This window comes from Felis catus, chromosome E2 (genome assembly GCF_018350175.1).
Source record: "Felis catus isolate Fca126 chromosome E2, F.catus_Fca126_mat1.0, whole genome shotgun sequence".
NCBI classification, from domain to species: domain Eukaryota; kingdom Metazoa; phylum Chordata; class Mammalia; order Carnivora; family Felidae; genus Felis; species Felis catus.
In genome coordinates, this window is record NC_058382.1 from 12,431,176 (window position 1) to 12,552,268 (window position 121,093).

Here is a 121,093-nt window from a genome sequence, read left to right on the forward strand (position 1 = left end):
AAAGGCCATAGATGACAAACCCACAACTAACATTATACTCAGTGGTGAAGAGCTGAAAGTTTTTTCTCTAAGAAAAACAAGATAAGGATGACCCTCTCACCACTTTAATTCAACACAGTATTGGAAGTCCTAGCCACAATTAGGCAAGAAAAAGACATAAAAGGCATCCGGATTGGAAAGGAAGTAAAATTATCACTATTTGCAGATGACATGATACTATATATAGAAAACCCAAAAGACTCCACAAAATAAAACCCTATTACAAATAATAAATGAAGGGGTGTCTGAGTGGCTTAACCATCCAACTCTTGATTTCAGCTCAGGTCGTGATCTCATTGTTCATGAGATCAAACCCACTTCAGGCTCTGCACTGTCAGCTTGAGATTCTCTCTCTCTATCTCTCTCTCTCTCTCTGCCCCTCCTTCTCTCATGCTCTCTCTCCCTCTCTCTCTCAAAATAAATAACTAAACTTAAAAAAAAAGAAAAATCACAAATGAATTCAGTAAAGTTGCAGGATAAAAATTAATATACAGAAATATGCTTCATTTCTGTATACTAATAATGAACTATCAAAATGGCATATATACAATGCCATTTACAATTGTATCCAAAAAAATAAAATGCCTAGGAATAAATTTAACCAAGGAGGTGGAAGACCTGTACCTAGAAAATATAAGACATTGATGAAAGAAATTGAAAACAACACAAATAAATGAGAAGATATACCATGTTCATAGATGAGAAGAATTGATATTGTTAAAATGTCCATACTATTCAAAGCAACCTACAGATTTAATGCAATTTCTATCAAAATACCAATGGCATTTTTCACAGAACTAGAACAAATAATCCTAAAATCTGTATGGAACCACAAAAGACCCTGAACGGCCAAAGCGATCTTGAGAAAGAACAAAGATGGAGATATCCCATGCCCTGATTTCAAACTATACTACAAAGCTATAGTAATTCAAACAGTGTGGTGCTGGCACAAAAACAGACACATAGATCAATGGATCAGAATAGAGAGCCCAGAAATAAATCCACACTTATCTGGCCAATTAATCTATGACAAATTGAGCAAGAACATACAATGTGGGGGGTACAGGGGAATGGTCTCTTCCATAAATGGTGTTGGGGAAACCTGGACCACTACATCCAAAAAGAATGAAACCAGACCGCTGTGTAATACTATACACCAAAATAAATTGAAAATGGATTAAACACTTAAATTTAAGACTTAAACCATAAAACTCGTAGAAGAAAACATACCCAGTAAGCTCTTTAACATCAGTCTAAGCAATATTTTTTTGGATATGTTTCCTCATGGAAGCACAACAAAAGCAAAAAATAAACAAATGGGACAGCATCAGACTAAAACGCTTTTGCATATGAAGGAAACCATCGACAAAATGAAAAAGCAACCTACGAAACGGGAGAAGATACCGGCAAATGACATACCCAATAAGGAGCTGATACTCAAAATATATAAATAATTTATATAACTCAATAACAAAAACCAAACAACCTGGTTAAAAATGGGTGAAGGACCTGAATAGGCATTGTTCCAGAGAAGACATACAGATGGCCAACAGATACATCCAAAGATGCTCAACATCACTCACCCTCAAAATGCAAATCAAAACCACAATAAGATACGACCTCACCCCTGTCAGGATGGCTATTATCAAAAAGACAAGAAGTAGCAAGTGGTGGCAAGGATGTGGAAAAAAGGGAACCCTCGTGCACTATTGGTAGGGATAGTAAATTAATGTAAATTGGTGCAGCCACTATGGAAAACAGTATGAAGCTTCCTCAAAAAATTAAAAATAGAATTACCATACATACAATCAAAAAAAAAAAAAAAAGAATTGCCACATAATCCAGCGATTCCATTTCTGGGTATTTATCTGAAGAAAACAAAGACACTAAATTGCAACCCTAAGTTAACTGCAGCACTATTTACAGTAGTGAAGATATGGAAGCATTTAAGTGGCCATTTATAGATGAACAGATAAAGAAGATGTGGTGTGTATATACAATAGAATATTACTCAACTGTAAAAAAAAAATGAATGAAATCTTGCCATTTGCGACAACATGGATGGAACTAAAGGGTAGTAGGGTAAGTGAAATGAGTAAGACAGAGAAAGACAAATACCGTATGATTTCACTTACATGTGGAACCTAAAAACAAAACAAACAAAACAGAAACAGATTCATAGATACAGAGAACAAATTGGGGGTTGCCAGAGGGCGGGGGAACAAGGGAAATACATAAAAGAGGTGAAGAGGTAAAAACTCCCAGTTATAGGGGCGCCTGGGTGGCTCAGTCTGTTAAGCATCTGACTTCATCTCAGGTCATGATCTCTGGTTGGTGAGTTCAAGCCCCACGTTGGGCTCTGTGCTGGCAGCTCAGAGCCTGGAGCCTGCTTCAGATTCTGTGTCTCCTTCCCTCTCTCTCTCTCTCTGCCCCTCCCCTGCTCATGCTCTGTCTCTCTCTCTCTCTCTCTCAAAAACAAACATTAAAAAAAATTTTTTTTAAACTTCCAGTTACAAAGTAAATAAGGGGAATGTAATATATGGCACAGAAAATACAGTTGGTAATAATAAATTTGGTGACAGAGGGTAAGTAGAAATAGTGTGGTAATCATTTCAGAATATATAAAACTATGGAATCACTGACTTGCACACCTGAAACTAATATAATATTGTATGTCAATTATAATTCAATTGAAAAACATTAAAACTAAATTATCTAGAAATAAATATAAAGGGAGATAGGCAAGGCCTACAGTAAATGCTATAAAATGCTGGCTTTGAAAAATTGAAGACAAATAAATAGAGAGATATATCATACTCATGGACTGGAGACTGTGCACTGTTAGCCCGTCAACTCTCTCCAAAGGAATCTATAGATTCAACACAATTCCAATAAAAATCCCAGCTGGCTTTTAAAAATATAAGTTGATAATTCTAAAATATATATGGAAAGTCTCAGAATAACTCTGACAGTCTTTTTTTTTTTTTTTAGTGTTTATTTATTTTTGAGAGAGAGAGAGAGAGGCACAGAGTGTGAGCAGGGGAGGGGGAGAGAGAGAGGGAGACACAGACTCCAAAGCAGGCTCCAGGCTCTGAGTTGTCAGCACAGAGACTGACGAGGGGCTCGGACACATGAACCGTGAGATCGTGACCTGGGCTGAAGTGGCACGCTCAACCAACTGTTGAGGCACCCCAGCCCTGACAGTCTTGAAGAAACTTATACCGCTTTATTTCAAGACTTATTCTAAAGCTACGCTAATTAAGTCAGTATGGTAAAGACCTAACGATAAACAAATGTATCAGTGGAATAAACCACATAACAATGAATATGCCCTAGTACAACCAAACAGAACCAATACCGGCCACAGAGCTGTGCAATGTCCCCTGCATTGTCTGGTGATAACCCTTTCGTTGCTGGGTTGTGAGGATGCCCAGAGTGGCTGGTGAGGAGCTAATAAGCTGGATGGAGTTGGGGGGTTTGGGGAGGCACTGGACTGCCTGCCTGAGAGCTGCAGGGTCTTCAAGGAGACCAGTCTGGGTGGCGTGAACATGGCCACGGAAGTTGGGGAGAGAGAGACAAGAGTAGATTTGTGAGATAGAGCAAATAAAAATACAGGACACCTAATAAAATTTGAGTTTCAGATAAATAGTTTAAGTATGCACCGTAAAATATTTGGGACATACTTATACGATAAATTATCTGCTGTTTACCAGAAACTCAGATTTAAATTAGCATCCTGTATTTCATCTGGCAACCTCAGGTGGGGGCAGTGGAATGGACCCAGGAAAGAAGGGCCAGGAAATGACAGGCAGGGGAAGAGGGGGGCTGGAAGGTCAGCTTGGAGAGAGTGGGAAGTTTGGGAAAAGCCAAAAGAAAGAGGTGGAAAAAAAGGGGTGGGAGTGGAAGCAAGGCTGGGGAAATAGTTCTAGAACTGAGACAGACGTAGGGGGAAGAAAGCTGTGGTAGGGGGAAGGGGCACAAGGGGAGTAAGGGAATCTATGATGGGGGAGAGGTGGAAGGGCCGAGAAAGGGTAAGCAATGGAGATCCTTGGAAAAGGCAGAGAAGTTTGGAATATAGAGGGAGCTTGGCATATCCAGAAGGTTGTGGACACAAACGGAGGAATCCAGGGGTAAAGGAGACTCTTCTGAGGGTTCCTCCTAGCATTCACCTGAGATCCTCTGGTCCCTCCACACACCAGTGCAGACTGGGCGTGGGTGTATACACTGGTGTGGCCAGACCATGGCCAAGTCCCCCCTAAAGTTCAGCCATCTCTGCTCCTACAAGGAGAACCTGTGACTCCACCCCTCATCCTGACCCATTCCTGGAGATCCTGGAAGGTCAAAGAGGGCAGGGCTCCTAGAATGCAGCAACTCCTGCCCTCTCCCACATCCAAAGGGAGAAAAAGAACTCAGGGAAGAGGAAGGATTCTCTTAAGGACACAGTAAATGCAGAGTAGAGCCTGCATCTCTTGTCACACACCTGATCACCTTCCAATGATTCCTTCCACTTTGATTGCCTACCCCTAACCCCAAACACACCTTTAGATGGTCCTAAAATTCACTCTTATCTAATTTCCAAGTCCTGCTACTCCTAGCTATGGATCTCTTCCTAGAAGCCTTCTGACTGTCTTCCACTTTGTTATCAGTCGATTCTCCCCCAACACCTGTCCCACTTGTGTGTGGCTTTCCACAGTCACCATGTACAGTTGTTCATGTTGGACACTGTACAAGAAAGAGCCTTATACTTCAAGAGGTGCCATCCACATCACAGACATCTTAATTATTTTGAAACCATTTTTTTGTAAATATTTGTGTATTTTGTTATTCTTTTGCTGACTGCAAAGTAAATTATAATTTATTGCAATCATACTCCAGCAGATGGCAGCAAAGTGTCTTGGTCCAACATGGTTGGTAGCTACCACTTAGGAGAAATCAGCTTGAAAATGGAAGGACCTTGGAGCACCTGGGTGGCTCAGGTCATGATCTCAGGGTCATGAAATCAAGCCCTGTGTCAGGCTCCACAATGGGCATGGAGCCTGCTTAAGATTCTCTCTTCCTCTCTCTCCGCCCCTTTCCCCAATTCCTTCTCTCTCTCTGTCTCTCTCTCAAAAAAAAAAAAAAAAAAAAAAAAAAAAAAGGAAATACCTTGTATGGTGACACATGTAAACTGGATTTCTGGTGATCATTTTGCAATACATACAAATATTTTTTAAGTTTATTCATTTATTTTGAGAGAGACAGCAGGGGAGGGGCAAAGAAAGAGGGAGAGAGAGAATCCCAAGCAGGCTCCAAGTTGTCAGTGCAGAGCCTGATGTGGGGCTTGAACTCAAGAACCATGAGATCATGACCTGAGCCAAAATCAAGAGTCAGATGCTTAACCATACAACCCACCCAGGTGCCCTGCAATATATAAAAATATTGAATCATTATGTTTTACACCTGCAACTAATATAATGTATGTCAATTACACCTCAATAAAAAGGAATAAAAATAAATTAATAAAAAAAAATTTTTTTAATACTCACAAAAAAAGAAAGAAAATGGAAAGACATTGTTGATCTCATATCATCTAAAATAGCCTGTGCTTCTGAACAAGTATTTGCTTTTCACCTGACGTGCAGAGCATTTTTTTTTAATCCCCTTTTTTCCCTAGTGGTTTTGCCACCAGAACCCAGGTATGAAAACCACCACTAAACCTAAACCGAAACAGGAAAGGAAAAGGCTCATATCATGTCATCGGACACGTAGATTTGGGCAAGCCTACCACTACTGGGCATCTGATCTACAGATGTGATGGGACTGACAAAAGAACTACTGAAAATTTTGAGAAGGAGGCTGCTGAGATGGGAAAGGTTCCTTGACGTATGCCTGGGTCTTGGATAAACTGAAAGCTGAACACGAACGTGGTTATCACCATTGACAATTCCCTGTGGAAATTTGAGACCAGCAAGTATTATGTGATCATCACTGATGCCCCAGGACACAGAGACCTTATCAAAAACATAATTACAGGCACTTCTAGGGCTGGCTGTGCTGTCCTGATTGCTGCTGCTGGTGGCGAATTTGAAGCAGGCATCTCCGAGAATGGGCAGACCCGTCCATGAGCATGCCCTTCTTCTGGCTTACACACTGGGCGTGAAACAACTAATTGTTGGTGTTGACAACATGGGTTCCGCTGAGCCAGCCTACAGCCAGAAGAGATACGAGGAAATTGTTGAGGAAGTCAGCACCTATATCAAGAAAATTGGCTACAACCCCAGCGCAGTTGCATGTTTGCCAATTTGGGGTTGGAATGGTGACAACAAGCTGGAGCCCAGTCGCTCACAGGCCTTGGTTCAAGAGATGGAAAGTCACCCGCAAAGATGGCAATGCCAGGGGAACCACACTGCTTGAGGCTCTGGATTGCATTCTGCCACCTACTCGTCCAACTGACAAGCCCTGGCGTCTGCCCCTCCAGGATGTCCACATAACTGATGGTATTGGTACTGTCCCTGTGGGCCGAGCGGAGACCGGTGCTCTTAAACCCAGCATGGTGGTCACCTTTGCTCCAGTCAAGGTTACAACTGAAGTAAAGTCTGTTGAAATGCACCATGAAGCTTTGAGCGAGGCTCTTCCCGAGGACAGCGTGGGCTTCAGGGTCAAGAACAAATCTGTTAAAGATGTTCGTCACGGCAGTGTGGCTGGTGACAGCAGACGTGACCCACCGACGGCAGCAGCTGGCTTCACAGCTCAGGTGATTATCCTGAACCATCCGGGCCACATTAGTGCCGGATATGCACCTGTGCTGAACGGTCACACGGCCCACGTTGCTCACAAGTTTGCTGAGCTGAAAGAGAAGATTGATCGTCATTCTGGAAAAAAGTTGGAAGATGGCCCCGAGTTCTTGAAATCTGGTGATGCTGCCTTCGTTGATACGGCTCCTGGCAAGACTGTGTGTGTTGAGAGCGTCTCTGACTATCCTCCCGGGGGGCCGTTTTCGCTGTTAGTGACGTGAGACAGATGGTTGCTGTGGAGGTCATCAAAGCAGTGGACAAGAAGGCAGCTGGGGCTGGCAAGGTCACCGAGCCTGGCCAGAAGGCTCAGAAGGCTAAATGAATGGAATCCCCAATAACTGCCGCCCCAGTCTTAATCAGTGGTGGAAAAATGGTCTCAAAACTGTTTGTGTCAGTTGGTCTTTTAAGCTTGATAGTAAGACGTTGGTTAATGAGGGGCACCTGGGTGGCTCAGGTGGGTAAGCGTCCAACTCTTGGTTTCGGCTCAGGTCATGGTCTCAGTTTCTGAGTTCGAGCCCCGAATCAGGCCCTGTGCTGGCAGTGCAGAGCCTGTTTGGGACTCTCTCTCTCTCTCTCTCTCTCTCTCTCTCTCTCTCTCTCTCTCTCTCTCTCTCTCTCAAAATAAGTAAAGAAACTTAGGGAAAAAAGACTGGTTAATGATAACAATGCATCGTAAAACCTTCAGAAGGAAAGGAGAATGTTTTGTGGGTCATTTATGCGTGCGTGGGTTTGTGTGTGTGTGTGTGGCAGTTTTAAGTTATTAGGTTTTTTAAAATTTTTTTAACGTTTATTTATTTTTGAGAGACAGAGAGTGAACGGGGGAGGGGCAGAGAGACAGGGAGACACAGAATCCGAAGGAGGCTCCAGGCTCCAAGCTGTCAGCACAGAGCCCGATGCAGATCTCGAACCCATGAACTGTGAGATCATGACCTGAGCTGAAGTCAGATGCTTAACCCAACTGAGCCACCCAGTCTCCCCAAGTTATTTGTTTTTAAAATCAGTACTTTTTTTTTTCAACTTTTTTTTTTTTTTTAATTTATTTTTGGGACAGAGACAGAGCATGAACGGGGGAGGGGCAGAGAGAGAGGGAGACACAGAATCGGAAACAGGCTCCAGGCTCCGAGCCATCAGCCCAGAGCCTGACTCGGGGCTCAAACTCACGGACCGCGAGATCCTGACCTGGGTGAAGTCGGACGCTTAACCGACTGCGCCACCCAGGCGCCCCTAAAATCAGTACTTTTTAGTGGAAGCAATTGAACCAAAAATCTGTCACAGAATTTTGAGAGCCATTAAAACAAAAGTTTAATGAAAAAAAAAAAAATCCCGCTTGGTGGCTGAGCTTTGGCCGCGTTCAGCATTTCATACTGCAGTTCATGTTTTCTAATTATTTGCCATACCAGACTAGAATTATTGAGTTCCAAATTTAAGTCCACACATCCTTTCACTTGGCATGAATCACTATATAATAATTAATACCCAATTTACCCTTAGTAATCCACAAAGAATGTTTGTGGGTGGAAATTGAAGAGTATTGCTCAACAGTCTGTTAATTATATTATTATAGCAGTTGTTTATTATTGCTTTAACAATTTCATCAGTATAGAAATTAACTATTATTAAGTTTACTGACTTGTCATCTACATATTATTTTAAGATGTTAAGATTCTATGGTAAAATATCAACCCTATTTGACATCTATCAGGAAGGAAAAAATAATCACGACTGGAAAATGGAAAGCTATCGTAAAACTAATTGGATCACAGAATACATTTTTGCAAAAAAAAAAAAAATAAGGTGGCAGGGAGAAAAAAATTTTCCACAGCAGCTATTTCAGCAAAATGTAGCTAAATGCAAAGTTATTAATGATTGACATGAATTTATCTCCTACCCTTATACAAACCGTGAAGGAAAAATGTCAAGAAATGAGTGGAAGGGGGAAAATGAAAAATCCTTTCATTAGTACGCTTTTTGCCAATCCAACCATCTAATTCAGATATTAGACTCCTAAGTTTAAGTTCTTAAAATGTCAATTTTAGGGGCGCCTGGGTGGCGCAGTCTGTTAGGCGTCCGACTTCAGCCAGGTCACGATCTCGCGGTCTGTGAGTTCGAGCCCCGCGTCAGGCTCTGGGCTGATGGCTCGGAGCTTGGAGCCTGTTTCCGATTCTGTGTCTCCCTCTCTCTCTGCCCCTCCCCCGTTCATGCTCTGTCTCTGTCCCAAAAATAAATAAACGTTGAAAAAAAATTTTTTTTTAAAAATGTCAATTTTAATATTGGTCTTAAAATATTAAATAAAATTTAATAATTTTAATATGTTTGAATATTAAACACTTAAGCTCTTAAAAATTATTCACCTTAAGGGGTGCCTGGGTGGCTCAGTCGGTTCAGCATCTGATTCTTGATCTCGGCTCAAGCTATGATCTCACGGTTTGTGAGTTTGAGCCCTGCATGGGGCTCTGCACTGACAGGGCAGAGCCTGCTTGGGACTTTCTCTTTCCCTCTCTCCACCTCTCCCTCTCTCTCTCTCTCTCTAAGCATAAAAAATAAAAAAATTTAAATTATTCACTTTAAGTGAAAAATTTTAACTTTTGAAGGACATAGTGGTAGACAGAAACAGGATTTCTAAGACCTGTTCAGGAATGAAGGCCTTGCCTCTCTCAGTGGCTGTTCCCACGGGGATTACCTCAGCTACTGAGAGTTCCCCTGGGGTGGACCTCGACTTTGTTGAGAATGAATTACAGCTCAACTTCTCCTTCTGTCCAGTCCTGCTCCTTCACCTCCCTTCCACGATTGTTGGTCCCAAGGTCCTGAGCACTGACCTCTGTCTCGGTGTCTTGTCTCCCAAACAGCAATGCAAAGACTGGCAACATTGATCACATATTTGAAACTACGAAAGTGAGGGCACAATAGTGCGCATTACTCAAAGCCATGATCTGATTTATTATATACCCAACGGAGTTCAAAGCAGGGTCCCCAACAGACGTTTGTACGCCCATGTTTGCGGCAGCATTATGCACAATGACAGCCAAGAGGCTGAAACAATCTGGGTGTACACGGACAGATGCATGCATGAACAGAACGTGGTATATACATACGATGGAAGGTTATTCGGGGAGCCTGGGTGGCTGAGTCGGTGAAACATCCAACTTCAGCTGAGGTCATGATCTCTTGGTTTATGGGTTTGAGCCCCAGGTCGGGCTCTGTGCTGACAGCTCAGAGCCTGGAGCCTGTTTCGGATTCTGTGTCTCCCTCTCTCTCTCTGCCCCTCCCCCACTCACACCTGCATCTCTCTTTCAAAAATAAATCAACACTTAAATAAGTAAATAAACAAACAAATAAATAAATAAACATTAAAAAAGCAATAGAATGTTATTCAACCTTAAAAAGGAAGGAAATTCTGATACGTGCTACAACGTGGAGGAACCCTGAAAACAGGCTAAATGAAATAAGCCAGTCACAAAAAGACAAATATTAATGATTCCACTTAGATGAGGTATTGAATTTCCATTCAAATTAATTCATAGGAACAAAGTAGAATGGCGGTTGCCAGGGGCTGAGGGGAGGGGGCTGGGGGAGATGCTATTCAACAGGTATAGTTTCATCTCATCCCAATGGAAGACGAGTAAGTTCTAGAAATCTGCTGTAGGACATTGTGACAATACTATGTTGTACACTTAATGTGGCAATCCTCAGGCAACCCCTCCCCCCAATCTAGGGACATACTAATATGGCACATACTCATCAGGACCAAAGTGGCTCCAAAGACAAGGTCTAGAGTTTCAGTTTTACAAGATACAAAAGCCCAGGAGATCGGTTGCACAACCACATGAATAACTAACTTAACACTGCTGAGCTGTAAAAAACAAAAAAAATAAATAAGATCGGATATGAAGAAACTATACACTGATGCTGCAGGCAGCATCTCTGTGAAAATAGAAGAAAATATAGGCACACAATGTACATAAGTCCATTTTTGGCGAAGCAGCGATGTGGGCTCCAGGGCAAAGCTCCACAATTCTGACAACTTAGGGAAAAAACGTTTACGCAGAACATAAAGATTGGTCACATGTGGTATCGCACATTATCTAGGCGATGACATTTAAAAAAACATTATAATCATAGCATGTTTGACCAATGAAGTCATTTTGAATAAGATAAGGAATACCGTTGCTCAATTATTTTGCTGACAAAGCCTGCTTGTAGTTAACAGATCAGTTAGTAATGGTTGCTAGATGAGCAGATTTCCAGACTGCACCAATTCCTAGATGTAGGAAAATTGGGGAATTTTGTCCACTTTGGGGAGATAGTTGATGGCACATTTACTAACCTGCTTCAGGAAACCAACTTTGGTGGGGGTGTGTCAGGGGGATCATTTGAGAGGCCAGATATTTGCATACGTGCACAGAAATGGAAAGGTGCATGCAAGCTTACGGAACACAACAGAAGATCCTGGAAAGCATTCTAAGGCATTCAACAGGAACTGCGGACACGCAAACACCAGGTAGTTGAGGACAGCCAGACAGTGCTCTAGTAGGCATCTAGAGGTGGGGCTGAGACTCGGGAACACCTCCTGACTTGCCTCCTTTCTCTCTCCTTAGAGGAATAAATCCAGCTGGACAATAAATAATGCAGCAAAAATTTCTTTTTTAAAAACACTTTTTGAATGTTTATTTTTGAGAGAGAAAGAGAGAGCACAAACAGAGGAGGGGCAGAGAGGGAGGGAGGCACAGAATCCGAAGCAGGCTCCAGGCTCTGAGCTGTCAATACAGACCCCAACGCAGGGCTTGAACTCACCAACCGAGAGATCATGACCTGAGCCGAAGTCAGACGCTCAACCGACTGAGCCACCCAGGCACCCCAAAAATGTCTTCTATATTACGGAATTTTTAAAGATTTTATTTATTTTTTTAAGCTTATTTATTTATTTTTTGAGAGAGAGAGTGCGAGCAGAGGAGGAGTGGGGGGTGGGGGAGAGAGAATCCCAAGCAGGCTTGGCGCTGAGCCCCCAGAGCCCAACGCGGGGCTCGATCTCGTGAACCGTGAGATCATAACCTGAGTCGAAATCAAGAGTAGACACTCAACCAACTGAGGCACCTAGGTGCCCCTAAGGTTTCATCTTTTAAGTAATCTCTACACCCAACATGGGGCTCAGAGTTACAACCCCAAGATCAAAATTGCGTGCTCTACCAACGGAGCCAGGCAGATGCCCCACTACTACTGAATTTTTAAATATCATTCAAGCACTCTAGGACCACTTTTCAGCTTCTAATAAACGTGGGAATATACTGAAAATACGTGTATTGAAAATAAATTTGAAACTGTTCAGCATGCAAAGAGAAAGTTGATTTGGTGGCGTCATAGCATTAGGAATTCAATTCTCAGTAGCAAGCAACAGCCTTTTAGAAATTGTTCATAACATTCGTGAAGACTTGCAACCTGGAACATAAGCCAAAAGTACACTTTGAAAATCATCTACTCTTGGGGCACCTGGGTGGCTCAGTAGGCTGGGTGGCCGACTTCGGCTCAGGTCATGATCCTGCAGTTTGCGGGTTCAAGCCCCACGTCGGGCTCTGTGCTGACAGCTTGGAGCCTGGAGCCTGCTTTGGATTCTGTGTCTTCCTCTCTCTCTGTCCATCCCCTGCTTGTGCTCTCTCTCTCTCTCTCTCTCTCTCTCTCAAAATTAAACATTTAAAAAAAAGAAAATCATCTATTCTTAACTGGTGTTTTAAGTGAAATTAATATTTTGAGCAAAATAATGCAGGAATCCAACTCAATGCCTTAACCAGCACCAAAGGAAGAAAGGGTAACACAAGACCAGTGATATGTTAAAAATTATTGAGGCTTGGGGGTGAGCATGGTACTCTCTGGAGGGTTGTGTGTGTTTAAAAATTTCTAACAGTAAAAAGTTTTTTAAATAACACCTTCATGGCTACCACCAAACATCCTCAGTTTTCTCCCAATCTCTTACATAATTAATTATTTGGTTACTAAAATTTAATTACTTGGGGGAAAAAAGGATCTCTGCGTTCACAGGGAGCTCAGAGTTCATGATGGATAGCCCCCTGTGGACATAAGAGCCTTGACCAAATCCCTAGACGTAGGTCACCAGTCTCCACTTGATTACCTCCCACAATGGAGAGGTACTTCCCACCTAATATCTCACAGCCTCCAAAGGTACCTAAATGTTACCAGAATCAAAATCACATATGCACCATCGCACACTCACACAGTCACTTACACATCCTCTCTCTCTCAATCTCTCTCACTCACACACACACACACACACACACACACACACACACTCATACACACACACCACGTACATATACTCACACACACGACATGGCCTAGTCTGATGATTCTTTAAGCCTCAAATCTCTGAAACTGTGAACCATGGTGAACACTTCCAAAGCCTCTGCCTTCCAAGGGGCTTCAGAAAACCCAGACTCCGTCCTTGGCCAGTCTCTACACTCCAGGGGCCCTTAGCTCCACCTGTTCCTGTGTGGCCAGCACCCAACAGAGAGCCTGGGGCAGGAACTGGAGCAGCAGGAAGAACCATCTGGATGCAAAACGGGTTTGGGGAAGTGATGCCAATGGGAGAGGCAGTGGTTTGGCAAGAGGAGGGCAAGGATGACCAACCTGTGAGAGTCCAGGATCTGGAGAGTGTCCGAGTGCCTGGGTGTCAGCTGACTGTCACAGAAAAATTGCACCAAAGTTAAACAGGCACAGGAGACTTCACTCAAGACTATGGCCATAGAAGAGAGAGATTGAACTTGACTCCACCAAAACAAAATGTGGGAAGGTTTTTAAGCACTGGGTGGGCTGGTGGGACAGGGCTGGAGGATGATGGGAGAGGGGCCTGTCCATGGGACGTGCCCGGCACACCGAGTGTTTCCGAGTCTACAAGTGTTTTTCTCTGTGTAAGGCCATCTGTATTTGCTAACTGTCGCTTATTCAAGTTTAGCTCCTACCCTCCCTCCCACAGAGCCTGGGAGACGGAGTGGTGTGTGTGTGTGTGTGTGTGTGTGTGTGTGTGTGTGTGTATTTGCATGTGTGTGTGCACTATCTTCCTTGATGATGATGACTTTTTAAAAAAATTTTTTAACGTTTATTTATTTTTGAGACAGAGAGAGACAGAGCATGAACGGGGGAGGGTCAGAGAGAGGGAGACACGGAATCTGAAACAGGCTCCAGGCTCTGAGCTGTCAGCACAGAGCCTGACGCGGGGCTGGAACTCACGAGCTGTGAGATCATGACCTGAGTCAAAGTCGGACACTTAACCGACCGAGCCACCCAGGCGCCCCGAAGATGACTTTCAAAAGCGATGGCTCCCCAGTCCCTGAGAAAGACATTCTGGGATCATAAAACTGCTAAGAGGCTGGGGGAAGATTCACCTACATTTCAAGGAGACGGAGGAAGAATTTGCAATGCCAGCTTTTCTCACGTAAGTATCCTAAGAAAAGGGAAGTCAGGGGCCTGTAGTCAGGAAGAAAGCTGTGTAAAATTTAATCAAGCTCAGGAAACTACTAAGGCCATCCTGGTCACTGCCATTATGTCAACTCTGTCCCATACATCTGTGGGTCTATGACTCTTGGTCTCTCTCTGCACCTGCCTGGTGTCCACCCTACGTGCAACAGTGAGGGGTGTGATTTCAGCAGGCAGCTCCATCAAGGGGGAGAAGCGGGCGAGGCCAGGAGATGCTGACCTGGGGTCACTGCCTCAGCCCCACTGCCTGCAGGGGCATCTGTCTGGATGTCCCCATCTGCCCCATGTCTGACTGTCCACACGGGTCTCTCCGTGTTCTCAAGGGATAATGTGTCCCTCTGATTGTCTGCCTGTGTCTCTATCTCCTGCAATTTTTTTTATTTATTCATTTAATAATGTAACGCACGTTTATTAAAGTCATGTTCTGTTCATCAGGGTGCCCCTCTTCGTGTCTGGGTTTGTCTGGATGTCTACATTTATATCCGTCCGCCCTCGGTATGACTGTCTTCCTGCATCCCATGTGTAACTGCCTGTCTGTCTGTCTGCCTCTCTGTTTGTACATTCATTGATTGATTGATTCATTCATACAACAATGCAAACATCCCTGAGCCTTCTGAGGAGTTCTCAGCCTGATAGGGGAGGCGACAGCAGCCCAACCCAGGATGATGATGGCTGGGAGACAAGGTGCCTGAGACTGAGGGTGAGTGGATGAGTGGGGAAGCTCAGGGTCAGAAGAGGCTTCTAGGAGGAGGTGATGTTTGTGTCTCTGCATCTGGAGACATGGGCCCCAGCATTGGAGATTGTGTGTGTGTGTGTGTGTGTGTGTGTGTGTGTGTGTGTGTGTGAGTTTACAGGTAATGTGTGTTCTGGTAGAGAAAGAGAAGAGAAATCAAGAGACCATCTGTGCCAACCTCAGATTAGAACACAATGTGGGGAACAGGGTAGAAAAAGAGCCTGCAAAACACAAATCCCCCAAAATAAGGGTTATAGGCCCCTGGCTCCCTCTTCCCTCAGACCCAGGAATCCAGACCCCAATCCCTCTCCTTCCTCAGCACCAAGGACTTATGATGGCCTAGTCATGATTACCTAGGTGGAGACCAGCCCAAGCCAGGAAGGGCGGGGGTGGAGGAATCCCAAGCACGAGCAGGGGTTGAAGAGCCGGGATGCCTGGGGCTAAGCAGGGAGAACCAGCCAGACAGAAATCAGAGCAGGAGGAGCTGTCCTCGGTGTCTCAGCTCAGCTCAACTCTGCAAGCTGGCAATGGGTGTCCCCAGAACCATCGTGCTCTTCCTCTTTGGGGCTGTGTTCTGCCTGACAGGTACCCAGACTTCTGAGCCCAGTGTGAGGAAGGTGTGGGGGGCTGGGGGCAGGATACCTGGGTCTGAGGGAGGAGGGTCTAGGGGCCTGGACTTCTGGGTCTGAGGGAGGAGGGGCTGGTGGCCTGGACTCCTGGGTCTGAGGGAGGAGGGGACTGGGGGCCTGAACCCCTGGGTCTGAGGGGGGTTGGGCTGGGGGGACTGGGTCCCTGGGTCTGAAAGGGAAGGGGCTGGGGGTTTGGACACCTGGGTCTGAGGGACATAAGGCCTGGAGACTGCGTCCCCCTCCTGTGTCTTCCTCTCCTCTGTTCTCCCTCCCATCAGCCATTTTCTCTGGCGTCTCTCTCTCTCTCTCCACTGCTGCAGCCTCCCATCCTCTCTGCCCATGTCCCCATTCAAGGGTACTTCTGGGGACCCCTAGGGGCTCTTTCTAGACCTGGCAGAGAACTTTGGCCTCATCCTCAGGCAAACCCTTCCCCCAGTTTGAGTAAGGACAGGGACATACTCCCATCAGGAGTGAAGTGGCTCCTAAGACGGGAGCTGAGCCGGGGAAGGAGGCTAAGCCTGCACCCCGGCCACTGTGTGTGTCTGCTCATCCACGGAACAGAGTGCCGTGTCTGTGTGTGCCCATGTGGGCGTGGCCAGTGGGTCTCCGGGCATGTGTGTGTGTGTCTGTACCAGATCTCACCTGTGAGCAAGTGCTTGAGCAAATGCTCTATGGATCTGTTTCCTCTGAGTTTCACTCTCTTTGCAAAGGAGGGGCGTGCGTAATTTTGCACGTCTCTGCCACTCTGTGTTTGTGCGTCCCTAGGATTGGCAGACCCGCATTTGTGTCTGTGCGCATATGTGCTCGGGTATCTTCACTCCCGTCTCTCTGTGTATCTACGCCTATGTCTCTCCTGTGTCTTGTACCTGTTTGTGGCTTTAAACTGTATGTTTTCGTGGCCCTCTTTTTTGGATCTCTAACTTCGCGTAATTGTGGTCTCTCGTTTTATTTGTGTCTATGACGCTTGAGGCCGTTACTTGTCTCTCCCTCTGGGTATGACTTCCTCTGTCCCTGGGTCTCTCTGCGTGTTGTTCTTGGCTCCGCATCGTACATTTTCTGTCACGTGTCTTGGTTGGGGAAGTTTCCATTGGAGGGTCTGGGCAGTACTTGTCTTACGTGGGAACGTAGAACTCTGCACGGACGCTCAGGAGATTCTGGGTCTGTTTGTGAGCCGTGCATGAGCCTGTGCCAATTTCGTTATGTTGTGTTTATGTCAGTGTTTTAGTTTTGTGAGTGTATCCCCTGGGGCTGGCTGTGTGTGTATATTTGTAGTACAAGATGGCACGTCCCATTGCCTATGCTGAAGTCTATTTTCTATCCATGGCCTTTTAGTGCTAGGACATCCTGAGTTTAGCTGGGAGACGGACAGGCAGAGCAGGAGTGAATCATTTCCTCCTTTATTTAAATCTTAGAGGGCTTCCTGGAGGAGGGTGGAGATCTGGAACACCTGGGGGAGGGAACCAGGCCTGGCAGATGCACAGAGGCCAATACTGTGCCCGGGGGTAGACACAGTCATGACCAACCACAGTGGCAGACCCCGATTCTCTGACCGCAACGAGGCCTGGCTCCCCTCAGAGCAGAGCAGCCTGGCTGGTGAGACTGTCACTCGCAGGGGGGAGTTCCTGGAACAGCCCCAAACCCAGCCTGCTCCTCTCACCACCCCCCCACCCCCCACCCTGCTTCTCTCGGCAGAGTCCCAAGCCCAGCAATGCTACAGCTTTCAACACATCTACCTCGGGCCCTTTGACCTCAGTGCCGTGAAATTCCACAACATCTCCTGTCCCCACGGGTGCTCTGAGGCAGTCTTGTCCCTGGACACTGGTGAGGGATGGAGAAATGGCAGAAAAAGGAAAAGCGCGCGCAGAAGGGAAAGGGGAGGGGCAGAGACCGCGATCAGAGATTAGGGATGGAGGGGGGCAGAGGGCGAGAGCCAAGGGGTTGGAGGGACTGGGGAGAAGACGAGGGGAGGGCTATGGACAGAGAGCGGAGGTGGAGGCAGGGAGGAGGAGGGAGGGGTGGGAGAAAAACTGGGGATGAGGGGCGTGAGTGGGGTAGGAGGAGACAGGACGAGCGAGGAGGAGGGGGGAGAGGGGCAGAAAGGGTTGCGGAAGGGAGGAGGTGTGGGGAAATAGGAGTTTGAAGGGAGAGGAAGGAAAGGGAGAGGCGAGGTGAGTGCGAGAGAAGAGCGGAGGAGGAGGGAGAGATTGGAGGCTAGAGGGAGAGGTCGAGCCCGGAGAGGTGGGGGAGGAGGAAGAAGGCAGGGACGAGGCAGCGCTCCAGGCCCCGGTCCCCTCCCGCCCCCAGGGTACCGCGCCACGGTGACCGTGGTACAGAAGGGCTGCTGGACAGGCCCGCCTACGGGCCAGATGCTGTCCGACGACCGCGCGCTGCCGCCCGACTACTCGGTGGTGCGCGGCTGCACGACCGACTTGTGCAACGCCGACCTCATGACCCACGACACCATCCCCAATCTGAGCCCGGGTGAGCCGGAGGGCGGGGCTGGGGACGGCTGGGAGGGGCCCCGGCCCCGGGCAGGGAGGGGCGTGGTCCCCACGAGCCCCGCCCCCCCCCTCGTGCTAGGATTCAGGCCTTCACGTCGGACTAGGCTAAAGCCACGATGCAGTGCGCAACCCGCACGACCGTATCTCGAAACCATTCCCTGAGTGTGCGTCTATGCTCTCTTGCCAGCGCCCAACCCGCCGACTCTCAGCGGCATGGAGTGTTACGCCTGCCTGGGGATCCACCCGGAGGACTGCACCCCGGAGAAGTCCCGACGGGTCCAGTGTCACCAGGACCAAAGCGTCTGCTTCCAGGGCAATGGCCAAATGACCGTCGGTGAGGGGCTGGGAGTGGGGGCAGAGCCTGGGCAAAGGGTGTGGAGGCAGGGCAGGCCTGAGGGTAGAGGCACCAGACAGGCCTGACAGGGAGACATGGACCTGGTCTAAGGAAAGAGGCATGGGTCTGGTCTGAGGGAGGAGGCAGAGCCCTAGTCTGGAAGGAGAAGGCATGGCCCAGTCTGTAGGAAGAAGCTATGTCCCTCGTCTGAGGGAGGAGGCAGCGTCCTAGTCTGAGGAGAGATGGGAAGTCTGAGGACCCGTTTGTGGCCCTGGCCTCTGAGGTGAGTTCAGGTGCAGCTGCCTCCCTCAGTTCTCACCCCTCCTCACTACCCCCCTCCAGGCAATTTCTCAGTCCCAGTGTACATCAGGACCTGCCACCGGCCGTCCTGCACCATCAAGGGCACCTCCAGTCCCTGGACAAACATTGACCTTCAGGGCTCCTGCTGTGAGGGGCAACTCTGCAACAGGGACTCCGTGACCCAGTCCTTCACCACCGCCTCGGCTGCTGCCACCCCTTCCCAGGCGCCCCACGGCATGGCCCTGCTCCTCATGGTCCCCCTGCTGGCTGGCACTCTTGGAGGCCCCCTCCTGCCCTCCTCCTAGAAGCCCCTCCAGCCTCTTCATGAGCAGGATGCTGGGGGCAGGCATGGACCCACTACTCCCAGCTTCACACAACTTCAGCCTCTGTAATGTGGCTCACTGGGAAATGATGTCAAACAACAGTTGCCCTCTTGTCTGTCTGTCTCTCTCCCTCCCTTCCCTACCCCTACCCTACAGGCCTGATCTGATTATCAGGTCTGGAAGAAATTGGGAAAGGTCCCCATCATCCCATGGTGGGGAGAAACAGCCACATCCTGGTCCACATGAAGAGCAATCCTAATAATAGCTATTACTGAGCACCAGTCAGGCCCCAGCACCCCACCACCTGGTTTCCTGTCCTGTCCCTCCAGAGCCAGCTTGGAGCTACGACAATGTCTTTGTTAGTATCGCCGTGAGAGGTTCAAGAGGCAGCATATCCTAGAAGCTAGGAGCCCAAACTCTGGAGCCAGCCTGCGTGGGTTTGAGTCCCAGCTCTACCCTTTAGCCTGTGGGTGACCTTGGGCTTGTTACTTGACCTCTCTGCACCTTTCTCACCTATAAGGCAGAGGTGAAAATAAAACCTCCAATAATGACAAGATCTACTTTGCAGTGGTTGTGGTCAAAATCTAAGGGGATGCCCATGGAATAATTGGGACATGACAGCCGCCCAACGTGAATGGGCCGTTGTCACGATCCCCATGAGCAAATGAGGGGTGAGGGCACCTGCTCAAGCTTATGTGTCTCGTGAATGGAGAGCCCAGAGCGTGACTCCCAACCCCATCAACCATGAGGCCATTCTACCTCCCAAACACACAGGTGTTGATGAATTTAACAGAAAAAAACACTCAAGGCAAAGCTGAACCAGGAAGAATTCTCCAAGCTGTGGAGATTGGGGAAGACTTCCTGGAAGAAGTGAATCTTAAGCAAACCCCTAAAGGAATAAAGAGGTCTTGGCCAAGAGAAGCAGGAGGAAGGGCATTTTAGGCAGAGAAGACAGGTTGGACACAGATCTAGAGGTAGGAAGGACCACGGGGTGTGCAGGAAACTTATGTCAACACGTGAACTTCACTCATACGGAATCCTACAGCATGTCCTCTTGTGCACGTGCTTTACAATGTCTTTCCACAACCTTTCCACCCAATCCTCCCAATGACCCCGAGAGGCACACAAGAAAGGGAGTTGCATCCCCATTTGGCAGACAAGTGGCCCAAGGCATGGTGAGAGATAGTGATTTTCAGAGTAAGTGTCAGAGCAAGGATGGATCCCCACATCTTCTAACTTCCTTAACAGGCAGCCTTATGAAGAGGAAAGCACCTCAGAGATGCCTCTACCTTCTGAAGAGGTCCAGGGGAGAAGGGTTCTAGATGTCTACACATCCTGACATCAAAGGGGAAGCTGGATGTCAATATCCATTCATTCATCATATTTATTGAGCACCTGCCATGTGCCAGACGCTGTTCAAATTTCTGAGCATACGACAATGAATGAAACAGGCAAGAAAGTCCCTGCCTAAGGCGCCTGGGTGGCTCAGTCAGTTGAGCGTCTGATCTTGGCTCATCTGATCCCGGTTCGTGAGACTGAGCCCCGCGTTGAGCTCTGTGCAGACAACTCAGAGCCTGCTTCAGATCTTCTGTCCCCCTCTCTCTCTGCTCCTCCCCCGTTCATTCTCTCTCTCTCAAAAATGAAAAAAAAAAATTTTTTTAAAGTGTCCCTACCTTCAAGAAACTGACATTTCTAGTGCAGGAAGTAGACTTTGGGTTTTATTGCAAATGTGGTTCGAAGATGGGATGGTCAGGCTGACGTGTCCACTTGGCTAGGTTGCAGTCTCCATTATTCATTCAAACACTAGTCTCAGTGTCATTGCGAAGGTGTTTTGTAGATGTGATTATAGTCCATGGTCAGTGGACTGTGAGTAAGGGAGATTATGCAAGATCATCTGGGTGGGCTTGATTCAGCCAGCTGAAAACTCCTTGAAAGCAGAGCTGAGGCTTGCCCGAAAAAGAAATCTGCCTGTAGACAGCGTCTTCAGCCCATGCCCAAGAGTTCCAGCCTACCTCTCCTGACAGCCTACTTTATGGATTTTGAACTCGCCTGGCCAGCGTGCACAATCACATGAGCCAATTCCTTGCCATAAATCTCTTAATACATATCTCTGGCTGGTTCTGTTTTTCTGGTTGATTCCATACTGACACAGAATCCTTTGGAGAATTTACATCAGGGGGCTTCCATGTTTTACATAAATATATATTATATAATATTATATGTATAGTATATTATTATATCTTGCATAGTGTGTACATAATGTTATGTATTACAATATGCATATATAATTTTAAGCATGTATAATTCATTTTCATTGAAACATGAAATACATAAAGTATTTCATATACTTTATGCATAAAGCCATTTTTCCATATGTATACCCCTGAGTGACCTCCACTAGATCAAGATACAGAACACTTCCAGTCCCTGTCCACAAATCCTCCCACATAGCCCTTCACAGACACTTCCTACCCTGGAGGTAGCCATTACTCTGACTTCTAGCATACATCAATTTTGCCTAATATTGAACGTCATATAAATGGAGTCAAAGAGCATGTCCTCTTGTGTACATGCTTTCCATTTAAAAAAGATCCCTGTGGCAAGAATGGAAACCAGGGCCTGTGAGGTGGCTACTGCACCAGTCCAGGCGAGTAATGATTGGGATAGCCACAGAGGTAGTGTAAGGGATTAGATGAGAGATGGGTTTTGGTGGTAGAGCTGACAAGACTTGATACATTGGCTGATGAGTATGAAAGGGGAAAGAAAAGACTCAAGATGATTCCAAGGTTTTGACCTGAAGAATAGGGGGAATGGTGGTGCCATTTACCAAAGACAGGGACAGATGGATGGGAGTGAGAATCAACAGTTGGATGATTGGACATGTTGAGTTAGATTCTGCTTAAACTAAAAACATTTCTGTTTGCACAGAGCCCTTCCTCGGGACACAGAACATGTGAGTATACCTGGGTATATTTCCCCAACGGACATTAGTTTATATATTTCCTCCAAAAGACATGTCCTAGAATGTTCCTAGCTGAAGAGTTCATAATAACCACAAACTAGAAACAACCAAAATAACTATAAACAGCAGATAAATTGTGCCCTCATCACATAGTGGAGTGCCATACAGCAATGAGAATGAACAGTCTGCTCCTACATGCAACACCATGGATGAGTCTCGCAAATGATGTCAAGCAAAAGGATAAGACACACAAGAGACCATTCTGTACGATTCCATTTATAACAAGTTCCAAACTGGGGAACACTAAGGTATACAATTACAAGTCAAGATTCTCAGTGGCTGAAAGAGGGGACAATAGGATTTCTGGGGTCTGGCCCTTGTGTTTCTTGATCCAAGAATTCGCTCAGCTATTTGCTGATGATTTGTGTTCTTTCTATATGTATATTATTTTCCATAAAATGTTTTAAATTTTTATAATAGTTTTTAATTTTTTTTTTATTTTAGGGAGAGAGAGAGCGCGCACGAGTGGGGGAGAGGGGCAAAGGGAGAGAGAGAGAGAAAGAGAGAGAGACACTTCCAAGCAGGCTCCACACTCAGTGCAGGGCCTGATGCAGGGCTCAATCCCACAGCTCTGAGATCAAGACCTGAGCAGAAACAAAAGTCGACACTCAACAGACTGAGCCACCCAGGTGCCCCTAAAATTTTTTTAAAAGCACTTTCTTGGTGCAGAAATGACAAAATGGGTGGAGTGGAGAAAACTAACACATACCCTTGTCTTAAAGTTATTTATTTGGTTACAACCAAAGAGCAAAGGGATAAAGAAGACTTCAGTTAACCATCTCAAGACATGAACCCCTTGCATGTTAGGTAACGTGTTAAATGTAAAGGAGTGACTGAGTGAATAGATCCAGGAAACATGGTCTCTATTGTGTTGACTGGCTGTGAATTATCCAAATGATGCTTAGTATCATTACTATCTGCGTTCTGACCTAAACGGACTTAAACTTGCACGTCATTCGTTTTGCCTATCTCTTCACACGTGTCTCTTTCTCATCTTGATCTATGGTCATTAACCCTTTTTTATTACTCACCCAACAACTAACCATTGCTATTTCCTAACTGCAGTGCATGAGAAATATTTGGTCTTGATGACAAGGAAAAGGCAGTGGAGAGGTAGGGTGGGTGCTATCGACAACACGTTCATTTATGAACATCGGGACTACCACCACTATGGATATAAAATAATGAAGGGAAATAAGAGGCAAGATTAAAAGCAGGATTGATAGGTAGATGAAAAGATAAAAAGGAAGAAAAAAGAGGAGGGGGGAAACAAGAGAAGAAGAAAATATGCATACCTATTATAGTTCACATTTCTGTAATTGGTCACAAAGCCATAGTTGATATGAAATGTATGATTTCCTCTTTCCATTACTCATTCCAAGTTTCCTTTGCCCTCAGCTAGAGAGTGTCCTTTAACAAGTGGGGTGACCCAAACACTCATTCCTAAAAGGTCTAAATCCTTAGTGGTCTGTTTTTTTGTTTTGTTTGTTTGTTTGTTTGTTTGTTTTACCATTGGACATGGAGCCTCTGAGAAGTGCTCCAGGGAGTGTCTTCGGTTTCAGACATGCCTGTTGGCTCAGTGGCATGAGGAACCCCAAATGCCCAGGTGGCAGTCTCACCTTCAATTCACTGGAAACACTGCTGTGCCCTCTAGTGGAAGCATTCTTTCCTTGGGAACCAAGACCTCCAAACAAGCAAAGCTCAAGGTGGTGGGAACAGGGAGCAAAAATTCTGCAAGAGGGTTGTAGGGGAGAGGACTCCCTGCCACCCCCTGATACCCAGACCCATGTATTCAGGCTGTGGGGGAGACAGCACTGTATAATGGTCATCACCTCAAAGCTTACGCTGCACCCTGTAAAACAGAGCCCTATCCTTTCAGGGTGTTGACTCTCAGTGGGCAACAGTAACTCAGTCCTCCCATTGTTTTATCGGGTGAGCTTCTTTTGGGCGAAGGGGTATCAGGTAAGACCAGTGAAATCCATGAGCATGAGCCCTCTGCCCCCACTTCATTCACTGTACAGAGAGGCCCCTGGTCAGAAGGAACACTGTGTGGAACACTCAGTGGAGGAGAAGACATTCTGCAGCCCTGAGAGGGGATTTATGTAAGGTGGGAGAAGAAAGGAGAGCCCTTGATCCTCTGCGTGTCCACTCACACACAGACTACTGCTTCAGACACAGATCTTGGAAATGAAGCTGAAAGATGGTAGGGGAACAGCATTCACTTTGCCAAACTTAGATTTATACACACTGGTATCCATCGTTCATTGCGACCCTCTGTTCCTGGCCATGCTCTGGGCACTGGGGCTACAGAGGTGACTCCCTGGCCCAGAGGAGCTCTTAGTCTGATGCAAGGGAGGCAGATCCACACTCAGACAGCCACCAGTTATGATGGAGGGACACGCACCTACAAAAGAGGGCAGAGTTGGAGAGGGTGCCAGAGGAAGGAGAACCTGGTGACAGGTCTTAAAGCATGCCATATGGACAGAGAAAGGAACAGCATTCCAGGCAGAGGGATTAGCCAATGCAAAGATAGAGGACACAGAAGAAGTAATCTCAGGAAAGGGTCCACAAACATTTGTAATTCGCTCTTCTGTGCTGGGTGATCCTGGTAAATCCTACACTTGAGAAGTTCTTGGTCTGATGGGGGACACAGGCTAGAGCCCAGGTGACCATAATCCCAGACAGATCAGGGCAGTATATAGGGGAGTGGTTGGGCTGGAAGGGCTAGCAGATGAAGAAGAAACCTCTGATTGAGGGTTGAAGCTATGGAGCATCAGAGCGGCTTTATAAAGGACAGAAGGTGTGCTGGGTCCTGAAGGTGAGTAGAAGGTCATCGTATGGACAGAGTAGGGAACATTCCAGGCAGAGACCAGCCCATGCCAAGCCCTCAGGAAATATTTGTTAAGTTTCAAGAAGACAGCAGGACAAACGCAGGAGCAAGTAAGACACAGAGGCAGCTGCAGGGAGGGAGAGTCAGCAAACATTTATAATCTATGCCGTGCTGGGTGATGCCAGGGACCCAGCAATGAGTCAGACCCAACCCTGCCCTCCTGGTCTGGAAGGAGACAGTGAAAAACCTGGAGGCTCACGATTGGTAAAGCATGAGGTGTGAGGGTGTAAGGGAGCTCCAAAGGGGAAGACCAGGGAAGGCCGATAGGAATTAGTCTCCTAGAAGACATCTAAATAACTAGTAGGGATTGTCAAAGCAGCAGGAGGAAAGGCATTCCAAGTAAGGACAGTATTCATAAAGGGTTGGTCCGTGTATACAGTGTGAGGAAGGGAGGTGAGGATGAAGAGGGTGGCAGGGTCCCTGGAGGGCCTAAAATAGCAGGTGAGGATAAAGTTTCTGAACTTTTCCCTACAACCAGTGGGGATCCGTGGAAGGGCACAGATCAGGGGAATGGCATGGTGGAAGCCAGATGATGGGGAGCTCTCCCTGTGACCATGCAGGGGGCAGACCAGGAGGGATGGGAGATGAGGAGGGAGGCTGGTCTCTGGTTCTTGGTCTCTAGGGCCAGGGTCCACTTAGTGTTGAAGGGCTGGAGGGAGAAGGAGAGACTAAGAAAGCACAGTGTGTGAGGGCTGTGGGTTAGGAGGAGCAAAGTTCCTTATAAGTGGGGAGGGTGGTTTCCTCTGGAAGCTGGGAAGAGAATGTTGTCATAAAGGAATGCACAGAAAGATTCTGGGGAGTAGCAATATTCTCCCTGAGAGTCCATGGTGATTTCATGGGGGTTCACAATATAATTATTTGTCCAAAATATACCTCTGAATGTTATGTACTTTCTGCACATATGGTATTTTCATACAAAAAAAAATTAATGCCAACAGCAAAGTTAAGGCTAGAGCCCAGGTGTTTGGACTTCCACATTGTGGCTTTTTGATCTTTGGTGTTGGAGGTCAGAATAGGGGCTATCCCTGGTGTATCAGTTGGGATGGAGTACACAAGAACCCAGTGTGGCAATGGAGGGGCCCTATGGCTTGATCAAGGTGGTGGTCACACATGTCTATACACAGGTAGAGCTGCATCAATCTGTACACTTAAGATTTGCAAACCTTACCTGAATGAAAAGAAACAAAATTTAAAATACGACATATAATTAAATGATATCATGTCTGGGATTTGCATTAAAATAATAGAGGAAGTGAGGAAGTGGGCGGAGGCATAGGTGAAATGCAATTAGCCATGAGCTGGTAGTTAAGTGGGTGCACTGCAGTTTACTTCTTTTCACTTCTGTATGTTTGAAGTTTTCTAAAATAAAAAGTATATATATGAATGTATGTATACATGAATAGATAAGCAGATAAATAGTTAGGACAAATACCTAGTGAACTCGCAGTGACCCAGGCACTCCCTCCTTTGGGAACTCAGATGTCTCCCTTCCCTCAGTGATCCAGATGTCCCGGTGCCTAGATCCACAGAACACACACATCATTCCTTTCCCAAGATTCCCCCGACCTCTTCCGCTTCATGGAAGGGAGAGCCCTAATCAGCACCAAGGACAGATCCAGAAGATTGGGTCTCAGAACCACAGACAGCAACCCAACTAATGGGGCAGGGGGAGGGACAGGGAAATGAAGAAATGACGTCCTTCCCATCTCCAAGATGGTGTGGCACAGGGTAAGAGGGTAGAGTATAAGGAGAACCAATCAGAACATTCCTTCACAAATATCCATTAAGCATCTCCTATTGCCAGACACTGTTCTGAAACTGAGGATGGCAAGATCCCTGTCCTCAACAATTAGACAAATAAGAAAACAGGATTATTTAGATAGTCCTAAGTGCCATGAAGACATAGAAATTAAATAGGATACCGTGTTCTTTATGGAGCAGGAGGGGACCATTTCTGAAGAGATGGTCAAGAAAGATGCTATATTTGAGCAAAGAACGGAATGAAGTGAAAGAATGATTCATGAGGAGATTGGAGGGCAAAACATTCAGGCAGAGGGAGAAGCAAGTGTCAAGATCCTGAAGCAGGAAAGAGCTTGGCAGGTTTGAGGCTCAGCAGGAAGGCCAATGTAGTAGAGCAAAGTAAATGGAGAGAAGGTGACAGGAAGACTATTGGCAAGATAGTAATAGACATGCAGAGAGAAAGAGAGAGGGAAAAAGTAGTATAGATAGAGATTGAAAGAGTCAAGGAAGACCCAGAGGTGAAAAGAGAAGCAAAATGATACTATCTGCAATTTATAAAGTGCAATTTCCATTATCTACTCCATTACACACACACACACACACACACACACACACACACACACACACACACAGTTGATCCTTAAATAACATGGGTTTGAACTGTGCAGACTTGCTTATACACAGATATTTTTTCAACAAATACAGTACAGTACTATAAATGTATCTTCTCTTCCTCATGATTTTCTTAACATTTTCTTTTCTCTAGCTTACTTTATTGTAAGAATACAGTACATACAAAATATGCGTTAATCAGCTGCTTATGTTATCCGTAAGGCTTCCAGTCAACAATAGGCTATTAGTAGTTAAGTTTGGGGGGAGTCAAAAGTTATACGTGTTTTTTGGGGGGGCAGCTGGGTGGCTCAGTCCGTTAAGCGTCTGACTCTTGGTTTCAGCTCAGGTCATGATCTCGCAGTTTCTTGAATTCAAGCCCCGTGGTGGGTTCTGCGCTGAACGTGCAGAGACCGTTTGGGATTCTCTCTCTCTCCCTCTCTCCCTGCCCATCTCTCACTCGAGCTGTATAAATAAATAAACTTAAAAAAAGTTTACATGTGGATTTTTCAGCTGTGTGAGGGGTCCGCACCTCTAACCCCTCATTCTTCAGGGGTCGACTATACACATATTGATATGTATACATATTTTTTTTTATCATGGGAAACTTCAAACCTGAAACTGAACAAAAGAGTATGATATTTATTGTTATTATTGGGTAACAAATCACTACAAAATTTAGTGTTTTGAAACAAAAAGTATATTATTTCTCCCTGCCCTGAGGGTTGACTGCATTTCTGCTTGTCCCTCCAGAGGTCACTCATGCAGTTGCATTCACTTGGGGCTAGTCTGGGGCTTTTGGACAGGCTGCCTTGATTCTCTCCTGCATGGCCTCTCCAGGGGCTTCCTCACAGCCTGTTAGTCTTAGAGTTCGAAGAGAACAAAAGCAGAAGCTTCTTGTTCTCTAAACAACTGGACCTCAAGCTGGCCCACCATCATTTCTGCAACAAACAAGTTACAAGCCAGCCAGCTTGAGGCCACATGGCAGCACAGACGGGAGGAAACACCGACAGCCGGTTTAGAGACAATGTACCCCAGGTGCTTAACATATACCAGGTCCTGTGTTGAGGACTCTGGATATTCACCTAATTCTCAAGCAAGCCTGTGACATGGGTATCATCCCCCACTTTGCAGGACATAACAGCTAAGGATAGCAGAGCTAGACAGACGTGAACGCAGGTCTGTTGCTAACCCAGGCTATATGTGTGTTATATTCCACACAAAAATAGGGGCCACGGCAAGGTTTGAACCAAGGTCTGTGAACTCCCAGATGGTGAGACAGAATTATTTAATTATATAATATTTATAATTTGATATATATACATATAAATATATATATAATTTAACATAGTTTTTAATTGGTCTGGAACAGAGATATATAAGGGATAAAATAAACACAAAAAGAGAAAGAAGAAGGAGAAAAGAAGAAGGCATGCACTTGGAGACAAAGACCAGGAGATAGAAACTAAAAAGCAAGGCCAGTGAGATACAGAGAGAGAAGCAAAGAGTCAGAGACACAGTGAGGGTGATTAACGCAGCCACAAAACTTCCTTAATCTGGAAGCAACATGAGGGCAGGAATTGTGTCTGTTTTTCTTAACTGACTGAGCCACCCGGGGGGGGGGGGGGGGGGGGGGGGGAGGAGGGGCAGAGAGAGAAGAGAGAGAATCCCGAGCAGAGGGACTCGAACTCACAAACCGTGAGATCATGACTTGAACCAATATCAAGAGCAGGACGCTTAACCAACTGAGCCACCCAGGCACCCCTGGTCTGCTTTGTTTTTACTTCACCCTCAACACTTAGAGGCACTCAGTAGGTGTTCAATATATGTTGACTGGAAACTAGTCGGACAAGTAGATGCCTGCAGTTCCCAAAGACACCACTAGGTGGCGGTATCTCATGCCCTGAAGCCTGCAAACGCCTAGTTCAAAAAGAACAGCAGGGGAGGATTTGCCTCCACAAGCCTCTGACTTTCTTGAAGGATGTCTTCCTCCCGGCCCGGCCCCGCCTTTCCCTGCACAAGCCCGGGGCGACGAGTGACCTTTCCGCCTGAGACACCCTCTTCTTCACTCCCCTCCACCACCCTGCCCAGTTAAACAACCCTTTGTCCTTAGCCCCTTCCGGCTGGGCCCCAAGGCACCTGGGTCCTTTCCAGGCCCGGAGATGGGGCTGGGACGAAGGTGGGGCAGCTGGGACAAGGCCAAGGAAAAGTCCCAGGGACTTTGGAATCAGTTCTTCTAGCCTTCCTGGACCAGGAGTATATGATCCAACCCCTTCCTCCCTCACACCCCAGTCTAGGCCCCCAGCCCCCCCCCCCCAGACCCAGAAGTCCAGCCCCCAGCCCCTCCTCCCTCAGACCCAGAGGTCCAGTCCCCAGCCCCTCCTCCCTCAGACCCAGGAGTCCAGACCCCCAGTCCCCGCCTCCTTCAGACCCAGGAGTCCAGGCCTCTAGTCTCCGCCTCCCTCAGACCCAGGAGTCCAGGCCCCCAGCCCCTCCTCCCTCAGACCCAGGAGTCCAGGCCCCCAGACCTCTCCTCCCCTCAAAGTCCCAATCAGCAGCCCCACCCCCTCCTCTGAGGTGGGCAACCTAGGCAGGGAGGTCCTCTGGTATTCCTCTTCCCTCTCTTTTACAGAGACCCCTCTCCCTCTCCACTCCCCCCTTCAGGGTTGGGACCAAGGGCTGAGTCACAGGAAGCTCTGGGGCCCTGAGTCACCCCCACCCCCCGGCTCAGCCCCTCCCTGGGCTGGAGGGAGCTGGCTCTGGAGCCGTGTGTCCTACCGACTGACCCCCACATCCCAGAACTTCCGTTCGGAGGCAAGTGCCTTTCCCACTGTGACCTCACTGTTGCCCACCCTGGCCTCTCCCGAGGCCAGCCTTTGCTCCGTTTTTCTGTCTGAGTTGGTCTCTTTGGAGACAAAACTTCTGTCTGCTCTAACTTCCACGTCTTGATCCCAGCTTCTGCTTTCCCCTCACCGCCACATCTCCTCTCTCCATCTCTTTGGTTTTTTTTCAAATTCTGCCCTCTCCATCTGTCTCTCTCTCTTGGATTGTTCCCCCTACCCCATTAGTTTTCACTAAGGTCTGCACTGAGGCACGGCTGTGCAGGGGCCGGGGCTGGAGGTCTCGTTTCCATGGCCTCTGACCCGGGCAGCCGCGGCCTCTGCCTCTGGCCTCGTGGCCCTGAGCGGGCCTGGGTGGACCTAGAAAGGGCAAGGCTGTCCCCCAGCTGTGCTGGTGGATAGAGGAGACCAACCGAGGCAGAGACAAGCATGGAGAGGCCCAGAGAGAGAGGCAGGGCCAGAGACAGAGAGACAGAGAGAAAGCCAAAGGGAGGTCTGGAGGCAGGGAGACAGTGAGACAGAGAAACTGAGTCACAGACAGAGACAGAGAGACCTAGGGTCGGCAAGAGACAGGGACATGGAGAGAGAGCACAGACAGAGATGGAGACAGAGAGACAGTGACAGGAGACAGAATGAAAGAAACACCCGAGGGGCACGAAGAGGCCGAGAGACAGAGCCAGAGAGAGAGAAATGGAAACAGACAAATGAACAGAGAGTCAGAGACACTTAGACTTGAGACAGAGCCACAAGACATAGAGGTGAAGGCATAGAGGAGAGAACAACAGAGACAGGGAAAGGCAGAGACCAAGGCAAGGCAGGACCTGGAGGCTCCCAGAGCAGGAGAGGCTGAGGGAGGGGCCCGAGGTGAGGCCTAGGAACCAGAGAGGGAGGACAAGAGGCGCAGAGAGACCCGGGCCGGGCCACAAGGGTGGCAGCTAGCGGGGGAGTGGGGGGGCGCCCAGGCTGCAGCCTCAGGAGTGCCCAGGGGCAGTGTTTTTTCCCCGCGGGCATGCGCGTGGTGTGTGGGTGTGCCCGGGGGGTGTCCCCATCACTCTCCCGCTGCGTTGCACCCCGAGGGGGGAATCACAAGTGTGCCCTGGAGCAGGCATGGCACGAGCTGTGCTGTTGCCACCCGGTGTGTCCGTGTGTGCCGTTTGGCGTTGCTGGGTGTGTCGCTGGACGTGTTTGTGCATGAGTGTCTCGATTCCCTGTGGCTGGTGGGGCCGTGTCTCTTCGTGACATATGACATGGGAGGGAGAGGGGTTCCGTCTGCGCGATCCCTGCAGGTGCGGGCTGTGTCCCGGAGGTCAGCGTGTGCAAGGTGTGTGTCTCATGGTAGCGTGCCAGTGTCTCCTCGCGTGTGGCCGGAGGACGGTCCCGTCTGTGTCCAGATGCACACGTCCAGGTCCGTGTGTTATCTCCGTGCGCTGCGTGTGGTGGCGTTCTGCATTGTGGGTCACGCTAGGAGTCACCGTGCGTCACTCTGCACGCGTGGGCCGTTCTGTAACGTCGCTGTGGGTTGCGTCTCGTCATGGGGCTTGCGTGTGTCGTGGTGAGCTGTCATTCAGAGATGCGACCCTGTGTGTCATGTCTAGGCGTGTCCATCGCGGGGGCCTCTCCTTTCCCCACCATGAACACAGCCTGGGTGCTCGCACGCAGAGCGTACTGTTTGTGTGGCTGTGTATTCTGCTGCACTGGAGGGCGTCGCCCCGGTGTTGTGCGTGCTGTCGTTGCGGGCCCGGGTGTCGGCCGGGCCAGTGGATCACATCTGCTGTTTTTTTGCGACGCACGGTGTTTTGTGAAAGATGGTGCCGGGAAATACCGTGTCGGTGTGCTTTGTGTCATTCTGTGTCCGTGTAGGACTCTGTGTATGTTGTGTTTGTGTGTTGGTGTGGCCATGCGTGTTGGAGTGCATCATGCACCGGGCCGTGTGGGGTGTAGTTCGGATGTGGCTTGTCAGTCAGAGGAGATACTGCGTGCCCTACTCTGTGCGTGTTGCATTTAGGCGTCGTGGTCCGGGTAGACTGTGCCCCAGCTGCATGGGGCTCCCTCCCCCGTGGGGCACCGCTCTGGGTTCTGTCCTCCGTGATGCACCAAAATAGAGCAGGATGTCTTACTCTGGGCACGTGCTGTTTGGGGCTTTTTCTATGTGTCGCTGTGCAGTGTAGGTCTCTCCGTGGGTCCATTTATGTTGTTCTAACTACGCGTCTGGATGGCATTGTGCCCCGGGGTATACTGTGTGGCACAGTCAGTCTGTCTGTGCTGCAAGTCATTCTGAGCCTGTGCGCCCGGGTCGCCAGGTGCCATGATGTGGATCGGTGTGCATTTCTCGCTGTGCTGGCGCTGGGGGACGGCCACTGGTGTGTCCCTAAACGTGGTGTGTCTGCACACGTCGGGTGTCATTCCGCGGGTGTAGAATGTTTGGGACACTTACTAGCGCATTGTTTACATAGATGTTGAGTGCGACATCTGGCTGTCACTGAGTCAATACATATTGTGTGTCTGTGGGAAAACTGGTATGTGTTATGCTAATGTAGCTGTGGCCGTGCACCATGTGCGGGGGTCTGGGTGTGGCTATTTGTGTCGGAGAATGTTGTGTCCCTTTTGATTGTCATGTTTGTGCCTGTGTGTGGACAATATTTGGGTGGTCACGTGCGACCCGGGGCAGTGCCTGCCTCGCTGAGTGCCGGCGTGGGTCACACCGCATGTGTGGTGTCTGGGTGTGGCTGTGGGTTTCAGAGCTCATCGGGAGTTGTGAGTCACTCGGTGTAGGTTGTGTTGTGTGCCCATGTGTGTTAGGTTCCGTCTCCGGCCATGCCGTGTGTGAAGGTTCATCACCCCGCGTCTTGTGGTGTCTGGGTGTGGCTGAGTGAAGGTGTGTATTACAGGGCACAGACCGTTGTGTGTGACAAAACCTATTGTGTCCCAGAAGCATGTGTCTTTATCCACGTGGATGCACGCCTCTTCCTTGCTCTGCCCCGAGACACACCCCAGTCCCTCCTTAGACCGAGAAGGGAGGTTGGGGAGCCTCCCCTCTGCCCAAGGGCCACGCCAGCCCCTCCCCGCCCTGCCCAACCGTCACCACCCCCAGAGGGCACAGACTCCCTCCGTGCCTCAAAGCAAGAGCCCCAGAGCGAGGAGCAGAGCAGGCTGAGGACCTGCAAGCCACAGTGGCTGCCCTTTGTGTGCTGCGAGGTGGGGGACCCTGGGCAGGAAGCTGGCTGAGCCCCAAGACCGCAGGGGCCATGGGCGGGGAGCTGGTGCCAGGCCTGGGGGCCCTACAGCGGCGAAAGCGGCTGCTGGAGCAGGAGAAGTGGCTGGCTGGCTGGGCACTGGCACTGGCGGGAACTGGCATCGGACTCATGGTGCTGCACGCGGAGATGCTATGGTTTGGAGGGTGCCCGGTGAGTGGAACTCTTATCCTGGGTCCTGGGAGGCTGGGGGCTGAGGGAGGAGGGGCTGGGGGGAGAGACTCCTGGGCCTGAAGGAGGAGGGGCTAGGAGACCTGGACCCCTGGGTCTGAGAGAGGAGCCGCTGAGGGTCTGGAGCCTGAAGTCTGAGGGAGGAGGGGTGAGGGGGTCTGTGCTTCTGGGTCTGAGGAGGAGGCGGAAGTCCCAGACTCCTGGGTGTGAGGGAGGAGGGGGCTGGGGGGCCGGACTCCTAGGACCCAGGGGAGGTAAATGCTCAGGGCTCTCTCTGCAAAAGGAAGCGGGGTCACAGTGTCTCAGTATTTGAAGGTTTGCAATTGGACAGCTGGAGGTCCAGGACCCCTGGAGCCAGGGGGTGGCTGATCAGATCCTCCAGTCTCCCAAGAGCCCATTAGAGGAGAGACAGCCTCAGGGTCAGTGAAGGGAGGGTGGGGAGAAAAACGAACTTCTTCCAGTAGGCGGCGGCTCCTTGGTCCTTATCTAAAGTCTAACCTTTACCTAGTGCCTTGGCTGCAAAGGGCTGAGAGCCCAAGAAACTGGCTGGGGTGGGGGTGGGAAACGGAAAACCACCCCGGCCCCTCCGCATGTCCGTCATTCCCAACCTCCCCACAGTCTACCTGCTATTTAGTCTGAGACATAGTGGAGAGGTAGGTGTGCAGAAGCCTGGACTCGTAGGTCCCAGGGGAGGAGGCTGGGAGCCCAAGCTTCTGGGTCGGAAGAACGAGGCTTAGAGCGCCTTTGTGGGAAGGGGGCCCGACTGAGGATAGTGTGAGTAGGAAGGAAAAGGACAGGTGGGGCCAGGACAGGTCTGAGCAGGCTCTGGGCGCATTCCAGCCCGGGTCTGGGCAGTGATGGGGCAGATGGAGGACAGGGGTCAGGATCCGTGGATTGAGGACAGAACAGAATTGCTTAACCGGAAAGGAGGGGTTGGAGAACTGTCTGGGGTAAGGGATGTGGAACTGGGCTGGCTTGGGGGGGACTGACTTGAGGACCGGGTTGGGGGATTCCTGGAGGAGGGAGGCTCAGGCTTGGATTTGGGGGCAGGGGAGGAGGGCAGTTCCGAAGGGATCAGGAGCCACATGCAGGGTCAGAGCAGGCTGGCTTCCTCTGGCCGGGCAGCTGAGGCCAGGGCAGCGGGGACAGAGGGGGTGGGGCCACCGAAGCCCATGCCAACAGGAAGCATGGCCAGAGCCTACCCGCCGCTCCCACGCTTCAGCACCCCGCCCAGCAGGGGAGGTGAGGACGTGAGCTCCACAGATGGGAAAGGACAGGGGGGTCTTTCCTACCCCACTCCCTCCCTCCACCTTCTCGTCTCTCATTTCTTCCTTCCCTCTGCTGCCTGCCAGGCTGCTGCCTGTGGCAGTTGGACTCTGGAGAAGGTGCTGTGGCTTTCTGAGCCTCAGTCTCCCCATCTGTAAACTGGGGGTGAGGGTTCAGATACGTGGCCCTAAGGGTCCTCCTCAGCCCCCTTTCCACTTGTGCCTTGACAACATCCATCCCTGCTCCCCACCTCCATCTCAATCTTATGGGCTCATTTTGCAGGGCCCCGGACACCTGCTGGGGGGGGGGAGGGGCTGGAGGAGAACAGGTGCAGGGAACAAGATGGAGATATGAGCAGGGGGAGGGGCGGAGAGAGGCACAGAGAGGCTGCCACTGAGCGACAGAGACACAGAGAGACTGAGATACACAGAGAGACAAAGGCGGTAGGAGACAGAGACAGAGATGCAGTGAGAGACAGAAGTACAGTCACACAGAGAGACAGCGAGAGCTCCCCAAGTGAGCTACACACAGGGAGATGGAAAGCCTGGCAGAAACAGAGGCCCTCAAACACAAATAGAGATAGAAGCAGAAGCATCCCGAGAGACTGAGTCAGGGATTTGGGGGGAGAGAAACCGGCAAAGTAGAGAGGGCCACCAGAGAAGTGGGGTGCTGTGTGGGCAGGGGGTGTGTCTAGTGGAGTCTGAGACACACTGAAGAAAGAGACAAGGGAATTAGGGAGACTTAGCAGGATGAAGGGGTAGGGGAGGGCTAGGAACAACAGCACCATTGTTCTGGGAGGGGTGGGGGGGCAGGCCCCCTGGGGCGGGAAACTGGCCCTCTTCCCCTGCACAGGAGGTGGGGCCCTGGCCCCAGGGGAGCCAGCAGCCATCTGAGAGGGGAAGTAGGTGCTAAGCTCAGCGTGGGAGCCCGGGTGGTCCCCTCCCCACTAACAACACTCCTCAGGTGGGGACCCCTCCCCACTCCTGCAATGGTATTCAGCAATCCCAGTCCTGCCTAAATCCCTCCTTCAAGAATTCTAGATCTCTCCAAGGTATTGCCACACAAAGAGAAGGGGGGGAAAAATCTCTCCGTGGTTTCTGGAGGCCATGTGCTTCCGGCCAGATCTGCCCTGGGCTTAGAGCCAGGAGAGAGAGCAATGGGAAGGAGACACAGGGGACAGGACTCAGTGGCCTTCCTCAGAGCTGGGGCTGGGGTCTCAGGGACCCAGTGCCCTGGATGGAGGGGGGTGCCATTTACCCCTTGGGTATTGAGAAAGAATCTCTAGGCTCCTTGGGGGAACCGAGAAGACGGTAGAACCTTCTAGGGCAGGTTGCTTTCTAGGGCAGGACCAGCTGTGTGAGAAGGGAAGAGGGGGGGAACTTCCTAAAGGCCAGGTGTGTGTTTCTAGACCCCCCCCCCACCCCACACTTGAGGAATAGTGTTTTGATGGGGAAGGGGTTGGGGGAATTTAAAAGGGATTGCAAGGTCCCCCCTCAGGTGTGGGTCCTAGGAGAGTGGCTGAAGAGGAGGCTGTCGGGCTGGGAAGGAAAAGGACACTCTCCCTGGGGACCCTATGATGGTTTTGAGAGTTCCCCCAAACTGAGATATCAGGTAGAACCAGGTTTTGGTGGGGGGAGGGGGGGGCGGGGGGAGACAGGCAGGGGGATGGGCGGAGGAGGCCAGGAAATTGGGAACTGAGAAGGGATGGCATTGGGGAGGAAGGTAGAGGGGGCCTGGAATCTTACCCCATTTTCTATCCCTCCCAACAGTGGGCGCTCTACCTGTTCCTGGTTAAATGCATGATCAGCATTTCCACCTTCTTGCTTCTTTGTCTTATCGTGGTATTTCACGCCAAAGAGGTCCAGGTAGGGCGGGCCCCACCCCGGGGGCCCCTTCCTTGCTCCCCCCCAGCCCCCACCACACCCTGTCGGCTCACACTTTCCACACTCCTCCTCCTGGTCTGAGTAATGAGGTTTCTCCACCCTAAGATTTGTCCACAGCCTCACCCACCGAGATGAGAATAACCACAGACAGACAGACAGACAGAGCCTCCTGGAGCAACCCAGTCCCGTGCTCCATTTGCAGCCCTGGGGTGCTGAGAACTCTCACCCCCAGGCACCCCCACTCCAGGCCCAGCCCCCCCAGATCTCTGTCCTCCATCCTTGAGGCCCCACCATTCCAGGCTTTGTGCCTGAAGGTCCCTCCCTACTCCTGAGCTCCCCACCTCTCTGACAATTACCCTCTAGACCTGGCGGGGGGTGGGTGGGGTATCTTTCCACCCTTCGCCCCCCTCCCATCTCATATCTCATCCAGACACTCAACTCTCCACCCCTCTCCCCTCATCCCACCCCCCACATCCCAGGATCCTGTTGCCTCTATTCCTTCCCCCTTTACCCTATAAAATGGGGGTTACTGGCCATATGTAATAATTCCCCCTGTGATGCCCACTCAGTAAAAAGTACGTATTATCATTAACAGCAGTCATTCAAAAGGTGAAATGGCCTCGATTTATATAGCTCAGTGTGCTGGGCCTCAGTTTCTGCATCTGTAAAATGGGCCTCATAATGCTTTCAATCTCACTCTTTTCAATCTCAGCATTCCCTGAGTCAAAACATGAAAAGGAGAGAGAGTAGTGCCTGGCACGTCCAAAGTGCCCTGTAAAATGTCACCTATAGCCATTGCTAATGGTGTGCGGTTTACAGTTAGTTACTACCCGTGTCCCCAGAAGCAGGAGGTGGAGAGGGCTCCGTGGATGTGAACTGTAAGCTCCAGGGAGGCAGGGGTTTCTGTTTTCCTCACCTGTATCTTCCATACATAGAACAATGTGGGGCACACAGAAAGTTCTGGAAGTGGGCTGAAACTGGGGGTGGGGGTGGGAAAAGGTGCAGAGACGCCCTCCTCAGATCCTGTCCCACTCCTTCCCCACCCTCCCCAGTCCCACCTGCCCGACCTGTGCTGCCTCCCTCCCCGCCTCCCCCGCACCCAGGGCCCCGGTGGGCGCGTCCCCCTTATCTTCGGACGCAGGCAGACGCAGACAGGCAGGCGGCCTCTTGACCTTCGTGTGACCCCCTGCCTCCCCACTCTGTCCCCTCCCCGCAGTTGTTCATGACCGACAACGGGCTCCGGGACTGGCGCGTGGCGCTGACCGGGCGGCAGGCGGCGCAGATCGTGCTGGAGCTGGCCGTGTGCGCTCTGCACCCAGCGCCGGTGCGGGGGCCGCGGTGCGCTCAGGGTTTAGGGTCCCGGTCCGCGGCGACGCAGTCCTGGCCGGGCTTCCTGGATGAGGGGGAGGCGCTGCTGTCGCTGGCCATGCTGCTGCGCCTCTACCTGGTGCCCCGCGCCGTCCTCCTGCGCAGCGGCGTCTTGCTCAACGCGTCCTACCGCAGCATCGGCGCCCTCAACCAGGTCCGCTTCCGCCACTGGTTCGTGGCCAAGCTGTACATGAACACGCACCCCGGTCGCCTGCTGCTCTGCCTCACGCTTGGCCTCTGGCTCACCACCGCCTGGGTGCTGTCGGTGGCCGAGAGGTGAGGGTACTGGGGGTGGAGGGTCGGGGTACCTGGAGCATCCGAGGGAGCCGCTTACAGCCACAGCTTCCCTGGATGGCGGTACAGCTTGGGCCCCTTGGGGGCAAAGCGGAGGAGAAAGCTGTTCGTCCACACTCATCCACTGGGGTGAGAGGAACCAACTGACCACCTCCAGTCTCCCCAGACACACACAGGCCCTAGCAAGCCCTTCCCTTCCCACTCCCACACCTGCCCTGTCTCAGGTTTCCAGGCATCTATTCAGTCTCTGGCGCCCGGCCAAGGGTCGCGACTGCCCTGTTGGAGGTCAGTGACACCTTTTCCGAATTATCACAGAGATGCTCTGTGGGCACTCCCTGTGATCCTGGGACAGGGGGTGATTTGGGGCTGCTCTGGAAGGAAATTCCCTGCTGGGAATGGATACAGGATTCCAGGCTGCCTGCTGGACAGACTGGATGCTGGGCCTGTAGCCTTTCAGGGCCTCAGTTTCTCTCTTACAGATAAAGAAAGCGAAGGTAATCTTAGTCGGTGTTTCTTAAAGTGTGGTTCCCGGACCAGCAGCATCACCTGGGAACTTGCTGCAAATCCAAATTCTCAAGCCCTACCCAGACCTACCAAATTAAAACTCTGGTGGGTGGGGCCAAGCAATCTGTTTTAACAGGTGATTCTGATCCCTGCTCAAGTTTGGGAACCTCTGGTTCAGTACCTCTGGCAAAGGATTCTTGAAAAGAGGGAGGGAATGACAAGCACTGGCTTTAGATCCTTCCTCTCTGACCCTCTGTTCCTTCATCTGTAAAATGGGTGTCAAAGCCCACCATCTTTCAAGTCTCCCCAGCAATTCTAATCTTTCATGATTTTCAACTCCTTCATCTTGCAGAATCTGTTTTCCTCCCACCATGTTTCTCGTTTGAAAAATGGGAGGGTGGGAGGGGGTCAAATTTCTAAATCCCAAAACAGAAGTCCTCAAACCTGAATGTCCTTCCGGATGAAGGGAGTGGGAATTAACAGTGTAAATTCAGTCCCTGCCTCCAGAGAGTAGTGGCTGTGATGGGTCTAGGGGCATCATGAATGAAGCTGTCCCTGCTGACCCCGATGCAAGTGGTCTGTGGGCTTGAGTTAGACAAATCAGGATCTTCAATCCCTTCCATGGCTGGAACTAAATGTCTCCTTCCGTGAAGTGAGGGGAAGGGAGGACAGGGTCCTGCCTTTTTAGTCTTGATGGGGCACCCATAGGCCATACAACATCTTTGTAGACATTAGAAAAAGGGGCCCCTGGGGTGCCTGGCTGGCTCTATAGGTGGAGCATGAGACTCCTGATCTTGGGGTTGTGAGTTTGAGCCCCACATTGGTGTCGATTACCATAAATAGATAGATAGATAGATAGATAGATAGATATAGATATGTAATTTTTTTTTTTTTTTTTTTTTTTTTTTTTTTTTTTTTTTTTTTAAGAAAAAGACTCCCCTTCCTCCAGGTAGATGGGATCACTGTCAGGGTGGACAAGTGGACTTTGGGCTGGGTTTCTGCCCCCTCTCAACCCTCCAACAATACACTCTGAAAGCAACAGTCCTGGTAACCTAGCTAAAACCAAACAGGCTTTGGAATTGGTTGGATCCAGGTTCAAATTCCATAGCCCAGAGTGGCCGAGCCTCTCTTGCCCAGCTCACACAGCAGAGAGGAAGCCGGGCAGGCTCTCCAAAGCCCAGAACTTACTGACTTTTTCTCTGTTTCTGGGGACTGTAGGTGTGTTAGGAAGGAGAATATCAGACATCATGGAAACCCCTGGGGTGAGGTTTCAGAACTAACTCCTCTTTCCCCACAGGCAGGCTGTTAATGCCACCGGACACCTTTCGGACACACTGTGGCTGATCCCCATCACATTCCTGACCATTGGCTATGGGGATGTGGTGCCAGGCACCATGTGGGGCAAGATTGTCTGCCTCTGCACTGGAGTCATGGTGAGTACAGCCTCCTCAGGGACCCTACCCCTGTCCCAAATTGCTCATCCTCTGGGCCCCAGGAAATCATGGAGCCAACAAAGGCATTCAAGGACACTCCCAAGAAACTTGGGTGTCTGGACACCCACTGCCCCATTTCCTTACAAAACCCAGGAATCTATCCCATAAGTCCTTGCTCTCTTTGGAACCTAGGACCCTAGGCTTCACCGTCCTCAAGAAAACAGGCCCCTGACTTCCCAGCCCTATTTCCTTCCGGAATCCAGGAATCCAGCCCTGAGCCTCATGAAGGCTCAGACACCCTGCCCCTCACACCCCTACCCTCTCAACTAACTGTCTAGGACACAGACACCTGATTTCCCAGTGCTAGGCTCCTCCAGGATTCAGGAACCCAGTCTCTAGCCTCCATTAAGGCTATAGATTTATCAAAAGCATGCCTGTAGGGTCAGGCTGCCTGGATTCAAATCCTGTTTCTGCCACTTCAAAGCAGGGATCAAGCCTTATAATCTCCTGGTTTCTTCATCTATAAAATGAACATGCTGATATTAGCATAGTCCTCATGGGGTTCCTGAGATTAAATTAATTAAACCACATAAAGGGTGTCAGACAGCACCGAGCACGTAGGAAATGTTCAGTATATGGGTTAGGGGGTGGGGGTGAGAGGGCTGTTATTTGTTAACTAGTCCTAAGCATCCAGCTGTCCCCACCCTAGCTCCTCTGTTCTCAAGGATGAGGCAAAGGGTCCCCAGAGCTAGCCTCCTCCTGAATCCTGACATCTACCAGCTTTCTTTCATAGACCCAGGCATCTAGTTCCCCCCACCTGGTCCCTAGCCCCATCCAGGACCCAACACTCAAGGCCTTGGCCTTCACCTCCTCATGAGATATGGCTCCTCCCACACTCAGGGACTCGGGCTGCCAGCCCCCAGCCCTGATGTTGTCCCAGAAAGGACATGCTGCATCTCCAAGCCCTGGGCCCACTGGTGATGGATGGGGTGATAGTTAAGTGTGATCCCCTCCCCAGGGGTGAGTCTTTGGGACCAGCAAAGAGGGGTAGAGGTTCAACCAAGGAAACACTCCCAAAAGGTCAGGAACCCTCAGGGCTGCCTGGGACCTCCTCCCTCATTTGACACAAGGAGAAACCTTGGTCAAGGAGAGACCTAGAAAGATCAGGCAATTTGCACTAGAGCTCACAGCCCAACTCCTGGGTGAGAGGTTCCCCAGCATAATGGAATAATCATAGCCAACTTTACTGAGCACATACTCTGTGCCAGTCTCTGCTCTGAACACTTTCCAGGTGTTAACTTAAGGAATCCACAGGGTCATAATGTGAGGGTGTGCCTATTTCACAGGAAGAAAGTGAGACACTGAGAGATCAAGGAACACGCTCAGAGCTGGGCTTTGAACACAAGCAGTCGGGGAACCAATGTTTGCAACAAGTAAATTGTTCAGAGGTTTTGTGAGCTGAGATACAGCTTGGGGAAGAGGAAGGCTCCAGAAGAAAATTTATTGTAAGGAAGCACAGCAGGTGCCACTGAGCAGCTGATGGGTCAGAGGCCTTGGGAGAAGGGAGAAGCTTACGGACCAAAGCGTTCAGGCAGCTGAGGCACAATGAGGCCAGGCTGAGTTGTCTGGAGGCAAAGCCTAGAAGTTGGAAGCCTCTGAAAGCCAGGCTAAGAAGTTTGGGGCAGGGGGAGCCTAGATTAGGGTAAGGGGGCAGGGTCATAATTGTTAGATCTCCCTGAGGTCAAGGTCAGGAGAGGGGAGGCTGGAGATGGTCCAGGAGGGAAGGGACGTAGCCAGGAGTGGGCAGGAGCCACAGGGGTGGGAGGAGGTTGAGGGATAACCTCAGTGATCTGATTGCCAACTGGGTGAGAGCAATGGGGAGGCAGGGGTGGGGACTGCCCCTCGCCCAGAATCTCTCCTTCTCCAATCACGCCCTTAACGAAAGAGGATGTTCTGGTGGTATGAATGCTACACATGAGTGGGACTCAGACATGTGACTTGTGATCCTAGCTCTACCCCTCTACCCACAGCTGTGGGACTGTGGTTCTCCCTGGGCCTGCTCGTCTGTCAACTAGGGGTGGTCTTGCCTGCCTTCTGTGGCTGTTGTGAGGGTTCAAGGAGAGAGTTTGGTGGCACAGGAGCCTCAGAGGCCTCCTGTCATCGCGTCTGCTGTGCCCACAGGGGGTCTGCTGCACGGCCCTGCTGGTGGCCGTGGTGGCCCGGAAGCTGGAGTTTAATAAAGCAGAGAAGCACGTGCACAACTTCATGATGGACATCCAATATGCCAAAGAGGTGAGGATGGGCACATGGCACCCACAGCACACGCCTCCCTCAGACCCAGGAGTCCCCACCCATCCCCTCCTGCCCCAGCCTCCAACCCTCCCTTCCCTCAGACCAGGGAGTCCAGGCCCCAGCCCCTGTCCCAGAGCCCTAGGGGTGTCTCCGCTGACACCGTGCCCACCCTCAGATGAAGGAATCAGCTGCCCGAGTGCTGCAAGAGGCCTGGATGTTCTATAAACACACACGGAGGAAGGAGCGTGGAGCTGCCCGAAGGCACCAGCGCAGGCTGCTGGCTGCCATCAACAGGTGAGGGCCTCTCTGTGCACATCTCCTCCATTCTGCATAGTGTGTGTGAGCGAGCGTGAGTGCGTGCCCGGGTCAGGACACCCATGTGCGGTCTCACCGAACAGATGCCCACCTAGACCTCACAGTGACTCTGATGATTCATCTTGCACGTCTCAGTGTCTGTGGGTCCGTGCCACTCCACATGTGGGTCAGGATACCTGGGTCTCTACCTGGAAGATGGGCTCACGGGTGCAGCTCTCTGGAAACCCTTCCCCACTGCTCCGTGTCTCTGTGAGTCTCTTCTCCCCTTATCCATCCCTGAGCAAGGGTCACTTCTAACCTCGCACCTCTTCCCACAGGTTCCGCCAGGTGCGGCTGAAACACAGAAAGCTCCGGGAGCAAGTGAACTCCATGGTGGACATCTCCAAGGTACCGGGGCCCGGTGGGAGGGGTCTGGAAGAAAAGGGAGTTCGGGGCCGCGGCACTGGTAGGGAAATCTGGTCCCGGCATACAGAACACTGGCAGGGGTCTGGCACACACACGCACTTGACCAAGGTTTGTGGTTGAATGAATGATTCAGTAGTTTCTTAAACTCATGTAGGGGACAGATCCCTTTTAAACTTAAATCGTGTAAGAACTCCAGCATTTAGTTTTAAATCATTTTTATTGTCGTGTTACATGTGGGCAGATAACATTCCTTCTAACTCTCTTAGACAACATAAAACCAAAGCAAACATACGAGCCAAATTCAAACATAAATGGCAAAACCAATAAAATGCAAATTAACACGGACACAGACCGATGCCATCGTTCCAAGAAGCCAGTCTCTGCTGTGATTGTAAAGAGGGGCCCAGGGCCACGGGTGCTTCTGCCCTGGGCACGCTGGCCTGGCCAAGGCAGACTCCACTTGCCATTCTTCTGCTGGGGCCACTTGATTCGGCCAGTGATTGGGGTGGTGATGTCACATCCCTTGGCTTGGCTCACAGCGCCTTTTGCTTATCCGGTGGCCTTTGCTTTTTCTCATTAGCCCGAGACAATTCAAACAGTGACCCTTGGTGCCAATGCCATGGTAAACACAGTCACAGATGCAGGCCCCTAAACTGCATGGCAGGTCTCAGGGAGGAGGTGGTGGCCTAGATCTGCCAGAATTGGCAGGTCATAATTTCTGAAGATTATCCAGCCAAAAAACATAGAATTCAAGAATTCTCATAGAAAGCTCACACACCCTCAAGGATGAAGCTGTGAATCCTCATCTGAGAAGATAATGAAAGGGCTACGTGCATTCTGAAGCCATTCATCAATTCCACAAATGTTTAGTGAGCACCTACCTTCTACATACTAAGCCTTATTCTAGGTGCTGCCTTGGGCATGTCATTTTAACTGCTCTAGGCCTGTTTACATAGCTGTAAAAATGGGAACAGAATTCGCACTCCTCGCGCTTTTAAGGAGTGTTTTAAACCATGTAGGGAAAGCACTGAGCCAAACAGCTGGGATAAGGGGAAGTCTACCTCACCCACTGATACCTCTGACACGCTCTGCCCAGATGCACATGATCCTGTGTGACCTGCAGCTGGGTCTGAGCAGCTCCCATCAGGCCCTGGAGAAGCGGATGGATGCACTGGCCCGGAAGCTGGACACCCTGACCGAGCTGCTTAGCAATGCCCTGGGGCCACAGCAGCTTCCAGAACCAAGCCAGGAGGCCACGTAGCTGGTGAGAGGGCTGGACTCAGGCAGAACATCCTGGAGAAATGGTGCCTGTGGATAGCGCCCCATGGGGCTAAGGGGCAGGGGATGGTCTTGGGGACAAGGCTACCCTTTCTCTTCTGCTGTTTGGAAGACAGGACTCAAGTTTGGGGCTGGACTAGCAGGAAAGGAAGGAGATAGTCCTTCTCTTTGCTGACCCTCAATATCTTCTCCCTCTTTCTTTGCTTGGTCTCCCTGCCTGTCTCTGGGCATGCTCTCAGTCTCTGTGCAAATGCCCAGTCTCTTGGTGGCAGGTACACCCACCCTCTTCCTTCCTCCTCTGTCCATTGGTGTCTGTCTCCACCTCAGTGTCCCTGCTGTTGCTCTCCCTCTGGCTTCTGGCCTGCCTGTCTAGCCATGTCTCTATTTGTCTCCCCAGGACCCATGGAGGAAGAACCAAGCTACTTTCCCCAGGATTGAGGTCGAGGACATTGTCCCTGCTACTCCTGACCCAGCCCTACGAATAAAGCACCTCGAGTGCAAGGACCGAAGGGGGCTCCACCTTTGGATGGGCTCACTCACGGATGGCTGCTGGAGGAGACACTGGCTCAAGGAGAAGGGCCGTGGCCACACACACACACGCCCACTCCCTGCCCCCAACGGGAAAATGGTCACTACTACCCTACATACCCTCGACAAAACATCCTCACTATGCTGCTACGGATGACCTCCAGCTTTCAGTTAGAAGGGGAGGTGCCTGGGGGGGTGAGACTTCTGGGTCCCAGAGGAGGAGGGGACCAGGGGTGGGGGGGGGCCCAGAGTCCAGGATCCTGGGATGCCTCAGTTACCGCTGGATAAGGGAGCTGAAGGAACCAGGCCTGAGGCTGAGAAGAAGCAGCGCCCTCTGGCGGGGGAGCAAGGAGAACACAGTTTTCCAGAGCTGCAGAGTATCTGGTGGGGAGAAGGCGGGTGGGGGGCACAACTCACCAGTCTCTGCTCTTAACTTTGTAATAAATGTTAAACAAAGCCAGACGAAGTTGCTGTTTCTTTCTGAACATATGTACACTCCCAACAGGCAGATCATCCAGTGGAAGGCCCCTGTCTGGCCTGAACCTTAGTTTCCCTGTCTATAAAACAGACCCCTCCTCTAAGTGCCCTCCCAGGTCTGTGGGTCCTCAATAACCCCCACCCCCACAGATCTGAGGCTAAGAGCAAAGGCTTCAATTCCAGGATTTGGTTCAGGGTCCAAAGCCTAGCTCTGCCATCCACTACCTGTGTGACTTTGGGCAAGTGGCTTCACCTCTCTGAACATTTTACCTCACTTCTAGAATGGGTCCACCTTCCCACGGAACTGCTGTGAAGATGAAAACAGGGATGGCACAGACGGGCAGGCATTTAGTAAGAACCAGATACACGAGAGACAGTTCATCATTTTTATTTTCGCTATTGATTTTCAGATGTGGTGCATGGCTGCTCTTTTTCTTTCTCCTGCCGCCCTCCCTCCCCTACTCATCTCGCCAGGACCTAGATGACGACTCACCGGTCAGGAGACTAACAAGAACCCCAAACTATCCCAACATACTCATTTCATTATCTGCTTAAGACTCAGACAGGAAAGGGGGAGGGGCTAGCAGTTCTGGAGGCCCTACTGTGTGCTTCCCTCCTGTAAATCACCTCGACCAAACCCTTCCCACCCCGTTGTAGAGATACAGAGACTGAGGTTGCAGGAAGGGCCACGTCTAGAGGCTGGAGGTCTGGCCGCAGGGCCCAGATTCACACCCAGTTTGCCCTGCCCTGTGGCTGAGCCCTCCCTCTGCCCTGCCTGAGGTGAGTCAGAGGCCGAGTGGCCTTGGACCTCTTGGAGGTTTCACTTCCCATCACTTCCCTCAACGGCTCCATTCCACTTTGAGAGGCTGATTCACCCTCGCTTCCTTCGCTCTGCGGGGAAGCCCGGCTCGGAGTCATCCTTCTCTGCTGAGCTATCTTCGGATTTCCCTGCAAAGCCACAGTCAGCCTCATCCCTCGGCTCCGGGAGCTAAACTGGGGCTTGCACCACCCACTGCCACGAATTGCCCTTCCTCTGGACGCCAGCCCACTTGGCAGTATAGGAGACAGGAACTGGATGAAGACATCTCCAACACCCTCCCCCTGCAGGAAGCCCTCCTTGCAGTGTTACAGCCAGATCCCCTGCCAAACGACCGCACAAAATCTCTAAAAAGGAGGCAAAGTGGGTATTGTGTGGTCCCGTTTTACATAAAAAGTAACTGAGGCAGAGAGAGATTTAAGAAACCTGCCCAAAGCCACAGTAGAGAAGGGGGAGCTGGGCTCTGACCCAGGGAGCCTGGCTCCAGAGCCCCAGCACTTAGCCAACGGGCCCATTGAGAAGCTCAGGGATGATTAATACCGTATTTTCACTTCTGTTCTCTACTGTGTCTTCAATGTCAAGGGCTGGCACATGCAGGGCCTCAGTGAGTATCACTGAATGAAAACCCTGAACGCCTGGGGGGCCCAAATTCCTCATCTCCAGCTAAGGTGGTTTTCACTGTGACAAGGCAGGAACTGGTTAGAAGTGGCTTTTCACTAAGAAACTAAGAGGACACGTGAGCGATCCCGTTCTCAAGTATCTTGGATTTGCCCCGCTACTTTCACCCATTTCCCAAGGTGGGGCATGGGTCCTGAGACCCCCCTTCCGGCAGCTTCTGCACTCCCCCTCACAAAATCAGCACTTCTATCAGGGGCGAGTAGGGCCGCAGGCACGAATCAGATGTCTGTCCCCAGGGAGCTCAGTCTCACATGCTCTGGACTTCTCTCCGGTTTTACCTCCACTCCCATGAGAGGGCTGGTTGGGGAAAAGAGGGCCCAGAGAGGGGTGGCAGTTAGAAAGCCAGTCAGGAGCTGAGGCTGAGGCAGATTCTGGCCTCTCTCCTTCCATGCACCTGCATCCCGGGACCCTGAGGACTCTCCCAACATTCACACGTCCCTGGACCTAGCCCTGGCTCAAACTTCTGTGGCTCCCACCTGCCCTTCTGTCAAAGTCTAGCTTTTTGGCTCGGCTCATTTCTTCTTTTATGGAGATCCATTTTACGTAAATCACACATATTTTATTTTATTTTTTTAAAACACACACATTTTAAATGCAGTCTCATTGAATTTTTACCAATTTATTCACTGGAGCAGCCACCACTCAGATCAAGCTAGAAGTTTCCAGCCCTCTAAAGGTTCTCATATTCCTCCCAGCCAATACCCAACTCCATCCCCAGTAACCACTGTCTTGACCTCTTTTGCCCAACTTTGAAAGCAGCCCTGCTCTACATGCTAGTGTGGACCGATTTCTTAGAGTCTGCACGGTGGCTATGAGATCCATCCATGCCGCTCACTCTTTTTCATTGCAGAATAGTGTTCCACTGTGTTAATACACCCACAGGCCTCACCTTGGGGCTCTTCAGGCTCCACAACCCCCTTCAGCCTCCTCCCACCCCACCCTGGCTGCTAATGACCCCACACCCAATTCCAGTCTGTGGGTCCCCCCCCACCCCCACCAAGCAATTCTCAGACACCAGCTGGATGTCCTATACTTCAACTCAATTCTGACACTGTCTTCCTGGAGACAGCATCAGATTCCAGAGATTAAGAGCTCAGTCCTACAAGACCGCACCCCCCACCCCCGCACAACCTTCAGAAGCCAGTGGCAAGTCCAGGTTATCATCTGTGCTTCTGGACCAATCAGCTACAGAGCACAGGTTCCAACAAACACCCCCTTGAGTACGAGTCATCTGCTACAGCAGCTCACAGAACTCCAAGAAAAACATTTTACTTACTGGATTCCTGGTTATTGTAAATCAGTAATTATTATAAACCAGAATAAAACTCAGGAACAGGAAGATGGATGAGACACACAGGCAAGGTATGGGGAAGGGTGGGAGCTACCATGCCTTCTCCAGGAGCCCCACTCTCCCCAAATCTTCACATGCCCTAAAACCTGGAAGTTCTTTCAACCCTGTCCTTTTGGGTTTTGGTTTTTGGGGGGGTTTTTTTAGTCCTTTTGGGTTTTGATGGAGGCTTCATTACAAAGTCAGTACTGATTAAATCATTGGCCACTGGCGATTGATTCAAGCTCCAACCACCCCTTCTCCCTTTCCAGAAGGCCAAGGGTCAGACCGGCTATTTCAACCTCTACAAGGTTGGGGCCCTGGCAACAAGCCCCCAGCTTTAGGTTACCTAGGTGTTTTCCAAAAGCCACCTCGTTAACGTAACAAAAGACACCTCTGCTCTCACCGCACAAAATTCCAAGGGTTTTAGGTGCTATGAGCCAGAAAAGGGGCAAAGACCACATAGATTATTATAAATCGCAGTGTCACAGCTGCTCCTGCCAGGGGGCTCCCCATCCTTCCCCAGGATCCCTTGCTGTAACTGCCCACCACCGTCCTCTCCCTCTGGCCCCAGCCACTTAGAACAAACATCACGACCATCTGTCCAGTTCTTCATTATGGTTCGTAAAGGAAGCCCTACCATTTACATCAATGCCAGACTGCAGTCCAAAGACCTTGCTTGAGCTTTTATGCTGTGCACAGTAACTGCCAACACAGAAGGAACAAGAGCGGTTTTCACAATCCAGAGGGAATGTCAGATGGTATGACTTTCTTTTACCAGGAAGAGCTGGCCCCTCTTTGATTCAAGGCCAATCCGTCTCTCCCCTGTACACTGTCAGCACCACCCCCATTACCTGCTTGAGGACAGGTTCCTAAGTCTCCATGTCCATTTTCCCTCTAGCACTCCTGATGGCAAACAAACCTGCCATAGTTTCTCCCACCTTAAAAACGCTCGAGGGGCACCTGGGTGACTCAGGCAGTTAAGCGTTTTACTTCCGCTCAGGTCAGATCTCGTGGTTCATGAGTTTGAGCCCCACAGAGTCAGGCTCTGTGCTGACAGCTCGGAGCCTCCTCCAGTTTCTGTGTCTCCCTCTCTCTCTGCCCACTCCCCCCACTCACTCTCTCTCTCTCTCTCTCTCTCTCAAATAATAAAACATTTTAAAAAATTGAAAATAAATAAAATAAAATTTCACAATGAAAAGTCAGGAAAAAATTTTCAGTCTACAACCCTGGCTTCTGTCCTAACTGCCGCCCCTTACTCGATGTCCAGCGAGCATCTCAGAGTCAGCAGGTTCAAAGCTTGTCGATTTCCCACGAAGAGAACTCCTCCACATCTTCGTGAAAAAGCATCACCCTTCATCCAGTTGGTCAAGCCCAAAACCTTTAGGGTAACTTTTTTTTTATAAATTTTTTTTTTTTAACGTTTATTTATTTTTGAGACAGAGAGAGACAGAGCATGAACGGGGGAGGGTCAGAGAGAGGGAGACACAGAATCTGAAACAGGCTCCAGGATCTGAGCTGTAAGCACAGAGCCCGACGCGGGGCTTGAACTCACGGACCGCGAGATCATGACCTGAGCCGAAGTCGGCCGCTTAACCAACTGAGCCAACCAGGAGCCCCTAGGATAACTTTTAAGTCATCCCTGATTCATGGCTCCTCTCACACAACCCTCTTTCTGAGTCACCATCATCTCCCATCCAGGCAGGGACATGGGCTTCCTCATCACCTGTGTCCACGCCTGCCCAGCTGCAGGCCATTCTCCTCACAGCAACTGGCGCTGCTTTAATACTTTAACTTTTCTGTGCACAGACAACAGTCACATTGCTCAAAAAAGCAGAAGTCTTCAACACTCGTCCTCACAGCTCTGTTCCGTATCTGTCTAGAACCTTCACCCCCACAAGCAACTACAGTCATAAATTCAGGGTGTTCACCATAGAGATGTTTATAAAACACACATCTCAACATGCCGGGCCTTGCTCACAGCTCTCCAACGGCTTCCTGTTACACCCGGCAAGTAACTTCCAAAGCCCTTCCCGTGGCCTACAAGACCCTATGTAACCTGGCCCCTCTCGATAGCTTCATTCCTAAATAATGCTTTCTCTCTTCCCCTCGCTCTGCTCCAGCCACTCTGGTCACCTTGACAATCTTCGAACACCAGCTCCACTCCGCTTCTTCCTCAGGTCTTTCCACGGCTTTTCAGCATCTTCATACACTTCAGTTCCTTAACTTTGTTCAGGCCTCTGCTCAAATGTCATCTCCTCAGAGAGCCTTCCCTGACCCCCTCTGACCTCCGTCACTCAAAATTTCCTTATCCTGACTTATCCTTCCACTCATCTTTTATTTTATTTTTTTTAATTTTTTTTTCAACGTTTATTTATTTTTGGGACAGAGAGAGACAGAGCATGAACGGGCGAGGGGCAGAGAGAGAGGGAGACACAGAATCGGAAACAGGCTCCAGGCTCCGAGCCATCAGCCCAGAGCCCGACGCGGGGCTCGAACTCACGGACCGCGAGATCGTGACCTGGCTGAAGTCGGACGCTTAACCGACTGCGCCACCCAGGCGCCCCTCCACTCATCTTTTACCTGACATCATCTGCTTCACTGGAATATCTGCTCCTAGAGGGCAAGTGCTCTGGCCTATTTCCCTGTAGGATCTCCAGCCTACAGCCATGCCTGGCAGCTGACTAGAGTTCCAGAATTCAGTCAACATATGAATATAAATACAATGAACACCGAAGTCAACGGAGAAATGAATACATCAAGTGGCCATGGCTCTCAACATTCCCAAGCGTGGACCCTTTGACCCTGCAATTCCACTTCAAACAAGATATCACTGATAATCCTATCACACACATGTAATCAGATGTACAAGGTTAGTAACCGCAGCAAATGCTTGTAAGAACCAAAGTTCAGTAACAGCCTAAATGTTTATCAATACGGAAATGGTTAGGGCATGGCACATCCACACAATCATGCCACTAAGGAGAAAAGGCAGGTTTCTGGGTGCTTGTCTGCACCACTGACTCACCACCAGGCAGGCTGCCCGCCGCCAGAGGAAAAAAATGTGGGCTTGCTCTAGGGTGAGACAGGCTTGCGTTTCAATCCAGGCCCTGCTGCTTCCTGGCTAGGGGACTTCAGTAAGGACGTTCTCTTTCAGACTGTTATTTTCTGCATCTGTTAAACGGAGAAGGGGAAAAGTTATGGTGACATATATAAAACAGCCTGGTACACAGTGGGCCCAGTGTCAGTGCCAGGCCCCTTCTTTCCCCTTTTAAAGTCATTTCCACCTGATGGTTGCTCAGAGTGGTAAAACTGGCATGGAGGGTGACCTGGGATTGAAAATTTTAGTTGAGAAAAATGGGTACGACCGGAGATGAAGCCGCTAAACAGGAACACGGACAGACACAAAGAGGCATGGTCCATCCTGCGTGTCTCTGCTTAACACTCACAGCCTTTGGAGAATCCATCAACAGGACTCTCAACTTAGTCTGTGGACCGGTGTTTTCACTGCGCCTGTGGCAGTCTGTTGAAACAGTTCCACCTGGCACGGGTACTGAGGAAATGGCAGCAGGGATGAGGCTTGGGGGGGGGTGAGCGCAGCACAAAATAATGACAACACATAGTGCTACTACGCACCAAGCACTATTCTGGGTACGGTCATCCATTTAACTCTGCCAGGAACATTATAAGGTGCCGCCAATCTCCACTTTAGAAACGGGGGGTAGAGAGGGTTGAGGAACGTGGCCAAGGTCAGCTGCCATTTATGGGAACCCAGGCTCAAGCTCTTATCTTCAGTGCTTTGCTTAAACAGTCATTCCAGAAGGAAACTGGGAGCCAGTGCTTCAGGAATAGAATATGAGAACCAGAGTAGACTTTGTGTATCCTAGTGGCTGCCTGAATTTTGTCAGAAAGTACATGTATCCCCTGTTCAGTTATAAATTACAAAAATTTTTTTTCAGTAATATTGCAAATGAAAAATGGTAAATTCCCCCATTGACCGATATACATATGAATGTACGTTTGTACACACGCCCCTTCTCCCTCCTCCCCGGAGTTATTTCCCTCCCAGTGGTAACCGCGGGCTCTAGCTAAACCGCTGCGCGCATGCGCTCTCCTCGGGCCGGGCATTTCTCCCCCCCCCCCCGCCCCCCACCCTGGTGCGCACAAGGCTGCGCCACTGGCTTCTTGAATTTTCGACCCCTATCCCTGGGTTCCTCCCCCACCGCGGCGGGCGAGAGACTGAACAATCCTATCCCACCAGTCTCCGTCTCCCAGGCCTTCAGGATCTGACCAGCCCGTCTCTGCGGCCTCACCTCCCACCCAGAGGGAATTCTGAGTCCAAAACAGTCTGGACCTTTCCCTCCACCTGGAGTACCCTTTCCCGCCCTTCAAGGTCAAACCGGACCTGGGCCCTTTCCTTCAGTGATTTGCTCTAGTTGTCTCCCTCCACAGAGCGTTATGTCTTACAGCGCACACACTAGGTCTAATTCATTCCCGTGTTCTCAGCACTTACTCGGCCCAGGACCCTGAAATTCCTCCCTGCCGCGCCGCCCCACCCCACCCCACCGAATCCCGCCAACGCCACTGAAGAGGCGGGACTCGAACCTGCCATCTCCGGAGCCGCCCTCTCTCCCTCCTCGCTACACTCCCACATGGGCCTCAAAGCAGCGCGCGCACACTAAGGCGGAACCGTAGCGTCCGCCCTCCTCCCCTCCGTCATCCGCATGCGTGCTAAAGCCAACCACCTCCATCAACGCATGCTCAGCCCGGCTCTGACGCTCCGTTCTGGCGCGCCCAGCCCTCGGCGCATGCGCAAGGCCAGCACCCCACGGGTCCTGATCTCCGCTCCGCCCCGTGCTACCTTCTCCTCTTCCTCTTTCGGGCCGGCGTTCTTTGGGTGCCGCTTCCGGGGTGCCTAGACCGGTTCCGGAGTGACCGGTGCCTGCTTTCTCTCTCTCTCTCCCCAACGCTCCTCGTCCCCTAGACGCCATTTACAGGCCCGTGGCTTGTAGTGGAACCTCCCCCCCACCAGCCCCGTCACGGAAAGCGCGCGTAGCGCTGCGCCCCAAGAGCCAATCAGCAGCCGCCTTAGGTAAGGGGCCCGCAAGCCCGCGCGAGGCTCGTGCACCGGCAGGGGGCGGGGCGCTGGGCGCGTTTCGGGGCCCCGCCCCCTTCTCTACCGTTAAACGGTTGTTCGGACGTCCGGCAGGTGTGCGTAACAGACTAGGCGTTCAAGGGCGACCCTTAAAATACCGGGTTGGCGGGCGCGGGGTGGGGAGGAGATAAATAAGGTGTAGATAGGAACTTCAGTTCTGGGAGGGCCTAATAGGGCCTTTAGAACTGACCGTCAAGTATTGCAAACGTCCTAACGACAGCGTGTAAAGAGAAGTCTTGGGAACACGCTCGCAGAGGGTCTACAGACAGACCCTGTATACCCGGGAGGTCCTCCGAATCCTATGTAAATAGAAACCTAAATCGTAGGGTTCCCCATAGGAGGCTTGTAAGCAGGTGTCTAATTATTGGGGATGTTACCTGAGTAATAGAGACTCATTGGTTTTAGGGGATGCCCCATATACAAACTTGTAAATGTACATTTACAAGTGTTAGAGAGTCCTTAAAAAAATAGTGTAAATAGACTCTTAAGTTCTTGGGGGTGGTGGTGTGTAAATACAGAGTTGAGAATTAGAGAAGTCTCCCTTCAGAGTTTGCAAATAGACACTTAGGTTCTGGAAGAGTCCCCAAAGGGGGCATAGGAAGAGATGCTTAAGCACTGAGGAAACTCCCCCAAAGAATGACTAGTTAGATTCTTAACATCTGGGAGGTCACTGTAAGAGCCCTGTAAATAAACACAAATAGACTGGCTTTATACATTTTGGGAGACTCCCCAGAGGAGCCTGGAAACATGGGGGGGTCCCCAAACTGTATGTAGGTGGACTTATTCTGGGGAGCTCCCCCCATAGAGCTGTTCAATAGACCCAAATAATGTGGAAGTTTCCAGAAAAAGAAAACATGCAAACGGACACTTGCTGCATGAGAAGGGGCTTCTCTTGGTGTGTAAACGGACTGAAGTGCTGGGCAGAGTCCCTGTGGAGGAATGAAAAGAGACACTGAAGCACTGGGGGGTGGGGCTGTCTGGAGAATAATGTGCAAAGTGACCCTTAACTGCAAGGAAGGGAGGATTCCCAGTTTCTGAGGGGAATCTCTGCCAGAGACTGTAAACAGTCACTTAAGTGCTGAGTGGATCATTTTCCATGAGCATGTGTAAACAGGCCCTGCCCTCCTGTCTCAGAAGGCAGTCTTCAGCTGGGTTTGTGACGGGGTGGGGTGGTGGGGGGAGAAGAGGTCACTTGTAGCAATGGGAGAGGCGCTGGACAAGCCCCTACTCCTACATCCTGTTAACAGATACTGCTGTTCTGGAGAGCGAATCTCTCACAGGGATCTGTGACTGTGTACTTGGGTAGGAGGTGGGGGATTCATAGAACCATTTCACAGGTGGGGGCACCTGGCTGTCTCCGTTGGTGGAGAGTGCAACTCTCGATCTTGGGGTTGTGAGTTCGAGCCCCCTATTGGGCACAGAGCTTACCTAAAAAATTTTTAAAAATAAAAATGATTTCATAGGCACTTAAGAGCTAAGCAAGGATCAGCAAACTTTTTCTGTAAAGGGACAGAGAGGAATTGTTTGAGATCCTGCAGGTCGTACTGTCTCTGTCTCAACCACTCAACTCTGCCATTGGATCAAGAAGGCAGCCGTAGACAACTTTTAAGTTGATGGAGGTGGCTGCATTCCTATCAAACTTCATTTACAAACACAGAAGGCAGCCCTGATTTGGTCCGTAGCCTACAGTTTGCCAACTTGACCTCTGAGCTATAAAGGAAATGGCCTCTCCTGCAAACAGACTGTTAAGTATTCAGAGATTTCTCTGGAATGAAGTGTAAACAGCTGGGGAAAGTCCCTAGAGGGACCTGTAAAGCGAGTTAAATGGTAGGGAGTAGACCATATAGGTGGCAGTTCATTTTATAACATCTCAGATTAACCACGGGGGAGACTTGGGAGTGTGAGGGATGGCGGGCCATCAGAAACCTAAGGTAGACAGACTGAGATGTAGAGGGACACCAGATAAGATAGGGCCTTGAGTGCAGGAGCCCCACCCCCACACATGCCAGTATTAGGTAATCAAATCAGTAGTTGTCGCACTGAGGATCATGTTACTGGTTTGTAAGGAAATGCTTTGCCACAGTTTGGGAAAGAATAGGTCCCATTTTTATGTGACCCCCTCCCCCTATGAGATACAGGTTGAGGCCGAGTGACTAATAGTTGGGAGTAGTTTTGGCTACAATAAGAGAAGTGTAGCTGTTTCCCACTGCATCTAGAAGGAAATAACGCCGGGTGAACAGGAGACCGCCGATTTTTTTTCTGCCACGCCAGCCTTCCCTCGTTCCTTCCTTCCAGTCCAGGGTGGCTGCTTGAGCTCCAGCCTGCACACCATATTCCTCCCAGCCAGGAGGAGGAAAGGGCAAAAGGCATGTGCCAGCATCTGTGAAGGAAAGTTTCTGAGAGCTGCTAGAACACACTTCTGGTGTCATACCATTGGCCAGAAAGAACTTAGTCCCATGGCCACCTAACTGCAAATGGTGCTGAGAGGTGTGTTCTGGACAGCCATGTGCCCAGCTCAGAACTGAGGGTTTTATTTTATTTTTTTTTTGGAAGAAGAGAACAGATCTTGAGAGCCAGCTAGCAGTCACTGCCACAGCCACAGAGCTCTCTTGAAAGGAAGTGCCTTCTTACAGTCCAGAGTGAACCAAATAGATTGAAAAGAGTCTGTCCTCACTCTGAAATCCACCTCTCTCCCTCTCTCTCTCTCTCTCTCTCTCTCTCTCTGTCTCTCTCTGTCTCTCTCTGTAGGCAACCATGTCTGAGTCTGGCCATAGTCAGCCTGGGCTCTATGGGATAGAGAGGCGGCGACGCTGGAAAGAGCCTGGCCCCGGTGGCCCCCAGAACCTCTCCGGGCCTGGTGGTCGGGAGAGGGACTACATTGCCCCATGGGAGAGAGAGAGACGGGTGAGTGAGTGGGCCCAAGGGCAGCATCCACATATCCACTCGTTCCACAAATGTTTTTAAGCACCTGCCATGTGCCAGGCACTACTCTAGATGCTGGGGATCAATCTGTGAACAAAAGCCTTATGAAGTAAGAGTAGAGAGTGGCAAAGGGGTCTGTGCTAGATGAAGTGGACAGAGAGGGCCTCCCTGAAGGGGTGGGTTTGGAGCAGAGACCTGAAGGAGGCGAGGGAATACACCATGACAAAATCTGAGTGAAGAGCATTCTAGACAGATCAGCAAATGGGAAGGCCCTGAGCCCTATATCTGGTGTATTCAAGGAGTAGCCAGGAAGCCAGTGTGGCTGCAGTGGCCAGAGAAGAAGGGAAGGTAATAGAAGATGATGTCGGAGAGGTAACTCAGGCCAGATCACGTAGGACCTGATAGGCCTGAGAAAGGACTTTGGATTTTGTTGAATGAAATTGGCACTGGAGGGTTTGAGCTGAGAGGCGCCATAAACTCATGTTTCAAAGAGTCCTATAATAGCCGCAGCTGTTCCTAGGTGTTGAGCAGCGTGCACGTGCAAGGTGCTTTAACGTCTTTCGGGTCTTTCTGCACTCTTCTAGCTACCCCATGAAGTAGAACCTAGGACAGATCTGATTTTCACTAATGAAGAGAGTGAGTCTCAGGGGAGAAAGGACTTAACCCAGAGTCACAAAATCAGTGAGCTTTGGGGCCAGAACCCAAACCCAAATCCAGCTGAGCCCAAGCACAGCACTGGTCTGCCGGCCGTAGTGTCCTGGACTGGAAACCAGGAGCCTCGGCGTGGGCCCCGGTCCTGCCTTGTCTTCTCTCCTGTGCTGAGGTGACTCGCTGTCAGAACCTGCCCCCTGCTCGTGTCCTTTCTCTAGGGCCCTACCCACCTCTGAGAGAGCTCTGGGGGGAAGAAGAAAGTAACAGTTGGAACTGTTTTCTGAGCCATAAAATGGTAGACATGAAGAATAATTGATTTCACAGTGAGCTCGGCTCTTATTCCTTTCCTTGGGTTACAGCATAAGTGAGAACACAGGGTCTCTTTCTTCCTGCCACACGTACCCGGGACAGTGTCGCCATCATCGTGCACTTTCAGCTTTAGTCCTGGATCAGCCTCTCCGAAGCCTCTTGTCTTTGCCTCTGACTTTGCCACTGATCCTGGCAGCCTCCTAAGTGGCCAGTGGACTCCTCACGTCCTCCGTGTCCCCTGCCGACCTCGGCATCTTCCTCCCATTTTTCCTAGTATCCGTGACAGCCCACTGGGCCTCATCCTGGACACCCCCTTCCCCACGTCAGTCACCCTGTATGTTGTGCCTCCTGAATACATCTCCTGTCCTCTGTCTGTCCTCACAGCCTCGTCCCAGGTATCATCCTCTCCTCCCCGGACCTTCTCCCCATCTCCCTCCCTGGCCTTCTGAAAGCCCGCAGCCTCTCCTGTGGTTCTGCCACAGCTCTTCTTCCCAAATACTTTCATGCCCTTTGTTTGTTCTTCACCATAGGCCAGTGAAGTGTGCAGAATTGAAGTAAGTATCCCCAGTGTATGGTGAAGAAATAGACCCACTGAAGGGTCATGGCTCTCCTGAGGTTCCTCGGGGAACAAGGCTCAAAAGGACAAGGCTCAAAAGCCGATCTCTCCCCTTTCTTGAGCAGATTGGGGGTGAGTCAAAATAAACATGAAGGCAAGGTGTGGGATCAGCCCCCTGGCTACTGGCAAGCGTGAGTGGAGCTGAGGAGTGATGAGGAACGATCAGGGTAGCAGGGCTCTCTGGGTAGCAGCTGTCAGATAGTGAGCGCCTGCCATGTGTCAAACGCCACATGGACAGTTTTCAAGTTCCAGCTACGCTCAGCCTGTAGTAGTCCTGTGAAGAAACTCCTATCCCTGCTGGCCAGATGACGAAACAGGCTGAAGTGAGGCCTTAGCCAAGTTCACACAGCCAGCAAAAGGCAGGGCTGAGTTTGAACCCAGGGCTAGCTCCAGAGCCCTAGCTCCTTCCGCCTGGGCTTGTCTTCTGGCAGAGGCAGCCGAATGCAGTTGTGGAGCCAGGCTGCCAGGGTTCAAAGCCTGGCTCCATTCTTTGTTGGCCACGTGACCTTGGGCAAGCCAGTTAACCTCAGTATCTTCATTTGCAAAATGGGGATGATAGTGTCTATCTCACGGGGTTGCTGGTGGAATTAATATGTGAAGGCATTTAGAATTGTACCTGGCACCCAAAGGCCCTGGGGAGTGTCTCTGAGAGGCGAGGGAGCCATGCCCAAGTAACTGCCCTCCCTCACTACAGGATGGCAGCGAAGAGACCAGCACGGCGGTCATGCAGAAAACCCCCATCATCCTCTCGAAACCTCCAGCAGAGCGGGTGAGCAGGGAAGAATCTTCTGAAGGGGAGGCTGGGAGCAGTTAGGGCAAAGATCTCTCCTGCTGACCGGAACCTTCTCACTCCCATAGTCTAAGCAGCCACCACCCCCAACAGCCCCGGCTGCCCCACCTGCCCCGGCCCCTCTCGAGAAGCCTATCGTCCTCATGAAACCACGGGAAGAGGGGAAAGGGCCTGCGGCTGCGACAACCACCTCCACCCCCGAGGGCGCTGCCCCAGCACCCCCTGCAGCCCCCGCACCGCCCAAGGGAGAGAAGGAGGGACAGAGACCCACGCAGCCTGTGTACCAGATCCAGAACCGAGGCATGGGCACTGCCGCACCCGCAGCCATGGACCGTGAGTTGGGGCCTGGGCGGGAGCCTGTTGAGGACGGTTAGGAGCTGGACCGCCCTCACACAGACCCTCACCACATCCCATCTCCTGCTTTCTCCTGTCTCCAGCTGTCGTGGGCCAGGCCAAACTACTGCCCCCAGAACGCATGAAGCACAGCATCAAGTTGGTAGATGACCAGATGAATTGGTGTGACAGCGCCATTGAGGTACTGAGTGGGGAGCATGGGTCTCCCTGCTTGAGCTTCCCCAGGTCCCACGTCTCACTGCCTCCACCCCACCTCCCCACCGCCACCCTCTTGGCAGGTGATACTGGACTAGACAGCTTTCAGGCAACTGCAGCAATGAGAGAGAAGGAATCTGAAAGTTCCCACCTAGCCAGGGCTGAGTTGCAGTGGCTTGCAGTACGTGGGCTGTGCTGGTTGTTAAAATACTGAATAACCGTGATACCAGTTGGCAAAGAGGGACTCCCACTACCACCCAGATGCCCTGGGACCTCCTTTACCATCCCTTCCCCCCCAGGTCAGCCTCCTAGACCCTGCTCCAGTTCCCCTCCTGATTGATCGAAACAACCCATGCAGTACCAGTGTTAAGTGGTTTGAATGTCACTCCCAGAGGCTCCCTTTTCCATCTCAGTGGCCCCTGCTGTAGTTCAGACCTCACATCCCTGGACTGGCATGCCTGCCTCCAGACTCTCGGGCTTCATTTCTCCTCTCCTGCTGCTTTTTCCCCCTAGACCCGTCACATCACGTTGCTGCCCAGATTCTCCCAGATGTGTCCCTTCTCCTTCTCCAACAGCTTGGACTTACTAGGACAGCATGCCGGGTCTGTATTTTACCCGGCCTCCTTCCTTTCTATGTCCGCTGTCCTACTGATACCAACTGGAGGGCCTTAAAACAAAACAAAAGCCAGTGTCCAGGCCTACCCTTCACTGTCAGATTAGAACGCCCTGCAGTGGTGACAGTGTTCTGTATTTACACTATCTAGTATGGTAGCCACTATCCTTATAAGTGGCTATTGAGCACTTATCCACATATCCCCATATGTGGCTAATATAACTGAGGAACTGAAGTTTTAGTTTTGTTTCATTTTAATGAACTTAAAAAATTTTGCTTTAATGTTTATTTTTGAGAGAGACAAAGCACGAGAATGGGGAAGGGCAGAGAGAGGGAGACCCAGAATGTAAAGCAGGCTCCAGGTTCTGAGCTGTCAGCGCAGAGCCCGACATGGGGCTCGAGCTCAACGGACCACAAGATCATAACCTGAGGCAGAGTTGGACACTTAACCAACTGAGCCACCCAGGCGCCCCTAATTTTAATGAACTTAAATTTAAATGGCCACATGTGGTCAGTGTCCAGCTTATTGAACAGGGCTAGCGCTAGGTGTTCTTTCTGCTTTAATGTGTCTAGGGTTAGAGCCAAGATTGGCTTCCTTTTTAAAAAAAACAAAAACAAAAAAAACTCCACTTGATTTTTAAGGAGCCTGTTGAGGACGGTTCTCTTTTTTTTTTAAAGCGTGTCTCTCGCACCCCCTAGTGGTGAAAGGCGTCAGAGCTCGTGGCCCAGAGGTGAAGGTCTCAGGACTCTTAAATCCCAGACAGGATCCAGGACAGACTGACCTCCCCTTCCTCACTCTTGTCCCTTTTTCATGCTGCTGTGTGTTTTCCTGACTTGCCAGAAGCCGAAAGTCCTCCAGGAGTCTGCCGCAGTAGCCCTCGGATACCACATCCTGTCCTTCCACCTGTTCTTCATTCCTGTGCCTTTCTTCTACTCTTCCCCAAAGTCAGGTTTCCCTTTTTGCCCGCTGTGTTCCAGCGGCACTGACTTTCCATTAGCTTCTTGACCATGCCAGGCTCTTCTCCACTTGGGAGCCCTCACAAATGCTCTTCTCTGTGCCACCGCATACGTACAGGGGCCCTTTGCCCAACTGAGGGGATCGGAGGCGTCAAAGTTTTGCTTCCACATCCGACAAGGCAGGCGGGCCAGTCTCTGCCCCCCCCACCCCACCCCAGTCTCACTCCCACTCCAGCAGCTGACAGATTTACGAGGCTCACATTCCTTCATCTTCCCACAGTACCTGTTGGATCAGACCGATGTGTTGGTGGTTGGTGTCCTGGGCCTTCAGGGGACAGGCAAGTCCATGGTCATGTCATTGTTGTCAGCGAACACTCCTGAGGAGGACCAGAGGTAAGGGGTGTGGAAGACCAGGAGGGAGGTGGACACCTACCTGGAGGACAGGGAAGGGTGGGCCTGGGTATTGCAAGTGGTATTACCAAAGGACTTTGGGAAAATGTTTCACCTCCCTTGGCCTCAATGTCTTTGTCAGATTAGGGTGATTAGGGCCTGGACTAAATCTTTGTGTGGCTCCAAGATAACCAGTCCTGTTTCTCCCTCCCTTCCTGCCTCGCCCCAGGGAATGGTACAGAGCCCGGCTTTGGATTTAGGTTGACTTCAGTCTCAGCCCTGCCATTCACCAGCTAGTTGACCTTGGGAATGTCACTTCACTTCCCAGTATCTCACCTCGTCATGTGTAAAGTGGGTTTTTGGAGGATAAGATCAGGAAGGCAAAGTTAACAAGAACCTGACACAGAGCAAATGCTCATAGGATACTGGTTGCTAAGACCTGGTAAATAGAACAGGGAAAGAGACTCGAATGTAGGGCATGGGTTCTAGACCAGCCTCGGTCCTGCATTCTTGAGTAAGGATGGGGATGATTGTGAAAATAAAAGTATGAAGTCACAGGAGAGGATCTGGGGAAAGAGAGAGCTTAGGAACTAGGGACCAGAACTGAGGGCAGGGAAGGAAGGAAATGGAGAAAGGCAGGGACTAGGGAGGAGAGACATAACCGGTCTGATTAAGGAAGACTCAAACTGGAGAATGAGAAAGGGATTGTCTAGAAAATGTAGGGGTTTGGTTTTTGGGTTTTTTTTTTCCATAAAGCAGGTGATACTATCTTGCATTGCGTGGATGGATATCAGGGGGTCCATGAACCTCCTCCTAACAGTATATGAGGGATTTTGCATCTATCTGCAGTTAGGCTTTCCTTCTAGGAAATGGGTCTGTAGTTTCCCCCAGATCTTAGAGGGTCCGATGGAGACCCAGAGCAGGTTAAGAACCACTATCGTGTGGGGCTGCCCTTCCTCCCAGGTCCGTCTCCTCTCTTGTAACTTAAGCTCACCTTGGCTCCACTTGGGAACAGCTCCAGCTCTCTCAGCATTCTTTCCGTCTCAGCTTCCACCCCCAACTAGCAAATTTCTCCTCCCCTACCCCCGGCTTTGAGTTCAGATTCCTGAGCTAGAGAGAATTCTGGCCTGGCATATCTTTTGTGGTTTTTTATTGTTTAGTTTATTTTGAGAGATAATGTGAGTGGGGGAGGGGCAGAGAGAGAGGGAGACAGAGAATCCAAAGCAGGCTCCACACTGTTAGCGCAGAGCCAAACACGGGGCTCGAACTCCCAAACCATGAGATCACGACCTAAACTGAAGTCAGACACTTAACTGCCTGAACCACCGAGGTGCCCGCTGCTTATTTTTTTGAGCCACGTCAGCCCGTGGTGTGGCGGACTTTGGTGCCAACTCATGCCATCAGGCCCTCTTTATGTTAAGAATTCATCTGCTTCTCCCTTCCTTCATTCCTGTCTCCTGGCCCAAGCCTCCGACATCTCCCCTACCGAATGTCAAGAATCTCCTCACTGATCTCCCTGCTTTAGTTCAATTCAGCTAACATCTATTGAGTGCTTACAGCGTGCCAGGCACTGTTCCGGGCACTGGGGATACAACAGTCAACAGAACTGGCAAGAACCTTTGTCCTGGTGAGCCTTCATTCTAATCAGGGTGAAGGCAAACAAACTACGTTATTTGACATGTGAGAAGGTGATACCCAAACGGGAAGGGATTATAGGGAAGCTGTGTTGGTGCTGGATTATAGTCCTAAACGGAGTGGTCAGGGAAGGCCTCGCAAAGAGGGACACTGAGCACAAGCAGACTGGGAGGAGGGAGAGCTTTCTAATCAGATGGAATGACAGGAGCCTATGTCTGAGGCAACAGAGCTTGCCTGGTGTGTGTGCAGAATGGCATGAAGGCCCTGGAGCTGGCGCGGAGTGAGCAAGAAGGGAAGGCCTAGGCGGTCAAGGTCAGAGAGGATAAGGGAGGCTACGGCTCACCACATAGCACAAGGGGAGCCTTTCAAAACCCACCTCCAGTCCTGTCACTTCCCTACTTAAATGTCTTCAGGGCTACTCCAGGCTCGTGGGCCAAAGCCCCAGCTCCTTACGAGGCCCCACAGAGGCCTGTGCTCCCTCTTGTTGCTCCCAGTCCCCCTGTTCTCCGCTTTCCCCTCTCCCCACACTGGTCTTTTGATTCCCCACACACGCCACCTGCCGTCCACCTGGGACAGTCTTTGCTTCCATCCTCCACCCCCTGTGCCTCCCCTTTAACTTAATTAAAGTTGCTCAATAAACTCTTCTGTCTCTCACTCTCAGTGTGGTCATCTGTCTCTTGTACGGCAGCCCTTCCCAGCCCTCCCAACTGAGCTATCCCCAGCCTGAGCGCCACACACCCCTTCTTCCTACCGCTCACAGTTACTGATCTCTGTTGATCTGTAAGCTAGAGCAGGAGCTGCTTGGAAGCAGAGATGGTCCTTGTTCCCTGTCGCATCCCGGTATCTGGTACATCAGAGGCCTTCAGTACGGTGTTGTTAAGTGGGTGTCAGACAGTGTAACATGCCTCTCAGGGAGGTGGGGATTACCTTTTGAGACAGAAATACCATTACCCTGATTTTACAGATTGAAAGAGAAAATCACTTTGTCCAGGTCGCAGAATGTGACCCAGTTGAGCTCCATGGTCTAGGGCAAGGCTCAGCTGTGCCTGCTTTGGCGTCATCTCCCGGTCCGACGCAGATAGAACCGAGGGAGACTCTCCTCCCAGGGGAAGAACTGGGAACGGAGTCCTACAACCACCCAGCCTCTCACTGTGAGGGTGGAGAGCATTCAGTGCTATATCTCCGGGGCCCGGCCCGTGGCAAGTGCACTGGGTAATTCACAGCTAACGATTACGTATCGCTGCCTAGCGGGCATTTTCCTAAGGGCTTTACGGCAGTTAGCCTCATAGCAGCCCTAAGAGTTTTGAGACTGCTGTTATCCCCATTTATAGACGAGGAGGCCAAGGAGAAAGAAATTAAGGACTTGCCCAAAGCCACAGAGCCAGGAAGAGGCAGAACTGGGATTTGAATCCCAGCGGTCCAACAGAGTCCTGACTCTTAAACACCTCACTCTACTGGCTTCATTAGTTGGGTTAATAGATCTCCTTATGGGTAAAGGTGAAGTCATGTGGAATAAAATGTGGTTCTCCAGACAACAGGGGCCACAGGCGGAAGGCTTTGTAGGAGGCTTTGAGAGTGTAGGGAACCACGTTCATTTTACATGGTTACACTCTGGAGGCATCAGAGGCTGAGAAGCGCACCTCTAATGCACCCCACCCGCTTCTCTCCACAGGGCGTACGTTTTCCGGGCCCAGAGTGCCGAGATGAAGGAACGAGGGGGCAACCAGACCAGTGGCATTGACTTCTTTATTACCCAAGAGCGGATTGTTTTCCTGGACACACAGGTGCTGACCTCCACGTGCCCGCCCTCCTGCATGCCACCTTCACATCCATCCCTGAATGTTGTTAAGCCAGAACCCCGCTTGGATTCCATGTGGTCCCAGCCCAGCCACGGGCACGCTAGGTGCTTATGGACAAGTTGTGTCTTTTCTTGGCCTTTAGCACGTTTTCAGATTTTGCCTCCCTCCCCTCCCATCCATCGTATACACAGTAGCCTAGAGAATCTTCTAGCGTAGTGGCTAAATGTGTGGGCCCTCGAGGCCGGTCTGTGTGTGTCCAGGTTCTGCCTTTAATTCTTACCATTTGGGTGATGTGAAGCAAGTGTTTACCCCCCCTCAAACCTCAGTTTCTTCGTCTATAAGTGGGGACGATAATCGTACTCAGCCTCACAGGTTCATTGCAAGGCTTCAGTGGAACGGTCCAGGCAGAGCGGTTGGCACAGGACCTGGCATGTAGTTAGCGTTCAGGCCCATCGCTATCATCAGAACTGACCTGTGTGTTTCTGGCGGCTTTCCTCATCCTCTCTCTTGCCCCCAGGCAGAGTCCCCATTCTTCAGCGTGGTGTTCAGGGCTCGTGGGGCTCACCTCCTTCAGACTCCAGCCTCCCCTCTGTGGTGTAGTCTCTAGCTCCACCAGACGCACCACAGGGCCTCGCCTTGATCCCCCTCCCACCCTGGGCCGTCCACATCCTGTTCCCTTTATCCGAATCTACCCTTTATCTGAAACTGCCTGTTCCTCAGTTTTCTTAAGTGGGAAAAACATCACTGCCTACCTTGTAGGGTTGTTGTGAGGCTTCGGTGAGTTAATACAAGTAGAGCCCTAATGGCAGCGCCTGCCATGAAGTAGGTACTTCATACTTTGCTGTCAGTGTCATGAGCATGAGAACACTCTCTCTCCCTTTGCCATTTTGCCTGGCTAATGCCTTCTCCTCCGAGAAGACTCTGCCGGGGCCTCGCCTCCTCCCAGAAGCCTTCCCCTGCTCTGAGCCCCCACTGGTGCCGTGTGCGCCTTCCATCGTGGCACTGACGTATCACAGCCTCTTCCCACAGTGTACTGCTCCCACTCCCCACCTGCCTGGAGCGCTTTAGGGAGGAGCTCTGTTGGTCAGGGCCTGGCCCCTACGTGCTTCTCCCTGAATGTTGATGGAGCGGAGTTCTAGTCACCATAGGTGTGGATGGCACGGACAGTGAAAGCCCACAGCTGTGATCTGTGAGTCAGGCCCTGTGCAGGGGCCACTAGGGGACCTGGAGACAAGCTGAACTGCCATGAGCTGGGTCCAAGGCCCATGTGGAGCAGAACGGAAGTTAAAACAGGACAGAATAGAGCATGCAGCTCTATTGGGAGTTTTAGAAAGCAAGCAATTGGGAAACTGTCTTCTTTAAAGAATTCCACTCACTGCAGCAAGAAGTCAGTAAGACCACCAAACTGATTGCGCTCTTGTGGCTTTTAAATGGAATGTTCCTTTAAGAAAAGGTGATGAACTCACCATGGATTCTTTTACACCCACTGATGCGGTTTTTAAATCCTCACCAATTTTCACACTAAACATCGTTTTTTGACCAAAGTAATTATCTTAGCAAAGTTTTGAAAGCATTTGAAACAACTAAGAAAAGGAAAGTGTCTTGAAGGGACATGACTCATGCAAGCCAATATTACGTTTATTAGCACTAGGAGAGTTCTCTTTGAGCACAAGGCACTTGAGAGGGGTGATAATTCATAAAGGAGCTGGGGGAAGTGTATCTGCTTTGAAACATTCTTCTTTCACCCCCTCTTGCTGACTAGCTCTTACTCATCAGAAACCGCCTGTGTTTCTGACCTTATTTGGCCCCGAGAGAGGCAAGGTATTGGCCTTCAACTTGAGGAACTTGGGTGGCTGTGACACTTAGGGTCCCGGCCTCCAGCCCCCGTTCCCGACACCCTCTCTTCCTTGCCGCAGCCCATCCTGAGCCCCTCCATCTTGGACCACCTTATCAACAATGACCGCAAGCTGCCTCCAGAGTACAACCTGCCCCACACCTACGTTGAGATGCAGGTGAGGGGACCAAGCCGGACCTAGGGGCGAGGTCTCCCCCTTCCCCCTCGAGATTCGCGATGGGGAGTTGGATATGGGTTGACCTCGTTTCTGCTTCATAAAGAGCCCTGGGTGCCCCAAGAGCTGTAGGAAAGAATAGCATTGAGAGTCCTGTCAGGCTCACCTCCTGGCTGTGCTCCTCAGAAGTCATTTCCTGCCCCCTCCCCCTTCAGGCCTCGTTATCTGCCTGTGTGAGATGGGAGTGATCATTCCCATCTTGCCCAGTTTAGGGATGGCCTGTGAAGGAAGTTCCAGCGGAGTCTGGGCACACAGTAGGTGCTTAACGGCTCTGAGGCTCTCACCCTGCTGTCCCTTCAGCTAAGTCCTGGGAGCAGGGACCCCAGTCTGGGTAGGGGGGGGACCTCCAGCTCGGTCACCCCTTCCTGCCCTCTCTCAGTCGCTCCAGATCGCGGCCTTCCTCTTCACGGTCTGCCACGTGGTGATCGTTGTCCAAGACTGGTTCACAGACCTCAGTTTATACAGGTGAGCAGGTGGCAGGGAGGGTTGGGGGGGTGGGGGCAGGGAGCGAAGGCAAGAGATGGGGATCAGAGACTCGGCCACTTGCCTGGGTCTCATACGTTCCACACAGTATCCATAGGGACCCCTTTAAAGTCTGAGTTGGGGACGCATGGGTGGCTCAGTCAGTTAAGTGTCCGACTCTTGATATGGGGTCAGGTCACGATCTTGCGGTTGGCGAGATGGAGCCTCGAGTAGGGCTCTGTGCTGACAGTGTGGATCCTGCTTGGGATTTTCTCACTCTTGTTCTTGCTCTCTCTCTTTCTCTCTGCCACTCCCCCAGTCGTGCATGCTCACACGTGCATGCATGTTCTCTCTCTCAAAAATAAACTTAAAATAAAACGTGAGTTGGAGTGGGTCACCACCACCTAGCAGACATACACATGCTTACAACTCCCCACTGGCTTTATACATCACTCAGAACAAAATCCAAAGTCCTTCTCATGGCCTACAAGGTCCTCCACGGGACAGTCCTAGTCTCCTCATTGACCTTCTCTCCCACCACTTTCCCTCACTCCCCGATTAAAGCCCTAGTGGCCCCATGGCTACTCCTCGTGCAGCTTAGGACCTCTGCGCTGCATCCCTCAGCCAGAACACTCTTCCTACAGACCTCAGACTCCCTCTCTCACGTCGTCCCACCTCAGGCCTTCCCCGATCTTATAACATAGAACCACCCCTCACCACCACCCCACTCTTACGCTACTGTGTTTTCCTTCATTGCATTTATCACTCCCTAACAGGACATTGCAGGTCTCTTTAGGGTCTGTCTCTCCCAGTCTGAGTCCCTGGTGCCTCACACAGTGCCTGGCACAAGGTGGTTAATACACGTTTGTAGAATGAATAGCATAATCAGGAGCGGGCTTGTCCCTCTTGTCCATCTCCAGGCACATGTACCGTACCCGGGCAGGCAGGAAGGGGGAAGGAGTCAGGATCTGGGGAAGGAGTCAGGATCTGGCCGGAGTCCTGCCTGAAGCAGCTGGAGCTTTTAGAAATGCCCCCTGGACAGAACTGGCTCAGAACCTGAGGCGTAAGGGTTCCTCTTGGCCTCGGCCCCAGGGGATAGCTGTGCGGAGGCCAGCCGCCTTGGGCACAGAGCCCAGCCAGAAGGAAAGAACGGGAGCTCATGGGGAGGGGAGAGCTGAGCCAAGGGAAGCAGATGTCTCCAAAGTAAGGCAGCCCAGGATTTGAACCCCAGCTCTTAGTAGGTGAGTGGCCTCTTTTTCCTTAGCTCCTCATAGGCAAATTGTTTTATGTGGATTAAATGAGTTTAAAGAACTTACAGCATTCGGTGGTAAATGGGAATGTAATGTTTATGTTAGTAACCCTGGGGGTTGGGGTGAACTGTGGGTCTGGTCTGGCCAACAGTAAAAATGACTTTCTGGGAAAACCAGCCCTTGTGACCAGATCTAAATGTCTTTTTTTTTTTTTTTTTTTTAATGTATTTTTGAGAGTGAGAGTGAGGGAGGGGCAGAGAGACAGAGGATCCGAAGTGGGCTCTGCGCTGACAGCCCGATGTGGGGCTCGAACTCACCAACTCACCAACTCTGATGACCTGAGCCCAAGCCGGACATTTCATGAGCTGAGCCACTCAGGCGCCCCTAAGTGTCTTATTTCTGAAACACCCGCGCTGTTACCATCACCATAGTCTGAATTCGTTCACGTGAGAGGGGTGTATTGACCATTTATGGATGCCATTCCCCGTTCGGGGCACTGGGGACACAGGTGTGAATTTACCAGACTGCCCTGTGGAGTTTGCATTCTGATTGGGGTATGGACTCGGCCCGGCACGTGGCAGAACCTTGCTTTTAATCCAGAGCCTGAGGTGGGCTTCTCAGCAGGGAAGCCCCACGAAACTGTGGACAACACCTTTGTATGTGTATTCATGTGAGGAGAATGTCCGTGCTTTTTATCGGATTCCCATGAGCCCTTCCTTCAGATAGCAAGCAGGTTTATTTTATTTACATGTCTGGAAATTTTATTTTAAAATGGCATAAACTGAAACTTCGGTCCATGCAGAAACTTGCACATGGATGTTTATAACGCAGTTTTATTCGTAATTGCCAAAACGAGGAAGTGATCAAGGTATATTTCAGTAGGTAAACTGATAAACTGTGGTACACGCGCACAAGGGAATGTTACTGGAAATGCGTTATCACGCCATGAAAAGGAAGAAGGTACACATTCTTGAGTGCGTATTACTAAGTGAGAGAAGCCGGTTTGAAACAGCTAGTGTATGATCCCAACTCCATGACGTTCTGGAAAAGGCAGAGCTGCGGGGACAAGTAAAAAGATGAGGGGCGGATAGGTAGAGCATGGAGGGTTGTTAGGGCAGTGACGCCGCTCGCTGTGACGCTGTGTGGCGGGCACATGTCCTTTTTGTCAAAACGCGCAGAGTAGACAACACCGGCAGGGAAGCCTAGTGTGTAGCATAGCCTTTGGGTGATGATAATGTGTCACAGGCTCATCGGAATGTTGACAGTGGGGGAGGCTATGTGTGGGAGTGGGGCGGGACATTCATGGGAATCCCTGTACTTTCCACTCGGTTTTGTGGTGATCTTACCAATGCTTTAAAAAATGAAGTATTTTTTTAATAGCATAGACTCATTTAAAAACGCATGCAGTTGACACGGGTCCATGGATTGGTGTCTGAGAGAGTTGTCTCTGAATTCCCTAAAATCCCCTAAAATCGGTGTAGCTGTAGCTTTTATCAGATCCGCAAAGGGGGCCCCCTCCCCAGGCTGTGGGACAGGGGTGCCCGTGCCAGAGCACCAACCTCTCGCCCTGAACCCCAGGTTCCTCCAGACAGCAGAGATGGTGAAGCCCTCTACCCCATCCCCCAGCCACGAGTCCAGCACTTCCTCAGGCTCTGACGAAGGCACTGAGTACTACCCCCACCTGGGTGAGGGACTTGACTGGGGCGGGGAGGATGGGGGAGGGAGAAATCGGGGAGGGGGGGAGGCAGGGGGATGGGGGAGGGGCGAAAACCAGGAGCGCTGGGGAAGTGGGGAGCTGGGAGGAAGCAAGTCAGCAGATTAGCTGCTGCTTCCTCCAAGGTTCCCACCTGGCCACCAAGGGCACGACCCTGAGTCTGGGTCCAGCTCCTTGATCAGAAGGGGAGCCTTTTATATACAGGATCCACATCAGCCCATTTCTCTGTCCCCCGCATCTCCAGCACAGACTGGGGGCGAAGAGAGTGCTGAAGTAACCCGAGTGGCCCCAGGTGCCCTGCTTGCCCTGCGGCCTCACACCATCTACTCGCTCTGCTCTACTGTCACACTGCCCTTCTGCAAACATCTCGTTCGTTTATGACACCCCAGGCAGGGTCTTCCCTACTTCCTCTGCCTCACCAAGTCCCTGGTGCCTTTCTGTCTTACTCCTGATGGTGTGGCTATTTTCCTCTTCGGTCTTTTCCATCAGACTGGGGGATCCTTGGGGACAGAAACCAGATCTCACGTCTGGGTCCCCTGCATCACCCAGCACAGGGTCTGGTGCTAAAGCAAAGTAACGTGTAACATGAATATTTACAAGAGCTCTGAGCCCAGGGGTAACGGCAGATCTTTGGCACGAGTGGGGAAGGCCACACAGCCAAGCCCCAGCTGCCTCACGCGACTACATCTCTCTTCCCACCCCTCCAGTCTTCCTGCAGAACAAAGCTCGCCGAGAGGACTTCTGTCCTCGAAAGCTGCGCCAGATGCATCTGATGATTGACCAGCTCATGGCTCACTCCCACTTGCGTTACAAGGGTAAGGGTCCCTGAGCCACCCCCCAGGCTAGGCTGACCAGTGGCTCTTGACTCCTGCTCTGGCCCGTGGCCCAGACGTCCAGACTGGCCTCCTGATTCTAGCTTGACCATCATATGTGTACCTCCCCTGCCCCTCACCATAGTATCTGTAGGCTGATAGGTTCTCTCCTGCAGGTACTCTGTCCATGTTACAGTGCAACGTCTTCCCTGGGCTCCCACCTGACTTCCTGGACTCTGAGGTCAATTTGTTCCTGGTGCCCTTCATGGACAGTGAAGCAGAGAGTGAAAACCCACCTCGGGCAGGTATGGTTGAGTCTGGTCCACAGGGATACCAGTTCTTCCCTGGTCTGGTGGGAGATACAGGTTGCCCTGGCCTGGGGTGATAGGGACCCACACTGGTCTGAGGGGAGACTCGTGGCTTGTCCTTAAGGTGCTTGGACCCTTTCTTAGGAGTGTGTTTCCAAGATGTTGGAGTACGGGAAGAGCTGGGCCGGGTCTGGACGTGGAGGTACTCCTGGTATTCCAGCCCAGGATACTGGGTGCCTGGGAAAAAGGAAAGGCCCTCTGACAGGCTGTCCCCCCCCACCCCCTTATCCTCCCCACCTCAACTCTCCAGGACCCGGTTCCAGCCCGCTCTTCTCCCTGCTCCCTGGGTACCGTGGCCACCCCAGTTTCCAGTCCCTGGTGAGCAAGCTCCGGAGCCAAGTGATGTCCATGGCCCGGCCACAGCTGTCACACACCATCCTCACGGAGAAGAACTGGTAAGAGCTCCGGGCAGGGTGGTCAGTGTGGGGGCCCCCACCCTGGTGCAGACTAGAGGAAGTTCTCAGTGATCTCTCCACATCTCGGTTCCCTTTTCTGGGATGCTGATGACTGCTTCCACGCTGGACAGCATGCTGTCTCTTAAGTCCTCCTGAGTAGCCAGTAGGGTGTAGGTCTTGTCACCAGTTTTACTAGTGGGGAAATTGAGGCTCAGAGAAAGGAATTGTCACATAGTGATGTTACATACCGGTAGCTAGGTGCCATTTGATGGCGAGGAGTAGGACCAGTGAGCCCAGTCAAGCTCAAGCGTTTATTCTGAGGCCCTGAATGCGGAAAGCGTGGCCTCACAGGAGGGGACACTGAAATGTCCCCACAGGAGCTGCATTCTCCAGCTCTCACTGGATGGCACTGTCTGCCTGCGCCCCCCCACCTTCCCTCCTCCTGTGCCACCTGGCTCTCCCCACTCTGCTTTCACAGAGCCCCAACCTCCCCCAGCCCCAGCCCCAGCCCCACATGACCCTCTGTGTCTCGAGCCCGCAGCAGGTCTGCAACATCGAATTTCCAGGAGACACGGAAGTTGGAGAGAGAGAGCTTGGCTGGGTGCAGCCTCTAGCACGGCTCCCCCGGGGTCTGTGGCTGGCCGTGGCCGGAAGGGTCAGGGAGCGTACACAGCAGCAAAGCCAGTGAGCCGTGCGGGCGAGGGGGCTCGGGGCTCTACTCTCCCACGGTCTGTAGCAGGGCCCAGCCGGGTAGAGGGTCATGCAGCTGTCAGACGTTTCTGATCGCCACAAGACTCTGGAGGGAGATAGAGGTAGAATCCTGACCCTCAAGTTGGGGCTTGAGGCCTTCATTCCAGACCAGGCGCCTTCTGCCTTTGCTCACCCCAGGGGAGGCGTCAGAACCCGGGCCACTCCCATCAGCACTGTCATCTTCCCCACATCCCGGTCCAGGAGCCTCCAGGGTCAGGTCATGCAGGTCGTACGCAGGACCCGTTTTTGCACCTGGCCCGGGTCAGCGCAAGGCTGGCGGGCCACAGCCAGGGCTGCTGACCACTCACCTCCTCCCCCAGGTTCCACTACGCTGCCCGGATCTGGGACGGCGTAAAGAAGTCCTCTGCCCTGGCGGAGTACAGCCGCCTGCTGGCCTGAGGCCGAGGGAGGAACGTCATGCAGAGAACCCCCCTCTGGGTCCTCACGGATGGTGAGGGAGCACACGCGTCCTACGCCCCTGGTGGGGTGGAAAGTGGCGGCAGGTCTGATGGACGAGGGACCACGACATCCTCGCCCAGAGACGTGAGGCGTCCAGGGCCAGGCCTCCCATCCTCAACGGAGTGTTGTTCAGGGGCAACTCTGAGATCCCACCCCCAACCTGGGCCAGGGCGGCCCATCTCAGTCCCCGGCAGGGACAGGCAGTGGGAGTAGTCTGGTCACGGAGAATCCCAGGTTCCATCTTGACCTCCCTCGGCAGGGACAGGAGCAACAGGGTCCCTCCTCCCTGACTCTGAGCCCTTTCCTATAAGGTGCGGCAGGGTCTGGGGAGCTCTTCGTTGGGGAAGGTCTGGTGGTTCGAATAAAGAGTCATGCGAGCCTGTTCTGGTGCTTCTCTTCTTCCCGTCTCCCCAGCATGCTGTCCTGGGGAGCAGGGCAGATTTGGGTCCTGGCCTTTAGGGGGCAGATTACCTGCAGCCACCATTGGAGCCTGAGTGAACTTGCCATGGGGACACTTCCACTGCAGGTCATAGAATTGTCAGGAGCTGAGGAAGACCAGTCTCTGCTAAGGAGGAAGCCCCTAGAAAAAGGGGTATTCTGTTTCCTGCGGTGACATCAAGTCCCATCTCTGTGCCCTGGATAGGAAAAGACAGTGCCCTCCTTTGGCTAAATGCAGTGACTACCTCCGTGTCGTCTGCTCTCAGTTGAAGACAGTGCCTGCCTTTGGTGAAATGCCTCGTTAAATGCAATGCCTGATTCAGTATATGGTTAAAAAATAGAGTGTGTCTTAGTTAAATACAGTGAAATACAGGGCTTACCCTGAGCTGAAACAAGTTCTACCCTTATCCAAATGCTTGTACGTTACCCTTAACACACAGCGCCCACAGTTGGTGAAGTATGGTGGCTTCCTTTGCCTACAGAGCTCGTCTACTCTTGCTTAAAAGTAGTCTCTGCCTTGGAAGTCCAGAACCTACCCTCAGTTAAGTACACCATTCACTTCAATATGGTACCTACCTCACCTACCCGTTTAAATTCACTACCTCCTAGCTTAGTGTTTCCCCAAGTGCGTCTCCAAGTGGGTCTGGCCACCGCACCCATCCCAAATTAGTCCCGACCTTCGAATCACGCCACCTCACCCTTCCCTAACGCGGTTGGTTCCGTCACCAGCCAAGTCTGGCTGCCCACTACCCCATGCCCCTTTGGCCTCCTTGCCTTCCTCCTGCCCTTGGACGTACCCATATAGTCCTGGCGTCCTTGTTGTGGGAATCCTGGGGGCGGGGCGGGGGGTGGTGAAGAAAACACCCAAGAGGCCAGGAGTGGGGTCCCTGTAGATCTCTAAAGACCGAGGGGCTGAGGTCTGGGAGGCATGACACCCAGGTCTTGCTGACCAAGAAGACCTCAGGCAAGAAACTCCCTTAACGATCTTCAAGGCCGTTCAGAGCGGAGACATTCACTTGCCCTCTCTGAACCCCTCGCCCCACTCCCCTGACTACACAAACACCTTCCTAAGTGCCCTCTCAGCTAGGCAACTGAGATCCTCCCCACCTTGTCAGACTTTATCTGTCCCATGTCCCGCCCCCTCCCTCTGCTTCCCAGGGGGACTGCTGGTTGATTTGAGCGTCCAGGGCAGGGAAGGTGGGGCAATGGCCAGAGAGGGCATAAGATCCGGGGCTCAAAAGTACAAGACCGCACACAGTGCAGGAGGGTTGGAGCTTGAGTTTCTTTCCATTCCTCAACACCATCCAGCCTGGGGACAGATGGAACCTGTGTCCTCCCACTCTTACACTGCCACCTCCAGCTGGCCTAAGCTCAGGGCTGGGATTATTGATTGCATTTATCTGGGAGCTCATGGTCAGAGTCGTCGAGGAAGGCCTGGGTCAGCACTCTCTGGGCATCCTTGACCACCTCGTCTAGAGCTGTGCGGAGCATCTGGTAGATGGTGGCGAAGCTGATGCCGCAGGTCGCCAGGGCGCCTAGGATGGGCACGCCGAGGAGCTCCTGGGTGAAAGCAGAGGCGTCCCTGGAGGCCTGGCCCAGTAGTTCCACCACCAGTGCCTCAGTGACCTTGGTCTTCCAGCCCTGTACCGCCTCCAGGATCTTGTGCAGGGGCTGGCCTCTCTGCTCAGCCAGCCTGACGAGGGAGTCCTCGTCGAGGCCGAGGCTGCGGCGGTAGCCCTCCAGGGAGCTGATGAGCACATACAGGTCACATGCCACCTCCCGTACGCCTGGCACGGGGCTCGGGTTGACGCCACAGGCCACCGTGGCCACCAGCCAGATATGCTGCCGCAGCGAGGCTGCCTTCTTCTCTAGGATGGGCTTCGAGACGTTGGGCACGGCCAGCAGAAACGCGTGCTGCTTGTGACTCTCCAGTTCCTTCACCATCAGCTCCTCCAGCAGGTGGAAGTCGTACTTGCCCAACTCAAACATGGAGAGCAGGAAGACCTTGGGGTCCTTCAGGCCCTCCGCTGCAGAAGACAAGAGCACCGCTCTGTTCCTGCGCTGGAGCAGGCCATGGCGTGCTGACCGCCGCGGAGGCACAAGCACTTGCTGTGAGTGCACAGCACGTGGCTCGCGAGAGTTGGCCCTGGAGCCAGGCTGCCTGAGTTCGGACCCCAGCCTTGCTACCCACCACCCGTGTGGCCTTGGGCAAGTTACCAAACCAAACAAGGGGATAACTGTACCTGCCTCATAGGGATGTTGTGAAGGGAGCGCATGAAAACGGTGCCTGGCCTGCGATAAGCCCTTAAATGTCAGCTGCCCTCGGCCACAGGTGCCAGCATCCCGTGGGCGCAGAGCTTTTGCACCGCTCTAACTTGGCAAACACACACGCCAGAACGTGCCCTGTTTCCTTAATGCAGGTGATTGGTCTCTGTCACCTGTGACCGGGAAGAGCCAACTCTCAGGAAGTGAATGGCAGCTGTAAGCATTATTTCACCGCGGGGCCCGGATCAGTCACGCAGCGCGACATTGGATGACCCCTTCTCCCACTGTGGGCCTCAGCTGGGAGAGGAAGGGGAGGGGGCCGGCAAACCCTCCAGAATCCACCCACCTCCAGAGCCTGAACCTCACCCCTCAGCCGCCGCCCACAGTCTTCCCGGATCTGGCGGAGCACTCTCTCCTCGGAGAAGGTGCTGGGGCGCCGGCTCCGCGAGGCGGCAATGTCCACGTCCACCTTGGAGCGGACGAGGTAGAAGCGTTTGCCCCGCTGCAGGATCTCGCAGGCCAGCTGGGCATGGTGGGCGGTGAAGCTGTCTGAGGTGATGATGATGAAGAAGTCGTAACGTTCCAGCAGCACCCGCTGGAGATATCTACCAGTCCGGAAGCGGGACGTGCCTATGCCCGGCAGGTCCCAGATGACGATGTTGGGGTACTTAGGGTGTGGGTATGGCGTGGGGTCCACCGTCATTTCCACCACGCCCGTGCAGGCTGAGTTGGGGTCCTCGTCCCCCAGCCCCCTGATGGCATTGACAAAGGTCGACTTGCCGGAGCCTGTGCCCCCAGTGATGCCAATGTCCAGCCTGGCATTCTCCAGCGAGTGAAGTGTGGCCTGCAGCCTGGCGGCCACTGCGGCCACACCCCCCGCCTCAAAGGCTCCCATCAGAGCACTGGTGTCCCTCCATAGCTCCAGTATCTTGGACTGGCTGAGGCTTGACTGGAGGACTCTGCCCGCCATGGGCTACCTGACGTCCAGGCCTTCAGGATCGATGACCTTTGGCAGGGCAGGGAAGGGAATATTTTCACTCGGGGCCGCCCTCTCTTCTCTACACCCCCCAGCACGCCCAAAGTATCTGAGGCCTTGCCAGCAATCGTACTGCGAGTGCAACCATATGTCAGGCCCCGCGCTAAGTGCTTTATTTCAGTTAACACGTATTCATCACTGCCAGGTTCTCCTCCTGGAGCATCTCACAAAATCCTCGTAACAGCCGGAAAAGGAGATTCCCTTACTATCCACATTTGGCACCCAGTGGAGAAATCGTTTGCCCAAGGCCTCCGGCTAGTGCATGGAGTGTTGGGAATAGGAATCGGTCCCTCTGATCCTAGAATTTAAATTCTTTTTTTTCTTCAAGATCATTATTTTGTTAAGATTTTAGTTTCAAGTAATGTCTACACCCAACGTGGGGCTCGAACTCACAACCCTAAGATCAAGAGCCGCACGCTCCACCGACCTAGCCAGCCAGGTGCTCCTAGAATTCAAATTCTTAAATTACTTTTTGTGGCATTTACCATGCACCGGGCACTCCAATCAACCATCTAGGGCAGTAATTAAGCGCTGGAACCCTCATCGTCGCTGGTAGCAGTTAGTGTCCATTTAACGTTTCCCCGGGGCCAGCCACTGTCCTAACCACATGCGTAATTTCACTAAGTCCCCATTTTACAGAGAGGGAAACCGAGGCTCAGGGAGGTAAAAGTCGCTAGATTGTCCAGCCTGCACCAGAGCCAGGACATGGACCGGCTCCCTCTGATCCTTCTGCCATACAGCCTCCCCACCCTATGCGCACACCGCCAGGGAGTCCCGTGTTCAGGATGGTGTGTGAGGGTGCACAGGTACCGGGATGTGGGCTGTGTTTTTGAGAACAGGTTTGGAATGGACCATCATCTATACTTGTATCTGAGAGTCTGGGATTTCCCTACCATAACCACTCACACCCTCTTTGGCGCAGAAAAGTCCATGTGAACCCAAAAGTAGTCCCGGCACAGCCAATGGGAAGGCGTCCCAGGAAGAGACGAAGCCTTTGGTTAACCCTCCAGGGGAAAGCCGCCCGTCTTAGTCCGGAATGGTTTTCTAGGTTTAAGGTAATTTGAGGCCCCAAATGAGGCTAGAATCACCACCACCAGATCTGGGAATACCCACAGGCAGTATTTGTGAGCACCTAGGGGTGAGGCCACCTCCCCGCAGGACAGTCCCCGCTTCGCCGCCGGCCTTATACACAGCCTCCGGGGTCTTCTTGTGAATTTCTGGAAACTCGCCTTTCTCCGCACCTAAATCCGACCCCATCCGTGACCCTTGTTCAAGCCCACAGAAAGCCTAGGGGCAGCCCTTGTCCTGTCCAAAGCCCCTAACCAGGTAGCGTGCGAATCTTTTAAACACATGTGACCCTTGACTCGGCATGTGAGGTTAGGCTTGTGCGAGGGCGTGTCAGATTCACTTATTGCATTCCTACCGAAGAGCCAACAGGGAGTAAGGGAGTGCCCGGGGGTTTGGTTTCACAGGGTCCCCTGGGCAGATACAGATGCCCTCACCCCATCCACGTGTTGCACATGCCCTGTGTCATCCGCAGCCCATGCAGCTCTCAGGAATCCTACCGCCATCGCCCCCTCTCAGTTCCATGGCCTTTCGGGACAACCCCAGCATCCGTGCACCCACACACCCACGCGGAGACAGCAGGTAACCCCAGTCAGCAGACTGTTCACAACCTCGGACCCACAGCGTCACAGCCCCGGAGACTTACCAAGGCCCCTCCCAATCACACACACACACACACACCAGAAAGCTCGTCACCACACACATTCCCACAAGCCTCCGAAACGACTCGTTCTCGGTGGCGGGATTCGCCCTCTGCCCCCCTCCCTGCTTTGGCGGGCAGAGAAAGAGCCCACCAGCCTTACCACCCCAGGCTCCACGCGGAGGCCAGCCCGAGGCCGTGGGACCTCCCTCCCCCCCCGCCACCGACACCCACCATCACTCACTGGCAGCAGGGCTGGCTGGGGATGCTCTGAGCCCCCCACCCTGTTTAGCTGGGTTGCTAGGCACCATTGTACCCAACCTGGGCACTGATTGGCTGCCCCACCACCCCCCCTCCAGAGGCGGCCTTTGGGACACTGGGCTTCTCTGAAAGGGACAGGAATGGCAACAAAAATAAGTACCATAGCCAGTCCCAGTCCCCACTAAGTCACCCGCACAGGCTGACAGTTGACACCGGTCTTGGGTCCAGGCCGGGACGTCCTGTTGCCCCACAGATCTCCCTTGGCTACCAGGGGACCAGGGAGAGAGATCCGAGCAAGGGGCCCTTGGCCCGCCATCCGGATCTTGAATCTCTCCCCACCCAGCTCCATTCCCCCCCTTCCAGGTCAGCGTATCCCTCTCGGCCTTGGGCGCCCAGGCCTCCTCGGGCCTCTCCAAACCGCCCCTCTCCCGCCCTCCCAAGATGGCAAGCTCTGGCCCCCTCCACGCCCGCCCCTCAGCGACCGCAGCACTCAGTTTCATTACAGCGGCTTCGGTCTGTTGGTTGGTTGGTTTTTGTCAAGGCTTGGTTTGTGGGTGAGGCGAGGGGACAGGGGCTGCGCGGTCACTTGTCTTCCAACAAGTCGCGCTTCTTCCAGCTGTCGAGGATATACTTGAGGAGCAGGCCGAGCTTCCGGCGGGTGGAGAGCGGGGCCTCCTCGCAGGTTCCCTCCCCGGACACCCGCTTTTCCACGCCGTTGTCACCCGCCGCCTCTAGGCTGACCGAAGGCCGGGGCTCGTCCTCCTCCAGGGCCTTGATGCGGACCCGCTGGGCGTCCTCGGCCATCTCATTGAGGCAGCCCTGGAGCATGGTGTAGACGGCGCCGAAGCTGATGCCCCCGGCCACCAGCGTCCCGAACACGGGGATGCCCCTCTCGAAGGCACGGGCCACCCGCATGGCACCGTCGGATGACTGCGAGTAGAGCCGCAGGACAGTTTCCGGCGAGACCTCGTTGGCCAGCGGAGACCGGATGACGGAGCGGAGGTCGCCCGCCTGCTTGCCCACCTGCTCGGCCAGCTTGGCCAGAGAGTCGTCATCCAGGCCGAAGCTGCGGTGGTAGCCGCGCAGCGAGCGGAGAAGCAGAGCGTCGTCGTAGGCGGCCGCCAGCCCCGGCACGGGCAGGGCCTGGATGACGCCCGACACCAGGGCCGTCTTGAGCACCTGCTCCTGGAGCATGTCTTTCTTCTTCTGCAGCGCCTCCAGCGAGATGTCCGGCAGCGACAGCAGGCCGGCGTGGCGCCGGTGGGCCGGCAAGTCGTGCTCCCAGGTGGACACGAGCAGCGGGAAGTCGTAGCGGGCCGGTGAGAGGTTGGACACGAGGAAGATGCGGGGGTCGGCGACGCCGGCCGCCCGCAGCCGCTCGGCACAGTGGTCGCGGATCTCCTGCAGGACGGTCGCCTCGCTGAAGCCCGAGGGCCGCTGGGCGCGCGTGGCCGCCAGGTCCTCGTCCACCTTGGTGCGCACGAAGTAGAACTTCTTGCCCTGGCCCAGGATCTCGGAGGCCAGGCGGGTCTCCACGGCCCCGCAGCGGCGGGCGGAGACCAGCAGGAAGAAGTCATAGCGGCAGAAGTCCACCTGCTTCAGGTACCTGTCAGCCGGGCAGCCCGGAGCGCCGGCCCCCGGCAGGTCCCACAGGGTCACGTCGGGCAACTGTGGGTGCGGGTAGGGCGAAGGCTGCACGGTGGTCTCCACGACGCCGGTGAGGGCCGCGCCGGGGTCCTCGGCCCCCAGGCCACGGAGGGCGTTGATGAGGGACGACTTGCCGGCGCCCGACTCGCCCGTGACGCCCACCTCCAGGCGAGTGCTATCGGAGGAGGCCAGCAGCTCCCGGAGGCGAGAGGCCGCCTGGGGGATGTCGCCCGACTCGAAGGCGGTGCGCAGGGCCTCCAGCTCTTCCTTGGCCATGAGGATGGTGGTCTCCTCCTCCCCGGGCACCGCGGGCAACCTCGAAGTCGCCATGGTGACCAGCGGCTCAGAGGGCGCGGGGATGGGGGGAGAGTCACGGGGGCGCGTGGTCCTCGGTGTCTGCGGGGGCACAAGGGAGCACTTGGCTTCTCCTGGGCCTTGGCACAGGACAGGAAGAGAGAGAGAGAGAGAGAGAGAGACACGAAGGTATAAGGGAAGTCCCTCTGGCACCTCACAGCCCTCCCCTTCTCAAAAACCTGGGGTACGTTTTTGACACGAGGCAGGGCGGTCTGGAGTCTCACGGGCCCAGGCTCACATCCCATCCCTGCCACTAACTTGCTGTGTGACCCGGGGCAGGATAAGGTGGCTCTCTGAGCCTGCTTCTCCGCGTAAAGGGCACAGTGACTGACCTACCTCCTGAGGTGCTCAGGACCTTTCAAGGATAACCTAAGAGCAGGAACAGTGTGACAGCAGCTCGGGACCCACGCGGCCACATGGGGCCCCAGGCTTAGAAGGCCCGGCTCTTGGCTTAATACTCTGCTGACACTGACCGAGATTAATGATATTTGAACCAGGGGCCCTGTGTTTTCATTTTGCACCGGGCCCCGCAAATTTTGCGAGGCTGAAGCCCAGCACCCGGGCCCGGGCAGGGAGCGCTGTTGGGAGCAGCCGGAAGGGGTGGTGAAGAGGATCCAGACCCTGGAGCCAGACCCAGAGTCAAATCCTGGCTCCCCACATACGCGCTGAGTGACGCGGGGCAAGTGACTTGAAACTGCCTGCCTTACTCCCCTCATCCGTCGTAAGAGGAGGCTGGTTAACTATGATAATAGCAAACCACCTCCTTGGGTTGTTGAGAATTAAGCGAGTTGATACATATAAAGCCCTTGAAATACTGTCTGGCACAGAGCAGACAGTCTGTTATCAGCAGCAACTCCATGATTATCATGATTAATATTCCTAGCTGTGTGACGTTGAGCAATACCCTGCCCTCTCTGAGCCTCAGGGGGCAGCAACCGCACCATGGAAGATAACCTTGCCACCTCATGGGGCTGCTGTGACGATCGATCGATCGTGAGCCCATGTATCTAGCCCTGGGCCAGCGCTCTTGGGTTCAGCTGGTGGGAGAAGCCTGCCGTGGGCGAATGCCCAGACGCTGGGAGTCCTTCTCGTCGAACACCCCGCCCCGCCCTGGTTGCTAAGCTAAGTTCACGCTAGGGATCGCCGTCCCCATCAGACAGAGAGGGACCGAGGCTCGGACTACACAAGTGATGTCCCCAGCCGGGACTCAAACCCAGGTCCCTGGGCTCCCTCATGCCTCCGAAGGGCCCCTCTGTCTTCAGCCACACGTCTTTGCCTCCCTGCCTGTCTTCTGGGCTGTCCCTGTCCACCCCCCACACTGTTCCCACCAGGTCCTACCCACCCCCCCGCCACCCGGTGTAGGCATTTCCCCCACACTATGCCCGCTGCCCCTGCACCCTGTCCCCCTCAGTAAGGGACAGGAGAGCAAATGCTGGGGCAGGTCCCAGTGGCCAGGACCAGACAGGAGGGTGGCCCCTGGGGTGGGACTAGGGCTGACAGAGCTGGTGTCGGGCCTGGAAACCCCTTCCTCCCTTCCCCCACAGAGTCCAGCCAGAGAGCCCTGCCCTCAGGGGACTCACCTGCCCTGCAGGCTCTCCCTGTCCCCTCACACTCTCCCTGCTGGTGGGGTCTCCTCCCCTGTTAGCCCAAGGTCAGACCTGTTGCTAGGACCCATTATAATAGCAAGCAGCAGCCCATTGGCCAGCCAACCCTAGTGCAATAATGCGGCGACAGTGATGTCAGAGGGCGGGGTCCCCATCCCCTGGCTGCTGCTGGGGCCCCCTTCTCGGTCACACTGGGCCCTCAGTCCCCCACAAGGGACCCAGAGAGCTCTCTCTAACACCAACAGATTCACAGCCCATCCGCTGTCTCCATCCCCCTCAGCACAAGGTCCCAGCTCTGCAGCCTGAGCCCGTTCACCGCCCGCCCTCTGTTTCTTCCCCTTCCAGGGGGCTGTTTCCCAAACGTGTCATTCATCGTTCGTGCGCCCTTCTCGGCACCATCTAGTCACCTGCCACCCTGAGATGTGTCGCACACGCTCTGAGGGTGCTGGTTTAGCTTTGCCAGCGCTGGCTGCGGGGAGAGGCCAGGTCTGAAACCACCCACACGGTCACGGCCACGGCCACGGCCACGGCCACGGTCACGGCACGCCTCTGCCTGGCCCTGGCCGGGTCTGGCGCCCACAAGCTGCGGTGCAGTGCCACACCCCCATTCGGTATCTGGTATTCAGGCCCCTGCGCTCGGCCTCTACCTCCCCAGAGCTTTACTGTCCTCTCCTGTGCCCAGCACAGCCCGTCCTTCAAATCCCAGCTCAGTGCCAACTCCGTGTGAGGCCGTGGTCCTCTCTGCCCTCTCCCTCCCCTGCTTCCTCACGACCACCCACCGCCCAAGATGGCAGCAGCGTGACAAACCAGGAGGCCAAAGTGGGGAGTGATGTGAATGAGAAGAGAGGCTGAGGCAAAGGCCCCCGAGACGGGGAGAGTCGGGGTGTGGAAGGAGACCCCCCAGGGAAAATCGGAGGGCAAGTCCGGCAAGAAGACAGAAGGGAGGAGACACCACGTCAGAGAGAACCAAGGAAAGACAGGTTACAGAGAGGAGGAAACACACAGACACAGGGAAGGGGCTGAAGGTCTAGAGACCAAGACGCCCTGAACCCCAGCCACCGGGGGACACCCCGCTCCCCCAAACTCCAGCCTCCATCTCCGCAGCATCCAAGCATGTGTGTGCGCGCACACACACACACACACACACACACACCCAGCTCTCAAGTCCTTGTAGGACCATGTCCACCCCATCCACCCCCCAAGCCTCTTCTCCACCCAGGCCTAGTTCCACAGGCCCTCCCCTCCCCCATTTCCTGGGGTGTCCCCAGAGGCCCCTCCTACCCAAGGATGGATCTGAAGGTCGGTTCTGGAAAGGAACCTGGGGAAACAACTTCAGGAGGAGACGGATGTCCGGTAAGGGACTAGACCAGCTCAAGGCCACACCAAGAGTCAAGGAAAGAATGGTCTGGAGCACCTGGGGGGCTCAGTCAGTTAAGCTTCCAACTTTAGCTCAGGTCATGATCTCACGGTTCATGAGTTCGAGCCCCGCATTGGGCCCTCTGCTGACAGCTTAGCGCCTGGAGCCTGCTTCGGATTCTGTGTCTCCCTCTCTCTCTGCCCCTGCCCCACTCATGCTCTGTCTCTCTCTCTCTCTCTCTCTCTCTCTCTCAAAAATAAGTAAACATTTAAAAAATTATTTAGAAAAAAGGAAAGAATGGTTTGCCAACCACACAGTCCATAATTCTTCAGCCACAGAAAGAAAGAGAAATGCAGACCACCGGCTGATGGACTCACTCACACCCTCGGTGACTGACAGAAGTACCCAGAGACCCGGAGATTAAAAAGTGTTTTCAGACAAGGGAGCCTGGGTGGCTCAGTCAGTTAAGCATCGGACTCTTGACCTCGGCTCAGGTCATGATCTCATAGTTCGTGAGTTCGAGCCCTGCGTCCGGCTCTGTGTTGACAGTGCAGATCCTGCTTGGGATTCTCTCTCTCCTTCTCTCTGCCCACTCCCCCCGCCGCCCTCCAGATAAATGAGCAAACTTCAAAAAATATATCTTTTCAGACATTCCCAGATACCAGACACACAGACCTGGACCCCTCCCCTAGAGTCACAGACCTGCACCCCCGGCCTAAGAAGGAAAGCAGAGACACAGACTCTCAAATTACAGAAAAGCTAAACTCCGGCAAATGCAAGGTTCAGCCGACTCACGTTCAGGCACACACAGACCTGCAGACCGGGAGAGACTCAACTGCACGCAGACCACGCACACAGGTCGCGTCCCCGAAGCCCGCCTCACCATCCATGACCCTCATTCATGCGGCCCCTGCTCCTGATCCGGGGAGCCCAGCCAGAAGTGTGGCAGACCCAGGCTCTGCCCTCAGGGGCTCACAGGCCCATGCGGGAGTCACATCCACCCACAGACAGTGAGGACCCAGGCCCAGGATGGGGGACCCTGGAGGGCCGTGGGAACACAAAGGGGATACCTGATCCAGCCTGGGAGTCAGGGGGGGCTTCCTGGAAGAGAGGGCACCTGAGCTGAGAGGTGGGAGCCTGATAGCCTGCTAGGAAGTTGCGTCCCAGGCCACAGGACCGGCCCTGTGCAAGGACCCTGAATTGACAGAGGGCTCTCATTCACCCAGGAATTCGCGCAATCTGTTGCTTGGTCATTCCACGACCATGTGCTTAGACCTGACCCTCGGCCAGTCCCGGGACTGGTCCACAGGTGTGAAGGACACTTCACAGGCTGTTGGAGGAGGCCGACGTGATCACACACAAGGCAGAGGGTTCCCTTAGTGTTTACAAAGTGCCAGGCGCTGTGTGAAACCCGTCGGATGAAGCAGCTCATTTAACTGGGACCAGTATTCTGTTCTTCCCGCCCCCACCCCCCACCCCCGGCCACATCCTCTGACAGACATAAACCCCAGGAGCTGAGGTTGGAGGAGAGAGGAAGACAGACACAAACGAGATGAACACATTCATGCATTCGCTCTTTCCACGGGTCCCCTAGATGATCAGACCTAAGGTGCCCCTGGTTGTCACAGGCACCATTTTCTGTCCCACCGACGAGGGGAAAATTTGCTGCCAATACAAGCATCACACGGCATTTCCGTAGGTCTTAAAATTTTTATTCCACGCTTACTCTTTGTAGGCATACTTAGAAAATACAGATTTTTGTACCGTGTGTCCCTCGCGTGCATCGCTCGTGCGTGAGAAACAGAGTGGCTAAATTGTCCTCCTAACCGCAGAGTCTGACCCCGGGCTGGCTGACAGTGACGGTAAGGTGCCATCCGCGACTCTCCCGGGTGTCAACATTGCTAAAACGTGGGGGCGGGGGGAGTACCTCTGAGAATCAGTGAAGGGGGTTCCTGAGTGTCCATTCTGTGCCTGCCAGGCTGGGGACACAGCAATGACAGACACAGTCCTTTCCTACGGGGAGGCATATGCCTACTGTGTGCCAAGGACCCAGTAGGTTCGATGTTCAGAACCCAGCAGTGACCAAAGACAGCTCCGGCCTTGTCCCCATGGGACTCAGAATCCATGAGGGACACAGACCCCTCTCCTGACGGTGACGACCCGCAGCGGGTAGAGTAGGCATGGAGTTGCCCAGACACGTGTGAGAGCCAAGGGGGTGACTGACCCAGCTCGAGGTGGGGAGGTGTCAGGGAAGGCTTCCTGGGGAAAGTTCACTCACTATGCACACACACTTCCTGAACACCTGAAGCACTTCCCGAGGGATGTCTACACATGTGGCCTTCACCTTCTCTCCATTCGCCACGAACCCGAGGAAACCTGTAGTCCCTAGGGATTCATTCATTCATTCAAATACACACTGGCTGGATACAGCGGTAGGAACTGACACACAGATGACCCTAGCCCTCATGGAGCTTATATCTTGTGAGAGATGAAAGATAATAAACGAAAATAAGATCGTGTCAGATAGTATGAAGGAAAAAAAAAATAAAAACGAGAAAGCGAGTTGTAAGGTTGGTGGATTGCCTGTCGCGGTGGCCCCCAACAATTTCTCCCGTCCCTGGAGGCACATGCCCCTCGTCCCGCCAAGGGCGGGAGTCTCTGTCCTCTCCCCTTGAACCTGGGCTGGCCTCGTGACTTGCTCTGATCAATGGTACGTAGCACAAGGGACATTCTAGAACTTCCAAGCTCAGGCCTTAAGAGGGGGCAACTTCTGCTTTCTCCTTCTCAGAGCCCGAGCTACCATGGTGAGGTCCTGCCGGAGAGACCCCCGTGGAGATGAGCCTGAAGCCACCTTAGGACCTTCAAGCCCTAACTGACCTCCAGCTGACTGCAGCCACGAGCGACCCCAGCTACATGGGAGCAGAAGAAACAGCTGAGCTCAGCCAACGCACGGACCTGTGGGAAATAATAAAGCATTGTGTTTTTTTTAATGTTTTGAGAGACAGACGGACGGAGAGCAAGCAGGGGAGGGGCAGAGAGAAGGGGGGAGACGCAGAATCCGAAGCTGAGCAGTCAGCACAGAGCCCGGGGCAGGGCTCGAACTCACAAGCCATGAGATCCTGACCGGAGCCGAAGTCGGACGCTTAACCAACTGAGCCACCCAGGCGCCCCAATTAAAGCTTATTTAACATCATCATTTGGTCAAGAGAAACTGTCAAGCATGAACATTCTCTCAGTTGAAAAGGCGACAGGCCGAGACGCAGGTTTTGAAAATATTGTTGATGGGTTCCTTTCCGTCAAAGCCAGGGGGGCCTGTTTTCCCTTTTGCTTCAGGCACCAACATGGCTCAGCACAGGTGCTGGTCTTTATTTAAAATTTTGGCATCTTGTTCATCGAAATATCATGGATTTTTTGCTATTTTTGGAAAAAAGTATTACATTACAATATCATTTATCTCGCTAATTGAGTTTTTTGACACTCCCTTAAATTTTGCACCCAAGGCCAGTGTCTCACTTGTTGGCTGTAGTCCTGGCCCTAGTTCTGACCAAACTGTGTCACTGAGTGCAGAAGGATGCCTGCCTCATCCCTGGCCTCCTCTCATGACGCGCCCCCCCCCCCCCAGAAGGCCTTTGACGCCCTCCCGGGTAATGGGTGTGTACATCCTCACTGTGGTCTATCATGAGATCTGGGGCCTGACTGCCTCACAGACCTCATCTCCTAGAACTCTCTCCTTGCTCACTCTGCTCCAGCCACACCAGCCACCGTGATTCTCCCTCAGACACATTAGACTCAGTTCTGCCTCAGGACCTTTGCACTTCCATGCCCTCTTCCCCGTGATGTCTCCGTGGTTTGTTTCCTTACTTCACTCAGACCTCTGCTCAAATTTCTGTCACTTTCTCAGACAGGCCTTACCAGACCACTCTATCAAAAATAGCACACTCCCTCCCCCAAATCACTTGGCCATTTAGTGGCCTAAAACATGGCTTTATGGGGCACCTGGGTGACTCAGTTGGTTAAGCGTCCGACTTCGGCTCAGGTCAGGATCTTGCCATCTGTGAGTTCAAGCCCTGCATCAGGCTCTGGGCTGACAGCTCAGAGCCTGGAGCCTGCTCCGGATTCTGAGTCTCCCTCTCTCTCTCTCTCTTTCCCTCCCCCACTTGCACTCTGTCTCTCTGTGTCTCGCAAAAATAAATAAATGTTAAAAAAATTTTTTTTTAATAAATAAGTTTTAATTGACTTACAGTGAAATAAAAGTATGTTAAATTCTGTCTTGGTAGAAATACGTTAACTAAAAATATCATGAGTTTTAATATACTCCGTTTATATTTTTTCAATATTTTTTTCAACTACTTTAGTGTTCTGGAAAAATAATGACCATTAAAAAAGAACCCAAAGCAAGTATACAGGGCCTTTTTCATCAGGCTCCGCTATGGCTCAGCACAGCATTGGTCGGAAGCCGAGAGATAGGGCAGGGCTGTTTCTTGAAGGTGGTAGGCAAAGGGGGAGGGCTGGGAAGTCAAGGTCTGGTTGCAGGCGAGAATCAGGTGGCCCTCATGAGGTCAGGCTAAAGAAGAAACACTTGAGGCCAGGCTGGCAACACCCATTAATGAATTAAATACATTCGTTCCCTCCGGCCCACATCCCTTCTCCTGAAAATCTGTCTCCTAGACGTTTGAGGGCTGAAGTGATTTAACTGACTGCTTCCTGGAGTCTGTCCGGGAGAAGGGATGTCCAGGAGACTTCACCTGGGTAAATGTGACACCAAGAAAGGCAGGGGAAGATGCTCCTTGAATTCCCACCCCTCCCCTATTCACCGTGCCTTTTCATTTTTAACTTTCTATTCCATTTCATTATATATTTTAGAATTGTCTTTCAATGCATTGAAGGGATAGATCATCCAAACTTTTAAAATGCATCTGACATTTTTTAGGGGCACCTGGGTGGCTCAATCTGTTAAGTGTCCACCTCTTGGTTTCAGCTGAGGTCATGATCTCATGGTTCATGAGTTCCAGCCCCACATCAGGCTCTCTGCTGTCAGCACAGAACCCGCTTCAGATCCTCTGTCCTCCTCTCTCTCTCTGCCTGCCCACGCTCCCCTCCCCCCCCCTCCGCCCCCGCCACTCTCTTTCTTTTGTGGAGAGGAAGGGCAGAGACAGAAAATCCCAAGCGGACTCTACACTGCCTGCCAGAGCAGAGCCTGACCCAAGAGCTCGAACCCACAAACCATGAGATCATGACCTGAGCCAAAGCCAAGAGTGAGACTCAACCAACTGAGCTACCCAGGCGCCCCAAATAATAGCCTTTAACTATTATCACTGGGGAGGGGGAGCGCCCTTTGGGTCACACAGCGCGGATGAGTGTTTGGCCCCAAAAGTTCCTTTCTTCCTGCTATCCAGTACGGCCTCCTGTCTAGAGGATGTCTGCTCCAAGGTGCAGATGCAGAGAAACGTGGGGTGGAGGCGGAGGCGGGGAGGCGAGGAAGGAAGACGATGTTTCTGTGAGATTGGAGGCCCAGGGGATGGGGCCAGGATATGACCCACCTCGGCTGAACTGGGAGCCTGCAGAGGTGCTCAGGAAATGCTTATCTGATGACCATGAGCCTGGAGTCGGTGGGGAGGGTGGGTGGGGGTGGGGGAGGGGTGGCTAGCCAGGCCGAGAGTTTAATTCCATTGTACATTCCTGATTTCCTCTAAATCCTGAGTATATTATTCAAGTTTTTTTTTAATGTGTTACAAATTACTTAGAACATACAAAAACAAATAGAGTATAAGTAGCATCTCAGCGCTCAGTGGACAAAAAGCATCAAAACAGCTACAATCCCCAGCGGCCCCTTCCCTGACCACACACCTTTCACTCCTCTTTCCTCTCCTGAGACAAGCGCTACCTTGAACATGGTACTTGCTTTTTCCTTTAAAAAAAAACTTTTTTTGGGGGGCGCCTGGGTGGCGCAGTCGGTTGGGCGTCCGACTTCAGCCAGGTCACGATCTCGCGGTCCGTGAGTTCAAGCCCCGCGTCGGGCTCTGGGCTGATGGCTCAGAGCCTGGAGCCTGTTTCTGATTCTGTGTCTCTCTCTCTCTCTCTCTGCCCCTCCCCCGTTCATGCTCTGTCTCTCTCTGTCCCAAAAATAAATAAACGTTGAAAAAAAAATTAAAAAAAAAAAAAATTTAAAAAAAAATTTTTTTAATGTTTATTTATTTTTGAGAGAGACAGAGCATGAGTGGTGGAGGGCAGAGAGAGAGGGAGACACAGACTCCGAAGCGGGCTCCAGGCTCTGTGCCGACAGCTCAGCCCCCGACACGGGGCTCGAACTCGCAAACCGAACTCACAAACCGTGAGATCATGACCTGAGCCGAAGTTAGACACTTAACCGACTGAGCCACCCCGGCGTCCCAGAACATGATACCTGTAATTTTGCTACAAATGTCCATGCTTTGAATTTTTTCCCTTTTCCTTTTCTCTGTTCTCCCTCTTTCTTCCCCGTAGACTCTCCCCACAGACCTCCCCCTTCCCCGGGATTTCATGGTAAGAGCCTCACGGAGCTCCTTCTGTTATTCCCCAAAGTCAAATATTCCCATATAGACATTCTATACATAAATACATACAAATACATACATATGCACACGTTGATATCAGATATCAGTGTATGTGTAGATACATACACACACGTACATGCGCGTTGTGGTACACAAGGGGGTTCTTTGACGTGGGAGGGAGGGGTGGCTGGATGGCTCAGTCGGTTAAGCATCCGACTCTTGGTTTTGGCTTAGGTCATGATCTCACAGTTTCGAGAGTTCAAGCCCCAGGCCGGGCTCTGTGCTGACCCTGCAAGCCTGCTTGGGATTCTTTCTCTCTCTCTCTCTCTCTGCCCCTCCCGCCCCCTCTCAAAATAAATACACATTTTTTTAAAGGCTATTATTTACTTGTATTGAACTCTGACTTCTGTGCACGTATGGTCATCACCCAAGGTCACAAAACTAGTAGCCGGCAAAGCCGGTGTTTGAACCCGGACAGACTGGTACCAGAGTCCACACTCTTGACCGCCGTCTCTCTCTTTGCTGTGACTCTCGTCTGCACATGGAAGGAGGCACTTCTGATATGATTTTTTCTGTGAGGACTTGAGAAGAATACCACAGCCCCGCGGGGGCGAGGGGGGATCTCCCCTGGAGGCCGAGGACATTCCGGGGTCCTTTGCTAATGGATGGAGGCAGGTCAGGGAAGCTCTCGGCTGCTCTATTCTAGTCCATTCTCTCTCCCAGGAAGGACACGTAATGCAGAGGTTATGCGTGCAGGCTCTGAGGCCCGCTGAAGTATTTCTGGGTGAAATGTGATGTCTGGGATTTGTTTTAGAACTACTCAGCACAAAGCAGAAGGAAGGGAGGAGGGGGGAGGAGGAAGGAAGGGGGGGAGGAAGAGAAGACAGATGGAGGGAAGAGGAGGAAAGGAAGATATGGAGGAGAGGAGGGAGGGAGGGAAGGAGGAAGAGGAAGGGAAAGAAGAGATAATTGGCAGAGTGTGGATAATTTTTGACACAGGGGCTGTGGAGGCAGGGGGTAGATACTTGAAGGTTCATTGTACTATTTCCTCTACTTTTGCGTGTGTGTTGACATTTCCTCAGTGTTTAACGGGGGGAAAGTTCATCCTCTAGAGTCAGGCAGACGTGGGTGCAAATCCCACAGCTGCCACTTACTAGCCGTCCTTCCTTTCTCCTGCGAGCCTCAGTTTCCTCTTTTACACAACATGGGTAAATAATAGGACAGCTGTCATGATGATTAACACCCTAGGAGACGACTGCTTCCAGCTTTTGAAAGATTAGGACATGCCAAGCCTTATGCTTTGCACACCTTATGACAATGGGAGGTCAAACTATTTCTTTTAAGTTTATTTATGCATTTTGATTTTTTGTGTGTTTATTTATTTTTGAGAGAGAGAGAGAGAGAGAGACAGGGCACGAGTGGGGGAGGGGCAGAGAGAGAGAAAGACATAGAATCTGAAGCAGGCTCCAGGCTCTGAGCTGTTGGCACAGAGACCGATGTGGGGCTTGAACCCACAAACTGTGAGATCATGACCTGAGCCGAAGTGGGAAGCTTAACCAACTGAGTCACCCAGTTGCACCTATTTATTCATTTTGAAAGAGAGAGAGAGAGAGAGGATGAATGGGGGAGAGGCAGAGAGAGAGAGAGAGAGAATCCCAAGCAGGATGGGAGCCCCACGTGGGGCTCGAACCCACGATTCATGAGATCATGACCTAAGCCGAAACCAAGAGTCAGAAGCTTAAGTGACTTAGCCATCCAGGCACCCCGGGAGGTCAACCTACCAGTATCTCCCTATGCCAAACGGGAACATGAAGCTCAGAGACGTTACGAGACTTTTCCAAGGTCGCACCACAGAGAACTTGCAAAGTCACCCTACGAACCCGGGTCTGAGTCCAGAGATCTTAACCACTACCCCCTCTAGGGCAGCGGTTTGGGTTCCCTAGGCGTGGGAACTCTGGCCCCACGTGGGGCCTTCAGTTCCCTTTGTGATCTCTATACTAATCAGAATGGGCCAGATGATGCCACAGCAACAAACAAACAGCCCGACCTCTCGGTGGCTTGCGACGGCACCACAGTTTACTTCCTGTTCTCGCAGCATGTCACCTGCGCGTAGGGCTGACGGATCCTGTCTGGCACCTTGCAGACATCATGGCGGACAGAACAGGCTCTTACTCAAGCTTCCGCCCAGAACCGACTCATGATGCTGCTTCTGCCCTCACCTTCAGAGTCCCTACAAGGACGTCCCCGTCCTGCAACACTGGGCCTGGTGACACTTCAGTCCACGGGAATCATGAGTCAGTAGCCACAGATGAGTCCAGCTTCTTGATGCGTGACCTGGAGGTTGGAGACTCAGAGGTCTCTGTCCCTCATCTGCAGAATGACCGTCTATAATGCCTACATCACAGGGTATTAAATAAGATAAATGATATGAAACACCCAACGTGGTCTCACTACAAACAGTACTTCCTTTTTCCTCCCAACACTGTTAGCCACTGAACGTTTGTGTCCCCGCCCCTCCGCCACCCGAATTCATACGGTGACGCCCTAGCCCCACAACGTGATGGTATTCGGAAGTGGAGCCTCGGAGATAATTAGTGTCCTTGCAGGAAAGGAGGAAAGACCAGAACGGGCTCCCTGTCTCTGCCATGCGAGGACAAAGTGAGAAAAGGGTCGGTCTGGAAACCAGGAGGAGGGGGCCTCACCGAAGCCCAACCACACTGACCCCCTGCCCTCCAGAATTGTGAGCAGATGCGTGTTGTGTAAGCCGCCGAGTCTGTGGTGTTTGGTTACGGCAGCCTAAGCTAAGCTAAGCAGCATTTTAACAACTCCCATTCGCCGAACGCTTAGTATCTGCTAAGTACTATCTGTAGACATTCCCTTTTCTAGGAGCATTGACTACTCCCATTTTACAGATGAAGAAACTGAGGCTGAGACAGAGGAAGGGACCTGCCCAACGTCACTGTTATTTGCCTGGGGCCCCTTAGCGTCCCTCAGTGTCCACCCCTCTCTGCCCTGTAATGCTGAGGCTGGGAGTTTGAAAACTACATTTCCCAGGCTCCTTTGCCACCTGACTTCTGCAAACGGGAAGCACTCCAGGTCAGGGGGTAAAACGGGCCTTCCCCCACCCCTGCTTCAGGCAGCATCCATGGATCTGGCTGTGATGCCTCCTGTGTGGCCCCAGCCCTGGCCACACGGCCCCCCCCCCCACCCCCCGCCATCCGTGGTTCCGGGACAAGCCGCCCGCAGTACAGCAGCAAGGGGGCTCCTCACTTGTGCCAAGACCACCTGCTCCCTTTGGCTTCCCCAGCCCTGGACGTGGGAGCTGCTTCCTGCATTTGCTAGTCTCTGGGGCGCTTCCTATGGAAATTGCAATTCTCAAAAAAAAAAAAAAAAAAAAAAAGACCACGCCAGTATCTATATGCTCTTTCAGAACCTTGTGACAGTCACTTGCTGTGGAACCTTGTGACTGTCACTCGCCATCAAGAGTGGACGCTGTCTCCTCTTCCCTTGAACCTGGACGAATACAGCATAGCAGAAGGGGTGCTTTTCGACCTCCGAGCCCAGGTCATAGTGGGCAGCACGGTTTCTCTCTCTTGGGATGCTCACCCAGGGGCATCTATGGCTGAGTAACAAATCACCCCCGATTGATCCACTTAAAATAGTGCCCGTTAAGAATCTCACAGTTTTGGAGGTCAAAAGTAGGGGTGGGCTCAGCTGGGTTCTCTGCTTAGGACCTCGCAAGGCTGAAAGCAAGGTCTTGGCTGGGCTGGGCTCTTATCTGGGGCTTGGGATCCTCTTTCGGGCTCACTTGGTTCTTGGCAGAATCCAGTTCCTTGCGTTCGTAGGACCGAGGTCCCCATGTTCTTGCTGGCTCTCGGCTGGGGGTCACTCTTGGCCCCTGGGGGCTGCTCCTGGGTCCTTTCCACATAACCCCCTCCAACTTTAAACCAGCAATGCCACATCATCCTTTCCATGCTTCAAATCTGACTTCTGCTACCAGCCAGCGAAAACTCTCTGCTTTTCAAGGGCTTATGTGAGTAGATGAAGCACCACCCCCCCATCACCTCTTTGATGATCTCAAAATCAACTCATCTGCAAATCTAATTACATCTGCAAATCCCTTTTGGCATTTCACATATTGTCACACGTGTTGAATCTCATCACCTTCACGGTCCCAGGGATTAGGGTGGAAATTGGTGGGGGCGGGGGGGGGGGCTTAGAATCCTACCTCCCGCAAGCCAAGACCGCATGTTGTGAGCAAGTCCAAGCCATGCAGTGAAGCCCCCTGGAGGTGTCCAGCTATATATAGCCCCCCCAAAGGTCTCAGCCAGCAGCCCGCATCAACCGTCAAAGTTGTGAGTGGATGCGCCTCCAGACGGCCTCAAACCACCCCAGCCAATGCACATCATGCAGCAGACGCAGGCCATCCCCAAACTCCTACTCCTGAGTTGTTTTATGCCGGTTGGTGTTGGAGTGATTTGTGCCTGGAATATCTTCCTTTCTTCCTCACTCCTCTCCAGCTCCCCTTCCTTCCCTCTTTTGCTCTCCTGGTCCTTCCGGCATTATGTACTCAACCCCCCTTATCGAGCCCCTGTTGAAACACCTAGGTTGCTTTTCTTTTCCTGACTGACCCCTGTTCGTCTATCCCCCGATTCTTCTTTGCTAACAGAACCCTAGTTTGTGCAGCATCTGGGGGCAGCCATGTACCTAATCATTAGGGGGCTGGGGGCTCTGTCAACCTCAGAGACTGAATCTTGATTAGACAAAGGCAACCGGGATTGCCATCACCTTGACAGGGATTGGCTGGCTCCGTTCTGGACAACGGACACGGGGAAAGTCTGCCAGGGGACGGGGTTTCTGGGAAGACAAGAACGGAGGCCACCTCTTCCAGCTTTGGATATGGTTGCATGAGGGCATGATGCTGCAGCTGCAGCCAACATCGCGCAGACACCCACATACTGAGGGCGGCAGGGCAGCAAGATGGGTCTTCACTGGCTCCTCTGACCTGTGGAATGAATGACCCCTGGGAACCCCTACCTCCATTCTCTCTGTTCAGTTGTGTATTAGGTATTCCTTAGGGCTCCTTCCTCGGGGCCTCTGCCCTTACAGCTCCCTCCGCCTGGGGTGCCCCCATCCACACCCCACACATCCGCATGGCGCTCTGCTCAGATGTCGCCTTCCTGAGACCTCTCAAAAAACAAACAAACAAAACCGCACCCCTTCTACAGCCCTCCCATTTCTCTTCCCTGCACTGTGTTTATTATCTGTCTCTGCCACTGAAACATAAACCCTCCTGAGAGCAGAGAGCTTTCTTTACTATGCACCCTCAGTGTCTAGAACTGGGCTTGATGTGTATCGCCTGTGATCAATAAATATTTGTCCAATTCATGCCATGCGAATGCTTTGAGTTCTTTTTGTTGGGCTTTGCATTACGTTCAGCCAAAAGCAAATGGTTCCTGCCCTCCCCCCACCCCCATCTTCACCTCACAGCTAAATCCTTTGGGTCCAATGCTTGCTCTAAAGTGACACTCACGGGGCACCTGGGGGGGGCTCAGTCAGTTAAGCCTCCCACTTCTGCTCAGGTCATGACCTTGCAGTTCACAAGTTCAAGCCCCGAGCTGGACTCTGGGAAGACAGCCCAGAGCCTGGAGCCTGCTTCGGATTCTGTGTCTCCCTCTCTCTCTCTGCTCCTCCTCTACTCACACTCTCTCTCTCAAAAAGAAACAAACATTAAAAAAGAAAGAAATGCAGATTCTCAGGTCCTACTCCAGATTACATTTAGATAAGATGTAAAAAATAAAATAAAATAAAATAAAATAAAATAAAATAAAATAAAATAAAATAAAATAAAATAAAATAAAAACACTCACTCCAGACTGAGCATTTTGCTCTCACGCCCACCTTGGCTGCTAGACACGGTCATCTGCAGGTCCCCTCAGGTCCCAGAATCCCCAGAGGAGAGAGAGTAGACCACATCAAGGCCCTGTTTGAGGCTTCGGAAGTCAGAAGAAGGAAACCCAAGCCACTTGGTATTGTGGGATGTGGTTCATTCAGGTTTGGTTACAGAGGGGAGGCTGAACCCAGATAGAAGAGGGCCCCTGGTGGGGATAGAATGGGCTGCTCCACAAGCCTGGGAAGGGGGTGTATTTGGTCCTTAAGCCCCATCTTGGCTGCCCAGGACTTTGCTAAACCCTAAAGAGGAAGACGGAGGGGGCTGTTTCCCAATGTTCAGGAAAACAGACACAGCCCTAGTCTAAGGGAATGGCCAGGCGTTGGAGACCCCCTAGTTTGAGGAAAGAGGCTTAGTCCTTGCACCACCCGCCCCCCCCCCCATATGAAGATTATGTGTCCGCAGAGGCCTCTCTAGTCTGAGGTCTGAGAAGTACAGCCTAGTAGGAGGGAGGAGCTACATCCTTCGGGACCCTGGTGTTAAGAAAGAGGACTTGCCTTGGGGAAGCCCTTAGTCTGAGGGAGGAGGCTCAGTCCTTCTGACTTTTCTCACCAGAAGCTTCCAGGCCTAGAAACGTGGAAGGGGAGGGGAGCCAGGGCGCCCTCTAGCGAGGTGGGAAGCAAGCGGGGTTGAGTGGCTGCGGGGCGAGGGTGGTGGAGGGTTAGGGTGGAGGCGGGACTGCTCAGGAGAGGGCCAGGAAGCCCAGGGCCACCAGCAGCACGGACCGGGCGAGGCGGAGGCCAGGCGGCGCGCCAGAGGGGCACTCGGATTCCAGGATGGCGCGCCGGGTGGTGCTGCAGTGGGGCTGGTGGGCCAGCCGGTGGCCGGGGAACGTCAGCAGCGCCTTGGCGGTGGTGGCGGAGACCCCGCACAGGTTTTGGGAGCCGCAGCCGCGCAGGGTCACGTTCTGGCTGCCTGCGGGGACGCGGGTGAGGACGCAGGTGAGGATGAGCGGGCAGGTGTCCTCCGTGCCCACGTGCGCCTGCCACTGCGAGCCACCCCGGCCACCCCCCTCCCGTCCCCGCGCCCGGCCTTCCGGGATCCCAGAATAAGCCCACTTCCCGGCAACTCCCTCCAGCCCCGTGGGATCTGCCTGCGTCGCCAGGGTTTCCTAAAAGACCAGACTGTCACATCCGACAGGACACATGGCAGCGGGCCAGTCCTGAGGGATGACAGACCCTCGGATCCATGTCTTTGGGGAAAACTCACCGGAAATGTTGGGATCCTCAACCTGGGGTCTGGTCACGGCTGTGCCTTTCATTGTTGTTTTTTTTTTTTTTTTCATTTTTAAAAATTATTTTAAGTTTATTTATTTATTTCGAGAGAGAAAGAGAGAGAAAGCGAGTGGGCATGCAGGCAGAGAGAGAGAGAGGAAGAGAGAGAGTCCCAAGCAGGCTCTGCACTGTCAGCACAGAGCCAGATGCGGGGCTGGAACCCACAAACTGTGAGATCATGACCTGAGCGGAAATCAAGGGTCCGCCGCTCAACTGACTGAGCCCCCCAGGGGCCCCATTAAGTCTTTCTCTTTTATTTATTTATTTTTTTTTCCAACATTTTTTATTTATTTTTGGGACAGAGAGAGACAGAGCATGAACGGGGGAGGGGCAGAGAGAGAGGGAGACACAGAATCGGAAACAGGCTCCAGGCTCCGAGCCTGACGCGGGGCTCGAACTCACGGACCGCGAGATCGTGACCTGGCTGAAGTCGGACGCTTAACCGCCTGCGCCACCCAGGCGCCCCAAGTCTTTCTCTTTTAAAGAAATGTCTGGAGGGGCGCCCGGGTGGCTCGGTGGGTTGAGCATGGGACTTCGGCTCAGGTCATGAGCTCACGGTTCAGTGCGTGAGTGACACGTTAGGCTCCCAGCACAGTCTGTATTTTGTCTCAGGGTGCCCTGAACTGGCGTATATTTCCTCACAGAGAGCCATGATGGTCTTAGATTCACTGAAATGCCGTATATAGCGCTTACTATCTCGAATTTTCAATCCAGTAGCCACTAGCCCCATATGGCTGTTGAGCGCTAGACATGTGGCCGGTTTGAACCGAAACGTGCTGTGAATATAAAATCCACACCAGATTCCAAAGGCTTAGTAGCCAAAAAAAAAAAAAAAAAAAGAATGTAACCTATCTCATTTATAATTTCTTACATCGATCGCATCGCATCGCATGTTGCAATGACAGCTGTTGAATACGGTGGGGTGCACAAAAAATATTACCAAATTAATGTCATCTCCGACTCGTTGCTTTTTAATGTGGCTACTCGGAAAATTTAAATGCTGCACATGGCTTACCCCGTATTCCTTTTGGACAGCACTCATCCAGAAGTCTCATGGATTATTTTATTTAATTCCCACAACAGTCTTCTTTAAAAGTTTATTTATTTTTGAGAGAGAGAGCTCGTACGTGCGGCCCGGAGGATCCCAAGCAGGCTCCCGCTGACAGCAGCGAGCCCGAGGCGGGGCTCCCACCCACGAGCTGAGCCGTGAGAGCATGAGCCGAGCCACCCAGGTGCCCCTAATTCCCACAGCCGTCCTATAAGTTAGAGACCCCAAACCCAAGCAATGCCCGAATCCAAAACCTGTGCACTCAGGCTTACTCACGGGCACACGCGTGCACGTACACACGTGTGTATTACCTTCTATAGACAGCAGGTCCAGCTGGACACATTCAGTCTCCCCAACGGGACACTGCACGTAGAAGGAGGAATTGCAGGGCCCCGGGTGGCCGTTAGAACATGTAGGACACAGGAACCCGCTCAGGGGGTGTGAGGCTGGCACCCCTTCTGTAAAGGGGAGGCTGACAGTCAGGACCCCTCAGGATCTCCAGGACCCTCTGTGCACTTAGGCTCTCCCGTAGGGGAATGACCTTATTGACATTTGCCCAACTAGCTCGGGTCAGGGTGACTTCAGGCAGCCTGGCTGTGGAACTGGGCGGGGGGGGGGGGGCTCCCGCCTGCCTGCCTTCCTCAACTCAGGACAAACTCTCCTCCAGAGCACCCCACCACTTCCGTGGCCACCCCCTGACTGCTTTCCGGTGGCGGCGGCATACCGGGAGGAGTGAGTGCTTGGCAGTTGCCTTGGCAACAGGTGGAGTTGATCTGGAAGCCAAAGTCCACGCTGGAGGTGAAGGCAGAGACAGAGCTGCCAAATAGGCAGTCCCTGAGGGCCACACAGGAGCCGCTTCTCCAGACGACAGAGTCACCTTTCCCTAAGGCTGAGAGATGTGGGGGGCAGGCTTACGGGAAAGGCAACCATAAGCCACCCCCTCACTGGAAGCTCCCAAATCCCTCTGGGTGCCATTGTTGGCATTCACTTCGCCTGACGGTCTGCCCTAATACACTCAAAGCCTGTCACCGGTCATCAAGACACACGGCTCAAAAGCCTTCCTTCCTCCGCCTTGTCCAGGTAGGGCTCCAATGAACAGGACGTCTCTGTACCTGTGATGTCTCCCAACCTGTCTATGAGAACCTCGCGGGCTTAGCCAGAAAGTTCTCAAGGATCCTAGAACTGTTCACGTGGTACACTGCCCTTACCAACCCCACTTACGTAGCTAAAAGACAGAGAAAAGCAGGTTTCCAGTTCAACGCCCCTTCCCAATGACCGAAGGGTCTAGTTTTTCCCTTTATGGGGCAGACGGACAGGGGCCTTAGCAGGCTCCTTGCCCAGAATGTTGACGTAGAAACCAAGATGGCTGCAACGGTCTCTCCCACCCCACACGCATCTCTGTATCTTCACTTACCACTCCCACATCAAGAGGTGGAATCCGTTTCCTCACCCCTTAACCCGGAGCTGGCCTTGTGACTTGCTCTGATCAATAGACCCGTGGCAGGAGCGACACCGTGTCAGTTCTGGGCTCCTCTCTTACGAAGCCCATGGCTTCTACCTCTTCCTTCTCGGAAGCCAGCCACCATATTGGAAAGAGGCTCAGCAAGGCTACTGACTGATGATAGACCACACGGACAGAGGCCCCGGAAAGCAGGAGGCCGTACTGAACATTCCAGCCCCAGCCGGGTTCCCAGCGGAATGCAGCCACAGGGGGAACCTCACCCCTTGGAGGAGGAGACCTGCCCAGCTGGGCCGCGTCAACCCACAGAATAGTGAGAAGTAATAAATCATGGGGTTTTTTAGCCACAACGCGTTTTTTTTTCATTGCGCCCTCCCCACCCCCCAAAAAAAACCCACATAATAAAAAATGTACCCTCCTAGGCCTTTGTAAGTGTGCTGTGAGTGGTATTAACTATATTTACATTGTTAGGTAACAGGTCTCTAGAACGCTTTCATTTTGCAATCCTAAATTACTTAAAAATTTTTATTAATGTTTATGTATTTTTGAGACAGAGAGACAGGGACAGAGCATGAGCAGGGAAGAGACAGAGAGAGACAGAGACACGGAATCCAAAGCAGTCTCCAGGTTCTGAGCTGGAAGCACAGAGCCTGACACAGGGCTCGAACTCACGGAGCGTGAGATCATGACCTGAGCTGAAGTCGGACGCTTGACCTACTGAGCCACCCAGGCCCCCCCTGTGTGACATCACATCTTAAATTCACATACTCTGCTGCAACCAGCCTCTGTCCTCCACCGCCGGGAAAAGGCCGCCATGGCCGGAGTCAGGGCGGCGAACACGGAGGGCAAGGAGAGATCTCGGTGAGCCTCGTTTCTGCCACCCCCACCCAATCCTGTCTCCGGGGACACTCACCTAGGATGCCTGCTGTCTGAAGGCAGTAGTTCCGATCTGCTGGGCAGAGGACAGTGTCACAACGATTGAGTCCTGAGCAGGTGACACAGACAGTGACCCTATCCGTGGTCACAGACGTGTTTGCAGGGGGACCTAGGGAGAAAGGAAGATGAGCAGGCTGGAGAGCAACCTGTGCGAGTGCGTGTGTGTGTGTGTGCGTGTGTGTGTGTATATTTCTGGGCACATCAGTGTATGTGCACCGCTACAACGATGTAGTTTGTGTGCCCAAGCCTGTTTCCCTGTGTACACACGGGGCTGTGTGTGCCTGTGTTGAACTCTGTTTTGGAACCGTCGGCAGAGGGTGGGGGCGTTTGTGTGTGGCATCCCTGTGTGAGAAGGTGTCTACATCTCTGCGTGAACAGAGCACATGTTTATGTGTATATACAAAAGGCTGATTTTGTGGGTCTGGGTATGTCTGTGCTCCCAGCAAGGTTTAGGGTGCTTGGATATATATCTGGAGTACAGATGTGAATGTCTGCGAATGTTAGAGTGTTTCGGCACGTCTGTGTATATTTTGTACTTTCGTATATTTGTGTGTTGGTGCCTGTCCACACACACGGATCTGACAACTGACGAGCCCCCCTGCATGGATCTGTTACACGTCCAGAGGGACTGTATATGCAAAAATTCCATGTCTTGTGTTCCAGTTGTTGGCTAGCCTACTTAGTCCTTTCTCCTTCCATATTTTTTTAAAGTTTATTTATTTTTGAGAGAGAGAGAGAGAGAGAGAGAGAGAGAAACAGAGCACAAGCAAGGGAGGGGCAGAGAGAGAGGGGGACACAGAATCTGAAGCAGGCTCCAGGCTCTGAGCTGTCAGCACAGAGCCCAACGATGCGGGGCTCGAACTCAGGAACCGTGAGATCATGACCTGAGCTGAAGTCGGATGCTCAACCGACTGAGCCACCCAGGCACCCCTCTCCTTCCATATTGTAAATTTTGAGCTCCTGGGTCTTTTTCTTTTCTCTATCGTGATCATTCATTGAACCCACTGTTTAATTTTTTAAAGTAAAACTCCCCCAGGGGCGCCTGGGTGGCTCAGTCAGTTCAGTGCCCGACTCTCATTTCGGCTCAGGTCATGATCTCACGGTTGGTGGGAATGAGCCCTTCGTCGAGCTCCACACTGAGCGTGGAACCTGCTTAAGATTGAGGCTTCCGCATCCCTGGAGCCGAGGGAAGGCCGCTCTACCCACATTTGAAAATTGCCTCTCTCCCCTCTGAAACGTCTGTGATTCTGTTCTGTTGTCTCGCTTAAAAAAAGCTGTTGCCCTGGTCAGTGCTATCTCAATTAGCATCTCTCTTTTCTGGAAGACAAAACTTATTGTCCTTGTTCTTTGTTAGGCCAGAAGAAGACTTTTGGCAAACCTGTCTTCTTATACAAGCAAGGAAGTGAAGGAAAGAAAGAAAAAGACTTCTTATTTCAACAGAGTTTGTATCTCTAATCTCATTTACATGACAGGATGCTTGCGTTTAGAAATGTGTGCTCCTCTGTACGTGTGTTTGGGGTGCTGGGATACAGATGGAGATGGTTGTGGATGTGTGGGTGTGTGCCAGTTGGATTTTCTGCTCCTAGGAGTGTTAACTGATGTGTGGGTGTGCACGCGCGCGTGTGCACACACGCGCGTCTGTGAGCTTATAAGGGTAACTGCATTCCCTGAGAGCATATTGGGAGGGGGAGGGGATACCCAGGAAACACATAGGATTGGGAAGGGCATGTGGGGTCTAGGAAGGGCAGAGAAAGTAGAATCTCAGGAAGTCAGAGTTCCAAGTACCTGGCAGGGTGGGTGTAACCACATAGTTGCATTCAGGCTGGCTGACAAGACGAAATCCAGACGCTTCTGGGCCCAGGGTGGTGTTCACTTGCAGGTAGCAGACATTTGGGGTAGCACAGCCCTTCAGGATTTGGGGACCCCCTGCAGAAACAGGGGGAAGCAGCAGGGGGAGACTCAAAGCCAGAGCCTTCCCACCTTTCTGACTTTGTCTAGGTCTGAAAGTTCCCTTCTCTGTTGACAGTTCTATACGATTCATTGTCAAATCTGCCTGGTCATTTCGTACAACCTTTTGATGACTGCTCATTTTTGTGATTCTAATTTTATTCTTTCAGATACCACATATGGTTACATTCTGTAGCTGATCATTACAATAGCTCCTCGTGAGTCGAATCTCGTGTTTGTTGCTTTTGCTCTCACTCATGGTAGCTTTTTCCCTTGTGCATTTTGTGAGCTCTGATTGTGAGCTCATATTTGGTTGATGTTGATCTTGGGGGGGGGCGGGGTATCCTGAGGGCTTTTCGGGTGGAAAGGATTTGCCTTTGCTTGTACTGAAAACTAGGAGGTACTACCAACCTGGGATCATTTCAGTCTCCTTCCGAGGTTTCCCGCTTATGTGGAGCTCTAAGAGTCAGCTCCCCAGCCGTGCCACGGACCCAAGACCTAGTCACCCAAAGCAGGGTGTCATCAGCATTTGCTCTCAGGGCCACTCTGCCTTTTATGTTTGCTTACTGCTCTTGTTCTGAATTCCGCTCACATTTTTATTTTGTTTGGGGATCCTTGGAAATTTCCCTAACTTCCTATAAGCCCCCCAAAGCATGAAGAAATAATTTTGTACATCTAGTTCGTCTGTAAATAATGGCATACCAAGAGGGATGATAATGGGAACAGGCTATAAGGGGTGTATTGTCCATAGAACATTTATTTATTTATTTGTTTATTTATTATTTATTTATAATTGTTTATTTATTTTTGAGAAGGAGAGAGAGAGAGTGCAAGCAGGAGAGGGGCAGAGAGAGAGAGCGAGACACAGAATCCAAAGGAGGCTCCAGGCTCTGAGCTGTCAGCACAGAGCCCGATGCTGGGCTCGAACCCACGAACCGCGAGATCGTGACCTGAGCTGAAGTTGGATGCTGGGTTGGATGCAGGAGCCCCTCTGTAGAGCACTTAAAAGCAATAATAAAACTAGGGGAGACTGGCCGGCTCAGTCTGTAGAGCATGGGACTCTTGATATTGGGGAGCTGAGTTTAACCTCCACGGTAGGCGTAGAGCTTACTTTAAAAAAAAATGGGGCACCTGGGTGGCTCAATTGGTTAAGCATCCGACTCGTGATTTCAACTCAGGTCATGATCTCACAGTTTGTGCGATCAAGCCTTGTGTTGGGCTCTGCACTGACAGTGCGGAGCCTGCTTGGAATTCTCTCTCCCTCTCTTTCTGCCCCTCCCTCGCTCAAGCTCTCTCTCTCTCTCAAAATAAATAAATAAGCATTTAAAATAATAATAATAATTATATAATTATTAATAATTATATATAATTATATATTAATATATAATTATATATTAATAATTAATTATTATATATATTAATAATATATATTATTATTATATAATTATTATTATTATAGTAAAACTGACTAAACATCAATCTGATTCTTTTTATCACCCTATTCCAGCATTTCCAAACAATGGCAGTGATAAAGTACCCCTCCCCCCAGGGCGGACCACTCCCACCACTCATGTCCCTCCTCCCTTACCTCACACCTTCCCAGTATGCCACTCTTTGTAGCAGGAAGATCTTTCAGAGGTCCAGTCTACCAGGAGCAGAAGCCCGGACTGTTCCTTCCTGTCGCTTTGTTTGCCTAATAGTTAGACTATGTTCTATTCTAAGCCTTTTGCTCAAAAAGCCTCTGCTCCAACCGTTTGCAAACGCATAGGGGTGATTTTAAAATACACCTGCAAATTCTTTGACACATCAAGAAGTGAGGGTACTAGGCTTCCTCCTCTTGAAACTGATGAGGGAAACAAAGGCAAGAGAAATGTAGCTTAAATTAAATCTCCTCACAGCTTGTAGCCCACTGATAGACACCTGAAACATGCCATGTGACTTTCCTCAAGGAACTCATGGCTGCCTTAGTGCCTTCATGTTTACACTTTATTAAAAGTAAACTTATCTTGGGGCGCCTGGGTTGCTCAGTCGGTTGAGCACTGACTTTGGCTCAGGTCATGATCTCACAGTTCATGAGTTCAAGCCTGGCATCGGGCTGTGTGCTGACAGCTCGGAGCCTGGAGCCTGCCTCGGATTCTGTATCTCCCTCTCTCTCTGCTCCTCCCCTGCTCGTGCTCTGTCTCTCTGTCTCTCTCTGTCTCAAAAATAAATAAACATAAACATAAAAAAAAAAAAGTAACCTTAACTTAATAGCAGCTAGCCCCTCAAGGTCCTGGAAGCCATGCTTCCAAATTCCTTAGAGACTTACTTTTCTTCTATACCCCTCCCTTCACAAACATAAAAATATAAAATCAGTCACCCCAGTGCAGCTCTTCCTGCCCACGGGTCCTGTCCCCGTGCTCTAATAAAAGCACCTTTTTGCACCAAAGACGTCTTAAGGATTCTTTCTTAGCCGTTTGCTCAAGAACCACATCAAAACCAGATGGACTTTTGTGATCGTTTGAACCAACAAAGCATGGTAAAATGACATCATGTGACCTCCAAAGCTAGCTCATGTAAAAGTGGGCAGCTGCCATTTTGTTTGCTGGAATACTCGCCCTTAAAGTCTTCAGTCACCATGCAAAGGTGGTGGCAGCCATGATGTGGGGAAGCCCAATCTGACCAACGTGAAGCAACAACATAGAGAGGCCCTAAGATTACGTGAAGAGAGAGAGAGAGAGAGAGAGAGATGCCTAACTAGCCCCGGCCCCTGCCCTGTTTCCTGAGCTAGTCAGTACTGAGATCTTCAGCCAGCATATAATGAGCCCTGAGGCGGCCATGCTGTGAGGAAGCCGAGTCTAACCAATGTGGAAAACCCACCCTGAAGAGGCCCAGAGTCTACGTGTGTGAGATGCTCAGCAAACCCCCAGTTGCCCGGTTCCAGCTCCGGCCACACTCTGACTGTGATCCCGTGAGAGACTCAGAACCATCCGGGTGGGCCTTCCACAATTCCCAACCCACAGAAACTGTAAGAGTTAACAAAATGGGGCACCTGGGTGGCTCAGTGGGTTAAGCATCTGGCTTTGGCGCAGGTCATGATGATCTCATGGCTCGTGAGTTCAAGCCCCACGTCGGGCTCTACGCTGTCAAAGTTGAGCCTGCTTCAAATCCTCTGTCCCCAACCCCCCCCCTGCCCCTCCCCTGCTCTCTCTGTCTCTCTCAAAAATAAACAAACATTTAAAAAAAGAGTTAATAAAATGATGGCTATTATTTTAAGCCGCTACATTTGTGAGCGATTTGCTAATAGCAACAGGTGACCAGAACACCATGCAAATGAACCTCAACACTTGTTTGTGCGTGTCGGAGGCAGGCCCACCACACAAGCGCCTCCAGAAGGGAAGGAACCCTTACCTCCGTTCCACGTCCCGTTGAGGGTGAGACACATAGTCTGGTCCCCTGTGCAGTTCATGACCGAAAGGGAGTCACAGGAGGCTGACTTGTCCCCAGAACAGTAGGGACATTGCACTCCGTTGAGCTGGGCTTCGGACCCTGCCTCTGGGAGGAGTGGGTGTGGTTGATGTGGGGTGAAGGCTGAGAAACACGCCCCCCCCACCCTCCTTCCCCCACCAGCCCTCTGTTCCCACCACCACCCCCCAACCACAGTGCAGAACATTTCCTCCAAAGTGGGACCAGCCTGGTCTCAGCCACCTCCTTCCAAACCGTGAAGATATACTCTGAAGAGCAGCAAAGCCGAAGGTGGGGCCACCCCACACCGGTGCTTCGTCTTAAAACCTTCGGGCTAGATCCTGTGGGTTCCTTTACTCATTCCACAAATATTTCTGGAGCACCCACTGTGCCAGGCCCCCTTCTGGAGACCCAGTCCTGACCGCACAGAGAAAAGCCCTCCCTTGAACCCATTTAATTCCAAAAGTGATTAAAAAGTAACCCTGAGGGGCGCCTGGGTGGCTCAGTCAGTTAGCTGTCTGACTCTGGCCCAGGTCATGATCTCACAGTTTGTGAGTTCAAGCCCCGCATGGGGCTCTGTGCTGACAGCTCAGAGCCGGGAGCCTGTTTCAGATCCTGTGTCTCCCTCTCTCTCTCTTCCCCTCCCCCACTCATTCTCTCTCCCTCTCTCTCTCTCTCTCTCTCAAAATTAAAATAAACTTAAAAAAAAACGAATCCTGAAAAAAAGATTAATCCTGTTATTTTAGGTTTTAAGATACTGTGTTCTAGCCTCCGGGCTCTTTACCATTTGATCAATTTCAGAGCTTTCTTAGAGGTCTGAAACATTTAAGAGGAAGCTGCTTAAGCAGATTTTTTTCCTGAGTCAAAGCTAAGCCATGACTCGTTCTAAATGTGATTTATGCTGCACTATTGGCAAATACTGAAAAGTAGACCAAAGAAAACATGACCACAGAACTGTGTTGGCTGATACGTGGCCCCTGTGCACCTATAGCTGTTGAGCTCTTGAAATGTGGCCAGTTCCCCTCGTGTGCTGTTGGTGGGAACATGAACTGGGGCAGCCACTGTGGAAAACAGTATGGAGGTTCCTCAAAAAATTAAAAGTAGAAACACCATGTGATCCAGAGATTTGACTACTGGGTATTTACCCGAAGAAAGCAAAAACGCTAATTTGAAAAGATAGTGGCACCCCTATGTTTATTGCAGCATTATTTACAAAGGTCAAGATACGGAGACAAGCCAAGTATCCATCCATAGATGAATGGATAAAGAGGGTGTGGCATATATATATGGTTAACAAAGGGGAAATGGGGGTGCCTGGGTGGCTCAGTCAGTTGGGCAACCGACTCTTGATCTTGGCTCAGGTCATGATCACAGGGTCATGGGATCAAGGCCCACATTGGGCTGTGTGCTAAGCCCGGAGCCTGCTTGGGATTCATTCTCTCTCTCTCTCTCTCCATCTTCCCCTCTCCCCAGCTTGTGCTCTCTCTCTCCCTCTCTAAAACAAAAAATATATAAATAAATAATAAATAAATTTTTAAAAGGGGGGGTGTGGGTGGAGGGTGGGCAAAATGGGTGAAGGGGAGTGGGAGATTAAAAAAAAAGAAACGGGGGCGCCTGGGTGGCTCAGTTGGTTAAGCGTCAGTTGGTTTGGCTCAGGTCATGATATCAGAGTTTGTGAGTTCAAGCCCCGCGTTGGGCTCTGTGCTGACAGCTCAGAGCCTGGAGCCTGCTTCAGATTCTATGTCTCTCTCTCTCAGCCCCTCCCCTATTCACACTCTGTCTCTCTCTCTCTCTCAAAAATAAATAAACGTTAAAAAAAAAAAATGTGGTAGGTTCCCTTTGAGATGTGCTGTGAGTATAAAATAACCCTAGATTTCAGAAGCTTAGTTTGAAAAAATAAAATACCTCATCAATAATTTTATATTGATTATGTAAAATCAACATGCTTTTTAAATTTTTATTTATTTTTGAGAGAGAGAGCAAGCCGGGAAGAGAGAGAGAGAGAGAGAGAGAGAGAGACAGAATCCAAAGCCAGCTCCAGGCTCCGAGCTGTCCGCACAGAGCCCGACGCAAGGCTCGAACTCATGAACCATGAGATCATGACCTGAGCCAAAGTCAGATGCTTAACTGACTGAGCCACCCAGGCTCCCCATGATTTTTAAAATTCAGGGGTGCCTGGATGGCGCAGTTGGTTAAGCGCCCGACTTCAGCCATGTCACGATCTCGCGGTCCGGGAGTTCGAGCCCCGAGTCGGGCTCTGGGCTGATGGCTCGGAGCCTGGAGCCTGTTTCCGATTCTGTGACTCCCTCTCTCTCTGCCCCTCCCCCGTTCATGCTATGTCTCTCTCTGTCCCAAAAATAAAAATAAAAACGTTGAAAGAAAAAAAAAATTAAAATTCAAAAATCGTTACATGTCGAAATAATATTTTAGACATGTTACCTTAAATGAGATACATTATTAGAATTAATTTCGCCTGGTTTCTTGCACTTTTTCACGTGGCTACTAGCAAAGCTTTCATTCCATCTGTGGTTCCCATTACATTTCTCCTGGGGCTGCTATAGATTGCCCACCAGCAGACAATTACTCCAAGTATTTCAAGACAGTCCCTTTGATCTTTCTCTACACACAGGAATGTTTGTTTAACACAGTTATAATCATAATTGGCATTTACAGGCTGAATGGCGTGCCCACCTCTCAGCTTGGGACGGGCTGTTTTATTTGGGAAACAATTTTTAGGAGGAGTCAAACCCCAGTTGTTTGAAAGTCTGGCTCGTGGCCCCCGAGGTGGAGCTGTCCGGGGTCTCCCCGTGGCTACACCTGCCAAATACAAATTCCTTCTTTGGAAAAATAACCAAGCAACAAAGTGATCTTTATCACTGCTCAGAGCCAGGTCTGGAGGAAGGCCAGCGAGGAGGCGCTCGCTCTCAAGGGCGCACAAGTGCAGAGTCAGCGCCTGAAAGTAAATGCCTCCTTAAAATTCGCACCCTGGGGCCTCGCTGGCCTCACCCTAGAACCCGGCCCATGGCTACCTGTACATTTCTTGCTCTGCTTGGCTAACCCTCAAGGGGAGCTTCTCTCCTAAGGAGAAATAAAATTCTGGGGCTCCTCTCCAGCCGCCCGATAACTCAGTGAGTACAACTACAATTTCCATAGTGCCTGCTACCTGCCAGCCTTGTGCTCCAAAGCACCCCCTGCAAAGCCTCTTTCACACCCATTTTCCGGAGGAGAATACTGAGGTCAGCCAGGCAGAGCTGGCAAGCAAGGCCAAGTCCCCACAACACCCCACCTGGCGGCCCGACCCCCAAGTGCTGCCAACAAACCTTGTCGGGCGGCCCTGCCGCAGCCGTTTACACAGCAGTCTGTGCTGACCCAGAGGCTCGAGTGGGGGCCGTAGGTCAGGGTGTAGACACCTTCTCGGCATTCCGAGACTACACACGACCCATTCCTGATGAGGGTCCCATTTTCTAGGGATAGACGTTGAGGAGGGGGAGGTTAGGGACTCTCACCGCCCTCCCCGGACCTCTGTCCCCTCTGTAGCAATCCCCAGAGGTCAGTCTGGGACCTCAGCTGGGATTGAAGCCACCCCAGCCCCCCTTCCCCAGCAGCACCGAGCTGAGAGAGTCAAAACTTTGCGACCTTCAGTCCCAGGGTGGTTCTTCCACGCCCCTCTCCCCCCACCCCGTGCCCACCCGCTTTGTTGGGCCTCCGCCCAGCCCCCGTCTGGTCCCCCACCCAGCTGCATCTGGCCAAACACGCAGGCTTCCTTGGTGGGAGGACAGGTCATCTCAGTGCAGTTTCCCAGCAAAGAGCAGACTGGACACGTCTTGGAGGTCCCTGCGGGGAGAGAGGAGTGATCAGACCCTGTAATTTGAGGAGAGAACACAGGCGTGTGCACACACACAGGGTTCACGAATAGAATTAAGGGGGGGGGGGCGCCTGGGTGGTTCAGCCGGCTAAGCGTCCGACTCTGGATTTCAGCTCAGGTCGTGACCTCGCCGCTCATGGGTTCGAGCCCCATGCCGGGCTCCGTGCTGACCGTGCAAAGCCTGCTTGCGATTCTCTCTCCCCTCTCTCTCTGCCGCTTGCTCTCTCTCTCTCTCTCTCTCTCTCTCTCTCTCTTAAAACTGAATACACTTTCGGGGCGCCTGGGTGGCTCAGTCGGTTAAGCGTCCGACTTCAGCTCAGGTCACGATCTCGCGGTCCGTGAGTTCGAGCCCCGCGTCGGGCTCTGGGCTGATGGCTCAGAGCCTGGAACCTGCTTCTTATTCTGTGTCTCCCTCTCTCTCTGCCCCTCCCCCGTTCATGCTCTGTCTCTCTCTGTCTCAAAAATAAATAAACGTTAAAAAAAATTATAAAAAAATAAAACAACTAAATAAACTTTCAAAAAATTGGACTAAGGGCTGGGGGGCGGGGCGCAGGGAACGGCTGTTGGGAGATCAAGGAACATTTTCCCGGAGGGTGTGTAACTGGCGTTCAGGGCGGCAAAACGACAAAAAGTTTGGAGGCAGAAATCAGCATCTCCAAGCTGAAGATCCCCATCTGATCTACCAGTTCTCGCCAGGCAACTCTCTCCAAACACCTCCATCGGGAGCCCACAGTTGAACGTAGAAAAGTAGAATGTCCCATAGGGCGCCTGGGTGGCTCTGTCAGTTAAGCATCCAACTGGTTTCGGCTCAGGTCGTGATCTCACGGTTCGTGGGTTCAAGCCTCGCATCAGGCTCCACACTGATAGTGTTGACTTGGGATTCTCTCTCTCCCTCTCTCTCTCTGCCCTTCCCCCCTCATTCTCTCTCTCTCTCTCACTCTCAAAATAAATAAATAAACTTTAAAGAAAAAAAATTTTTTAAATGGAATGTCCCTTCTTAGTGTAGGCTGGGGAGAATTGTATCCGTCCAGGAAGCTGTTTTCTTCTTCTTCTTCTTCTTTTTCTTCTTCTTCTTTTTTAATGTTTATTTATTCTTGAAAGAGAGAGAGACAGAGCACGAGCAGGGGAGGGGCACAGAGAAGGAGACACAGAATCCGAAGCAGGTTCCAGACTCCGAGCTGTCAGCACACAGCCCGACTCGGGGCTCAGACTCAGGAACTTCAAGATCATGACCTGAGCCGAAGTCGGACACTTAACCGACTGAGCCACCCAGGCGCCCCATGGCAGCCTTCTTCTTCACCTGCAGAGGGGCACCTGGGGCTCTTCCGAGAATCCACAGGCTCGAAGTAGCCCGGTCTGAAGACTGCAAACCGTGCCTCACACCTGCCTCTTATACATGAATAGGAGAGGAGACAGAACACAGGTGGGTTTAGAGTCTCACTCGAGGTCACACAGTGCGATCCTGGCTAAGTGCTGGGCCACTTAATCCCCAACATGAGCCCAAGGCACAGGTTTAGAACCAAAGAGGAGACAGGCAGGCAAGATAAAGGAATAATAATAACTGCTCCTGGGGCGCCTGGGCGGCTCAGGAGGTTGAGTATCTGACTCTTGGTTTCCACCCAGGTCATGATCTCACAGTTTGTGGTTTCGAGTCCCACGTCAGGCTCTGCGCTGACAGTGTGGACCCTGCTTGGGATTCTCTCCCTCTCTCTCTCTGCCCCTCCCCATTCTCAAAATAAATTAATAAAAAAAGAAAAAAGAGAATTAAGGTCACAAAGCTAAGAACGAGCAGAGCCAAGATGTGAACCCTGGCAGGCTGGCTCCAGAACTATGTTCTCAAACACAGTTCAGCTGCCTCTGCTAGACAAAAAGCTGAGGGAGAGAGGGAGCCGGACCCCAGATTCTGAAGCTGGATTCCCACCCCGCATGTGAACACGGACTGTCTCTCTCGCTCTTTCTTTCGTTCCTGCTCTCAGGGACCACACGTAAAGTGCCTACCTGCTGGGGTGGCCAGCGCTCCCAAGAGCGCCAGACTGGTGAGGAGCTGGAGCATGATCCAGGCTGGAGGGGAGGAAGCAGGACACAGGTGACCTGGCCTTTTATGCAAGGGCTAGACTGGCAGACCTAGAAGAGAGAGAGCAAACAGGTGAGGGAGATAGCGGCCCCACCCTCCATCCTGGCCACTGGGACACCTGGCAGTGGGGGGGGGGGCAGGCAGGGAGGTTAGGGAGGAGCATGGAGATGGGGAAACTGAGTCCTGAGAGGCAAGAGGGAGAAAGAGTCATGAGGCCAAAGAAAGAAGGGCATGCTGGCATTACCATTGCTATTATGAACGCGTTCCTGATCATTCCATAGAGACGTTAGCTCACTGAATCCCTACCATAGTCTACAAGCCATTACCCTTAATCCTAGAAGGGATACCGTATTCCGATATTTGACTGCCTATCGGTACAGGTCAGCCTCTGTGACAGTAACCACGAGGCCTGCTGACCTCCACAGACCTGGTGTTGCTAGAACATGGGGGTGCCTGGGAGGACCCGGGCATGCCACAGGGACGCTCGGGGTCTCGGGACAGCTAGCAGATTTCTACCAACCAAATCTGGAAGTATTTCCATAGTTTGACGGCTGGTACAGTTTAAATGAGCCCCGAATTTCCCGCATTTTATTCGGAAAGAAACTAAGTCTCAGCACCATTAAGGCCCTTCTCCAGAGCCACCAAGCGAGGACATTGGCATAACCAGGATCTGAACACAGGCCTCTCTGACCTGACTGCTGAGCCTCACGGAGAGGGAAGAGGGAAGACAGCCCCCCACCCTCACCTAGAAAATGGCCTGCCTCAGCCGGATGAGGCCTGCATTTCTCTTCTGCCCCTGCCTCTGACTGGGCAGCCTTGATTTGCACATCTGTTTAATGGGAATAAGGTCGATCTCAAGGACCCCACAAGAGGCCCGCAGCCCCAATGCTTGGTCTCCGTCAGAGTCACCTCTTCATTGCCTCGCCTCCCCACCTGCCTCTCCTTTGACATATCTCTGGGGATATCCCGTCCTTGGTTTCAGTCCTCAGTGCGTCCGTCCACTAAATTGGCACACTCCACCCTCTCCTGCTGACGCTGGGCACATGGTGGCCGTGTTGCCATTGGGAGGATTCTGCTAGCGATGTTCTGGCTCTAAGGAAAGCACACACGCTTCCAGAAGAGCATGAGCACTTTGGATCCAGATGGCCCGGGTTCAAGTTCTCGTCCTGCCGCTTCAAGCTCAGTGGCCTCGGGCAAGTCACGTCACCTGCCAGGGCCTCAGTTCCCCTTTTGTCAGATGAGGACAGGAGAAGGGCACTTGGGTGGCTCAGTCCGTTGGGCACCTGACTCTTGATCTCAGCTCAGGTCATGATCTCATTGTTTGTGGGATCGAGCCCCAGGTCAAGCTCTGCGCTGACAGCTCGGAGCCTGTTTGGGATTCTCTCTCTCTCTCCCTCTCTCTCTGCTCTTCCCCTGCTCACACACTCTCTCTCTTTCAAAATAAATAAATAAATATTAAAAAAAAAAAAAAAGGGAGAGGAGGGGGACCTATGTCAAGGCCTGCCATGAGGGATTAAATGAGTCAATGTACGTAGAACACTGAGGACAGTAGGCACTGTGTATTGTCATCATCATTTAGCAGTGTGCCCTACAAGGCTGGGGCTGGCCTCTCCCCTTGGCTCAGAGGAGAGATCCCAAACAAGAAAAAGAGCCAGTCCAAGGTCAGCCGCGGGCCTGTTGGGCTCCCCAGAGTCCAGGCGGGGCCCTCAATCAGCGGGTATAATCAAGGAGCTTGAGGGGCGCCTGGGTGGCTCAGTCGGTTCAGCGTCCGACTTTGGCTCAGGTCACGAAGTCACGGTTCATGAGTTTGAGCCCCAAGTCGGGCTGTGTGCCGACAGCTCGGAGCCTGGAGCCTGCTTCGGATTCTGTGACTCCCTCTCTCTCTGCCCCTCCCCTGCTCGCACTCTGTCTCTCCCTCAAAGATAAATAAACATTAAAAAAAAAAAAAAAAAAAGCATCTTGGGCCTAAGGGAGGAGGGAGCCTGACGGGGTGCTGTGGCAGGGAGAAGCTTCTGGAGGAGGTCTACCGCCTTCTCAGTGGACCCAGAACCCTTTGGTCCAGGAGAAGTGGGAAGAAGGGAGAGCAGGTGCCCCAGTCCGGAGTCTGGAGTCTGGAGTCCGGGGGGAAGGACATTTGTCCCTCTGGTGCTTTGTGACTACAAACCTATCTCCTATCTCCTCAAAGGTTAGCTGATAACAGGCTCCGCAAACGGGCCTGGAGTTGCACAAACACGAGGTAAAGTGTGTGAAGGACAGGCAGGCAGGCAAAGGACATGTTCTTGCCCTTACTTTGAAACCTGGAGGTGAGGGGCACCTGGGGGGCTCAGTCAGTTGAGCACCCGACTCTTGATTTCGGCTCAGGCCATGATCTCACGGTTCGTGGGGTGGACCCCCACATCGGGCTCTGCGTTGGCAATGCGGAGCCTGCTTAGGATTCTCTCTCTCTCCCCCTCGCTCTCTGCCTCTCCCCCACTCACACACGCACTCTCTCTCTCTCAATATAAATAAATAAACTTTAAAAAAAAATATATATATATATTCCAAAAAAAATGAAACCCAGAGGCGAGGGGACATAGGAGGAATTATGTAATGTCCACACAAGCCTGTGGACCCACGCACACCCCCCTTCAATGCTCAAACCACAGAGTAAACTGAAGCACCGTCCCGTCCCTAAAATTCTCCACCTGAAAACAATGTAACCAGAGTTATAGCTTCTTCTTTCCTTCTCTTCTTCCATTCGATAAGTGGACCTTCGTACAGTTCTGTATTTTCCCTCAGTCTGGGATTACAAACTCTGTTGCAGCAAAGAACTTTGCACCATGATCGTTTCACGCACGCGCCAAGTTCCCCCAAGCGGTAAGTGGTTTGTGTCAAAAGGTTTGTCTCCATTTGTCATTTTGAGAACAATTGCAAAATCACCCTTCCTGGGATTGTACCAATTTATGCTCACACCAGCTGCGTCAGGGAGTGTCGGCTTCCGCACAGATTCACCGACTCTGTGTATCATCACTCAGTTTTATTTTTGCCAGCGTGTAGGGGAAAGGGCCGTGGCAGGAGGGAAATGGCCATGAACTCTGAGTCTACCTGGGCGGCTCCGTCGGTTAAGCGTCCGACGTCGGCTCAGGTCTCGATCTCACAGTTTGTGAGTTCGAGCCCTGTGTCGGGTTCTGTGGTGACAGTTCAGAGCCCGGAGCCTGCTTCGGAGTCTGTGTCTCCCTCTTCGTCTCTCTCTCAAAAATAAATAAACATTAAAAAAAAAGAGAGAGAGAGAGATGGAGTCTATCTCCCTCTCGTCCACTCTGAGCCAATCTCGGAACTTGCTTTGACCATAGAAGGTGGCAGAAGCCATGTTGCATGAGTTGAGTCTCGGCCTCGGGAGAGTTTGCAGCTTCTGTTGTCAGCGTCTTGCTGCTGCGACCCCTTTGCCACTGTACCAAAGAGCTCCCCTCCTGCAAGGGCGGAGACCGCTCAGAGGAAGGCTCCGGGCCTCCCAGCCCGCCCAGCGAGGACCTACGAGTGAGGCCATCCAAGACCAGTCAGGCCCGGCCGAGCCAGCCCAGACCAGCTGGGCCCGGCCAACCCGCAGAACCTTCGAGTATAATATGTGCTGTTTTAAGCCGCCACATTTTGGGGTGGTGCAGCACAGCAAAAGCGAACAGATGCGAATTGCATCATAGTATCGCTTTCATGCTTCCTCTTTGGTCCTCTGCTAATTTTCTGTTGGTTCTTGGGAGCCCTGTTAGTTTCCTGAGGCTGCGGCAACCAGGAGCCTGGGACAGGATGACTCAGAATCACCTAAGTGCCCTGCCGACCCTGCATTGGGCTCCGCATGGAGCCTGCTTGGGATTCTCTCTCCCTCTGTCTCTCTACCCCTCCCCCACTCGCTCTCTATCTCTCTTCCCCCCCCCCCCCCCCCGCCAAAAAAAGAATTAAAAAAAAAAAAAAGTGCCAGGACTAGCTGCTGTAGCCCTAGAGGGCATTACTCTTAATTCAGGGAAAAAAAAAAAAAAAAAAAAAAAACAAATGCACAAAAGAACAACAGAAATGTGCTGTCTCACAATTCTGGAGGCTGGAAACTGAAATTGGAAACCCAAAAGCAGGGTGTCAGCAGGCCTGCTTACTCTGAGACCCTCTTGGGTGAGTCCTTCCTGCCTCTTGCCAGCTTCTATTGGTTTGCTGGCAATCTTTGGTATTTGCAGCTCTCTGACTCCAGTCTCTGCTCCCTTTATCCCATGGCCTTCTCCCTGTGTCTCTGTCTTCATGCGATGATCTTCCCATGAAGACACCAGCCGCTTTGGATTAGGGGCCCCGCCTCCTCCCCTATGACACCATCTTCACAAATTACATCAACAACAGCCCTATTTCCAAATAAGGTCACATTCTGAGTACTAGAAGTTAGGATTTCAATAGATCTCTTTCTTTCTTTATGGGGGGAGGGGGACTGGAGAGGTCAAGGAAGGAAGACACAGTCAACCCTCAATCAGGGCTCTTTATCTATTAGCAACATTAGCCCTTGAAGTACAATGATTATTTCTGCGGTTGCAACTTAGTGGTGTTACTTGAGCTGCAAGGTGCTAGACATGGGGAAATTGTCTTTGTTGCACTAACTCAGCAGATCTTTTCTCCCCTCCCCAAGTCAGCCCTGCCCCAGAAGCCAGGGGAAGGCGCGGCCAAGAACACCAGTGGAGGACGGATGGAAAGAGGCTGGGGGCTTCCGGCTCCTGGTTCTTGTCGCCCCCAGAGCGGCAACGTTCACCGTGATGGTTTTGCACATGGGCCCTGGAGCCAGGCAGCTTGGGTCCAAATCCTGACTCTGTGCCCACAGGCCGTTACAGGCAAGTGACAGCCTCTGGTATTAGTTTCCTGTTGGCTCTGTAACAAATTAGCATCAAGTTAGCAGCTTAAGACAACAGAAATGTACTCTCTTACAGCCCTGGAGATCTGAAATCTAAAACCAGTCTTAAAGGGACACAATCAAGCCCGTTGAGTGTCTGACTCTTGATTTCAGCTCAGGTCATGATCTTGTGGGTTCGTGAGATCGATCCCCGTGTGGGGCTCTGCGTTGATGGTGCAGGGCCTGCTTGGGATTCTCTCTCTCCCTCTCCCTCTGCCTCTCCCCTGCTCATGCTCTCTAAATAAATGAATGAATGAATGAATGAATGAATGAATAAATAAATAACGGGGCGCCTGGGTGGCGCAGTCGGTTAAGCGTCCGACTTCAGCCAGGTCACGATCTCGCGGTCCGTGAGTTCGAGCCCCGCGTCGGGCTCTGGGCTGATGGCTCAGAGCCTGGAGCCTGTTTCCGATTCTGTGTTTCCCTCTCTCTCTGCCCCTCGCCCGTTCATGCTCTGTCTCTCTCTGTCCCAAAAATAAATAAACGTTGAAAAAAAATTTTTAAAAATAAATAAATAAATAAATAAATAAATAAATAAATAAATACCAGCAGCAAAGTGTCTTTTCTCTCTGACCCTGCTTTCCTCCCCCTTTGTGTATAGTCAAATGTCCATGTGCCTCCTTCTGTAAGGACACTTGTGATTACATCAAGGGCCCACGAGGGTCATCTAGATAATGTTTCCATCTTGAGATCCTTAACTTAATCACATCTGCAAAGACCCCTTTTACGCAGACGGTAACACTCACAGATTCCAGGGTTTAGGACCTGGAGATTTTTGGCTGCCATTATTCAGCCAATCACGCCTTTTTATTTATTTATTTAATTAATTAATTAATTTATTTATTTAAAAAAATTTTTTTAACCTGTATTTATTTTTTAGAGACAGAGAGAGACAGAGCATGAGCAGGGGAGGGGCAGGGAGAGAGGGAGACACACAGAATCCGAAGCTCAAGGCTCCAGGCTCCGAGGCATCAGCACAGAGCCTGACGCAGGGCTCGAACTCTCGAACCACGAGATCGTGACCTGAGCCGAAGTCGGACGCTTAATGGACTGGGCCACCCAGGCGCCCCCAATCATGCCTTTTTAAACTTTAGTTCCCCCAACTAGAAAACAGGATCCTGTGAGGATTCACCAAGTTATAAAGATAAAGCCCTCAGTGGGGCTCCTGGGTGGCTCGGTCGGTTAAGTGTCCAACTTCGGCTCACGTCATGATCTTGCAGTTTGTGGGTTCGAGCCCCGCATCGGGCTCTGTGGCTGGAAGCTCGGAGCCTGGAGCCTGCTTCGGATTCTGTGTCTCCCTCCTTCTCTCTGTCCCTCCCCTGCTCACACTCTGTCTCTCTCTCTCTCTCAAAAATAAATAAACATTAAAATTTCTTTTAAATAAATAAAAAATAAATGAACATTAGAACGATTTTTTAAATAAATAAAGTCTCTCCTTTATGCCTCAGTTTCTCTGCCTGGAAAATGGGGAAAGAGGGGTGTGGAGTTCAGGAGTTTCCCAGCTCTTTCACTTCCTGGGGTGGGTGGGTGGGTGGGGTTCCTCTTTCATTCCCCATTTTTGCAGAGGGAGGCCCTGACAGGTGATGTCACCACATCTGGGAGGTGGCCAGGCCGGGATGGGAAAGCCACATTAGTGTCCCCTGGAGCCACAGCTGTGCCCCCACTGACAGCCAGGTCAGGGGCTTCGGGCTGGTGGCAAGAAGCTAAGGGGGTCGTGGGTGTGCACTCACACACGCGGTCTCTGTGTCTCCCCCCGCTCTCTCTGAAGGAACTGGGTGTCGTTCTCTCCAACTCCCTCTGCTTCTGCCTCTGTGTCTGCCTCTCTCTGTCTCTGTGCCTCTATTTCTCTCCGTCTCTGTCCTCTCAGGTGAAGAGATCTCTTTCCCCGTCTGGCTGCCCCTGAATCAGTCTGTCCATGGCCCCTCTCCTCTCCTCCCCGCCATCTGTCACTCTGTCTCTCTCACCGTCTCTCCCTCTCTGTGTCTCTGTCTCTCACGGTCTTTCTCCCTGACTCTGCCTAAGAGTCTCCTCTCCTCCGCTGGGGGAAGCCCCCGAAACCTGCAGGCCCCCCTCAGGGCCCAGCAGTCAGGGAGGAGAGGGGCGAGGCCCAGGTGAGTCAGGAGGAGGAAGGAGCTGACATTCCTGGAGCTTCTCTGGGATCGTACACGGACCCAGCCTCCTGCCCGCCCCCTCTCGTGACACGTCACTGGACCTCACAGGTGTGTGTCACTTGAGAACGAGTCACAGAGAGAAAGAGGCCGAGAGATAGAAAGAAAGGCAGGCATGGAGGGGCACCTGGGTGGCTCAGCAGGACCAGTGCCTGACTTCGGCTCAGGTCACGATCTCGCGGTTTGTGAGTTCGAGCCCCGCGTCGGGCTCTGTGCTGACCGCTCAGAGCCCGGAGCCTGCTTCAGATTCTGTGTCTCCTTCTCTCTCTGCCCCTCCCCCACGTGTACTCTGTCTCACCCTGTCTCTCAAAACTAAATAAATGTGAAAAAAAACAAACACTAGGCTCTGCTGCCTCTTAGAAGATAGGATTTTGGGGTGAGTCTTCTTACTTTACCTTAAAATTATTACCTTAAGGCTTCAATGAATTAGTAAGAATAATAATGCAATACCTGTTATTAGAGCGGTAGAGGGAGTACTACTTACCCATTGCCTACTCCTCTTTCCCTCCCTTATTCTGTCCCAGCCACACTGGCCACTCTCCTGTTCTTGATCCCACCAGGACACTCCCACCTCAGGACCTTTGCACTGGCTGTGGCCCCTCCCTGGAACTCTTCCCGGACCATCTACCCAGCTTCTGCCCTCACCACATTCAGCCTCTGCTCACAGGCCACCTGCTCAGGGAAGCTCTTCCGCATCACCCCACTTAAACTAACCATGCCTCACTTGTACCCTTGCACTTCCTTCACCACGGTTCGCTTTCCACCTTCCTTATCACTGCCCGACAACCGTAGATTAAACAACCCATGTTTACTCCCCATTGGCAAGGGTAGGGACTTTGCTTTGTTTCCTGCTGTGTCCCCAGTTCCCAGACCAGTGCCTGGTACAAAGCAGGTCCTTGGTAAATGTTGAAGGAATTTGTTGAGCCTTCCTTGGGGACCAGCAACTACTTCAGACATTCCACCTGCATTAAATTGCTCTGATTGGTCGGTCAGAAGCACCCTGAGATGGAGACACTAGACTGTTTCATCTTTTACATGTGATTTTATTTAAAAAAACATTTTTTTAACATTTAATTATTATTGACAGAGAGAGAGAGAGAGAGAGAGAGAGAGAGAGAGAGAGAGAGACAGCATGAGCATGGGAGAGGCAGAGAGGAGACCCAGAATCCAAAGCAGGCTCCAGGCTCTGAGCTGTCAGCACAGAGTCCGACGCGGGGCTCGAACCCACGAACTGGGAGATCATGACCTGAGCCGAAGTCGGACGCCCAACCAACTGAGCCACCCAGGCACCCCTATTCTGCTTCTTAAAAATTTTATTAGGGACCATTACAAACACACAGAAAAGAAGACAGAATGGCAAGTCAGTTACCCTGGTTACCCTGATATAATTGATACAAGTATTCTGCCTTGTTTCCTACAGCATTTTAAAGTAAACTCGGACATCAATGACATTCACCTCTAAATATTTAAGTCAGCGTCTCTAGGGGCGCCTGGGTGGCGCAGTCGGTTAAGCGTCCGACTTCAGCCAGGTCACGATCTCACGGTCCGTGAGTTCGAGCCCCGCGTCAGGCTCTGGGCTGATGGCTCGGAGCCTGTTTCCCATTCTGTGTCTCCCTCTCTCTCTGCCCCTCCCCCGTTCATGCTCTGTCTCTCTCTGTCCCAAAAAT

General features: G+C 51.9%; 5 protein-coding genes, 2 long non-coding RNA genes and 1 pseudogene across 16 annotated transcripts; 5 read left to right on the forward strand and 3 right to left on the reverse strand.

The window, feature by feature from the left end:
- The first annotated feature begins 4,279 nt into the window (after window positions 1-4,279).
- Window positions 4,280-7,294, forward strand: LOC101100770 (annotated as a pseudogene).
- Window positions 7,295-12,941: 5,647 nt separating this feature from the next.
- LYPD5 (LY6/PLAUR domain containing 5) lies at window positions 12,942-19,218 on the forward strand. Its single transcript, XM_045046937.1, has 6 exons — window positions 12,942-12,949; window positions 15,476-15,612; window positions 17,349-17,477; window positions 17,961-18,137; window positions 18,345-18,491; window positions 18,834-19,218. Exons 1-6 carry the CDS (start codon window positions 12,942-12,944, stop codon window positions 19,094-19,096), a joined length of 861 nt encoding a protein of 286 aa, XP_044902872.1. The 3' UTR covers window positions 19,097-19,218.
- A 10,748-nt stretch (window positions 19,219-29,966) lies between these two features.
- KCNN4 (potassium calcium-activated channel subfamily N member 4) lies at window positions 29,967-45,663 on the forward strand. Of its 2 annotated transcripts, XM_006941172.5 has the most exons (9): window positions 30,045-33,619; window positions 36,673-36,768; window positions 38,003-38,430; window positions 40,250-40,385; window positions 42,567-42,677; window positions 42,853-42,971; window positions 43,310-43,379; window positions 44,494-44,661; window positions 45,073-45,663. In XM_006941172.5, the coding sequence occupies exons 1-8, from the start codon at window positions 33,461-33,463 to the stop codon at window positions 44,656-44,658; spliced, it is 1,284 nt and encodes a 427-aa protein (XP_006941234.1). In that variant the 5' UTR covers window positions 30,045-33,460; the 3' UTR covers window positions 44,659-44,661; window positions 45,073-45,663. The 2 variants fall into 2 exon arrangements, with proteins under 2 accessions (XP_044901486.1, XP_006941234.1); XM_045045551.1 differs by having other exon boundaries at window positions 29,967-33,619; window positions 44,494-45,663.
- On the reverse strand, window positions 43,596-53,245 carry LOC102899751. Of its 2 annotated transcripts, XR_006590158.1 has the most exons (3): window positions 53,108-53,245; window positions 51,531-51,676; window positions 43,596-47,472 (listed from the first exon to the last, which is right to left on the reverse strand). It is a non-coding gene; the product is annotated as an uncharacterized LOC102899751 (long non-coding RNA). The 2 variants fall into 2 exon arrangements; XR_002738684.2 differs by lacking the exon at window positions 43,596-47,472 and having other exon boundaries at window positions 51,411-51,676.
- Window positions 53,246-53,355: 110 nt separating this feature from the next.
- On the forward strand, window positions 53,356-73,549 carry SMG9 (SMG9 nonsense mediated mRNA decay factor). 6 transcript variants are annotated; one of them, XM_006941173.5, is made up of 14 exons: window positions 53,356-53,594; window positions 56,406-56,561; window positions 58,850-58,924; window positions 59,014-59,278; window positions 59,383-59,480; window positions 61,345-61,457; window positions 64,762-64,873; window positions 66,805-66,900; window positions 67,337-67,422; window positions 70,248-70,354; window positions 71,091-71,198; window positions 71,372-71,500; window positions 71,814-71,958; window positions 73,029-73,549. In XM_006941173.5, the coding sequence occupies exons 2-14, from the start codon at window positions 56,412-56,414 to the stop codon at window positions 73,105-73,107; spliced, it is 1,563 nt and encodes a 520-aa protein (XP_006941235.1). In that variant the 5' UTR covers window positions 53,356-53,594; window positions 56,406-56,411; the 3' UTR covers window positions 73,108-73,549. The 6 variants fall into 6 exon arrangements, with proteins under 6 accessions (XP_006941235.1, XP_006941238.1, XP_023101809.1 ...); XM_023246041.2 differs by lacking the exon at window positions 53,356-53,594 and adding an exon at window positions 53,620-53,711; XM_023246039.2 differs by lacking the exon at window positions 53,356-53,594 and adding an exon at window positions 53,807-53,960.
- Window positions 73,550-74,868: 1,319 nt separating this feature from the next.
- On the reverse strand, window positions 74,869-78,893 carry LOC101101273 (interferon-inducible GTPase 5-like). 2 transcript variants are annotated; one of them, XM_003997740.5, is made up of 3 exons: window positions 78,846-78,893; window positions 76,237-76,876; window positions 74,869-75,632 (listed from the first exon to the last, which is right to left on the reverse strand). In XM_003997740.5, exons 2-3 carry the CDS (start codon window positions 76,838-76,840, stop codon window positions 74,989-74,991), a joined length of 1,248 nt encoding a protein of 415 aa, XP_003997789.1. In that variant the 5' UTR covers window positions 76,841-76,876; window positions 78,846-78,893; the 3' UTR covers window positions 74,869-74,988. The 2 variants fall into 2 exon arrangements, with proteins under 2 accessions (XP_003997789.1, XP_044901487.1); XM_045045552.1 differs by having other exon boundaries at window positions 78,856-78,886.
- A 492-nt stretch (window positions 78,894-79,385) lies between these two features.
- IFGGE (interferon-inducible GTPase 5) lies at window positions 79,386-82,596 on the reverse strand. 2 transcript variants are annotated; one of them, XM_006941177.4, is made up of 2 exons: window positions 82,454-82,596; window positions 79,386-80,953 (listed from the first exon to the last, which is right to left on the reverse strand). In XM_006941177.4, the coding sequence occupies exon 2, from the start codon at window positions 80,847-80,849 to the stop codon at window positions 79,455-79,457; it is 1,395 nt and encodes a 464-aa protein (XP_006941239.1). In that variant the 5' UTR covers window positions 80,850-80,953; window positions 82,454-82,596; the 3' UTR covers window positions 79,386-79,454. The 2 variants fall into 2 exon arrangements, with proteins under 2 accessions (XP_006941239.1, XP_044901483.1); XM_045045548.1 differs by having other exon boundaries at window positions 79,386-80,915; window positions 82,454-82,547.
- Window positions 82,597-82,641: 45 nt separating this feature from the next.
- LOC123382179 lies at window positions 82,642-86,895 on the forward strand. Its single transcript, XR_006590159.1, has 3 exons — window positions 82,642-83,830; window positions 85,570-85,696; window positions 86,623-86,895. It is a non-coding gene; the product is annotated as an uncharacterized LOC123382179 (long non-coding RNA).
- Window positions 86,896-121,093: the final 34,198 nt, after the last annotated feature.

Coding starts and splice junctions, on each gene's coding strand:
- LYPD5 (XM_045046937.1), top strand. Junction 15,613..17,348: donor GGCTGTGTTCTGCCTGACAG/GTACCCAGACTT, acceptor TTCTCTCGGCAG/AGTCCCAAGCCCAGCAATGC. Junction 18,492..18,833: donor CAATGGCCAAATGACCGTCG/GTGAGGGGCTGG, acceptor ACCCCCCTCCAG/GCAATTTCTCAGTCCCAGTG.
- KCNN4 (XM_045045551.1), top strand. CDS start 33,461: ATGGGCGGGGAGCTGGTGCCAGGCCTGGGGGCCCTACAGCGGCGAAAG. Junction 36,769..38,002: donor TTCACGCCAAAGAGGTCCAG/GTAGGGCGGGCC, acceptor CCCTCCCCGCAG/TTGTTCATGACCGACAACGG. Junction 42,972..43,309: donor CTGCTGGCTGCCATCAACAG/GTGAGGGCCTCT, acceptor CTCTTCCCACAG/GTTCCGCCAGGTGCGGCTGA.
- SMG9 (XM_006941173.5), top strand. CDS start 56,412: ATGTCTGAGTCTGGCCATAGTCAGCCTGGGCTCTATGGGATAGAGAGG. Junction 66,901..67,336: donor ACACCTACGTTGAGATGCAG/GTGAGGGGACCA, acceptor GCCCTCTCTCAG/TCGCTCCAGATCGCGGCCTT. Junction 67,423..70,247: donor ACAGACCTCAGTTTATACAG/GTGAGCAGGTGG, acceptor CCTGAACCCCAG/GTTCCTCCAGACAGCAGAGA.
- LOC101101273 (XM_003997740.5), bottom strand. CDS start 76,840: ATGGCGGGCAGAGTCCTCCAGTCAAGCCTCAGCCAGTCCAAGATACTG. Junction 75,633..76,236: donor CTGTGGGCGGCGGCTGAGGG/GTGAGGTTCAGG, acceptor TGTCTTCTGCAG/CGGAGGGCCTGAAGGACCCC.
- IFGGE (XM_006941177.4), bottom strand. CDS start 80,849: ATGGCGACTTCGAGGTTGCCCGCGGTGCCCGGGGAGGAGGAGACCACC.